At 39.4% G+C, this 144179-nt stretch overlaps 1 pseudogene; it reads left to right on the top strand.

Annotated features, from left to right (window-relative positions):
* LOC100624589 lies at positions 47845 to 90749 on the top strand (annotated as a pseudogene).

Genomic DNA, 144179 nt, shown 5'->3' with positions numbered 1-144179 from the left:
AAGAGAACAGATGTCCTGGGAGGACGAACAGTCGACATTTGGACACACTTGATCAGAAATGAGAGGAGAAATATTCAAGCGGAAGTCTCCCGCTGGCAATTAGAGATGATGACTACAGACTAGGAAAAATGTAGACTTACAGATCCTGATAATGGTGACCTGACTGCAAACTGTGTTTTCCCTATTGGGTTTAGTAAGAACAAATTATTAATACATTGTGAATGATTTTATTCTCTATTTTTAAATCGTATTTATCACTTATAGCAGAATAGAAACTTTTCTTATTTCCTCTAAAACTGTCTATTACAATGTCAGTGTGGGTGTTCCTTTAAGGACCAGGATTGTGCTTTTGGAGGAGGTGTTTGGGCTGACAGTGTGTGGATTTTGTTTTGGTGCAGAAGGTAGTTCAGGTACACTCCCAGTGGCTGACCAAATAAAAACCTCTGCCACGTCAAGGACTTGAAAGTGTTCAGACTTTCCAAGGGCAGGAGCAGACGCTGAGGAAATCGGTAATAGTGAAAAATGGAGAGGCTGAAGTTGGTTGATTTATAAATAGCTAACGCTGTTCACATTGTATTTTGAAACTTTATGGAGAAAAAAAAGCAACCCTAGTTCATTGTAATCAGGAAGTTCTAGCAAAGGAAACAAGCACATATGTTTTAAATAACATACAGACATACAAGCCAAAGTATTTATCTCTGCCATACTTCATAAGACATATTAAATCAAAATTTTTGAATCTCTCAAGAGGTTTTTCAGATGTTCATTATATCTGTAAAGAAGCTACATACTAATTGCTTTTGACTATCCAGGGACCTATAAGCATGATATGGGCTACTTATCATTTAAAGATACTGGAGTTCCTGTTGTGGCTCAGTAGGTTAAGGACCCAACTTTGTCTCCATGAGGATGTGGGTTCAGTCGCTGGCCTGGCTCAGTGTATTAAGGATCCGGTATAGGTTAGGAAAGGACTATGTTGACAGGTAAATTTTCAACCTCAAATAGCAGAAGGCAAATAGAATTTGTCTTGGTTATGGAAAAGCTGTTATCCCTTTCTGCCACAGTGACAAGGTTTCCAAGGTGATACTGGAAAATCCTCTAAAGGCTGTTATACTCCCCACTAAAAACTTTGTAATGTTTTCTGGATGATAGTTGGGTAAACTTTACATAGTCTTGGTAGACCTCACTATAATATTTTGAGTAATTATTTAATTGGGTATTTGTTAGAGAAGGCAGTTCTGGGGCCCAACACTCAGTGAGGTCAAACAAACCAAAATATCAGTTTGGAGTAGAAAATGGTTTATTGCAGGGGTCATGCAAGGAGACGGCACATGATTGTGCCCCCAAAACCCCAAATTCAGAGTTTTCTTGTGGTGCAGCAGGTTAAGGATCGGGTGTTGTCACTGCAAGGGCTTAGGTCCTAAGTTTGATCCCTGACCTGGGAACTTCTGCAATCCTCAGGCGTGGCCAAAAAACAAAACAAAACAAAAACCCCAAACTCACCGAAGGGTTTCAGCAAAGCATTTTTAGAGGCCAGGTGATGAAGGAGGGTTGCAGGGTATGTGATCAGCTGGTGCACAGTTCTCTGATTGGTTGATGGTGACGTAACAGGGCAGGGTCACAGGGGTTAACATTATCAAGCCTTAGGCTCCAGGAGGCCTGGGGCTATGTGCTCAGGTCGTCAAGTAGTTAACATCTTCTATTTGGTTGGAGGTTGAGGAGCAGGATTTTCACATCTGTGGAACAATTTAGGAAATATGGATTAAATACTGTTATCTAGGTAATTCAGATTAGAACTAAAGCCCAGGACACAGGAGAAGGGCCTGCACCCCCTCCCCCAAGGCCTCATAGGGTCCTCCTCGATTACACACTGGTAGAAATTAAATATTCAAATGTAATGAGCTTAATTATTACAAAATATTTCTTTAAAGATGATGCAGTCATAACTAGTGTTGCATTTACTCTTTGGTACTTGGGCAGTGAAGATACTTTACCATTTGAGTTGTGTTGGCTGGAAGAAAGTGCATTTAAAATACATGAGAAGTGGAGTTCCCAAGTCACACAGTGGGTTAAGAATCTGGCATTGTCAGAGTTCCCGTCGTGGCGCAGTGGGTAACGAATCTGACTAGGAACCATGAGGTTGTGGGTTCGATCTCTGCCCTTGCTCAGTGGGTTAAGGATCTGGCATTGCTGTGAGCTGTGGTGTAGGTTGCAGACGTGCTCGGATCCCATTGCTGTGGCTCTGGCGTAGGCCGGTGGCTACGGCTCCAATTCGACCCCTAGCCTGGGAACCTCCATATGCCGCAGGAGCGGCCCTAGAAAAGGCAAAAAGACAAAAAAAAAAAAAAGAATCTGGCATTGTCACTGCATTGGCTCAGGTTTGTTGCAGGGCTTACATACAGAGAAACGAGACACCAAGGCTTTTTACCAGGAAGCAGCGTTTATTTGTGAAGACACTGGCTCAGCAGATTAATATCCAGAGGCTGAATCCTGAACACAGCGGGGCGTTGCCTTATATACCCTGTTAGTTTTCCTGCTAAATCTAAATTTCTTTGTCCCCCTTATAAGATGTTCTATAAGTTTTGAGCCTTTATAGATGTGCTTGGGTTCATGGATACAGGTTATGCTACATTGTTGCAGAACTGAGCATGTGCGCACAGATGCTGGTGTTGCATTTGCCTTCCCTTTGTTCTGGGAGGGCCCTTCCCCCTCCCCACTACAAGTTGCTGCTGTGGCATGGGTTTGATCACTGGCATGGGAACGTCCACATGCCACAGGCACAGCCCCCCCAAAAAAAAGAGTATATAAAAAATAATAAAGTATGTGAGAAGCGATTAGCTTCCTTTGTAGTCCATATGCAAAGCATTCATGGCTTTAAAAGCACCACAAAATGAGGCCACCCGATCTGCCAAGGTAGTGTAGCCCTTCATTCAATCTCCATTATTCTTCCAGGCAACATAGCCAGGCATAACTTGGGGATCTAAGGGGTGTGAAAACAGATATGAGTAGAACTATCTACTGCCTTTGTCTGTGTGGCAACCAGTTCTGTTATCATAAGGGGCTACATATTGAAGAGGACCCAGGGGACAAAGGAAGCATGCAAAGCCCAAAACAGAAAGGTAAGATACATATCAAACCTCTTTCACACATCTTTAAAAACAAACCCAGTATAAATTCTAACACCTCTGTGAACTTGCATAATCTCTTTCCCATCTGATATTTACTGACATAAATCACTGCTTTTTCTACTCTTCTGGATAATCCTAGAATAAGTCTCTGCAACTCCACGTGATAGTTACACCACTGTGTTGTGTTCTGCTGTTTTACCAATAGTAATGGGTCCTTTCGATGTTTTGTAGTGGGGAAAAATACGTGCCTCTAAAAGATAGCTGTTAGAATGTAAATTCCATCGAGCACAGATTTTGTGTTCATTCTGCTCACTTATACATAGCCACAGTATCTGGCACTTATTCCAAATGAATCAATGAGATAATTATTGAGTAAATTAATTAAAAACTGTATGTTTAAAATATGAACAAAATGACAACTATATAAAAAAAGTAAAGCTACTGTAACAACAAATTAGTTTCTGAAGCAAAGCTTAGAATTGTTCACTGAGACTAATCATGCCACTTGGTATATGTTCTCTGTTATCTACAAATTAGTATTAGCGCCTCAGATCCTAAAGATTCTCCTTTCAGGACATTGATCATTATTATCATTTCAGTAGCTCCTAGCAGAGATTCTGCTTTGCACTTTTATTTCCAGTGCTGTGTAGTAGGAGCTTCAGCCTATCTAAAATTTTGCGTCTATCAGTACCCTTATATTGAGCATCAGGAATTCTCTAGTGGGTCACCTCATTGTGGTCGGGGGTAGCTTTCTCTTCTGTAAAGGTAGCCAACCAGATTTCCCATTAGAGCGTGAATCCTGACTTCTCTCATGATATTGAACAGGCACATGTACCTTTTCATGCTTTGTCTCTATTGGTCGTATTTGCTGCTTAGAAGTCAAATTACATATGACTGGTCAACACGGTGCAGCCACACAATGAAATTAAAGCTAGGAAAGGTCTTGATTTATTGCAGTTTTCCCCAATCTCTTGGAACTTTTAACACATGGCTCACTTCTTTCATTAAGTATTTTACTGACAGTTTTAACAAAATGCCTTTCCTCCTTGTACATTTGAATTAAGAGTAAAATGACAAGCAGCATGAAGAATGCAATAGAAACTGCTGTCATTCCATCATCTGATAAAGCCAAATCTACCTCTTGCCTTACAATCTATTACTGACACTAAAATATATATATACTTTGAAAATTCTAACATCTCTATTATCTCTCAAATTTTGTAGCTTATACAACGTAAGTAGAACTTCAGTGCCCTATTCTTTAAGAATTTAATGCTCACAAGAGGAGCCCTCATTATTAAATATTTGACATGCAATTGAATATAAACCTCATATATGACTAATGTACAGAATTTCATAATTTCCTCCATTGGCATGTAGTAGTCATCTTTTAAAATTCACTGTTTCTGGAGTTCCCTGGTGGCCTAATGGTTAAGGATCTAGTGTTGTCACTGCTGTGGCTCAGGTTTGATCCCTGGTCTAGGAATTTCCACATATTGTGGGCATGGCCAAAAATAAAAAAATAAAAATAAATAAAATACACTCTTCCTTTTATTTCTCCACAACTCTTCAATATATATAACCTTTTCTATATAATCAACAATAATCTGCATATAATTTCACTGTTGTACTCATTCAGCATATTCTTTACTCTCATCTTTGTCCTCAGGAAAATGATTTCAGGGAGGGTATGAATGTTGGTATAAAGACACTTTAAAAAAATTGTCCAAAGAAAATAATCTCCCCAATCCTCAAGAAAAACACACACAAAAATGTTGAGTACAGCAGTGTGTGTCCTGGTTAAAAATGGAACCAGGAGTTCCTGCTGTGACACAGTGGGTTAAGGATCTGGCGTTGTCTCCGTCGCAGCTATGGCTCAGATTCAATCCCTGGCCGGGGAACTTCCATATGCAGTGGGTGCTGCCAAAAAAAAAGAAAGAAAAAAGGAGCCAACGTAAATGTCTAATCATATAAAATCAAGAAAATCATGTTGTTACATCCGTGCTGTGGAATATACTGTAGCCATTAAAACAAAAATTATGACTATTATATAGTTACCTAAATAATGGTGTAAAAAGTCAAATGTAAATTTAATCTATATTATGATTACTGGTATGTCAAAACAAGGTATATGTGTATATGTATGTGCGTGGGGGCTGGAAAATAGCAAGGCACAGTGAAAACAGATAAGCTGTTTGAGGAGTAGAATAGGAAATTTTTACTTTAAAAATGCTCTCGCTGTTACTGTTATGAAAGTGTTTTATTTTTTTAATGTGATCTGAAGTTTCCATGTAACCACATTTCCCCTAACCAAGTGCTGATGATAATAGACTGTAATTAATGCAGTGTTTTATCCTGTTTAGCCTTTGGTGTTGAACTCGGGCAGCATTCATGGGCTGTTAAGTTTTATGACTCAATAATGACAGAACAGCTTCTTAAAGCCTAAGTGACCTCCAAATAGCTAAAAGATATGTTTAGATTCTCTGCTATTAAAGAATAAATAATCCAGCCCATTTTTTCAGGAGGGGAGTTTATTTGGGCAACTAAAACGTGTAAAAAAGAATTATCTACATGCTATTCATTGTTCTATATCACATAGATGGAATGGGAGCTAAATATTTTACATGAGTTTGACAAAATAAGTGCGAGATTAATTGGCATACGTATTGCTTCTGTCACAAAATTCTAACTGAATCCAGCTCATTCAGGTTTAGTTCCATGGAACTTAATGTTTTCAGCCTTCTAGCCTCTGTCATTGGCATTATTCCAAACCTAGCTCGTATACAAATATTATCAGTTGTTCTACACGGCAGCTCCATGCACAAGGACACAGAACTTGATGAATTAGTTTATTAGTATACCTTTTTTCCTAACTACAGTAGGGGAGCCAAATTTGCCACCCTAAAATAAGTCTCTTTGGCATGAGGATTATTTTAGACTGATTATTGTTAAGAAACAGAAGACTCAAGAAGTTTTTTCTTTTTGCCTTCCCCTTAACTGCCTAGAAGAATTTAGATAGGGAGCCTGTAGCAGGAAGAGAGCTATTAGCAGAGATAATTTTGTTTTACATAAGAAAGACTTCTCCAATTGGCATGGCAAACATTTCTTTACCAAACTTTTGTTTTTCCCCATCTTGTGAATTTTCCTCCTCCCCTTTGAAGTCTCATACCCCTACTCCTCCTTAGTTCAGGGTAGCATATAAACCTCAATTGCCTGACTGCCTGTGGGTCTCAAATTCTTTGTGGGGCCCCTGTACATTCAATTTTCTCCTGCTAATCTTTCTCACCTCAGTTTAATTGTTAGACCAGCCAGAAGAACCTAGAAGCGAAGAAGAAAAATTTTCCTCCCTAGCACTACATAGAAAATAACAAATGACCTTGGAAAGATGCCCACAGACTAATGCTAGGAACCTGTACCTGTGTTACCTTATGTGGCACAAGGGACTTTGCAGATATGATCAATTTATGGATCCTGAAATGGGGAGACCATCCTGGATTATTTGGGTAGGCTGAATGTACACAGAAGTGCTTATAAAAGCAGGGCGAGAAGGTCTCAGAAGGAGATGCGAGGATACTTGTATAATCAGAGGAAAGAGATTTGAAGATGCCATGTTCCATGAGAAAAGTAATGTAGATGACTTCAAGAGGCTGAGTAAGGTGAGGGGACGCATTTTTCCCTAAACTCTCCAGAAGGAATACAGCCTGGTTGATGAGCTGATATTAGCCCAGGGAGACACATTTCAGACTTCTGACCTTCTAAACTGTAAGAGAATACATTCGCGTGCTTTTTTGTTTGTTTTTTCTATTTTGGTCACCCATGGCATATGGAGTTCCTAGACCAGGAATCAGATCCTAGCTGCAGTCGCAGCCTATGCCACAGAAGTGGCAGTGTTGATACTTAACCCACTGTGCCGGATCGGGGATTGAACCTACATCCCAGCTGTCCAAAGATCCCACTGATCCCATTGCACCCCAGCGGGAGCTCCTACATTTGTGGGTTTTATGTGATGATAATTTATTACAGCAGCAATAGGAATCTAATACAATGTGTTTCATAATGTGTTGCTGAAAAGATCATGCCAATTAAAGGTTTGAAAGTTAACTGTTCCTTTTTAAGCATGCTGGGGAAATTCACTATTTCAAGGAAGGTCAAGAGTGGATCCAATTTAAAGCAGACTCCTTTCCCATTGTGAAAATTTACCCAATACTCGTGTTTTATGTAAGTACATTGTTCTTTGCCACATTTTTCTAACACATAAAATGTTAAAATATCCCACAAATGTTGCCTAGACCGCATAGAAAATGGATTTGTAGGCCTAGCATATGGGTTGAATATTGCATTTTCCGGAGTCGCTGGAATATTAGTGGTGGTGGCTGTTGTGTGTGTGTATGTGTGTTTCTTGTGCTTCTCCTTCATAAGGAAATCGTATCCCTTGTGTGCAGAAAGACCTGCCTAGTTTTGCCTCTAGATCTAAAAGCTTGACTCTGGCATGGAATTCCTAAGGACCAGGCAAATATGAATGAGATGGGGCTCTCATTTGAATTACTGCCGCTTTCTGAATAAAAGGACCAGCTTTCCCCACCCCACACCCCATCATGGGAGCAGAAGTGCTGATTAAGAAGCATAGGTGGCTCTTTCTAGCAGTTAGAGTCCAACTTCTTTTTTCTTTTTTCTTTTTTTTGTCTTTTTGCCTTTTCTAGAGCCGCTCCTGCGGCATATGGAGGTTCCCAGGCTAGGGGTCTAATCAGAGCTATAGACGCTGGCCTACGCCAGAGCTACAGCAACATGGGATCCGAGTCACATCTGTGATCTACACCACAGCTCACGGCAACACCAGATCCTTAACCCATTGAGCAAGACCAGGGGTCAAACCTGCAACCTCATGGTTCCTAGTCGGATTCGTTAACCACTGCGCCAGGACGAGAACTCCCAACTTCTTTTTTCAATGTAGCCTGGGGACATTTTCAACTGTGACCTCCCCCATTACTCTCTAAGGAAACAAAATAAAAATCTTTCCATAGCTCTAGGCTTCTATCCCACACTGTAGCAAAGGCGGGAGTTTACTGTCACTCTAGCTAGTTTCATGAAAATAATTTTGGCTCACTATATAGGAGGCAGCCTCCAATTTGTGCTGCTGTTGCACTGTAAAAGAAATGAGTGAGAAGACTCGCAGAACATTCAACATGTACTTTTTATGGATTCCATTTTACACAAAAAGTGCCCAACACGTGGAGTCAAATCAGAATTAGTAAAAGTGGGGAACAAACTGAACAAAGTTTAAAACCCTGAAATATAGAACTATTTTAGTTGTTCTGTTTTCTCCTACTGCTGTTAATTGAGTTGTTAGAGTTCTCATTGTGGCTCAGCAGGTTAAGAACCAGACTAGTATCCATGAGCTTGCGGATTCCATCCCTGGCCTGTCTCAGTGCGGTAAGGATCTGGCATTGCTGAGTAGGTTGCAGATGCGGCTCAGATCTGGCTGGCAGCTGCAGCTCTGATTTGACCCCTAGCCTGGGAACTTCCATATGCCACAGGCGTGGCCCTAAAAAGACAGATAATTCATTAATTAAAAAATAAAAATTGAGCTGTTAAGCGCATATCTGCAACTCTTCCTGAGCTGAATTTGGTCATTTATCTAACACTCGATTTTCTAGTATCTCAGAGGATACACCATGTAGCTAGCTCATGATTCTTCAGAAGTTCATTTCGAGCAATTGGCAAGTGAGGTTTTGTGGACCATGTCATGAATGTGTGCCAGGCCAGGAATCTGGAGAAGGGCCAAGCATCTCGTACTGATCAGTGTGTACGACTTGTTGGGGCCACTGGGGAGCATGACTTATAGGTACAGACTAAGGCGGCAGCATAAACAGATTTGTCTGCTGCTCTGTCAGATTCAGCCCCATAATATAGTCTGTTTATTCATTTTTGTCTGCAAATGAAGATATGTTGACCCATTGTTTGCTGCTGGTAGAAAATATCTCAGGTTAACTATTGTTATAATCTCACATTCTTTTTTTTTTTTAATGAACATTTTCTTATTGTAATTTTTAAATCGTTTATTGCATTATAATTCATATATAATAAAATGTACCCATTTCAAGGGTTCGGTTTAATGAGTTTTGACAAATATATATAGTCATGTAACTGTCTCAACAAGATGTAAAACATTTCCATGACCCAAAACGTTTTATCCTGCCCCTTTGAAATCAATTCTCCTTCTCCCACAGTGTTTGAGACCCACCTGCTTTTTGTCACCATAGATTAGATTTAACTTTTCCGGTTAAAACAATTTGTTTGGGAGTTCCCGTCGTGGCGCAGTGGTTAACGAATCCGACTAGGAACCATGAGATTGCGGGTTCAACACCTGGCCTTGCTCAGTGGGTTAAGGATCCGGCGTTGCCGTGAGCTGTGGTGTAGGTTGCAGACGTGGCTCGGATCCCATATTGCTGTGGCTCTGGCGTAGGCCGGTGGCTACGGCTCCAATTCGACCCCTAGCCTGGGAACCTCCATATGCCGCAGGAGCGGCTCTAGAAAAGGCAAAAAGACAAAAAAAGACAAAAAAACAAAAAAAGCAATTTGTTCATTGATTCACCAGCTGAAGGACATTTAGATGTTTCCGGATTTGGGCTATTGTGAATAAAGCTGCTGTGAACATTCGTATGCAGGTTTTTGTGTAATGTGTTTTTATTTCTCTTGGGTTACATGCCTAGGAGTGGAATTTGGGGTCATATATTAAATATATGTTTAGCTGTAAGAAACTGCCAAATTGTTTTCCAAAGTGGATGTACCATTTGCAGTTCCACCAGCAGTCATGAGAATTCCAAGCTGTTCCATATTCTCACTAATACTTCCTATCATCATTCTTGTTTTTTTTAACCACTCTAGTGTGAATGTAGTGGTGTCTTTTGTGGTTTTAATGGACATTCCCTGTTGATTAATGATGTTGAGTATCATTTCATGTTCTTATTGGTCATTGATATATATTCTTTGGTAAGAGTGTACACATTTTTGTGTGGTTTTTAATTGAGTTTATTAACTTTTTACATTCAGTTGGAGATATAGTTTATATATTCTGGATAATAATCTTTATTAGATATATGCATTGTAAATATTTTTTCTTTGTCTATAGCTTGTCTTTTCATTTTCCTCATGATGTAGAATGACTCATTCATCTAGGTATTTGCTACAAACATGTCTAGGTGAAGTGATCAATGTTGCTTTTCATCCTGCCTATGTGACAAAAGACTCAAAAACCTAAGACTCTTACATTTTAGAGTAATAAAATCTAGTTGAGTGACATTTACAGGAACTCATGAAAATAGTGACACAAAGGTAATATTAACATTTTTGACTTGACTTAATTAAAACTCTCTTTGCAAGAGTATAGAATCAGAGATCTATACCTAGAGTACTGTCCTCATGCAATTGTTTATTATACTGTTTAGATTTTTCTTTTGAAATTAAAGAGGCATGTTGAGTTCATATTTTAAGTACAAAGACTTTTTTTGTGTGTTCAGAGAGTCGGAATTCTATGCATTAACACAGATTATTGAAGAGACCTATTTCAGTTACTAACATTTGAAATATTATATGATGTTAATGATGCCTTTTTAACATGTGGTTTATGGGTACATATATAGAGAAGAAAGTATTGCAAAGTCAAATGGGTTTCCACTAATAAATCATGTAGATACAAGAAAAAAGATAAACCTCATAATAGCACTATAATATCTATGGAACTAATGGAAAGGATAATTCAATCAGTAAAAATAATAAAAAAGACATGTCATGGTAAAAAATTTAATTATAAAGATAAAAATTAAAAATTAAAAACTTATACACACACCTATTAAAAATAAAGTCACTTTGTCTACAAATGTTAGACTTCCTCTCAGACTTTTCCTTTGCATACTAAATGTAGGAAAACAGCTTATATACTATATATATATTACTTTTTTATATACTATATATATACTTTGCATACTAAATATAGGAAAACAGCTTATATACTACACACACACACACACACACACATATATATGTTATGCAGTATAACAGATGTGAAGTCGGCTACCCTTGAAGGATCTTGATCTAGCTTTCAAGGTTAAGTGAGAAACAGAGGTTGGCCTTTTGGGTAAAAACAAATATCTAGAAGGTTATTCCCATATTAAATAAGAAAGGCCATGGGGCAGTGTAAGTATGATTGAACTCTCTGCTAATCTGGGCAGGTAGAATTTTGAGTGTTAAATTTTCAGATACTTCTGGGTATGAGGGAAGCTTATTCATACCAGAGTATTAAAAAGGAAACCCATTGTATCTAAACAAATTTAAACTACTATCATTCAAATTTATATATTTTTAACTATTAGGGTAGTAAGCATATTTTTTAATGGGAATTATATACATAGAAAACATGAAAACCAATGTTCTAGACAATTTGGTGGAAAAAGGGTTTTATCCAAGTATTTTAAATCTAGTCAAATTGCTGTTCAAATTATGAAGGCAAGGCATGACTGGAAATTATGTCACTCAAGTTCTTATTTTAGAAAAAGTGTTTGAATAATATTCAGGATTACTAAGAGCTAAAACAAAATTAAAATATATGTGTAAGAAAGTTGGTTGTTGAGAACTAGCAGTGTGCAGTCCAGTTAAACATAGAGTGATGTCAGAATAATTGTAAATATGATTACAAAACTCAGTGCAGATGTCAAAAAACCAAATTTGACAATGGAAGCAATAGTAATTTTATAACAATAACCTGGATTTAAATCTCAAATTATTAACAAAACTTGAAAGAGTAAAGAGGAGAAGCAAAAGTGTTAATTTCTTCATTTTTCATAAAAGACAGTCAAAAATATAATTTCATTTTGTACTCTGATAAATATGTACATGCTAAGGATTGGTAATTACTAATAAAAGTTAAAATGGATATAATATTTTCTAAACCACTGAAGAAGATGAAAGCAAACAGAAGACCAAGGACTTATGAAGAAGGAGAGCAGTCATGGAAGAAACAAAATAACAACAAATAAAATAAGATAAATGAAAAAAATGAGACTGAATACATATGACAAAAAAGATAAATGGTTTTTATTTCATTTCAATGTTGTTGACCTACCCGGTTATCATTCTCTTTGTTTCTTGCAAACACAATGCATCTGTCACATGGAGCTTAAAAGTGCATCAAACTCTTTCTGATGAAACATTCTGGACAACAAGCTACAAGGAGAAATGCAGTGATTTTTTTTTAACCAATTATGTGCTCTGTTCAAGAGATGGATCTAAAGCAAAGTGACACTAATGAGCTGAACATAAAATACAAAAAATCAAAAACAAAATCAAAATGTATATAAGTCATATCCCACTAAGGCTATACTATTAGAGAAAAGGTTAGGAGAAATTCAGGATATTGTCATGTGTTATCTTGCTCTTGTGGCCTTCAATAGGATCTTGTGTGTGAGAAAGAGAAATTTACGTTCAAGATGACATTTGTGAAATCCGTCTGGCAAGAAGATAGGGTTCACTAAAAAGTTTTGAGAAAATAGGCTGGACACTTTTTGGAGTTAAGTACTGCAATGCAAGCAAAGTTGGATCTGAAGAACATCTGCTAAGGTTGGAGGGAAAAGAGGACAAAGAAGAGAAATAGGTAAAGCATTGTCTGCCCCTATACCAGGTTCCTAGTTAGACTAACCTACCTATGGTTAGAGCAGTAATCCAAACAAGGTTTGATGGGGGAAAGGAGAGAGAAGATCTGTAAAAACATATGAAGTACAGAATATCACCTATGATTTATTTTTACCAATTTTTTTTACATGAATTTAACTAATAAAAAGACTCAAAAAAAAAAAAAAATGGAGTTCCTGTGGCGGCTCAGCAGAAACAAGAATCTGACTAGTATCCATGAGGACCCAGGTTCCATCCATGGCCTCATTCAGTAGGTTAAGGATCCAGAGTTGCCATGAGCTACAGTGTAGGTCGCACATGTGGCTAGGATCCCATGTTGCTGTGGCTCTGGTGTAGGTCAGTGGCTATAGCTCTGATTTGGCCTGGAAACCTCCATGTGCCGCAGGTGCAGCTCTAAAAAAACAAAAAAACAAAAAAACAAAAAAAAAAAAGACTCACCTTTCAGTTTAGAATAAAACAACAACAATTTATATGAAACCAAGAGGAAGCAGTCAGATAAATTCAGAATGTGGGAGATTATACTAAGTAAACGGCCTAATTTTTTTGAATGTCAATATCATGAAAAAGTCAATATTTTACATTAAATGAGACTAAGGATATGTAATGACCAAATGCAATGAGTAAAACTTCATTGGATTCTGGCTTAGAAAAATATGTTAAAGATATTTTAGGATACAGTGGTGAAATTTTATAAAGGACTATATACTAGAGGGTATTCAGAAATTGTTGATTATCCTAGGATAATAGTGGTTTTGTGTTATATAGGGAAATGTTTTCAATTTTGTAAAAGGCATGCTGGAGTTTTGGGGATGAAGAGTCATGCTTCTTGGGACTTAATTTCAAATGACTCAAGAAAAAAAAAGCACACAATATCCATAAACATGAATTCATACACAGTTGACCCTTGAACAATGCAGTTTTGTAAGGGTCCACTTATACATGAATAGTTTTCAGTAATAATTACTACAGTACTATGCAGACTGTGGTTGGTTGATTCTATGGATGCTGAGGAACTGCTAATATAGAGGACTAACTATAACTAAATAACCCGAATTGTTCAAGGATCAACTATATATGCATATCTAGATAAATCAAATGCTGCAAAATGTTACTAATTGTTGAATACCCATGGTGAGTTATGCCAGGCAGTAGTGACTGCCTGGCTAAAAATGTGGAGTTTGCTGTGAAACCCTATGTTCATTTGTAATACTCCAGTATCATAACATTTTGGACTTATACTTTTCTTAAAATATTCAGTGTAATTTTGAAGGAAAAATAGCAACTAAATTGCACAGCACTTTAATTAAGGGTAAGGCAGAGATTACCAGATAAGGAAACACTAGAGTTAAAATCAGGAGCTACATTGTCACAAATATATCTTACATTGCATACACTCCTTTGGCTTATAAAAGTGAGCCACGTTTGTATTTTTTCTTCATTTTGGTTTTGTTTTTGTAAATATTCATCTGCTTTCTTTATTCATTTTTAATTGAAGGAAATTGACACTTGAATCACAATTCCTGAATATCTCACAGCTATTATACTTATATTCGAAAGAATATGGACCTGTTCCCAAACTGGCAATGGTTAGTACAGCTCTCCCTGATCTGCTAGACAGTACACGAAACTAATCAAGCTTGTTTCTTGTTTATTGCACAGCAGGTCTATCCATCACCCAAAGCATCTCCAAACATGTAATTGGAACTTGAAGAAAGAGATGTTTTGCTAACTGCATCTTATACCTATATCTTATGGAAATGCAAGTGAGATAAACTGTCTCCTGGATGGCCAGGCATTTATTTTACTACAACAAAAGTGATTGATTTATGGATGCCTTTTAAGAAGTAAATTTAGTGGCCATCTATAAAATACATCTTCTGAAAATACAGATTTGTTATCACAGAACCTGATCTCTGTTCTGTTGTAGCTAGAAGTAGAATCTGCCATTCACAAATTTTCATGTTCCTTTGAAAGTATATTCAGTGTCAATCAAGTTTTAGTTTCCAATTTGAAGACTCCTCCAGAAAACTATTAGGATTAATAAACAAATGCAGTAAATTGCAGAATATAAAATGAATATACAGAAATGTGTTGTGTTTCTATACACTAAAAACAATCAAAAAGAAAAATGAAGAAAACATCCCATTTACAATTGCATCAAGAAGAATAAAAAATCTAGGGGTAAACTTACCTAAGGATGTCAAAGATGTGTACTTGGCAAACTGTAAGACATTGATGAATGAAACTGAAGATAGCACAAACAGATTGAAAGATACACTGTATTCTTGGGTTGAAAGAATCAATATTGTTAAAATGACCATACTACCCAAAACAATCTACTGATTCAATGCAATCCCTATTAAAATACCAACGGCATTTTTCACAGAATTAGAAAAATTTATATGAAACCGCAAAAGACCTCAATAGCCAAAGCAATCTTAAAAAAGAAGGATAAAGCTGGAGGTGTCATACTCCCAGAATCAAAACTATATTACAAAGCTATGGTGATCAAAACAGTATGGTACTTGCACAAGAACAGCCCCAGACATCAATGGAACAGATCAAAGAGCCCAGAAATAAACCCACACTTATGTGGTCAATTAATCTACAACAAAGGAAGCAAGAATATTTAATGGGAAAAATATAGTGTCATCAATAAATGGTGTTTGGAAAACTGGATAAGCACATTCAAAGGAATGAAACTGGACCACTTTCTTGAACCATATACAAAAATAAACCCAAAGTGGATTAAAGATTTAAATGTAAGACCTGGGAGTTCCCTGGTGATGCAGCAAGTTAAGGATTCGGTGTTGTCACTGTTGTGGCTCAGGTCATCGCTATGGCACAGGTCACTGTTGTGGTGCAGGTTCGATCCTTGGCCTAGGCACTTCCACATGCCACAGGCATGGCCAAAAAAAAAAAAAGGAAAAACTTGTAAGACCTGAAGCAATCACACTTGTAGAAGAAAACTTAGCCAGCATGCTCTCTAACATTGGTCTTTGCAATATGTTTTGGATATATCTCCTTGAGCAAGGGCAACAGAGGCAAAAATAAACAAATGGGTCTACATAAAATGAAAAATCTTTTGCACAGCAAAGGAAACCACCAGCAAAACATAAAGGCAACTTAATGAATGGGAGATGTTTGTAAATAGTGTGTCCACTGAGTCAATATCTAAAATATACAAATCACCCATACAACTCAATATCAAAAAAGAAACAATTCGATTAAAAAGTGGGCAGAGGACCTGATAAGACATTTGCCAAAGAACACATATAAATGGCAAACAGACAAATGAAAAAGTGCTTAACATCACTAATCATCATGGAAATGCAAATCAAAATCACAATGAGGAGTTCCCTGGTGGCCTAGTAGTTAAGGATCCAGCATCATCACTGCTGTGGCTTGGGTCACTGCTAGGTGTGGATACAAATCCTGGCCCAGGAATTTCTACACACCATGGTTGGAGCCAAAACAAAAACCAAACCAAACCAAAACAAAACCCACAAAACCTCACACCTGACACAGTGGTGATTATCACAAAGACCAGAAATAACAAGTGTTGGCAAGGATGTGGAGAAAAGTGAACCCTCATGTCCTGTGAGTGGGAGTACTCATGTACTGGAGAACAGTATGGAGGTTCCTCAGAAAACTAAGTATAGAACTACCATATGATCCAGCAATCCCATTCCTGGGCATATATCCAGACAAAACATTCATTCAAAAAGATATATGCACTCCTATGTTCATTGCAGCACTATTCACAATAGCCAAGACATGGAAACAACCTAAATGTCCATCGACAGATAAACGGATAAAGAAGATGTAGTACATGTATACAATGGAATAGTACTCAGCCATAAAAAATGAAATATTGACATTTGTGACAACATAGATGGACCCAGAGATTATCATACTGAGTGAAGTAAGTCAGACATAGACAAATACTGTATGATTTCACTCGTGGAATGTGAAAAACAAAACAAATGAAATATAACGAAAAACAGAGGCAGGTACACAGATACAGAGAAGAAACTCATGGTTGCCAGAGGTAAGGGTGGTGACAGGTAAAGAGGATTAAGTGGTATATACTCACAGCTATAAAATAAATAAGTTGCACTGATGAAATATATACATAGGGAACATAGTCAATAATTATTGTAACAAATATTTATGGTGAACAGATAGTACCTAGAGTTATGGTGGTGATTATTTTATAATGTGCAAAAATACTGAATCACCGTGTTACATACCTGAATCTAATATCATATGTCTAGTGTAATTTAATGACAAGAAAAGGAAAAAGAAATTACTAAGCTGTTAAGGAAGTCAAAAAAGTCCAGAGGTCCTGTCATGGCACTGAGGTATAAGAGAGAAAAAGATTCCTAATTCTTTCTTGGGGGCCAAAGAGGTGCATTCTATATCTTTATTTTTGGATCTAAGGCTTTTGGCAGGTCACATTTCTTCTTGGGGTCTCAGTGCCTGCATATCTAAAATGAGTGAAGTGTTTTAATCTTAGGGGACTGTTTTGAAAATTGAGATAGTCAGTGAAAGTACTCTAGAAATTTTAAAAGGCCCAGGCGTGTGGAAAATTACTACTATTATCATGGTTGAGTCTTTGTGAACAGAAAGGTTTGGAGAAATTTTTCAACTATATTAACCACTTCCCTGACTTGACTTGAAAGCAAAGAATTAAGAGTTAAAATAAAATACTTGGATGACATGTGTTAGCAAAATTGTTTCTTACAGGATGCATTTTGTATTCAGTTAGTCCTTCGGGCATTTCAACCCTGAGAAATTCTTCACTTTGTAAATCCCTAATCTAGAAGAATCCCTTTATTTGTCCCTAATGTTCCATCCTCATTTCATTCTGCTGATATTTACAAGGTCAGCTGTCTGCCTAGTTTATTGTGTTATGCCATCTCTTTTGCTTAGTCCTCAATCATTGTGCAGTTTTTACCATCTATAGGCACTCTGGTAAAGAATATATAATAATATAGTTGGCTTTTATTTTTAACATACACATTTCTGTCCCCCAAACTAGATTGTCAATCCTCAAAAATACTCTTAGTCCTCTCCACAATATCTAGTCCTCACATATGCATTCATTTATTCATCCAGTTAGCATTTACTAAGCATTCATTGTAAGCTAAGAAATTAAGCTAAACACTTAATTACCTAATTTGACCTGTATAATAACCATTTAAGTAGGCACTTTCATTATCCCCATTTTACACATGAAAAACTGAGGCTGTGTAGGGAAAGAAGAATAATAATTTTATCTCTACCCATCTTGGTTCTTGGCTAAGATACACACACACCCACACCCATCCCCACGTAATAAAAGACAGACTAACAGAAGAAAAAAAACAGAAGTTTAATACCATGGGCCCTCCTGTGTACATGGGAGAGATGCTGAAATGGGCCAAGCCACCGCCTTAAATACTATCTCCAGCTAAAGACAAAAGAAAGGTGTTGGAGGGGGACTAGTCAGTTATGGGAGGTTTTCAGGAAAAGCAAAGTAAACAAAGGTAAGGTTATTATGCAGATTTACATTCAAGACTTTTCCTTTGACAAAAGAGAGTTCCTAGAGATTTAGTCCTTTTCTTCCTGGGAACAGAGAGGGAGACACCCTTACAAATGGAGATTTCACTTACAAATGTAAACGTCCCTTACAAAAGGTAACTTCTAAAGTTTTTCAGAGCTTCACCTGTGTCTGCTGCTTCTTTAAAGATAACCAGCTCAAAATAAACAATATGGCAGAGGGGCACTTTCTTGTGGTTAAAAATTCTGCTTTCCTTTAACCCCCTTCATCCAGCACAATTCTGCTGGTATTTTGCTAAGGCCAAAACAAAGCTTTAACATTAAAGTAACATTTTTGTCACTCAGTGCATCATTTTATGATTTATCCTTCTCATACATTTTTCTCTTTCCATAGAAATTAATAATCATGTTACATGAAGCTAGTCTTTAAGGGATATGAGAATTAATATTAGGAAGTTTTAAGTTTGGGAGAAATGTTTCAAGGAGAACATTGAGCTTTTCATTTTTGATAAAGATGATCATATGCTGTTAAAATCCAGATGCTCTGGATGGACAGACATGTTTCCATTTTTTCCATTTTTACTTTGTTTCATTTCCTGACCAAAGAGCAAGAGAGGTGAAAAAGGAAAAATGATCAACCACAGGTTTAACTATATTTCCCTCATAATTTATTTTCATGGCTGATGTTGAAGAAAAAGTTAAATGAAAATTAAGACTCTTCCTCCTCTAAAAAATATTAATAAAGTTGTATTCCAATGTCATAAGATAAAAAGAGAAAAATTTAATATCAACTTGTTTTCTACATATATTTGTGAGTGAAGATGAAATATTGCTTGGAGAGTTGAAATTCTCAACATTGCAGCATTCATACTTCTGATCATTAATTTCTGAAGCAGAGCATGCACAATTTGTGATACATTTTGCCTAGAGAAGTATCCCCAAAACCCCACAGAGAAAACCCAAAATATAGCCAGATTCATCAAATAGGACTACTGTTTTCCATTCAGATCTTTCCATGTTTCATTTTTCAGTGATTCCTGAAGCAGTCTCTCAAATTCCAAAGCAGGCTTAATGAATTCTTTGAACATTGGCACAAATTAATATTAATAGGATGAGTTCATTTGTGTTTCAGTAGTGGACAACTTCATTTCAGTTATTAAAGATGCCTGGTACCATTCTGAGCGTAAGAAGAAAACATTAAGGGTCACTGGAATGCTGGACTGGGGAGGGTACCCAACATTTAGGCTCATTTAGTAAACCTTCCCTTAGGTTACCTCTATTTGCATTTAAGGAGGATGTAATGTAGAAGTCCCTACACTCTTAGCCAAACCAATTAAAATCCGAATCCTGGAGTTCCCGTCTCTTTTCTTAACTGGAGACATGGTTATCTTACTCACTTCTGAATCCCTGACATCTCACTCAGGGCCCGGTACTTGATTCTGACGAGTAAGAATGTGTTAACTAGGAGTTCCCGTCGTGGCGCAGTGGTTAGTTAACGAATCCGACTAGGAACCATGAGGTTGCGGGTTCGATCCCTGGCCTTGCTCAGTGGGTTAATGATCCAGCGTTGCCGTGAGCTGTGGTGTAGGTTGCAGACGCAGCTCGGATCCCGAGTTGCTGTGGCTCTGGTGTAGGCCGGCGGCTACAGCTCCAATTCGACCCCTAGCCTGGGAACCTCTGTATGCTGTGGGAGTGGCCCTAGAAAAGGCAAAAAAAAAAAAAAAAAAAAAAAAAAAATTAAAAAATCAGAATCCTGGCTCTGCAAATCACTACCTTGCTGAGCTTTAGTTTCCTGATCTGTAGAATGGAGATGGCAACATGTGCTTCACATAATAGTGAGGACACAATGAGATAATGCATGTGAAGATATCTAGCCAATAGTGGGGGTTATGTTAGATATAAATTGAACATAAATTTGGATTTAACCAAAATAAATTTAACCTAGTGACAGTTTTTTTTTTTTTTTTTTTTTTTGACATCGCAGAGATTTACTTTGCTTCAAGTCAGAGCTAGAAAGGACCTCAGAAGTCACCTTGCCTAACCCTTACTTGAAATATGTGCCTGGGGAACAACTGCTGAGACTGGTAGTAGATTATGATCTGCTTGGATACTCCAGTTATGGGGAAGCCACTGCCCTGGGGGATTCCACTCCTTTGTTTAATACCTTCTCTTAGAAGCAATTCCCACTTCATTCATCTGTTCAACAAATATTTATTATGCATCTACTATACGCCAGGCATTATGGATAAAAAGCTAAGTCAACCTTTGCTCTTCTGGAGCTCACAGCTTTATGAGGATAACGGATGTATAAACAGTTACGCAAACGTGACGAGTATTGTGATGGGCAGGCATAGGGGGCTGCACAAGTACAGAGAAGGGCATTAGTATGGCCTTGCATGGGAGGTGAAGGGCGAGAAGAGGTTCCCTGGAGCAGAGACTTGAAGGATGGTTAAGTTCTCCTTGGAAAGAACAGGGGAGTGGGTGCTGTATTCCAAGCAGTGAAGTAACAGGAACGGAGGTGTGAGAGAGAAGGTGGCTTGTGTGGAAAACCGCAGGTGTGACCAGAACTGAGTATGAGACTGAGTATGAGGGGCGTTGTAAAGGCGAGGAATCACAGGCGCCCGATTCTGAAAGGGAACGCTGGATGCACTGACAAGGGAGGCTTTATCGTGAGGGCACTGGGGACTCATTAGAATGTTCCAAGGAGTGGAGTTGCTCCACAACTTTTTTTGCAAGAAATGTCACAGAATTTAGTATTTATTTATTTTTAGGGCTGCACGCACAGCATATGGAAGTTCCCAGGCTAGGGGTCAAATCAGAGCTACAGCTGCCGGCCTATACCACAGCCACAGCAATGTGGGATCTGGGCCTTCTCTTCGACCTACACCACAGCTCATGGCAATGCCAGATCCTTAACCCACTGAGCGGGGCCAGGGATCAAACCTGGGTCCTCATGGATACTAGTCAGGTTCATTACTGCTGAGCCACAGCGGAACTCCCCAAATGGCACAGAATTTAGTTTCAACTAAAATGAAATTAAATCTGGATTGAGCACCCCTCCCCCATTGTCAGGATGGTAAGAATTTAATATTTCTCATGTTTTAGGAATTTTTGGTCTTCTTTCTAACTTGTATAGATTCTTCATCTGTTTTTTATTTAAGTTATTGTTAAGCTATGGTTTCAGGGTGAACTCAGGGTGATTTTTTTACCCTTGTGTTTTATTATGCTCGTAATATCAAATTGTGCTTCTCTAATTAATACTGAAGAAAATTTCATAGGCAATTGTAGACCTACAGAGTTCAAAATCTATTTGAAAAAGCAACTCCGTAAAGTTTCCAAAAGGAAATCATTTCTCCTGTGGTTGATTTTGATCTCCATGTGTATAAATTGTACCTTACTTAATATCCTATATAGTGTTCTGTGGAGTAGGCTACACAAGAAAGAATGACCTGCTTGTCTCCTCCTTCTTTCTAAAAGGGCTCACACTCTGCCGGGTTAAAGGGCTTTGATCTCCTCACCACCAGTCTCAGTGGACACACATTTGAGAAGGAAAGCCTTTGTGTGTCTTCCAGGTGTTCTGTCACTTTGGATTTTGAATCCAGCGGATACAGGGACAAAATTGTTCTTAGATAAAGAAGCTGTGGGAGAGGTAAACAAATTTTCCCTCTACCTTCTAGGTTCTTCTCCAATATCCCTCTTGTAATAAAAGACAGATTAACAGAAGAAAAACAAACACGTTTAATAACATGAATACCTCCTGTATATGTGGGAGAGACCTACGAAAGTGGAAAAACTAAAAGTGGTCCAAGCCACGACCTTAAGTACCACCTCTAGCTAAAGACCAGAGAAAGATGTTGGGGGGAAGGAAGCCAGTTATGGGAGGTGATCGGGAAAAGCACAGTTAAATAAGGGTAAGGTTTTTAGGATGATTTAGGCAATCTCCTTCTCCACTGATAAGTTTCTAGAGATTAGAGTCCTCCTCTTCTGACCGTCTTACAAACAGAGATTTTCCTCATACATGTAAATGCTCCTTACGAAAGGATAATTTCTACCTGGTTCTCAGAGCTTCTTCTGTGTCTGAAGTTTCTCAAAATAAGCTGCTAAAATAATCCCTACACCAAAGAGGCATGTTTTGGGGTGTCAAATTCTGCTCCCCTTTAAAGCAAACAGCAAAAACTCAGAGAGTTTGATTGCCTTCTTGTGTTGGGGGAGGAAAGTGTATATGTTCCCCTGATATGGAGCAGAAAATTATACCCCAAAATGTGCCACTTTGGTGTGCAGGTTGCTTTGAGTCGAATGCAGTTTCCCGTTGTGGCTCAGAGGAAACGAATCTGACTAACATCCACGAAGACGCAGGTTCGATCCCTGGCCTCACTCAGTAGGTTAAGGATCTGGCATTGCTGTGAACTGTAGTGTAGGTCACAGAGGCCTCTCAGATGTGGTGTTGCTGTGGCTGTGGCTTAGGCCGGCAGCCGTAGCTCCAATTCGACCCCTATCCTGGGAACCTCCATATGCCACAGGTGCCGCTCTAAAAAGACCGAAAAAAAAAAAAAAACAAACAAAAAACCACCCAGCAGACTCAGGGAAGGCTTTACCTCTCTCTTAACTGCCTAAAAGAATTTAGATTAGAGGGCCTGTACTGGGAAGAGAGTTATTACCAGAGATAACTTTCTGTTTCTGCAAGACTTACCTGCATGGCATCACCAACATTTAGTAAATATTACTAAACTTTAACTCTTCTCAACTTCCTATGAATTGTTTTCCTCCCCTTTGAAAGCCCAGAACTCTATCCCCTTCTCCTTAGCTCAGAATGTCATATAAGTCTTAATTGCCTAGCTGCCTTGAGTCTTCATGGTTCTTCGGATCTCCTCTATGTGTGTAATCAAATTTATTTTGCTCCTGTTAATCTGTCAGTTTGGTTGTTAGGACAGCCAAAGAATCTGGGAGAGAAGAAGGGAAAAGTTTCCACCCCTACACCCCACTGTTTGGAAAGTACTTCATCAACAATAAGAAAATACAAAGCAAAATCCTAACAAATTATCTAAGCACTCTTGCTTTAAAGAAAGTTCAGTATCGTATTCAAAAAGAGTATTGGAGGACTGTGACTTGAAACAGGCTGGAAGCTTTATAAACTATTCAGGAAATTCACTCGGTCGTTTATCTAGTACCTCAGTAATATTTGCTGCTCTATGCCAAGCGCTGATCTAGGCACTGATGGTACAGAAGTGAATGAGTGAAATATGGATCCTCGCCCTCATGGAGCGCTCAGTACTTGAGGATGAAAGCAAATAAAACAAATTAGTTCAACACATAGTATGGCAGATAGTGATAAGTGCTATGGACAAAACGAAGCCAAAATGGGAAAGAAGAGACACTGCGTTTTGTGTAGGGCAGTCAGGAAAGGCCTCACCGAGCAAATGACGTGTGAGTGTAGGACCTGAAGATGCTATGAGAAGAAGCTGCCAAGATAAGAACGTGGAGCGGGCCTTCCAGACATAGGGAAGAGTATGTGTGAGAGCTTTGAGGTGAGGTGGAAGCTGGTCTCCTGGGCTTGTACTCTTCGTTCCATAAGTGATTCTCTCTCTGCCAGTATCACACTGCCTTCATAGCTATACCGTAATAGTGAATTGTGTGCACAGCCACCTTACTTTGCTTCTTTAGTAAGGCTTTAAATAATCCTTAGTAGGGCCTTAGGTAATCTTTGTCTTTTTTTTATTCATACAGATTTTAGAATCAGACTGCCAATTTTCTTTCTCTGATTTTTTTTTTTTTGGCCTCACCAGTAGCATGCAGAAGTCCCTGGGCCAGGGATGGAACAGATCAGTTTGGGGAGAAAACCTTTATGATACTGAATCATCTTGTCTATGAACATGGTGCCTGTCTCTAATTATGTAATTCTTATTAATGTATTTCCATACATTTTACAATTCTCTCTATACAAGTCTTAGTTATCTTTTGATAGATTTATTCTGAGGAAGTTTCTATTTTGTTGATATTATAGAACACTTCTTTTAAAAATATTTTTTCCTAATTTTGCTTTCAAGTATGTTGCAGTGGTGATTAAATATAACGTGTGGTCACTGGAAGTAGCTCACCTAGGTGTGACTCCTGGCTCTGCCACTATTATTGTGTAAATTTGTTTGATTTAATGTAATTCTCTGTGCCTCAGTTTCCTAAAGTTTAAAATGGGTATAATATTTTGTTGAGTTGTTATGACATCACCAGACTCAGAATAAATACTATGTAAACGCATATACTTCTTGTTACTATTACCTATTGCTTTTACCTAATGTCTCCATACTAAGTTCTCATTATTTCTCATAATTTGAGGGGATTTTTGCTTTTCTTTGTAGACAGAAAACCATGTCATTTGCAAACAATGACAGTTTTGTTTCTTCCTCTTTATTTTTTTGTCTTTAAACATTTAGCCAGCTCTTTATTTTTTTAATTTAATGATTTTTATTTTTTTCCATTATAGCTGGTTTATGTTTCTTCCTCTTTAATTCTTATACCTGTGATTATTGTTGTCCCTTGTCGAACTGCTGGATCCTGCAGTACAAGTTAGAGTAAGAGTGCTGATGGTTAACCTCTTTGTGTCTTTTTAGACTTTAAGGAGAGTGCTTCCAATGTTACATCATGGAAGATTCGCTCTTCTCTTGGTGGAAAATTAGAATAGAACAATCCAGTTCAACTTTAAGAATCTGTTACTCAGTGTTTTCAGGAACTGTGGTCAACTGCTTAGATAATTTCTGAATTATTAATCTAGCTGCCATAATAGCTAGTTTTACCCTGAAGCTTCATAAGAACAAAACACATGGTAACAAAATTCTTAGACCTGTGCAAGGGGGTTCAGTTAGGGGAGACAGCAGAAGGTTCTTGTTACATGCCAGGTTTTAGCAAGGCTCCTGTGCAGTGTTTAAATATGAGAATGCACTTGGAGGTACTTGGTGAAGCTGCATTATGAATTAATAATGTTCTCTGGTGACCAGGCATTTTGCTACATTTCTGCAAAAACTAACAACTCATAATAGTGGCTTTGCCTAGAACTAAATGCCATACACAGTAAAAATAAGATTGGGGAGCATCATTGTAAAGACAAGTTTATACAAAGGAAATAGCTATTATGCTTTCTTAAAGTTTTATTTATCCAATTAGATTCTGAATTTTAACAACTGTTTACTTTTAAGAAAATAATGCAATTATGTTCAGAGCAGTTTTTTTTTTACCAGACAATAAAACTATAGGAGATTAGAAAATTCTCTCTTGTGATTCACAGAAAACAAGGATGAGAACATATACTAAAGGGAAAATGAAAAAAGATAGAAGTTAATGTGTTAGAGGCTGCCAAGGGAGTCAAAACAGCATTAAATATCAATGGGGAATAGAGTTGACTTGTTTTCTTTCTAAATTACTTTTCAATTCCCATCCCAAATGTTGCATGTCAATATTTTAGCTGGTGCCGTTTTAAAATTCATCAAAGTACATACATATGGCACAGACCCAGTTCATCTGGAATCCACAAAGTTCAAAGGCTTCGTATTATTATCTGAAAAATGCTGGGATGAAGAGAGCAAAAAAAAATATGTTTTGAAAATGTGGTCCTTTACATCAAGCACCCCGGGCTCAGCAGTATTAGGGGAGTTGTTTTGAATAGTTTGCTTATAAATTTGCAAAACTTCTTTTCCTATAAATTACAACAGAGGACTAGGGTATTCAGTAGACCTCATTTGATGATTAAGCATATGGTGAGTACCCATATGTGAGGGTCAGTGATGAATCAGTGAAAATCGATGTCTGGTAGAACTCCCTGTACGTTAGGAATGACGACTAAACAGAAAAGTACATTGTAGTATAAATGCTCGTAAAGGTAAGCATTGAAAATTGTGAAAATGTTGAGGGAGACACAGCTATCTTCCCGCTCAGCATTTGGAATGGGGGTAGGGAAAGCTTCAGAGAAGCATAGGCTTGTGAATAGGAGGTTAGAAAAAGAAGCCCCCCTGCTTACCAGAGAGCAGGGCCAGCTTCCTGGGTGTGTCACGTGCGTAGTTATACGTGGCCCCGTGCATAGAAGGGTCCCATGCTTGATTGAAATTCCTCTGTTGCCATCTTGAATTTCCTATTTTCACATTTTCATTTTACCTTAAACCTTGGAAATTACTTAGCTAGTCCCTCAGAGTAAACAGGGGACTAAAACAAAAACAAAAACAAAAAACTATAGTCTCCCTCTTAAAGGGGCTAACAGATTGGGATGGGAGTAAGTGGCTCAGATTAAGCAAGAAAGAAAGTTGTATAATACAACAGATGAAATATCAAGGCAAGTCAGAGGAAACATAAGTGAATTTTTCCTGAGCTGGGATGGGATGGAGAAGGGGGTACTGCAGTACCTTACAGAAGAAACAATTGAGTTACACCTTGAAAAATGCTTGGCCTATTTCGCCAAAGATGAAGAAAGACATTTTAGTCTGAGAAAAAAACATTCGAAGAAAGGAAAGTATCCACTCACTGAACAAATATTTACTGACTGCCTGTTGTGCTCCAGGCACTATTCCAGGTACTTGGGGATAGAGTCATGAACAAACGAAAGTCCCTTCCCTGATAGAGCTTGCGTTTTAGCATGAGAACTGGACCATAAAAAAATTAAAAAGTGATAAACTTAAAATGTCAGATGATAGTACTGTGAAGAAAAATCAAGCAAAGTAATTGGATAGAGAATGGGGAGGAGGCTGTTAAAATGCAGTTTCTGAGGTGGTGACATTTAAGCAGAGACATAAATGAAGTAAGAGAGCAAACAGTGCAGAGTGAACAGCCAGCAAGTTCAAGGTCCTGAGGCAGGAATCGCATTAAGATCTAAGACAATGTGGATGCCAGTGTGAGTGGAGCTCAGTTAGGAGGGGAGAGGGTGGAAGGCAGTGACATCAGAGTTTAGACAGGGATCAGACCAGGGAGGGCCTTACAGACCATGATAAGGATGTTGGTTTTATTCAAAGTGAGGTAGTTGCTAGTAGAGGGTTAAGAGCACTGCTAAGCTGTGTTGGCGAAGGTTACCTTGACTGCGCTGTGGCTAACAGACTGTAGCAGGGCAAGAGGAGTGGAAGCAGGCAGGTGGTGGCGGTGGTGACATCGTCCAGAGTAGTCTCGGTGGAGGCATTGAGATATGGTGAGATTCGGGTTGAATGCAAAGGCAGCGTGGTTTTTGCTGGTTAGATGTGGGGTGTGCCAAAGGATGCTTCCAAGGTGCATGGATGGCCTGAGAAAATGGAAGAACGGAGTTTCCGTTTACTCTGGGGAAATCTTGTGCACATTATGCTCAGGGGGGCGGGGGGGCAGGGGGGCTTAGGTGATGAGAAATGGAGTTTACAAAGTGGGTAAGTAAAGGGACAGAAATGTGGCTGAAAAGAGAGGTGAAAACTACCTCAAGTTGGGTTTCATAGATTAGGAGAAGGAGTTTGGACATTACCCTCAGAATTAAAGTCACAAAATAGCATAATAAATCCTCTTCAGAAGGATTATTTTGCCTGTCCTGAAGAAACACTCTTTTGAAGAATTAGGAGGGGAATCCATTAGGAAAACATTATAATAGTCCATAGGGAGATGGTGAAGGTGCTGGCAGTTGATTTAGAAAAGGGATGAATTTGAGCAGAAAGTCATGGATTCTTTTATACATTGAATTTTTTTTTTTTTTTTTGGCCAAGCCATGTCAAGGATCCCTAGGCCAAGGATCGAACCCGTGCCACAGTAGAGACAATGCCAGGTCCTTAACCTGCTGAGCCACCAGGGAACTCCTATATTGAAATTTTTTTTGGTCTTTTTGCCTTTTCTAGGGCCGCTTCTGTGGCATATGGAGGTTCCCAGGCCCTAGCTGGGAACCTAATCGGAGCTGTAGCTGCCAGCCTACGCCAGAGCCACAGCAACGCAGGATCCGAGCCGTGTCTGCAACCTACACCACAGCTCATGAAAACGCTGGATCCTTAACCCACTCAGTGAGGCCAGGGGTCAATCTGCAACCTCATGGTTCCTAGTCAGATCCGTTAACCACTGAGCCATGACGGGAACTCCATACATTGAATATTTTTGCGCACCTGCTTGCTAGGCATCCTTCTTGGGGCTTGATGATATACCAGTGAATAACACATAATAATTTATGCCCTCATGAGACTTACATTCTAATGAGAGGAGAAAGAGCACAAAATAAATAAATAATATATGAAGGAGTTAAGATCATGATAAGTTCCATGCAGAAGAAAATGTAGCTGAGGAGGGGGATAGGGTAGGAGAGGGGCTGCAATTCTGCATATGGAAATCACAGCCAGCTTTGTTGAGAAAGTGATGTTTGAAAGACCGTGATTTTGAATTCCTATAAATCCATTCATTTATTCCACAGATATTTATTGAATCTATATTGTGTCCCCAGACACTTTGTTATATATTGTCATTCTGCAGAGCTTTATTTTTATTTTTCCATAACATCTGGAAGTATAAACAATGCAAATTATATTCTTAAAAGGCCTTGGTAGTGTTTGCATTGTGGCTGTTGTGGCCCTTTGGGATGTTAGAAAGCTCTCGGATATCCTTTATGGAATGGCACCATGGAACGAGTGCCACAACTGGAATAGCAGTTGTAGGAGAGTAGGGGACAAATTAAAACATTTGGCTGCTGCAGTGAAGGACTATTACAAACGAAGGGGAAATAAACTGAGGTCTAATCTGATGACAGTGCTCTTTGAAAATGCCTGCATAATTGAAATAATGTAGGAAATGACTTTGTATATTATACAGCCACACCTCATCAGAGAGACGCTCCCTGACAACCGTATCAAAAATAGCAGCATCCCCACAAACACCACTTTCTCCCTCACTTTCCTGCTTCATTTTTCTCTACATCACTTATCACCAGCTGACTTATTATCTCTTTCACTAAATTAATTGTTTTTCTGTTGGTTTTTCTTTCTCTTCAACCAGAATGTAAGCTCCATGAGGTCAGGGATTTTCTATTGTTTGGAATTTTCAACATTTAGTACAATGCCTGGAATATACTATAAATTTTTATTCTTAAAAAAAAAGTTAAATTTTTAAATACATAGGTTTTTGTTTTTGTTTTGTTTTGTTTTGTTTTTTGTTTTTATTTTGCCTTTTTGTCTTCTTGGGCCGCTCCTGCAGCATATGGAGGTTCCCAGGCTAGGGGTCTAATCAGAGCTGTAGCCATTGGCCTACACCACAGCCACAGCAACGCAGGGTCTGAGCTGCATCTGCGACCTACACCACAGCTCACGGCAAAGCAAGATCCTTAACGCACTGAGTGAGGCCAGGGATCAGATCAGCAACCTCATGGTTCCCAGTCGGATTTGTTTCCTCTGCGCCATGACGGGAACTCCAAATAAATAGATTTTAAGCAGGAAGAAGAAAAGGAGGCGGTGAGGAGGACGTCCAGAGAAGCAAGCCTAGGAGGATGATGTTATAAGCTCCTGACCCAGAGGAAGCTGTCCCTGGCCCAAGGCTTTTCCCAAGACATGGGACTTTCAGTGTTAAAACCGAGAAAGTTTTTGGCAGACCTGGAGCACTGGTCACCCTCTGGTCATGGGTATGGGTGCCATTTGAGAATGCAAAATGTGACCAAGGTAGCAGGATGTTAGCCTTCATATTCCAGCTCTTCTACCTATTCATTCTTTTGAATTTGGCAATCCTTTCCCACCATGAGGCCTCTATTTTCAACATCTAGAGAGTAAGGATTGGGGCTAGCTGGTTTCTAACGGCCCTCCCAGCTCTATCGGTCTGCTTCTTATTGTCACGCATAGGAATTGAACCCATTATACTGATCTACCGCAGTCACTGCATCACCCCTCTCCAGCCCTGCCCAGCACTGCACCTAGAGGATTCTATTTGGTTCTACAGTATGCTTGCTAACCCTCACAAGTTTGGCTTTGTGTCAACTGAAATTTCTATAAACTTGAATCACATATTTATTTTCAGAATGTTTCATTTTTCTGCAGACAAAGCAATATTCATAATTTTCCTCAGAGGAAAAATGTGTTTCTGAGTCACAGAAACTGACAGCTTCTGAGGGGGACTGTGTTCTAAGTAAGCTCTGGGGTCTTGATTTATTTGTGTGGAGACACTAGAGTTTGAGGCACATGCTAAAGAAAGGTGTTGAAGGTTCAGAACGAGGCAACCCTTGATCCAGGATGGGCCTCTAGTCCTGAAGTGAACAGCGAGCAGTTAATCTGCTCTTCTTGAGCTTCACCTCAGACGACCTCTGTGTTCACAACCAACCCTGACTTCACTGTGCAATCACGTGGGGAGGTTTAAAAAATAACGCCTGTAAGGATTTGATTCGTTTGGTCTGGAGTCAAGCCTGGATGCGGACTTTGAAAAATTAGTCTCTGACATGAATGTAATGTGTAGGAGGGGTTGATTGAGAAACACTGAAATAGGGACTTTCAGGGACTTCGACATTTAGCTGAGTGGGATGGGACCCACGACAGGGTTGAGCCATGGAGTGGTGTGATCTGACTTCCAGGTTAATAGGCTAACTGGTTTCCCTGTTGAGAAGAGAATAAGATTTGTGACGCGAAAGAGATGCAGACAAAGTGCTGGAAGCATTCGCAGAAATGAGAGCTCACTACTCTGGACTGATTAGGGAGTCTTCACAGAGGAGCAGGCTGCGTGTGAAGTAGATTTTGAAGCCCGGCAAGGAGAAGCATGAGAGAAATTCCAAGCCTATGAAGTGGCATGAACAATGTGGGAACATGTGCAGAATGGCAAGGACTCGCGGCGAGTAACTTTGTCAGTCAGGTACAGGAAGACAGGTAGGCTGGGGCCAACTCTTTATCAGTCGTGAATGCCAGGCTCAGTGTTTTCAACTCACTACTATAAGACAAACAAAAGCACTAGAGAGCTTTCAAGCAGGAAAATTACACTGCTAAAGCTATCTGTGACCCATTCCTCTCAACTGTCTTCCCCACATCCAATTACTTATTAAAATCACGATCACTTGGGATGGAAAATGATGGAAGATAATGTGAAAAAAAGCATACGTATAAATGTATAACTGGGTCACTTTGCTCTACAGCAGAAATTGACAGAACATTGTAAATCAACTATAACAACAACAACAACAAAAAACCAGAACAAAATATCGCAATTGCACAGCAAATCAAAATATACTTCAGTTTTTTAAAAATCACACAAAAAATCATGATTGTATCTCTGACTTTTCTCCCAAATTCATCCTCTCTTCTTCATGACTACTATCCCACCCCCTGGGCTGAAGTCCCCCCCATTCTCTAAATGAGCAGTGCCTGTCATCTCCTTACAGGCATGCCTATGTATGCTATGGTTTCTATCTAACCTACCGCCTACGGTATATTTTTAAAGCGTTAAGTGCGAGCATGTTGGTTGACTTCTTAAGTTTTGTCACTGGCTTCCTACTCTCTTGACTGTTGTTCTTCTTAAATAGTGTAACTGAGATCTTTTTCCCCATGAAAGAGTATGAACACATACTCCCATGAGCTCAGTGGTTGGATAGGCCTGCTTGTCTAAGCATGAATTTTCTTTGAAATTTCAAGATTTATCTTTGTGATGCATGTGGATTCTGCAGTCTTTATGTCAATTTAATATAAGCATTTTCATAATACTTTTCATATAAAATTGGTGTTTCTGCAAAATATATCAGATTTTCACATGGGCTTCAAATATACCACTGCACTATTTTCTTTTTGTATCCCCTTGTATTCAAGACCCTTTTAAGTCGGTTCTAAGACTCTTCACCAGCTTTCATCCTGCCCCCCAACACACATACACATAAACACACACACACCCTAACCTTCTTTTTCTCTTTGTCTTACCAGGCAGACAGAAATTCTAAGTTGTGTTCTATCACAAGTACTCCATGTTGCTATACTTTTCAAAGCCATGTTTTCAATGGTTTTATAATCATCGGATATCCTCTACTGTTGAACATTTAGGTCTTTACAATTTTGAGAAGTTTTAAATTATCTTCATGTGCATATTTTTTTAATGCCCTTAGGATAAATTTCCAGAAATGGAATTACTAGGTCAAAAGCAATAAAGAACTTTGTGATTATTCATACTTATTTCCAAATTGCCTTCCAAAAATAATGTCAAAGAGTGCCAGCTTCTTTGCCCCTTACCCTTCTCAAGTTCTTACTAGTACTGTGGATTCGTGTTTAAATTAATAGATCATAACCTGTATCTCATCTTTGTTTTAATGTATTTCCTGACTCTTTGGGTCATAACATATGTTTGCTTGGTATTTGTTTTCTGCTTTTGAGAGGCTGTTTAATTTCCTTTGCCTATGAGGAGGAGTAGAATATGTGACCCAAAGGGTGCCTCTTTGGCATATGGATTGTTTTGAGCTGAAGACAATTAAGACCCAGCAGACTCAGGGAAAGCTTTTTACCTCTCCCTTAATTGCCTAAAAAAATTTAAATAGAGGGCTTGTACCAGGAAGATAGTGAATACCCATAATAACATTTAATATCAAGACTTATGTGTGCGACATGGCAAACATTTATTTATCAAATATTTGCTCTTTCATTCTCTGTAAATTGTTTTCTTCCCCTTTGAAGCCCCAGCCCTTCTCCTTAGCTCGGCATGGCCTATAAGCCTCAATTTCTTGACCGTCTTGGAGCCTCATGTCTTTGTTTTTCACTTGTTAATCTGTTTTATATCAATTTGATTATTAGAGCAGCCAAAGAACCTAAATGGGAGGAAGGAAGACATTTTCTTCCCCTACAGTTTGGCACCCATTGTGGGGCTCTCCACCAGCTGGATGCTGCTTGCACTGGGGCTGCTGACAGATCCTGGGACCTCCCACAGGAACCAAGAGGAATTAAGATTCTTACCATGACCGTCTCTGCGATCTCTGCCTGCAGAGTCTGGAGGAAGCCAGGGTGGTAAGACCCTTTTTCTCTTTCCAAATTTAGGTTAGCACGATATGTGTGAATTAATATCTGAGGTATAGGGACCCTGGTAAAGATTTATTATGAATACTCTTATTTCCTCTTGTTCCCTGTCCTGACAGAGATGGCCATTGTTTTTCTTTGTCTCTCTCTTCTGTGCCATCTGTCATAAGGAGGCAAACCATAGGACAGAACACAGGCATAGATTCTGCAAGCCTGTTGTTCAAGCTGGCCTCACGGACTGGTAAGTTCATGGTTCTCATGTTTGTTTAGACAAACTTTGCTGTAGGTTCCCTGTGTGAAACCGGATGAGATTTTCATTTTGTTCTATGTCCTGAGAGCTTGGCTCTATGACGAGTGAGTATATTGTGTTCGTCTCCACCAGCCAGAGATGCAAGTACCAACTTGCACTGTGGTGGCCAGTCGAATAGACGGGGATTCTGAGACGTGAAGTCACAGCAGCATTCTTCTTGTTCGACTATGCCAGCTCTCAGGGGAACTTGTCATAAGGGGTCTTGGTCCACAGGGGGCCTTTGTTGTCTCAACCTTCCTTTTCTTGTTAGTGCCTGAAAAGTCCCATTCCTGTAGCACCCAAACGGTGTCATAGATGAGTGGAGTGGGTCTGTGATTGGAGGCATCTCACATTCTCATGGGGAACTGGAGACACTATTTGCACATATCCTGGGCCTTGCTTTCTTTGGCTAACTCTGGGAGTGAACTTTCTGGATCTCATGAGGGCTGCATCATTTGTACTTTCCTTTAAGGTGAGTCTTGGGTGCATGGTTAAGCTATACAAAGGTTTATTGATTGAGTCACTATTGAGATTCATATATGGTCCTACCTGTCAGTGGCCAGGCTAGGATGCCTTGAATTGGCTATATTAGAAAGGAAAATATTGTTTATAGAGAGTTCTCATCCTAAGTAAGTGTCTATTGGTACCTGTGGAAAGGCCAAATTAAAAAGGGGATGTAAAGGAATATAATGGCTACTCTTGGAACTTTTTAAATTTCTTAAAGATGAAAGAACAGAAATTAAAACAAAAAATAAAGTTCACATCCAACTCAAATTCTCCTTCTTAAAATCCAACCCCATTTCCTTAGCAAATTCCCTTAGCTCCCAAACTCCTCCAACTTCCCCAGAATATCTCTTAAACATCCAGCTGCCGGGAGTTCCTGCTGTGCCGTAGTGAGTTAATGATCTGGCTTCTCTCTGTGGATACACCAGTTCCATCCCCAGCCCAGAACAGTAGGTTATGGATCCAGCATTGCTGCAGCTGTGGTGTAGGTCACACCTCCAGCTCGGATTCAATCCCTGGTCCAGGAACTTCCATATGCAGTGGGGGTGACTGAAAAGGAAAAAAAAGACAAAACCCAGCTGCCTGTTTTAGCTTCCCCTTCGCTACAAGATTTACAGAGAAACACTCCAGCCTAATCTCTAAGCCCAGAGTATACAGTTTACTCATGTAAAAGCTGAAAGCCAGCAAGTAAATCTAGCAAAAGCACAGGGATGGACAGTAACAGTCAGGTTCTCTGGCAGCTTCAGGCCTTGCTGTGCAGTGTTCCTGGATTCCCCACCACAAAGAGTTCCCATGCCCTGGACAGCAGCCGGTCTTCTAAATCATAAAGCCCCTTTGCCTTCACTCTTAGAAGATCTTAGCAAGTTTAGAGAGGAATTAGAAATATTAGTGGCCATTCACAACCCCGCTCATTGGGACCTTAACTGGCTGCTGAAGGATGTTTTCCCACTCATAATTACACTGTAGTTAACAGACAAGCAAGACAGCTCCCTGGGGAAAACATTTCTCACAGAGGAAGTGGAAAATCAGAAATTCTCCCAGGCCCTCCTACAAATGATCAGGAAATGGATCAGCTGGAAACCAGTTTTCAGGGGCTGGTAGGAGAAATAATAAAGGCTTCCTCCCCATCTATGGTGAATTGATCAAAGATTAAATTATACACTCTCATCTGAGTGTATAATTGCCATTTGGCGGGGGGGGGGGGGCTGTGGCATGTGGAAGTTCCTGGGCCAGGGATCAAACCCATGCCACAGCAGTGACCAGAGCCACAGCAGTGGCAATGCTGGATCCTTAACATGCTGTGCCATGCAGGAACTCCTAACCATTGCCATTTCAAAATCTTTTGTCATTTACAGTTATTGTTTTACACTGATAATTTTGCAAAAGTGTTCCAGTAAAAGTGCTTCATTTTCAGAGAAATTCATGGAAAGGGCTCTGACAAGTACTGTGAAATACAATTTTCTGATGCCTTTCTGATTATACCACTGAACTGGGTAAGAAATTACAGAACTCTAATGAAAAAAAAAAAAAAAATCACAGGAGATCCCAGCAAGTTAGGGATCTAGTGTTGTCACTGCAGTGGCTTAGGTCACTGCAGTGGCGTGGGTTCAATCCCTGACCTAAGAATTTCTGCATGACATGGGCACAGCCAAAACAACAACAACAAAAATGATGGCTTCATAAAACTGCTAACAAAAGATCAAGATCAACAAGAGTTATTTATATGTAACTGAATGAATTGGTTATAAGTTTTATGATTTTTATTTAAAGCATTCTTTATTCATTAATGTTTTGTTTTGTTTTTTTTTTTGTTTTCCAGATAAAGGAAATACTTCCTCTTAAGCGATCTATAACTTAAAGAAACTTAGTAAAATTTTTTCTCATACGTTTCCTCATACATTTTTCTCCTTACTTGATTCCTCCAGAATTTGAAAACTCTTAATGAGTATTCTTATTTTCATGGCAATATAGTTATTTGCATAAGTTCAGTAAGAATCTGTTCTCCTTATAACAGGATTCAATTGGAAACATTGATGACATTACCAAGGCTTTGACTGGAATAGCTTTTTTTCTTTTTAGGGCCCCACCCATGGGATATGGAAGTTCCCAGGCTGGGGGTCAAATCAGAGTTGTAGCTGCTGGCCTACACCACAGCCACAGCAACCCAGGATCTGAGCCGCCTCTGTGACCTCATGGCAATTCTGGATCCTTAACCCACTGAGCAAGGCTAAGGATCAAACCCGCGTCCTCATGGATACTAGTCGGGTTCACTACCACTGAACTACAATGGGAACTCCCTGGAATATCTTATATGGGAGGGATATGCATGGACTCAGATATGACCAGCCAGAAACTAAAGGTTAACTTTATGGAGTGAATAAAGACTTTTGGAAAAATCAGGCCTGAGACCTTGCTGCAGGGTTCCCAGCAGCCTTGCCAGGTTAGTAAGGTCACCTTCGAGCAAGCTCAGGAACCTCAGGATATTTGAAGGACCTTATGAAGATAGGAATTGACCCAGAGTTACAGGTATTTCAGGCTAAATGTGATGGGAATGCTTGGTTTGACTTTCTAGCCCAAGAGGATTTTAAGAGTTCAATAGGAGATTCCTTATGAAAAGTTCTAGCAAAGCAGATTAAAAAGAACCTATAAAGTTAATCGCTATTATTGCTGCACTTAGGTAAATAATCAGGCCAAGTTTAGTAAAACTAAACTTGCAATCAAATTAGTCTTATTGTGGTTATCTTTAATAGAAATGTGGCGATTGAAGAGAGAAAACATTTAATAATACACCTTTATAGATACCAGATTCCAGTGCTCTTAATTATCGTTGAGGCTTTGTTTTCCACCCATAAACTAACTGGATCCTGGATTCTTCTAGTTTCTCCCACATTTTGCTACAAGTCTTCAAACTAATATTTCTAATTTTCTCTCACCCTTCTGACCTGGAATCACTGAAAACTGTAACTGCCCTTTTTCCCAAAGCCTTGCAAGCTAAAGTGGGAGAACAAGATAGAAACTTCAGAGAAATCACCACAACAGCTCAATCTTTGTGTCTGCTGCTAGATGGCCACTCAGAAAGAACACCAGAGACACTTAAACCACAACCAGGAAAACTGGTCGGATTACCATTGCCTGTTGCTTGCCCTCATTCCATCTGAAGATGCTTCAAGCCTGACATCTAGAAATCTTGACTGGCTGCCTTCAGAACTCAGAAACTGGGATTACAGATTTTTTGTTTTGTTTTGGTTTTTGGTTTTTTTCCTAGTCATTAACCATTTGCTTTTATTTCTATAGAAATGCCTCCTATTAATGACTTGATTGCTTGTACACCATGGGTCTAACTTTGGGAGCCTGCCTGCATTACCACCTCCTGAAAAGAGCTTAACTGAACTGACCTATTGTCAGGACTAAGTCTGGTTCAGTGAGATGGAGCAAATTAGCAACTCAAATTCTGGACTGTTAAACTTCTTGGGGAGGTTTTGGAGACAGGGCTGAGGGGAAGCAGAATATATGACCCCAATATGTGCCACTTTGGCTTGTGGGTTATTTTGAGCTGAAGGCAGTTGAGACCCAGCAGACTCAGCAAGAGCTTTATATCTGTCCCTTAACTACCCAAAAGAGTTTAGAGGGCCTATACCAGGAAGAGAGCTATTACCAGAGATAACATTTGTATCAGAAAGACTTACTTGCCTGACATTGCCAATATTTGTTTACCAAACTTTTGCTCTTTTCATCTTCCTCCCCTTTCGAAGCTCCAGCCCCCTACCCCCTTTTTCCTTAGCTCAGAATGAAAGATAAGCCTCAACTGTTTGACTGTCTTTGGGTCTCTATGTCTATGGGAATCATGAAGTTAAATTTGTTTTTATCGTGTTAATCTGTCCTATGTCAATTTAATTATTGGACCAGCCAAAGAACCTAGAAGGGAAGAAAGGGAAGGTTTTCCTCCCTTGTATCATTTATCTACTTGGGTCTTTAATGGTTTTGATAATAGCTCTGTATACTTAGGATGTTAATCCTTTGCTCTTTGATTTCATAGACTTATGCATGTGGCCAAAAGAAGTAGCAAAGCTCTAGACTATACTTAGAAATGCCAAACATCACAGTTTCCTAGGGAAAGAACTTCTGGGACAATGGTCCTGGGGGAATGTGTGGTGTATTGGTGTAGCTGACACATTTTCAGGAGCCATACTGTAATTTCTCACACACAAACATTTCTCACTGGCGAGGACATTGTGATACCAAAGCCAGAACTTACCTTATGTTTAATTTATTGTTCTTCCCCCACTTTTCTCTGTTATGCAAATTTAGTCATAATACTAGTCTCAAGATTTTGCTTTTAGCTCAGCACCTTTTGCCAAATCAATAACACTAACTCACCCAAACAGCTCAGGTCTTTGTGAACACAGATCATGTGGTGAACAATTACTCATATGTATTTTCTGATCATTCATTCAGATAATGATTATGAAGGATGTTTACGCCCAAAGTGAATTATTATAAAAATTGTCAGAAAGTCATCTTCCATCATTAATTTATGGTTCAGTTAAGCTAAAAAGTACAATAATAATATCTTTGATTACTAAAGTCACAATAATATTCCTTTGGGAACAAGCACCACAGTGTCACTAGATATGTTGCTATACCTTTCTGGAGCCCATACACAAATCTTGTCTCCAGGTCACAAGGGAGCAGAGGAGGAGATATCTAAATTTTGTGCTCTATGTGAACTGAAGTTTGGCACTTGCCATCAGCCTCTGCATGGAGTAAAACACGAGCCGCTGCAGCCACCAACCCGCAGCACCCCCTGAGTGAGGAGTGAGGCACTCTGTACTCTGGGAAAACTGGGAGAATGGGCCTTCAGATAGTTCGATATTTATTTTAGGGAGAAGATTTTACGAGCCCAATTCTTGCATCTCCTCATATCTAGAAAAACACTAAAATCTGTCAATGATGACTAATGTCTGTGACTAGTAGTCACCTTCACGAGACCAGCAGAAAAATCTATAAAACGTGTGCCTGGCTGCATGCACCTCCCCCTCACCTTTATGACTTGATACTCTCCCTTTCCTCTTTGGGGCAGTATTTCAAAGCTATCTGAAATACTGCCTCCTGGACTGCAGTTAGCGGGCAAAACAAAAGATGTCATGGTCGCCTGTGAGGACAGCCACTCCCAAAGGTGGGCCAATGAGCCCTGAGAGAACTCAGGAAGGGATATCAAAGGAGTGAGTTCTGTAAACCCAGACCTTGACATCTTCCCATAGGAATGGTTTTCTGTGAATCTGGTCATCTATAAATCTTTTCTTCCTAATACCTCTCCATTGTTGCAAAAACTCTTATATCCTAGCTTCACTCCTCGCCTCCTCACCTCCTCTGAGCAGTTTTCATGGGGCTACCTGAGATGCTGTCTCCTGGGCTTAAATCCTAATTTTGCCCCAAATAATTCTTAGCTTTCAACTTTCAGGTTGTATTTATTTTTTTTAGTCGACATCTAGTTGGCCAGGTTCCTTTGCTTTGTAGTTCTCTGATGTGCAGTTCTATCTCAAGGCTCCGCCTCCACCTCGCCCATGCTGGTCTAGACAGAACTGGAAACAATGGTGACTGTGGTGGCAGTGGTGGAGGCTGGGGGTAAAGGAGGCTGTTCATCTTCTCGGAGACAATTCTAATGATGGATCCTGGCATTCCCATAAACTCATACTATTTAGAGCAGAATCCGGGGCTTTTCTTCTTGGTAGCCCTCAAATCCACTAAAGCTGTACTTTGTTCATACATGATGGGTGCTCAGTAAATGTCTGGAATGTAAGCATGGAGTTAATACATGTAAAGCATTATGGGATGTAAATAGTTTGGATGTGAAAGTGAAGAGGAGCGGAATGCATTACCCAAAGATATGCTTCTTTGGCACAAGGATAACTTTAGGCTGATTATTCTTAAGAAAGAACAGACTTTGTCTCAAGTTCTGAAAACTTTGTTTTAAGCTCTGAAAACTGAGTAGAAGTTACCCTTCTGTAAGAGACATTTACATTTACATTTAGAGGAGGGTAACTCTAAAACTCTTATCAAAGGAAACTTAAATCTGCAGAACAATATTACTCTTGTTTACTGTGCTTTTTTTTTTTTTTTTAAAACCTCCCATAACTGGCTCCCCCAACCTCCAATATATTTCTTCTGTCTTTAGCTGGAGATGTTATTTAGGGTGGTGGCTTGGGTCATTTTGGAGCGTTATTCAGCTTTCTTGACTCTTTTTTATACAGGAGGTAAACCTATTATTAAACTTGTTTTTTTTTCCTATTAATCCATCTTTTTATTATAGGAAGTGTCTCAGCTAAAAAAGTGAAAGGCTAGTGGGAAACATTTTTATACCTCCTCAAAAGTGAACCTGAAACTCTTAAAAAATTTTTTTAATGATTTTTTTTTTTTTCCATTATAGCTGGCTTACAGTGTTCTATCAATTTTCTCCTGTATAGCAAAGTAACCCAGTCACATACATATATGCATTTTTTTTCTCACATTGTGACTATATACAGTTCCCAGTGCTGTAGCAGGATCTCATTACTTATCCATTCCAAAGGTAATAGTTTGCATCTGTTAGCCCCAAATTCCCTGTCCTTCCCACTCCCTCCCTCTCCCCCTTGGCAACCACAAGTCTATTCTCCAAGTCCATGATTTTCTTTTCTGTGGAAAGGTTCATTTGTGCCCTATATTACATTCCAGAGATAAGGGATATCATATGGTATTTGTCTTTCTCTTTCGACTTACTTCACTCAGTATGAGAGTCTCTCATTCCATCCATGTTGCTGCAAATGGCATTAGTTTATTCTTTTTTTATGGCAAAGTAGTATTCCATTGTGTATATATACCACATGTTCTTAATCCATTCATCTGTCAATGGATATTTAGGTTGTTTCCATGTCTTGGCTATTGTGAATAGTGCTGCAATGATCATATGGGTGCATGTGTGTTTTTCAAGGAAAGTTGTGTGACTTATTAATCAAAAATGAACCTGAAACTCTTCAGTAAAGCATATTTATAGAAACTAGCTAAAGAATAATGGGAAAGACAATGGAAATTTAACATCAACTCTTGATCCAGCAAGGTTGTCGATTATCTGTACCTTATCCATAGGCTTGGGGGAGCTGGTTGAGAATCAACTTCCAGCATGGGGGCATTTGGTAGCGATGTTGGTGGGTAGGGGAAATGTGGCATTTCTTTGGGTAGTGTACTCTTTCTACATTGAGAGGGGAGGAAAGAGAGAGAGAGAATTGTAATAATATTTCAGATGTATCTATACCCAAAATAGGTGAAATAAATGGATGGGTGTTATCTACAAAGCATTTAGGATGTACAGTCTCACTGTAACTTTTGCCACCATAGCTTAAAATTTCTGATTCAGATTGGCTTTTAGAATGAAGTTCATAGTTACCACTGTGAAAACTTCACCACCTTTTCCATAATTGCTAAGAGTTCTAGCTTTGCCCTGTTTGTTTTCTGGAATCAAGATTAAGTGGGTCCTCTCCTAGAACATTTTCAGGAAAATCAGGTTGATGTGTCTGATTGCTTTACCTGGTCTTCTGTTTCAGGTCAGCTATTAAGAAGCAAAGTAATATGGAGGTGGTACTCTTGCTCTCTGTCAGATGGACTTTGCCAGCCACCTAAATTGTAGATATAATCATTTTGCTTCAGTTAAGTGATGGCTGTATCATCTGTCCGCTTTGTGTCTGCTATCCAGAATCTCAGATGATTTTTAATATTAAAAAGCACTGCTTCAGGAGAATATTTTATGACATTTAAAAATCACTTTTTTATATAGTGGAAAGTGCTCTGAATCACTGCAAGTCAAGGTTTTTGTCAAGAGGAGACTGAAGGGTGAATTATGATAAGTGAAACTGAGTGAGGTAAAAATGAAAAAAGAGGATGTTTGGAAAGTACAGAGAAAAGCCCCCACTCATGAGAGTCCCTTCCAAGGACTGTGTTCCTTACTCCCAAGCCATCTTCCTAAAGATCAGGGGCACTCAAAGCTTGTAGAGGGGGAGTCCTTGGGCTAGTTTCCATGAAATTGTTGAAAGGTTCTTGTAAATAAGGTAACATAGAGAAAAAGGCTGCAATGTTACCTGGTATATAACCATTATAAATAGAAGCTATTAAGTACAGCATATCAGAGTAGAAATCAATTTCAGCACTTCTTACCTCTGTTGGTCTTGGGCAAGTAACCTAATCTACCTGAACCTCAGCTTTCTTTTCACTCAATGAGTGGGTTAAATCCTGTTCCAGGGGCTGGATATACTTTGAGCTGATTTAATCCTAACTACAACTCTGAGCTGATGTATTATCATTATCTCCATTTATAACTAAGATGACCATTGTTGGCATCATCGCTTGATTTCTCAGGAGTGTCTCTGCTGCAGTATCTTTTTCTAGCTAACCCCAGATTGTTTTTGCTACTGCATTGGTTTTTCACCATTCACCAAAGAATGGATTTGCCTGTTTGATGACTGTATGGTCAGGCCACCCAAGATGGCTGTCTTCCTGCTGTCCATACATCCTCTGCTCAACCAGTGCCTGCTTCACCCACACCCACTAACAGACTGACCTTCCTACATACTTGCCCCAGGCCAGTGCTGTTTCTCATCAAAGGGGTGGTGAGGGGCATGCCCCTCTCCTGGTTTCCCTGGTAACTAATGAGCCCACCTGAAGTCAATTCCCCTATAACTGGCAGTCTCCCCTCCCCCGAGAGTGAAGCCTGCTGCCAGGTCTTGCCTTCTGATTCCCACAGTGGGGTGTTGCTCCAGGACCTGGCTTCAGATGGGTAAGCTCCCCCGTCCGTTAAATCACTAATGTCTCTGTTCTTGACACTGACTCTCTGGGCTCTTCCTTTTTGTCCTGTAGCTGGACCGGTGCGGGGCTTGTGGGCCTGCGGGATGTAGCCTAACAATGATCGTGATTGTGCTTGATCTCTTCTGAAATCACTATTAAAAAAATCAATTCAAACCCCTCATTTTGTATGAGAGGAAACAGAGTCCAAATTCAGTTCCTTAGTCACCCTAGACATATTTCAAGTGGTCAATAGCTACCCATGGCTAGGGGCTACCGTGTTGGGTAGCGCAGATATGGAACCTTTCTCACATTGCAGAGGCTATTTTGGACAGCAAGGGTCTATAGCCTTCTCCCACTAAGAGTAGTCATCAGAAAACCCGGCTCCTAACAGGACCATGTCCTAGCTTGACTGCCTGCTCACTAGATGCAATGAACATAGAGTTTGCCCTCTTCTCTCTAGCTGTAGCCAAAAGGAAAAGACATTTTATTTCTATGATTATGTCTATATCTATGGATGATAAAGCCTTAATTTCCTTCACCATCTGTTAGAAGACCAGTCTCATAGAAAAAGAGCAAAAGGCTAGCATGCTGTCTGTGGTTATGGTACTTTCTGTTGCTTACACATAATAGTCCTTGGTCACAGGAGGAAAGAACCACCACTGACTTATAGAGCAGCTATGCTGCTTTAATGGGAATGGCTATAAAGGTTTGTAAAAGAGCATATTAAAATAAATTTTCATCAGTGTCTCAAAGAGGTATCTGCACAGTCATGTTCATTCCAGCATCATAAGAAGCTAAGATAGGAAACAACCTAAGTGTCCATCAATGGATGGATGGATAAAGAGGATGTGAGATATATGTATGTTTATATATGATGAAATATTGTTGCCTTTCACTTATTTGTGCATGTATAATTCCTGTGCTTCTAACTGGTGTTTTGGACATTTGATTAGCTACTTTTTTTTCCCCTGAAAATCATGGAAAAAAAGGAGATTGATCAGGAAATTAAAATTATACCTTAAGTTCTTCTATGAAATAATCTTTATTGAGGTCTTACTCTGTGCTAGGAACAACATGCTTAACTCTGGACCAAAAGGATGGGGAGTGAGAGAAAGGGAGATGCCAAGATTTGGACTTGCTGACTTAAGCACTAGGGTGATGCTTATCACTGAAATTTGGGAAACTTTGGGTGGGGACAGAGCAGTTTCCAACTCTGACCTTGATTCTCCTGCTCTGCTTTTCTATTCCTTAGATCGTTTTACTGGAAATCCGATAGATTTAGATTATCATCACAAATTCTCATGGAAGTTTCATTTCAGAAGGATGTTTCATTTCCATAAGATATAGATGGACAGAAACTGCCACGACCCTATATATCCTATTTCTCAGACCTTTTTCTAGTTTAAAGTAGTAGAGAGAGTATTGTTATTTTTTTTAATTATGGAAGTCGTAAATGCTTGTAAAAATTTTAGAACATACTAAAAGGTATAAAGAGATCATATTTGTGCTCCAAAAGAACATTATTAACATCTTGGTAAATTTTATTCATACAGCAGATATTTAATGGCATACCCGCTGTGTGCCAGGAATTGATTGGGTGATGGAGGTAGAGGAAGGAATAAAATAGACAGAACTCCTGCTCTCATGGAGCTTACATTTTAGAAGGGGATAAAAACAGTTATTAAGTAAAATAAATGAATATGTAAAATAATGTCAAGTAAGCACTGTGAAGAAAAATGTAGCAATGTAAGGGTGATAGTGATATTGATGCAATTATATAATTGTATGGATTTAATATTTTATTGTATTTGAGATTGTTAATGATAAATTTTGCTCCTTAAATGATTTCTGTTTCTTCTTTTTTTTATGTTGGTTTATTAATTCTATCTTTCCTTTGGAGAATTTTCTTAGATGTCTATTGTCCTTTGGACTCTATGTATTTAAGAATGAGGCGATAACAATATATTTGGAAATTCTGAGCAAATACATTGTGCTGTTGTCTGGTAGACTTCAGTGTGGTAAATGCCCACATGTCAGTACCTATAAGTCATTTATCTAGAAATGGATATTCTAATCTTTCCCCTTGGGATCTAGCCTAGATTCTGAGAACTGTGCTGGTGGAGGGAGATCAGAAATATATATTAACCTGTATTTTCTTATGTTCCTTAATGTCTTAATGTTTTACATATAACTCTTCGATCTATTTAGAATGCACGGTAATATAATACAACATAACATACATATCTTAACACAATCTAATCTAATACAACATAATATAAATCAGTTTCCATATATTTAGTCCAGTGGCCTCAGACACAGAGCCTGTGTTTGAATCTTGGCTCCACCACACACTAATATCATGACCTTTGCCAAGTTACTTATTCTGTCTGTAAAATGAGAACAATAATAGAATCTACTAGGCAGAGTTGTTGTGAGTACTACTATATGTTAATATATGTGAAAAAACTTAAAACAGTTCCTGGCATACAGTAAGCACTGTCTAATGATTAGTTTTCATTATTATTTACTTTATATTAGCACCAGAGTGTTGTAATATTACAATTATAGTGTTTTAAAATGTGTGGAAGGAGAATTAGACTTTTCTCTGTGGCTTCATCTGATGAAATTATGACTAAATAAAGGAAGCTTTGGGGAGATAAATTTTAGTCAAAATAAGGAAAAGAAGGGCTTTTCTAAACATTATAAGTGCCTAAGGATGGCATATACCACATCAAAAATGGGTTTCCTTTCAATGGAAATGTTCATGAGATTGTTTGTGAACCATTTTGCCACACGGCTGCCATTCCCGGTAGTAAAAGACTAATTGCATTGAATGAACATTGAAGCATTTTAAAAAATCTGATATTTTATAATACCAACACTGTAATCAGAGAACATGAATGGATCAGAAAGGCAGAAAAATCAGTGTCAACTTGACCCTAATTTTTAATGACTACCATTTTGACCAGGCAAAAATAGAAGGTCTTTGTTAAACTATGATGAGCTATCATGTAGAACAGAACTGAAATCACATACATATACAGTAAAGATTATGGGAAAAGAGGTTTAGGTATGGAGAAAATATAAAAATTTAGCAAAGTTTTGGGATGTCTAGCCAAAACTGATTCAGACCAAAGGAAATTAATTCAGATTCCTTCCACTCAGTGACCTACATACTTCAATAAAATGAATAATCAATGTCATTGTAGTTGGTATTAAATATAATGTGAGTGGGTGGCCAGTGGTTGTGAAAAAGTAGTGTTGGGGAGGGGAAATTTCACCTCTCTCCCTCTTGAGTTCTTGTGATTAGACTGATAGAATAATTGACTCAAGACAGATTAATGGGAAAAAAAGAAGCACATTTTAACTCAGGTACATGGAGGTCTCCTAGAAATGGGATCTACATAGTGGCCTAAGCTGGCAGCTTTTGTACTGTTTAGACAAAGAAATGATACATCTGAGAGGAATTGACAGGGTAAAGAAACTTATATTTGGGGTGCTCAATTAGTGAAGAACCTAAACAGAGTTTGGGCTTAGGGCAGTAAATTAAAGAAGTGACAAGGTTTGTGAATACAGGCTCCTTGGCCCTGAATCGCCCACCTCTGGTGATAAGTGTGTCCTTCTACCTCCAGATGCAGGAAGCACACCTTTCACAGGAGACATTTATTTCCTGCTTTCAGGGAGACAGAGAGGAGGGTCAGAGTGTCCCTCCTGCATCGGTCTTTTCTTAAGCAACATTAATGTAAAATAATCAATATGCCATTGTGGCGTATTTTGGGGCAGCCTGCCCTGGGCCCCAACAATAGAAGTCATTTAAACTTTAAAGCAGCATACCTCTTCTGGCTTAATATGAGCACGTGTGTTTGTTAGTGCTCTGAAATTCAGACTTCCTTCCCAATCCTTCAATGTTGAGTTACGCTATTTAAAGATAACATTTATCTCTAATTTTACATCTCTTAAATTTCATTTTCCTTTCAAATAATTACTGAGTTCTGCTAGCAAAAACACTCACACTGACAGTTCTGGGTATTTTAAAGATCCTAAGTAAGTACTGAGGAGATTGAAAGAAAATGACCCCTGAGTGCCTGTGACAAAAATAACTCACTGGGAGGGAGTCATAAGCTTTGAATTATTTTTCCCATCCTAGGTCTTTCTGTGTACCTAGATACATTTGTGAAGTGCTTTCTCTATGTACCGACTAGAATCACAGAACCAGGATATCTTGAAATGAGACTGGTGACCTATGCTGGAAATGAAGGTAGAGGACAAAAGTTTTACACACGGGTTTGGGGATCTGCACATCTTGAGTGGACAGTCTTGAGTGTGTGCTTGACCATGCCGAGCATCAGTTATTTTTATCTGCAACGTGAGGATGATCATGCTCTGGCATAGGGTTGATGTGAGGATGCTAAGAGATGATGGATATGAAAGCATCTTCATGGAGCCTAGCACATAGTAGGCTCTTAAATATTGAATTATGAGACGTTGGGTCAGTCCCTTTAAGACTTGGGAAAGGGCACAGGGTTAGGAAGTCAATGTGGATAGAAGAAAGCACAAACCATGTCTTCCTGCCTGACAGAATGACAGTGGTCCCCTGTTGTTGGTGGGGATGTGTTCTAAGACCCCTCCCACTCCAGTCGATGCCTGAAACCTTGGAAAGTACCAAACCCCATACTCATATATGTTTTCCTACACATACATACGTATGACAATGTTTAATTTCTAAATTAGGCACAGTAAGAGAATATTCAGATTGTATGCCTCACTACTCTTGTGCTTTGGTGCTCTTAGTAACTAAAGTAAGGGTGACTTGAACACAGGTGCTGCCGCTGCTGCCCAGTCAATCTGATACCTGAGCTGGTTACTAAGGGACTAACAGGTGGGATCCGCTAGACAAAGGGATGATTCATGTCCCAGGTGACCAAGGAGCTGGTGGGCATGAGATTTCATCAAGTTCGTCAGAATGGCGTGCAATTTAAAATCTATGAATTGTTTAGTTTTGGAATTTTCTGCGTCACATTTTCAGACCACAGTTGAAACTGAAACCATAGAAAGTGAAACCACGGATAAGGGGGAACCGCTGTACTCTGGCCCTTCAGGTATAAAAATCTGAATCCCAGTCCTTCTTTCTGCTCTCCCTCCAGTTCTCAGCATTCCTGCGTCTTCCCAGGCCTGCTGGAGGTAACTAAGCTGCCAGCAACAACCTCCTAACTTTACCTGCCTCCTGGGTATCCCAGGCCTTGTGTCATTCACGTCAGGGCCTGCATTGGGCTTTATTCCCCAGGAAAGTGCTTCAGGTTGTCCCTCGCTAAATCCTTTTCCACTTGCCACAGGCCTTTCCCTGTCCCGTACTCTCTGGCTCTTGATAAACACGTGCTGCAGGGCACTGAACCACAGGTACTGAGCTATTAGATAGGGTGGCAGAGTCTGGCACACAGTGCAAACCTCCGCACTTCAGTACTCTCTGTTAAAAGTGGCTGTATGGAAGCATACCTTTCCCAGTCCTTGAAAATAGCTTCGTCAACTTCCACCAATACTGAATTGACCTTGATAGGTGCCTTTCATTGTATTACAATTCAGTGCTATAAAAAGGCATTTACAGACAGCCCGGTTGCATTATATGGGGGGGGGGCGTGTTAAGTAAATTATAGTACATCTGAGTGATTGACAATTATGCAGTATTGAAATGATATTTGTAAAGAGTTTTTAGTGACATGGAAAAATGCTAATGTTGTAATGCCTAGTGAATAAAAATAGGTTACAGAAATATTCTACATAAGATGATATAGGAGTTCCCTTCCTGGCTTAGTGGTTAACGAACCTGATTAGTATCCCTAAGGACTCTGGTTCAATCCCTGGCCTTACTCAGTGGGTTCAGGGTCTGGAGTTGCCATGAGCCTATGGTGTAGTCGCAGATGCGGCTCAGATCTGGTGTTGCTCTGGCTGTGGTGTGCATAGGCCGGCCGCTAAAGCTCCAACTGGACCCCTAGCCTGGGAACCTCCATATGCCATAGGTGTGGCCCTAAAAAGACAAAAAGACAAAAAAAAAAGATGATATAAAACTATCTAAGAAAATATGATATAGATGTCTAGTAAATAATTTACAACATTAGGAACATATATACCAAATGCAAAATGTATTTAAGTATGCCTATATATGTATAAATATATATACATACACACCAATCACATATATGTATAGGAAATAAACATGATACTAACATGATTATCTATAGATAAAGAAATTATAGGTGATTTTTTTATTTATATTTTTCCTATTCCTCAATGTTCTGTACTATGCAAAGAGTGGTTTTATAATCAGCATAAAATAAACTTTTTTTATTTCAAATAGTTATCATAACCAAAGTTAATTGTGTTTGAGCTGTGAAATCAGGTCATTACTTAGGTAGCTGAGATCTGAATCTTTGACTTCATTTTATCTTGAGTGCAAATGGTTTCCTTAGATTGGCAAGGCCAAATGGAGAAGCTTGATCCTGTAACCTATGGTTTAAAAATATGCTAAGTATGGAGTTCCCTGGTGATTTCATGGTTAAGAACTTGATGTTGTCACTGGTGTGACTTGGGTTACTGCCATGGCTCAGGTTTGATCCCTGGCCCAGGAACTTCTGTATGCTGTTGGTGTAGGGAAAAAAAAAGCTAAATGGTCAAAGAACTATATGGAACAGACTCTGTGTTTATGAGTCAGATCCTGGTCTTGAAGTAGGGGCTTCAGTAAGCTGAATGATGACTCTTCTCCAAAGGTATTCTCCATGTCCTAACCCTTGGAACGTGTAAGTGATACTTCATCTGCTCCCACCCCCGCCAAAAGGCTTTTTGTAGATGTGATGAAGTCATTTGAGATGGGGTCCTAAATGTAATCATATGTATCCTTGTAAGTGGGAGGTGGGGGGAGATTAGACACAAAGAGAAGGGGAGACAGTGTGATCATAGAAGCAGAGGCTGGAGTGATATGAACACAAGCTAAGTGATGCTGGCAACCACCAGAAGCTGGCAGGGGTGAGGAATAGAAGAGCCTCTGGAAGGAGCAGGGCCTGGCCAACAGCTTGATTTTGGCCTAGTGAACCTGAGCTCAGACTTTTGACCTCCAGAACCGCAAGAGAATAAAATTCTGTCCCTTTAAGCTACTAGGTTTGTGATACTTTATTACAATATCCAAAGGAATTGAATGCATGGTTGTAGTGACATGCATGAGACATGGGCTCTGGCTACAAAGTTTTCATAGACTGGGAGTGTAGTAAGGCATAAACAGAGCAAACTATAATATGTTGCTAAAGGTGACTAACTACTCCTGTGAGGTCTGAGAAAGTCATCCTGGAGGAGAAGCGATATTGGACCTAGGTCTTGGAAAATTAGTACATGAAAGTAACAGGATTTGCAAACCAATTTTATGAGCTGGGGGACTAGCCTTTTGAGGGAAACAATTTGTGATTTCAGTCCCATTTGGGTAGCACAGGACTTAATTGGTGGCAGTAGTGGTTTGGGCACAATGAGTATGCTACATAGCAGGAGATGTGTTTTGCCGTTGCTAAGCAACTAACTGTGTGACTTTGGGCACGTCACATTGATCTGTGCCTCAATTTCCATATATACAAAATGCAAAGTTTGGACTCAAGTTCCATATATACAAAATGCAAAGTTTGGACTAGATTCTAAATTTCCTTAAGTCTGTGTTTTGACAACACCGTAGAAGTGAAAATTGAGAATCAGTATATATGGACTAGTAAATTACAAGTACTTATAAGCCTGAGATAAGCATTCATAAAAATTCAAGTTACAAATTTAAAATAAAGTACAGAATATATTGCTATGAGAATGGATTTATTACGTGACTAACTCCATGTAAATATTTGCACACTTGTGCAACACTCAGACACTCACAACAATACAGCCATTCATTACATAGTATTGTGTTTGCCAAATTTTTGACTATTAAAATGTTGACGATAAATTCAAATAGACTCCTGGCCCACATTTAAATACTAGAACTATAGACACTGAATTGGGATCCAAGGGAGGGAAGATAAATGAGAGCCAAAAAGGTTAGCACTGGATGAAAAATGTTTTTTAGTCTTCTTGTCACAGTGATGGAGTATAAGGTCCAAAAGCTGGAATGGTTTAATCAACCCAGCTTCCTAAAAAAATTTGCTGTGATTCTTTGCTGAAGCCTTAATAAGAAGGCTAAGACTGTCCCCTAGGGTAGCAGGTGAGATGAAGCCAACTTTGCTCATGACAGCACTACAGATCATTAGCAGGACTGACTTGGTTACTTGGAGGATCAGGCAGGCAGAAAGAGATTCAGAGGCTATTATCCAATTTCTCTTTTCTACTAATCTAAGGAGGAATCAAGCTCACAGTCTGTTTTCTTCATGGCATTATGACCGGTCTTCTATTAGACCACTGATGACAGGAGTCTGAAGTCACCCATACGGGAAGAGTTGCCCAAGGAAGTACTCCAAGAGGAGGCTCACTAAGATGGGGGAAAGGAGAGTTGGGTGTTGTTCAATATGAGCTATTGGGCAAGGTCAACAATGAGAATGACAGGCCAGGTGAGAATCAGCTTGTTCAGAGAGAATTACACCTGCTTTCATGTTGCTGGAACATAAACTGTGGGGCAGAGATATAAAAATTGAAGCTAGAGAGTCCACCAAAATCCGTGTCACAGAGCCTTTTGTATTTCTAACCAAGAAGCTTGGATTTCAACCTGTAAGCCAATGGAGAACCTTCAAAAGTAATGACATTTGAGTCAGATGGACCAATAGCTGGAGGGATATACAGGGAGAGAGAAACCATTTCAAATTTCACATGGAAATAGTGCTCTGCATTTTACAAAGCTTACTAAAGAATCAGTAGAATAGGAGTTCCCACTGTGATGCAGCGGGTTCAGAATCTGACTGTAGTGGCTCTGGTAATTGTGGAGGCTTGGGTTTGATCCACTGCCTAGGCAGTGAGGTAAAGGATCTGGCATTGCCATAACTGTGGCATAGATCACAGCTGTGGATCAGATTCAGTCCTTGGCCTGGGAACTTCCATACGCCATGGGTGTGGCCATTAAAAAAAAATCAGCAGAATTGATAAGGGAAATTATAAAATTACACATCAAGCAATTGTATAAACTAAGGGTTAGAGCAATGGCTCTGACTTAAGGCAGCTAGTTAAGGGTAGATATAAGGGCTAGGATTTCTTCTGGTTAACAGAGTTGCCTGAAGACAGATTCTATTTGTCTTAAAGGATTGTGTCCTGAATTAAGGTGAACTTCCCTAAAAGGACTGTTTAAAGTCTCTTTCCTTATCTCCTTGCCTTTGGTCTTTCTTCCCTTAATTGTACTCTGTGATCTGATTTATCTATCAAAGCACAACTGTGATCATGCCCTTGTTATAAAACCACCATTGACTCAAAGCACCATTTAACCCCTGCCTAAAAATACAAATCTAAATTTTCCTGTCCTCAACTCTGTGGTTCCCAGCTAAGGTTTATATATGACATCAAAACTAAACAATTCTTTGCTCCTCTTAACATCTTACATGCTTCTGACCATGGTTGTCCTGGAATGTCCTTGTAATCCGTACACATCCACCTTCCCTCATCTCCTTGGGTTTGGCCCAGGTGTTTGTTCCCTTGTGATGTTCTTCCTGATCCACCTTCTAAAATTCAAGCTGGAATCTCTCCTTCCTCCATCCTCTTCGTGGTATTTTGTCTTTGCCTGTCTTTTATTTCTTTATTTTTATTTTTTGTTTTTTGGGGCCACACTTGCAGCATATGGAGGTTCCTAGGCTAGGGGTCGAACTAGAACTGCAGCTGCCAGCCTACACCATAGCCACAGCAACACCAGATCTGAGCCATGTCTGCAACCTGCACCACAGCTCACAGCAATGCCAGATCCTTAACCCACTGAGTAAGGCCAGGGATCAAACCCACATCCTCATAGATACTAGTCGGGTTCATTATCACTGAGCTACAAATGGAACTCCTGCCTGTCTAATATAGTTCCTTGAATTTTCTACCTCGTGTTATGTGTCATGGTCCCTTTTGTAAGCTCCTTGACAGGAGAGAGGATCGTATCTTTATCATTGTAAACTCTATTTTTTTATGTGGTTGCCTCTGCCTGGAATCCTTCTCTCGTCTGGAGAAGCCCTGTGCACTTTTTAAGGCTTTTTTCATCTATTATGTCTCCAATGTCTTTCCTGATTTCCTTTTTCCCACCATAGAAGAATTTTTCACTCACCCTTGGTGCCCATATAGCATTTTGTTCATTCCATTACTACCCCAAAAATATAAGTGTTAATTAAATTATAGAGTTCAGCGTATACAAGTGTTACTCCTTTTTTTTTTTTTTATCATTTCCTTGGGATTTTTTTTTTTTTTTGTCTTTTCGTCTTTTTGAGGGCTACACCCATGGCATATGGAAGTTCCCAGGCTAGGGGTGCAATCAGATCTGTAGCCACCCGCCTAGGCCAGAGCCACAGTAACGCAGGATCCAAGCCGTGTCTGTGGCTTACACCACAGCTCACGGCAATGCCAGATCCTTAACTCACTGAGCGAGGCCAGGGATCGAACCCGCAACTTCATGGTTCCTAGTCGGATTCCTTAACCACTGAACCACAACAGGAACTCCTCAAGAGGAATTTTTCATGAGTATTTTATACAAGTGCCATATCTACATAGGTTAGTGTCAGATGCGGGGAAGGTTTGAGCCTCAATCTTCAGTTAGCATTAGAGACTCACTTTTTAAGCACAATGTCAGGGCTGGAACCTGGGTGAGGTGAGTGAGGCATTTACCCAAGATGCAGAATTTAAAATGGTGCAGGAGTCATATCTGTGTTTAAAAGTTGTGGGTTTGTTTTTTTTTTTTTTTTTTTTTTTTTTTTTTGGAGTTCTCGTCCTGGCGCAGTGGTTAACGAATCGACTAGGAACTATGAGGTTGCGGGTTCGGTCCCTGCCCTTGCTCAGTGGGTTAACGATCTGGCGTTGCCGTGAGCTGTGGTGTAGGTTGCAGATGCGGCTCGGATCCCGCGTTGCTGTGGCTCTGGCGTAGGCCAGTAGCTACAGCTCCGATTTGACCCCTAGCCTGGGAACCTCCATATGCCGTGGGAGCGGCCCAAAGAAATAGCAAAAAAAAAAAGACAAAAAAAAAATTGTGTTTTTTAAAAAACATATTTTTTATTAATTTTGATTTTATTATTTTTTTAAATTTTTTAATTTTTTTGTCTCTTGTCTTTTTTAGGGCCACACCCATGGCATATGGAGGTTCCCAGGCTAGGGGTCTAATTGGAGCTGTTGCTGCCAGCCTAGGCCAGAGCCACAGCAACACAGGATCCGCGCCGCATCTGCGACATACACCCCAGCTCACGGCAATGCTGGATCCTTAACCCACTGAGCAAGGCCAGGGATCAAACCTGCAACCTCATGGTTCCTAGTCGGATTCATTTCTGCTGCGCTATGACAGGAACTCTTAATTTTGATTTTTTTAAAATGTTACATTAAAATATTGTTTTTCTTGCCTGCTGAGTTTTGAGTTATCTTCCTTCAGTTTTGCATTTAAGGTGAGTCCTGGCCTTTCTTGGTTTATAGGGTAGACATACTAAGGCTTACACTCTTTTATCTGCCTCACCCCTGGACCATCAAAACAAGGTGACTAACTCACACATCAGCCTGCTGACATCTCTGCATGGTTTACTAAAATCGGTGTATTCAATGTATAATTTTACTCATGAGTATCTCTTGATGAGCTATGTCTTATCATGGGTCTCTGACTGTGTATGAACTTTACTGAGTTACCCAAAGAGTTCAGGTTGGTAGACTGCTTCAATTCTGAAGTCTGGAGTGTGTCTTATCAGGTAGTGGGAGCCAAGGGATTGTTATATTTGTGAGAATTTTGTAATTCCTTAAGATGAAGGTGACTGACTCTAAGGAAGTAAAATAATTTTTACTTTTGGTATAGTCATCTGTAAGATATTTGTTTTGCTTAAAAGATTAATTCATTATAAGAAATATATTATCCATCCCTACTTTTTGTTTTCTTGATTCACATGCATGCCGTGGTATTAGGTAAGGTGCCTTTTTAATCTCTAAAGACTATGGCACATGACGGTAGGCCTTGTCAATGGTGTCTGCTCTACAGCACTGTCCCTAGCTCCTTAGGAAGGAAAATTAATATTAAGCACATGAATTCAAGGGCATCTGTCCAAATTCTCAGGTGGATTTCCCCAGTGCCTTAAAAAAAAAATCTAATAATAGTTCACACAGTACAAGCTCCCACAGAGCTTTCCACTCTAGCTTATTAATCATCAGTGTCCTATGATTTTCCTTACACAGCTTATAACCTAACTCTAATAATGCTGGGAAATATCATAGCAGCTTATGTTTAATCTTCAAGTACTTTTTTATTTGAATCAGATATGGATTGTAGTTTGCTTTTTGGGAACTTTAAGCATAATCAGAAATTTATATTTTTCTATATAGCATTGTCAGCAAAAGGATTGCAAAGCAGAAAGGATTCTTGGAAATTATGCTTTACAATGCTTTAATTTCACAAATGAGGACACTGAGATCACAAAGGTGATAAGTTTCTTTTGGCCACACCCATGGCATGCAGAAGTTCCCAGGCCTGGGTTTGAACCTGTACCACGGCAGTGACCCGAACCACAGCAGTGACACTAGATCCTTAACCCATGGAATCACCAGGGAACTCCAAAGGTAATACTCTTATTACAACCCATTTTTCCTCTCCTTAGATATACTGTGTGCAGCATGTGGCTTTATTTGATGAAAAAGCTATGTGGATATAAATAAGAAGTGTCCTCATGTGGTATTAGACCAAGTACTATATACAATTAATGAACTGGACAAGATTTCTCTAAGCTTTGTTCCTGCTGCTCTTATAAATCAATTTCATGTCTTCTTCAGTAATGTTTTTCATTTCTTCTTTCACATATAATTATTTCTCCTAACAAACAATTAGGATTATTTCAATTTTAGACCAAAATATAGATATTATAAAGGGGAGAAAGGTGTAAGATAAAGCAGAACAGAAGTTTTTTTGGTTAGGCTTTGGGGAAACATATATAGACATTTGAGTCAGAAACAGTAGTTTTTGTTTTTGTTTTTGTTTTTTTTTAAGCCACCCTGCAGCATATGGAGTTCCCAGGCCAGGGATCAGATCCAAACTGCACTTGTGAATCTAGCTGAAGCTGCGGCAATGCTGGATCCTTAACCCACTGTACCAGGCTGGGGATTGAACCTGTGTCCCAGTGCTCCCAAGGTGCTGCCAATCCTTTTGTACCACAGTGGGAACTCCAAAAAAAATTAGATTTGTTGAACTATATTCTTAGTACATTTCTATCTGTTTCACTGGGGAGCACTAAGATATGGATGAAGTGGCTGGAGTTGAGTCAGACTATCTATCATTCCAGAATCTTCTAGTCCGAATTTATCCTGCTTAAGGCTTCATTATACAAAACCCCCATGCCTTTGGAAGGCAGCTTGTAGAATATTTCTGTTGTTTACGGAGGATTTTCCATTAGTTATGCTGAATGAAAAATAATTCATTTAATTCTGCTTACTCAGGATTTGAGGCACTGGTTATGTAATGGTGTACATGACTCTTAAGGGGTTTCATTCTTCTGGAATAAGAAACAATCCCTAATAGGGAAATTCAACCCCTGAGTCTTGGCTTATGGAAGGTATATTGGCTACCATGCTAATAAGGAGCTATAACTAAATGCTTCAAATATCAGACACCATGCGATTTTGTGGCCTGAAAGGATAGAAATAGAAGTGAGCCAACATGAATACACGTCTAGGAGTGTTCATATAAACTATGGGGAGTATCCAAAATAGAACACAAAGTGAAACTTGGTTATGCCTTCTCCAGACTGATAGGAAAATCTCTTTGAGTTGAAATTTGATTTTTGCTTAGGACATATCTTTCAAACAGCTGTTATACTGACAGGCGAAGCCACACTAAATGAAGGAAGTGATTAATGGTGGCTCGTAGAGGTGTAGCCTAAAGACACATGAAATCACTAATATCCCATGAAATTCTTCTTTGTGGACACTTTAAAAACGCTTTGCTTTGTCAAAACCATGATAGAGAGATGTAAACAAAGGTGATAAAGTGCTTTTGTATGGTTCCCCTGTGAACATACTTAACATGTGAACTAGAACACCATAGATGCATGCAGCAAATGTGTTTATCTAGGTGCTGAATGTATGGAAGTATCTGATGTGAGGATCTTTCTATTTTTTTTCCTTTTAATGTTCAATCATTTGGTTGGTTTGTAGATGAGGCCTCTTCGGGCAGATTATTAACCACCTAATGCTCAGTTCCCTAGGAACTTAATTGTCAGGAGAGTGAAAATGCACTTATAAAAATCCAAGAAACTTAGAGTTCCTGTCATGGCACAGCAGAAACAAATCCATTTAGGAACCATGAGGTTGCAGGTTCGATCCCGGGCCTCACTCAGTGGGTTAAGGATCTGGCGTTGCTGTGAGCTGAGGTGTAGGCCGCAGACGTGGCTCGGATCTGGCGTTGCTGTGGCTCTGGCGTAGGCTGGCAGCTATAGCTCCAATTAGACCCCTAGCCTGGGAACCTCCATATGCCATGGGCGTGGCCCTAAAAAGACAAAAAAAAGACCCCCCCTCCCAAAAGAAATCAAGAAACTTGACAAGATGAGATACTAGCAAAGGCTTCTGGCTCACTCCTACAAAATGTACCTCGGAGAATCCATGGAAGGGAGGGGAAATATGTAATTCAACCATGATTAACAAACTTTCTTTTTTCTTATACCCACTGATAGAATTTTTCCTTGCAAAACATTTGGTTCTGTCTAAAATGACCATGATAACATTTGGTCCATGAGACAGTTGGTCCAAGCTAGAAGGTCTTTGATATTTGGTCATATTTGGTCCTGCCCAAAACATCCATGGACACATTTGGTCCACACCAAAAGGTCCTTAATAATCAAGTCCTACTAAAACCTCATGGACTGGACCAAATGTCTGCTAGCTGAATTTTTAAATATGATATACCCTCTCATGTACTGTAAGTTGATAGTTTATGAGTTTATAAGAGTTGTGAAAAAGTTTAATTCTTAGTATAATGTAATATTTACAATAAAACTGCTGTCATGGTTCTAAATGGGATTCAATGGAATCTAAATGCCCTTTATAGGGGAGCTCAATATATAATAAAGGGGAGACCATTACTCATGGGTAATGGAGGATTGTTTAGCAAATGATATTAGGAAAATAAGCTTATTATGTGCAGGAAAATAGAGCTGATTTCTTATCTGCCGCCATATATATTGTAGGACTCTGGGTGAAATAATGACCTAATGTGAAAGGTAATACTACAAAGTTAATAGAAGAATTTACAGGTTAAGCTTATTATCTAGGCTTAGAGGAGGACTTTGCTGTGGACTAAATGTCTGCGTCTCCTCAAATTCCGTATGTTGAAGCCTAATCCCCAAAGTGATGATATCTGGAGGTGGGTTCTTTGGAAGATGATTAGCTCATGAGGGTGGATCCCTCATGAATGGAATTAGTGCTCTTATAAAAGAGACCCCAGAGATCTCTAGCTCTCTTTCTGCCATGTGAGGCTACGAAGAGTCGGTAGTCTCTGACCCAGAAGAGGACCCTCAGCAGAATCTGTCCATGCTGGCACCCTGATCTCAGACTTCCACCCTCCAGAACTGGGAGAAGCAAATCTCTTGTTGTTTATAAGCCTCTGGGTCTATGGTATTTTGTTAAAGCAGTCCAAACCGACTAAGAGTTTGTAAATAAAACTCCAAACAAAAGGCAAAAAACTTGATGAATTTAATTACACTAAAATGAAGGATTTCTCTTTAACCAAGGATGCCATGGGCAGTATTAACAGAAACATGACAGAATGAGTCAATAATTACAATGTCAAAACAAAGATGAATATATAAGTTATTCCAGGAACTCTTCCAAACCAACAAGAATACAAAACAGTAACCTTGATTGAAAGATTAGCAAAGGACATGAACCTCCTTTCTACAGAAGTGGAAACCCAAAGGCTAATAAGACTATGAAAAGAGAAATGAAAATTTAAAAACAATGATATATTTTTCTTCTGTTAGACTAATTATAGAGTGTGATTATACCAAGTATTTGTGGGAATGTCAGAGGAACCACTGTGTCCTGCTGGTGGGTGTCTAGACCAGTGCAGTCATTCTGAAAAGCAAACTGCTGGCATTTAATCGAAGTACAATGGAGGTACACGTGGTTGAAGACCCAATAGTCTTGCTGAATATCCCAAAGAGATTTGCACACAGGTCCATGCGTGGACATATACAAACAAATGTGTTTGTTGCCATTTTCATATTATTTTTTGCTGTGGGAGGGATTTGAATATAATCTTATTCATTACAGTGGATGTGCCAGAGAGACAGATGGATTGTCTGTCTACATAGAGCAAAATGCTGAATGAAAATACTAATAAAGAAGATGAGATCTATTAACTCAATACCATTTACATAAATTTAAAAATACGTGATGTTGGAATTCCCATTGTGGCTCAGTGGGTTACGAACCCGACTAGTATCCATGAGGATGGGGGTTCGATTCCTGGCCTTGTTCAGTGGGTTAAGGACCAGCATTGCTGCAAGCTACAGCATAGGTCATGATGTGGCTCGAATCTGGCATTGCTGTGGCTGTGGCATAGGCTGGCGCCTACTGCTGCATTTCAACCCCTAAAAAGACAAAATTTGGCACTAAAAAGACCAAAAAAAAAAAAAAAACCATGATGTACACAAAAGATTCATAGTTTACAGGCATATGAATAAAGGGATGTATGTTAAGCCCCTTACAATGGTTATCTATGGTGGGAGGAGAATGGGAGGGCAAATTGGGGGTAAAGGAATGAATATATGTAAAATCAGGAGAGGCTTTACAGGGACTAATGATTATGATGTACCATGAATTGAAGAATATGATTAATGTCACTCTCTTCTTGTGAGATTTCACTAACAGGAATGCAGGGAAAGGCTTTGAGGAACTCGGGACCTGAGTCTTTCCAGTATGTTATGTTTCACTTGTGTTCCCCTGGTTGCCTGTGCTACCGTGCTGCTGGGGAGGGGGGGGCACTCAAGTCAGAGGCTCACTGAAGACACGTGTGTTGTCTTTTTTTTTTTTTTTCTTTTTTTTATACCGTGCCCACAGCATGTGGAAGTTCCTGGGCCAGGGATCAAACCTGCACCACATCAGTGACAACGCTTAACACTTAACCACTAGGTCACCAGGGAACTCTTGCGTCTTTTAATGTGAGCATATAAAGTTAGGTTTGTCACCTAATTTGAAAGATAATGTAATTCTGAAGCTGCCACCAGTTTTTTTAAGCTTCAACTAATTGGCTTAGGAAACACAGCAGGGTGGGAAGAGAACTATATATACTTAGGTTTGAGCACAGCTCTGCTATTTATATCAGTGTGACCATAGGAAAGGCACTTATCCTTTCTGCATCCCATTTTTTCATCTATAATATAGGGCTAATGATAGCTATCTTGTGAAATTACGAGGCTTGGTGATAATGTTTATACAGGGTTTGGCCATCAAGGAACGGAGGGTGATGTTGATACTATTGCCGTTGCTGCTGTTGTTAACATAGGTTATTCTCTATGACACAGAAATGTGCCAGCAGTAGACTGCCTGCTTTGTTACATTTATTGTGAGTTTCAAACAGTAATCAAAACATCAGCAATAAAATATCTGAACTCAAGAAAAGGGAAGTTCCCCTTAATTCAACGTGACGTGCTCTTACACTACACCTGCTATGACCTCAGTACAGTGCTAGCTCAGGACTGGAGGGAGCGGGGAGGAGGGAGGTACCAGGAAACAGCTCTGGTCTGGCTCTGTCTTTGTCTCAGTCTAGGGGCACTGACAGATATACTGGGTAATGATTGTAATGCAAAATGGACTCTGATTATAGATATTTATGGCTGTTCTTTTTTTTTTTGCCGTTCCTGTGATCTTTCCCCAAACAGTGCTTTGCTGCCAGTGATAAGGCTTAGTAGTTTTGATTTGCATTTCTCTAATAATTAGTGATGTTGAGCATTTTTTTCATGTGCCTACTGGCCATCTGTATGTCTTCTTTGGAGATATTTAGGTCTTCTGCCTATTTTTTTTTTTTGGTCTTTTTTTAGGGCTGCACCTGTGGCATGTGCAAGTGTCCAGGCTAGGGGTGGAATCAGAGCTGCAGCCACCACCTCTGCCACAACCACAGCAACGCCAGATCCGAGCTGCATATGTGACCTACATCACAGGTCACAGCAACGCCCGATCCTTAACCCACTGAACAATGTCAGGGATCCAACCCACGTCCTCATGGATATTAATCAGGTTCATTATCACTGAGCCACAACAGGGAATTCCTCTGCTTATTTTTTGATTAGATTGTTTGTTTTTTTGTCTTTGAGTTGTATGAGTTGTTTGTATATTTTGGAGATTAAGCCCTTGCTGGTTGCATTGTTTCCAACTATTTCCTCCCATTCCATGGTTTTTTTGTTTTTTGTTTTTTTCCTTAAGGTTTCCTTTGCTGGGCAAAAGCTTATAAGTTTGTTTAGGTCCCATTTGTTTATTTTTATTTTTATTTCTATTGCCTTGGGTACAATGTGCATTTGATCCATTCCTTTCTACCTTCTTTGGGCCTTTACTCCATTAAGAATGTTTTCTTTCTCTTTTGTACTTTTCGTTTTTCGCCATTAATTACTTCTTTGTCATCAGGTATGGTCAAACATTTCCTTTCCCAAGTAGGAAAGATTTCTTGCCCTATATGTATCCTCATATCTGTGCTTTATTCTTCAAATAGCCTAAGGTTCTTGAAATACATAGCTCAAGGTTATCAATATAATCTCATCCTGTTTTCTCAGGTTTTTGTCTCTCTTTTCACCTCAAATCTTTACAAACTAGTTTCTTTCCCTACCCATCTCCTAAGACCATTATCTGTAAGATTAGTCTCTTTACCTACATAAGTATGATCTATTGCATCAGATAATGTGATCGTTCCTGCTCTTAAGACTTGTCCATGTAGATGATACAGTGAGTAGATAGGGTCTAAACATTGCTTTCTTTTAGTGTCTCTTGCTTTGGTGCCCTAATTCAACAAGAAGTTTTCCAAATGAAATGAAGTAAGCCCTCTGACTAGGCAGAATCAAGAAAATAATGAGTCTTGTAGAGGAAAGATTCTAGTTGCTTAAAGTTATCAAGCTGTTTAAGTGACCTTGAGCAAGTCACATTTCCTCTCTGATTTTTGATATCCTTCACAGGGAAACCTGATCTACCTCATGATGTTGCTGTAAGGATTAAATGACAGAATATGTGTGAAAACATTCTGTAACCTGTTAAGTATGGTGTACACTTGTGCTTGGAGTCCTGGCCTGTGTAGCCTAATGCAGTGCCCATCAATGGTTTGAGTAGTTATCTAAACTCGTATGATGAACTGTGGTAATGACACCTTGCATGGTTAACTGAGGGGTTTCCTGAGCAAAAACACATGAAAATGGAAGAAAGACACAGGTATAAACAAGCTTAACCCAGTGGCTTAGGCTTCGTTGTTAGAGGAGAGGAGTTGTTTTAAGGAGAGTTTGGAAGCTTTTAGTATTTCCCTGGTCCAGTTCCCTATGAGTTGATGTCAGAGTCCAGAGTAGAGAGAGGACTGTAAATAAACACAGAGGGCTCTTTCACTCTTCAGATGTGTGTCCTCTCTCACAGAATGTAACACAAAGGACACTGAACATTCTCTCCCATTCACCGCAGGCAATTTTGATCATTTAAGGGCTTAGTGCACCAAGTACAGAGCCCAGCAGGAGGGGTGAGAGTGTGTGTGAGAGACTGTTGCTTGGCACAGGAACTCTTCATCTTAATGAGATTTCCAATTTTCTCATGAACAAGGCCAGCAGGGTAGAGTGACAGGGCCTGTTGGCAGCAATGCAGTGAAGATGGCAACAGCTAAGAGCAAATGCTGGTAGGGTACCTAGGTGCCTTGGACTTGTTCATGAGAAAACATGAGAGCCCTTTTGGGAATTCCCAGAAATACTTGAAAGTATGAGGATCAGAACCAGAGGCTGAGGGTCTTCTAGACTATGTGGGGAGGATAAGAAGACAAGAAATTGGGGGGGGGGCATTATTAATCTAACTTGGCTGGTCTTGACAGTCTGTGGAGGTCTGGAAAAAATTGAGTTACAGGTGTATGCTACTATTTTATTATTAGTGTGTCCATTTATATTTCTGTAGATATATTTTCATTTCCTTGCACAAACACCGAGGAGCATCATTGACATCATAAGCTATGATAATGACCCCCTTTCGATATGCAGCCCTTGAGTTAGCCTGTCTTCATTTTGATTGGTGCTTGGATTTTTCTCTACTCCCTTGTGGCCACCGAGACGTTAGCTTCTTTTGGACAGGAACTATAATCATGAATATTTTATGTAAAATTAAAGCATCTCCACCACTTCTTCGGAGAAGTGTATTTAAAATTATGCAATAAACATGCAGCCCGACATGGTCACATTCATATCTTGAATGACTCCAAACCTCCCAAGGTTTAAGAGGTCAGTAAGTGACAACTGGTGTATCTAGCCCCGTATTCTTCAGAGCTGTATCACGAGGGCAATTTGAGAAGACAGTTCAGGGTGATATTTTAGGGTCTATGTGGAGTCCTCGCCCTATGCTCAAGGAAATCAAGTGAACGTGATGTAGTCACTTCTTTTTTAATATCTTGATTTATCCATATTAAAGACATCATTATCAACTTGAGTTGAAATAGCATTGAATGCAGTTCCCTAGCTGTGAATGCTATGTGGTCTTCCTTCTAATTCTTACTATAACCAAATAATTGGTATGACAAAACACTTGGGATTGCAAGTTAATAAAATTCAAATGAATCCAGGATATATTTCAAAAAGCAAGTCAGTCTTACACAGAAATTAAGTAGTGATACAGAAATTGATCTTATAAATGACTATCATAGCAATATTGTGAAGTCATAAGGCAGGCCACTTTCTGACAACTAAAATGAAAAAATAAATAAAAACAACTGTCTATTGCACAGTGATTCTTTTTGAATAAGGTACTGATGATAACATAACTTGGAACTATGTTTCAGCTTAAAAAAAAATCTTCTTTTGTGACAGCATCTGAGAAAATGGCCATCTGCCTAAACTTGCATGTAACCAAACTTGACAAAAATTGTTAAAAATTAATTTACATGTAAATTTAAAACTTTAAATAAGTATTTCAAAAAGCCATCTGGGTTTATTTGTGAGGAAAAATTTTAAAACAAGGATATTTCAATTACATGTTGGAATGGTTCTGAAAAAAAAAAATATAACACTTTTCAATAGCTAATTATCCTAAAATTACTAAAGGAAATGTAAGTGCTATCTTTTCATCTATGGTAAATAGTCACTTACTGAGTATGTACAGCATTCCTTTGTCGAGTCTTCCTACAATAATATTTTTTTGCGATATCTGAGTACCATAGTTAACTAATTTTCAGTAATAAAACATGAGCCAAGTGGACATAATAGAACTTTTTTTCTATTTTGCATATTTTCTTGAAGAATATCATCATTCTTAATTTAATATTTCAGAATCTACTCGGGGTATGTGATGATAATATTAAAACAGCAGATTATTTATTGCTAATTACCTTTACTAGTTGGTAAGTTTACTGAGTTTCCAAGTACTTCAGTCAGTCATTCTAATTCCCTAATATATAGCAGTAAGTTTAGAATTTAACATTAGAGGGATTCTGTGCTTCATGTAACACATATGGCCAGTTTCTGCTACATCCTTTGTCTTCAGAATGATTTATGCAAATAAACAAAAACCTGCTTTCTGATTGAGTACTTTTGAGAATTTTTCCCTTGTCCAATGAGAAGATAGGTGTTTTCAGTACCTCTTCCATAATTTATTAAATGACAACTTTTCTGGGACACAGGTTTTAATTCTGTATGTCGGGACTGATAATAGCGGCTTAACTTAAGAGTGTTTTTAGGGGCCTCGCAATTAATGCAGGTGCAAGTACTTGTTAATCTATTAGATAAAGTGCAGTAAAGCTTTGAATTTACAATATGATTATTATTAATATTAATATATTGGCCAATTAGTGAAGTTCACAGATCATTTTAATATAGAACATCTTATTTTTTTAAGCTTTACTGAATCTAATAGCAGCCACATCAATGGTATTTTATGAGCTGTTTCTTTGCAAGTTCAAAGATGTTTTACTCTTTTGTCTTTTAACCAAATTGGTACAAAAATCTATTTATGGAAAATGTCAGAAACTAAGTATTTCTCACTCTTCTCAGAACAGTGACCTTCGAATACAAACCTACATCAAACTCTTTTTTCCCTTCTTCCTTTGCCAAGTGCCAACTGAAGAGTGATTTACACACTGTCCTTTGTTGACTAAGCCAATGTCACAGATCAGTCCATTTCTTGTGAAGAGGTGACTTTCACAGGCAGAGTAACCTTGCGCTTAAAGCAGAAATAAACACGGTTCTGAAATCAAAACTCATAAGAATAACTATCGTTGAGAAAGAGTGCAAGAGGGGAGTTTTCATTGTTTTAATTTTCAAGACCTTGTGTCTTTGTCAAGAATATAGTAATATAGTATTTTTGTATTTTTAAAATTTTATATACATGGTATTGTGCCATGTGTGACATTGTTTCTGATGTTTTCACTCAGTGCTGTGTTTCCAAGATCTACCCCGATGACCATAAGGAAGTCTAGTTTATTGCTTCTACTGCTGCAGAGTATTCCATGGTACACATCCACATTTTCTTTATCTACTCTTTTTTATGATGAGTACCAACTTCCAGGACCACAGACAACTCTGCGGTGAATATCCTTGTACACACTGTTTTATGGTCCTGCAATTCGAGTTTCTTTAGAGTAATATTCCAGTAATGGGGTTTGCTGGATCATATAGTATGTATATACTTAATTTCACTAAGTCCTGCCAGACTGCTTTCCAAAATTGCTCTACTAGACAGCACTGTATGTGATTATGTACATGAGAGTACATCGTTCCCACCACCATTTGCTATCAGATTTTCACAGTTTTGACAACAGTATGGCAAACAAGTGTTAGTTCACTGTTTAATTTGCATTTCTTTGATTGCTAGTGTTATATAGTCACTTTTCCCGTTCTGTGACTTGACTTTATATTTTTGCCCATTTTTCCTGTCAGTAGCTTTCATTTTCTTTTCTGGTCATTTGAGTAACTTGTGCAGTCTAGGTATTGATCCCTTATCAGATTTTGACAATGAACATTTGATTTCCTGATCTGTCACCTATTTGCTGACTTGGTGTGTTTTTTGCTGAACAGGAATCTTTGTTTTGAGCCATTATTTCAAACAAATACCTTACTAGGAGATATTCAATACACATAAAATAATTTGTTATGCTTATGTAAACCATGTAACATGATGAAAAATGTACCAATATGAATCCATTACGCAGTTTAAGAATAAGAAATTACCAATAGTGTTTAATGTATCTTTGTCCTCCACCCCAATTCTGCCCCGCAGTAACCCCCTACTGTGGCCACAGCGTGCAACGGCTTGATGTCCATCTCAGTTCCCAGACCAGGGATTGAATCCAGGCCGCAGTGGTTAAAGTGCCAAATCCTAACCTATGGCCACCAGTGAACTTTTCATAAACTGTTATTGAAGTTTTTTTGGTATTATCTTCCATGCTCAATTTTAACCAGTTTTTTATACATCCCTAAATTATATATATTTTTTCCTGTTTTAAAACAATGCAGTTATCTCAGTTTTATTTATTCTTCTGACTTTGTTTTTTCATATGACCTTATATTTCTTTTTTTTTTTTTTTTTTTTTGTCTTTTTGATATTTCTTGGGCCGCTCCCGCGGCATATGGAGGTTCCCAGGCTACGGGTCTAATCGGAGCTGTAGCTGCCAGCCTACGCCAGAGCCACACAATGCGGGATCCGAGCCGCGTCTGCACCCTACACCACAGCTCACGGCAACGCCGGATCCTTAATCCACTGAGCAAGGCCAGGGACCGAACCCGCAACCTCATGGTTCCTAGTCGGATTCGTTAACCACTGTGCCACGACGGGAACTCCATGACCTTATATTTCTAAGATTCATCTACGCCAGCGTGTGAATCTGCAGCTCATTCATTTTCACCTCTGTATGGTATTTTATTCTGAAATTTCGCCACAATTTATTTATGTATTCTCTTCTCAATGGATATTTAGTTATTTCTGTTTTTTTAATTGTTATCATTATTGTGGGAGGAACGTAAGAGATCATGAGCAATGCTCCTATGAACATAGAGCTGTTCCTCCATTATCTGTGTGTTCTGCATCTGCAAATTCAACCAATTGCAGGTAGAAAATGTTCAGAAAAAAAAATTTCAGAAAGTCCCCCAAAGCAAAACTTGACTTTGCCACATACCAGCAACTATTTACATAGCATTTACATTGTATTTATAGCTACCTACACAGTGTTTACATTATATTAGGGATTCTAAGTAATCTAGAGATAACTTAAAGTATATGGGAGGATGTGCATAGGTTATATGCAACTGCTATACCATTTTATGTGATGGACTTGTGAATACTGAGGGATGACTCTATCTTCTATTTTACTCGTGCAAGACTTTGTCTGGGTTATATCTTATGAGCAAAATGACTGGATCGTTGAGTATGAGCCAATGTAATTTTAAAGATAATGCAGGGTGATTTTCAGTGTGGTTATACCAGTTTGTGGCACCTGTGGTGTATGGGAGATGATTCACAATCCTCCCTAGAACTTGGAACTGACTTCTTAACTTTTTCTCAGTCTAGTGAATATAATGCTATCTTGTTGTGATTTTATACTTGCATGTCCATAATTCCTAATTATGTTCGGTGTAATTGAATATGTCTCAAGCACTTCTGATGTCCTCTTACATTCACATTTTTGCTCGTTTTTAACATGGTTGCTATTTTTTATGAATTTTTAGGACTTCAAAAAAGTGTTGTGGACTAACCTTTTGGCAGTTATATACATAGCAAATATATTACCCCAAAATGTGATTTGTCCTTTCAGTTATTTGATGGTTTAATTTGGAAAAGGTACATCCTTAATTTTAATATAATTTAACTTAGCAAACTCTTCCTTTATGAATTTTTTGGGGGGATCTGGTTTTTGAAAAATTTCCTTAGCCATGTTATATACTTAATTAATTAAATTCAGAGATATTTAGAAGTTTACATTTGTACTTAGGTATTTCACTTATCTTACATGGAGTTTTATGTGTGGTTTGAGGTAGAGATCCACTTACATTTCTTCCATATGGATAAACAGTTATTCCAGCAAACTTTATTACATTTAGTTTTGTTCTTTTCCCACTGATCTGCAATTTCACCTTCATCATCTATCAAATTTTTATATATCTTTGGGTCTATGTATGGACTTGTCTTTTATGTTTTAGTTAAATATTATCACTGCACCAATGATAAGTATATATCATTAATATATACTTATTAATGATAATAAGTATATTATCATTCACTTATTCATTCCTTCAGCAAAACTTGAGCACTTTTCTAGATTGTTAGAATCTATCAATGAACGAAAGAGAAAAATACCTGCCCTTTGAGAGTTTATAGTCTAGTGGGGGGAAATATTAATAAAGTTATCAATAATTGAAATATGTAAAATATCAAATGTTGAGATGTATGAAAGAAAATAAGACAGAGATGGGGGACAGGGAAGGCCAGGTGGGTTGAGAACTGCTGCTTAAATAAGCTAGATAGGGAAGGCCTCAGTGATCTGAGTAGAGGCCTGATGGAGATGACGGGGTCAGACACACAGATATCTGAAGGTAGAACAGACCGGGCAGATGAAATAGCAAGTAGAAAAGTCCAAAGGGGACAGCCATGCAAGGAGTCCAGTATCACTGGGAGTGAAGGAGCAAAGGGGAGACAAAGTCAGATAGATCACAGTTGGCAACAACAATTCAATTTTTTTTGGCTGTACCCCTGGCACATGGAAGTTCTAGGGTCGTGTCTGAACCTGAACCTGTACCCCAGCAGTGACCCAAGCTGCTATAATGACAATGCTGGATCCTTAATCCACTACACCACAAAGGAACTCCAAGAATAATTATTATACCACACTGTTCTAATTACTGAAGTTTTATGAAAAATCTTGGTATTTTGTAGGTCAAATCTACCTCTTCTCCTATGAGTGTATCTTGGCAACTTAACTATCCTTGTGTCACTGTTTCTCTAATAAAATTGAGTATCAACTTACCAAGTTCCTAGAAAAGCCGGTAGAAATTTGACATTACATTGAAACTGTATATCAATTTGGAGAATTTCTTATTGTGTCATCTTTCTGATAGTTTCCTTAGGTAGAAAACATGGTACCCCTTTCATCTGCTTAGTTCTTCTTTTGTGTATATTTAAATGTTTTACTCTTTTTTTCCATGAAAGCCTTGCACATGCATTGTTCATGTAAAAACCTGTACACAAGGCCTATTACCACTTGCCTCATCCCCTTGTCTACACTGGTGTCACAATACTGCTCTCCTTCATGCTCCTGGAACACATCAAGTACACTTCTACCCTGGGATGTTGATCCTTGCTGTCTCCTCTTCTCCCCAAAGTGAATGTGACAAGTTCTTCTTTCTTCTCTAGTCCATTTTTGGGAAGCAAGCAGTTGCTTAGAGAACAGGGAGTCTGAAAATGCAAATTTCCACTACTGCTGATTGGCTGATCCAAAGTCATAGGTAATCACTAATCTGCCCAGGACTTTCTTCGCTAAGGTTAGAGAGCTGGGTCACCTAGTAAAGGATAAGTTAACATTAGTTGAGGATGTTATTATGTTGGTATTCAAGGGGACAGATGCTTAAGGCAATTAGAGTGCTACTTCTTATTTAAATATCTTTCATTTAGGGGTTGTTTGGAAACTTCGCCCTTCAACAGAGCGTTTTGTTTATATATAAATTCACCGGTATAACACCTATTTGTAATACTGATCACTGAGATGTGAAAAAATTCCTTATTATAAGTGGCAGTCTAAGAATAAAGGATCTGAAGTAGAGAAATCCCCACTAGATGTAGAAAGTGAAATCTGCAGCATCCACTGATAAATATTAATATCAAAACCGATTCTTCTGAGCACGGGCACCGTAGGTTGTAATGAGCAGTATTCATTGTGAAACTATCTCAGGCGAAAATGCCCGAGGCTTGAATCTTACCATTTAGAGCAGGAAGCATAATTGTTAAATGGAGGCAATAAATATGACCATTGATTACATCATTACCTTTCGGTGAGTGCCTACTGTGTGCAAGTATGGTGCTCGGAATTCAGAAGCACTATCTCAGCTGTCATCAAACAAGTCCAGAAAGTGAGTACCACTTGTATTACCATATTAAATAAGTAAGTTTTTATTTTTAAAAAAGTATTTATTTTTTTAATTTTTAAACTTATTTTGCTTTTCGGCATGGGGCAGCATATGGATGTTCCTGGGCCAAGTATCTGATCTGGGCCGCATCTGTGACCTACGCCAGAGCTAGGCAACACCGATCCCTAATCCACTGCTCCAGGCCGGGGATCTAATCAGCAACACTACAGAGACAAGCCGTTTTATAACCCACTGCACCACAGCAGGAACTCCTAAATAAGGAACTTGAAGCTCAGAAAGTGGAAGTGACATGTCTGTGATCACATTCACATGGCAGGAAGAGGTGTAGATGAGATTCCAACCCAGGGGTCTGGATCCAGAAACGAGGCACTTTTATCTACATCATGTTGCAGGCTGCACTGAGGCCCGAGGAAACTGAGAACATTTGTACCTATATAATAAAAAAAGATTATAAAATCACAGTTTCACATCTAGAAGCCCAGGTTCTTCCCTGTAGGGCTTACCATCCATTTAGTCCACTGAGGACTATGTGGAGAAGTTAAATGATTTTTCATTGGTATTGCTTTTTACAGTTTCAGAAGCGTTTTTTTTTCACATATTTGTCTCATTGGATTCTTATTATTATGGCAGGTAATAAGTTCCATTTTCCAGTTGAATGAAGTGAGGCTCAGAGAAATTCATTTCTTCACTGAGAGTCATTTAGAAGCCATGACTCAAACTCAAATCTGGCTCTGAAAGATAGATGTTCCTACTCCGTAGTGCTCACTTTTTCTTTCTCCTCTAATACACACACCATGGTATCTACATATAAAAAAATGTTTTGTTGTTGTTGTTGTCATTGTTTTTGCTTTTTAGGGCCATACCCGCAGCATATGGAGGTTCCCAGGCTAGGGGTCTAATCAGAGTTACAGCTGTTGGCCTACACCACAGCCACAGCAACACAGGATCCAAGCTGCGTCTGCAACCTACACCATAGCTCACAGCAATGCCAGATCCTTAACCCACTGAGGGAGGCTGGGGATGAAACCCACAACCTCATGGTTCCTAGTCGGATTTGTTTCTGCTGTGCCATGATGGGAAGTCCGAAAAAAAAAGGTTTTTAACCTTAATCTGAGGTATTTAAATGGTTAAATCACTTAAAATATTAAATTGATTTCTATATGTAAAATTAATTTGTTTGCCTTTTAAAATTTTTATTTATTTATTTATTTACTTGGCCAAACCCATGATGGCATGCAGAAGTTTCTAGGCCAGGGATCAAACATGTGCCACAGCAGTGACCTGAGCCACAGAAGTAACAATGCTGGGTCCTTAACCCACTGTGCCACCAGGGAAATCCTGTTTGCCTTTTTAAACTAAAACTGTGTGTGTGTGTGTGTGTGTGTGTGTGTGTGTGTGTGTGTGTGTGTGTGTGTATTTGCCAAAAGTCCTTTAAACAAAGGAAAAGTGTATAATTTCTGGTTTAACCTTGTTAAGTTAAAGTAGTGGAGGTAGGAGGAAGGGCCATTAGAGTGAAAATACAGCATGCCACCTCTTTACCAGTCTGAAACACATTCCTTGTTTTTAAAGTGTAGTTATGCTAAAACAGTTGTAAATTCTGAACATATGGCATGCAATAAGGATAATACATGTTTGATGGTTAAAATGGTGCATTTTATTATTCCATTGTGATTTCTATTTTATTATTTATTGTGTGTAGTTAGCAAAATGTTATTATCTGATCTCTAGGCAATTGCTCTTTGCTTAAGGAGATGAGGTTGCTTTTTGCCATATTCATACATCTTTGGAATAGCTATTTCATACTCATTCAATCTTGACATCTAGATCACAGTATGTATAATGTAGTGTAATATCATTAGAAGCTCTAGAAATAAATGATTTCTAAGAATATGGAAACATAAACCAAATAAAGAATAAACAGACAAGAGACCATACTAGTGGCAGATTTCAATGACATATTACTTTTATCATACCTTTCCCCATATTTCATGTTATAAAAAGATGTTACTGTTTCCTGAATTCCTGTTTTTCACTGCAATAGGCACAGCAAACATTATGTCTAATCACAGTTAATGTCTCCTTTTAGATTTGATTGTTTTATACCTAATTCATCATCTTATTTTGCCTGTTACTGCTCTCTGTTCACTTCAGATTGCAGATGTAGAAAGTATGAATTCTGCAGTGTCCTCTGATACATATTAATAGCAAAACAAATTCCTCTAAGCAGATTCACCTTAGGTTATTACTGTGCAATATTCATTACGAAAAACTATCTTGTTAAAAATGATAGTAACAGCAAATTATTCTTTGATTGTCTTATGTTATGACTAATTAAAATCCAAAACACAACTCTGACCTCAGTATGATTTAATGTTCTCCTGCTATTTCCCTGGATTTATGACCACTTTCTCTAGTGTAATTTTCTATATTGGGGAAAAACGACTAATATATTTTTACTTGTGGATATATATGTTCCAAGATAGAAAGACTGACTTTACATTTTTAGAAGTAATTCAAATACAATGTATAAGCAAAGTTAAATTTAATATATAACTATACATCCAAGCCAAAATGCTTTTCTTTTCTTTTTCTTTTTTTTATAAATGGCTGCACCCATGGCATATGGAAGTTCCCAGGCTAGAGATGGAATTCAAGCCACAGGTGCAACAATGCTGGATCCTTTAACCCATTGAACCAGGTTGGGGATTGAACCTGCCCCTCTGCAGTGACCTGAGCCACAACAGTTAGATTCTTAACCTGCTGCACCACAGCAGGAACTCCCCAAAATGCTTTTCTTAATCAAAAGGATATGCATTCTCAGTGACCGTGCCAGTTTTCAGAGGTATAATCAAATGTGTGTGTGTGTGTTTGCTTAAGGATTAAGATTCCCTGGAGTTCAGTTCTAGGCCTCCTTTTTGTCATCTGCAATGTAACCAATTTGGCCTTTTTTTTTTTTTTTTTTTGTCTTTTTGCCATTTCTTGGGCGGCTCCTGCGGCATATGGAGATCGAATCGCAGCTATAGCCGCTGGCCTACGCCAGAGCCACAGCGGCGCAGGATCTGAGCCGCGTCTGCGACCTACACCACAGCTCACGGCAACGCCGGATCCTTTACCCACTGAACAAGGCCAGGGATCGAACCTGCAACCTCACGGTTCCTAGTCAGATTCGTTAACCACTGCGCCACCATGGGAACTCCTGGCCTTTCTAATTATTAAAGCTGTTTCCATTTGTGCATTTTATTTGGTACCTTAATTTCCATAGGTCAACTGGAATAGAAAAATAAGACACAGCTTTGACAGAGAATAGGTTCCAAAAATATTTGCTAATTGAAACAAATGTTGAAAATGGAATGGTTAGCCTGAGTATTCTGCTCAGAACTGGTTTGCCAGTGGGGAATTCCAGGTCGAGGGAGGACTGTTAACTCACTGGTGACCAAATACTCATGATCGTCATTTACCTTCTGACTTGGCAGGACAGAACTCTGGTCAGGCTTCTGTCCTCGCCACAGGCCGCTGACATTGGGCTCACCTGAAATTTAAGCAAGCACCAAGGGGCTTCAGTTTGTTCCAAGAATAGAGAATTGGTTGACCACAGAGAGAGATACTTCCTGTTGGAGAGCTCTGATTTTACCAGCCTGCTCAATCCCACCATTTGCCCCTCTCTCCTACGGAGTTCCCGCGAGCCCCACTTCCTCCTCTAGTAAAACAAAAAGCCTTTCTCTGTTGCACTGTGAGACATTTGCAGATCCTGAGGTTGGGGTAGTTTCCCTGTTGTAATAGTCTTTTTGAAGAAAGAGTCTCCTCTGCTGAGTCCAGGTTTGTTCCAATCTGGCCCGGGACAGGCAGACTGATCTTCCCAGTTACACTTTGCTGATTTCATACAATTAAGCATAAAGATGGAACTATGCCAGGTTGATTCCTCGATCTGAATTTCTATTTTTTTTTTTTTTTTTTTTTGGCTGTTCCATAGCATGTAGAAGTTTCTGGGCTACAGATCGAAACCAAGCCATAGCAGCAACCAGAGCCACAGCTGTGACAACATCAGATCCTTAACCCACTGAGCCACACAGGAACTCCCTGAATTTCTCAAGTGTAATCTCCATCCTCTGACCTCATTCAAACCCTCCTGCTTTGAATATTTTGTCTTTGTCGTTCCACATAGAATCGAGTATAAATCCTATTTTCTCTTCAGTGTCTCTAAAATTGATGTTTCTGAACATTCTTCTCATGTGATCCTTTGACTTATTTTTTCAGGATCTGTTTGCTCATTATTTTCCCCTCATCCAGTTCTCGTAATTGAATTATGTGTATCTAAGGGCTTGCTTTAAACTTTTTTTTGTACATTGTTTTTGTTTCTCCCATGGCTTAAAGGATGTTTGCAATTATTTCCCCTTCCCAAGCAGTATATTTCTTGTTTTCCCATTTGTCTGCATTCCACAACTGGATATTAAACCTCGTTGGGGCCTGTGGGACAATGACAAGCCTCAGCGAGATTGGTATGTCCTGTGAGGAAACAACATGCCTAGAGTAGGATTGTTTGAAAAGTTCGAATTGAGACTTCCTTGGCCTCTCAGTGTTTCCAGAAATTTTTGTAACTGAGTGGTGTGATTGTGGACAACTAATGAGAGGCTCTTGCTAGCCCACACTCTACTATAAAACATAATCATTGTCTCTGGACAGGCTTGTCTTCACCCTCATTTTATCTGGACTTGTATGGACCATTGGCCAGTAAGTTCACTGACCAGCAGGCAGCTGAGCAGTAGAGAAAACCTATTATTATTTAACCGTGTTGGACCTAATAATGATTTTTAAATATGAGAGTGAAAAATAGTACAGTGAAATTATGAAAATATGTGAAGTAAAAGTGGCAGGAAATAATATGGGAGAGAATGTAAATAAATACAGGGAGAGAATGAAAGGAAAGGAAAAACAGGGAATAAAACAATAGAAAATAAAATAAACAAAGTATAACCTGTGCTACCATCAAAGTAACAGTACAAAAACAAGACTGAGAGAATAGAAATATATAAATGTGAGAAAGGGGAAAATATGCGAAAATGAAAGAATAGGAGAGGAAGTTTAATGTGGAAAAGATGAGACGGTAAAATGAAGTTTGAAAATGAAAGATGTGAAAGAATAATAGACATGAAAAGGATATGCTGAAAATACGAGATTAAACAGGAAAATAAAAAAGTACAAGAACATTTATGGGGTAAAAATGAGAAAATGAGTAGAAGATGAAGTAAACTAAGAAGCCTGGTAATGAGAAAATAAGAATGCCACATAAGAAAAGCGTGGGAGCAAGCATGAGAAACTAGACTGGGAAAGAAATGGGACAAGAATGAGGAGAACGAGGAGTTTGCGGAAATGAGACATGAAAAAGGAGAATGAGAACATATACACACGAGAACGTTTTTTTGGAGTTGGCGGAAATGTGAGCTGACAAGCCACACAGGAGAAGGGAGGGCAGGCCGGCCGATTTGGGAAACAGCGCAGACCGCACGTGCAGATACCAGCACTGGCAGAACACGCGTGTCTACCCCCGGCTGGCAGGCACCAGCCTTGTGGCAGCTGGGGTTGGAGTCAAGGATTGAGAGCCAGAGCTGGGAGTTGGACCAGAAATCAAGTGTCCTGGAGTCAGGTCAGAGAGGCAGCGGGGCAGGATGCTGCAAAGACTCCAGAACATTCAGGATGGAGTGGGGCAGGCGAGGGTGACATTGACCTCCCCCCTCGCCCCGGGTTTGGTGATCATAACTTTGCTGGGGAGGGAAATGTATGACCCTATCTTTACCCTGAAGTTTGAATTTGTTTGTTATAATTTGGCTAACCTCGGAGTCTCGCAGTTGGCGCTTTCAGAGTGCCTTATCATTTCTTTACCTTGCCTCCAGGTTGGAGTTTGTGCTCTTTAAGAAAATCTGTAGAAGAGGCTTTTGCTGTGAAAGGGACAATCTAGCCTCACCAGTTGCTGTACTGAAGTGAGAAGCCCTCGTGTGACGCAGACAGGATTGCTTTGGACGCGTGGGTGGGTCTGTTTTCGCTAGGGGAGGGCCCTTTGCTTGAGCGCAGAAAGGCCTTGGACCCTGAGAATTCAATGTCTGTTGTTTTCCCTGTGTTTTGCACTCTTTTACTGTTAGGTTACGTATTTGGCATTGCTCTAAACATTTTTCTTTTTTGTTAGGTTTACAGATTTTCGACAGGCAGTAAGTGGCCTATCAAACAAATGCCTCAGTGGTCATTTATTTAAATTCTATTTTAATGACAAGTGATACTACTTTTTAGGGAAGGGAACAGAGCTGGTTTCTTTGCTGTGTGTATTAAATTAAACCAATAGTTTTGGATCTTGAACGAAAGATAAATGTCTCTTGTAGGAGATGTCAGTAATCTTGTGATTTTTGAAATGTGAGACAGCTAATTAAATTTTTATATAAGCTATTTTCAAAGAATATTACATATTGTTTTTAGAAGCTTTATATGATGAATGAATAAAAGTGAATCACTAGGTTTTAGGAATTAGAAGTGCACTTGAACAAGTGAATAAGAGAATTTTTTTCCCTAGGCAAATGGGTATTCATGGTGCCATCTAAACTAGGAATTTACAGATGGAAAAAAGAATACCTCAGCATCAATCAGTAAATCCTTTTACAATGCAGCTATTTCTCCATGGAAATTTCAGTTTCTTTAGAGGAAAAAGGTGCCTTGATGGAGAATGAATATATGTAATCATTATATATATTCATATATATATAAACTTTTTTTTCCTTGCATAGAATAGAACATTCAATGTGTAGTGATAAGATCTATCAGGAACTGTTACTTCTAGCCAGTGGGTTGGTACTTGGCATTGCTTAGAGACTTGCATCTACGAGTTGACTTAAATTCATTTTTTCCCACCAAGTGCTTGCTTCTCCCATATAACCTATTCTTTTTTTTTTTTAACCCTTTAAGCACTTAAAAATAGTTATTGTCAGTATGTGGTGTGTTTTAAAAATGAATCAATATTCTTACCCCTTGTCTTGGTTTCTAACCTCTACTTCTTCAAAGTGTGCAATTAAATGATTTCAACATATTCACATGGAGTTTTTAGGGAGCAGAATTTACCACCCCAAATATGTCTCTTTGGGATAATTATTATTTTAACCTGGTTATCTTTTAAGAAACAGCAGATAAGGGGAAAACTCTGAAAACCAAGTAGAAGTTATCCTTTTGTAAGAAACATTTAAACTCATAAGGAAAATCTCCATTTGTTAGGGTGTCTTCCTCTCTGTGACTGTGAACTGAAGTTTGGCACTTGCCATCTGCCTCTGCATGGACTAAAACATGAGCCACTGCAGCTACAAACCTGCAGCACCTCCTGAGTGGTGCTCAGGGTGGGGACCAGGAGTGAGGCACTCTGTGCTCTAGGAAAACTGGAAGGACAGGCCTTCAGATAGTCAGATATTTTTAGGAGAAGGTTTTATGTGCCCAATTCTTGGATCTCCTCATAGCCAGAAAAACACTAAAATCCGCCATAGTGATGTCTGCTCCTTGTGACTGGTAGCAACCTTCAGGCGATCAGCAACAAACGTTTGTAAAATGTGTGTGTGCTGCATGCACCTCCCCTTCACCTTTCTCGTATCCTGATATCCCCCCTTTTCCTCCTTGGGTGGTATTTCAACCTCATCTGTGGTTAAGAATAAAAGAATGCCACAGTCCATGTGAATGCGGTCACCTCCAAGGGTGAGAGCCCGTGAGTCCTGTGAAAACTCAGGATACTGGCCCTGATAGCTGATGTGCATATCAAAGGAATGATTTCAGTGAGCCTGGGCCTCTCTGATTCCTGCTCCCTGACCTTTGTTGCAAAAACTCCTATATTTCCTAGCTCCCCCATCACCACCTCCAAGTGGTTTCTCAGAGCTACCTGAGATGCTGTCTACAGGGGTTAAGTCCTAATTTTGCCCCAAATAAAACTTAACTCTCAACTTTCAGATTGTATTTTTTTTTTAACATACCTACAAGAGAATGACTAAATCTGGAAATGTATCCATGGAGAATGCCTAGACTTAAATCTGCATAACAGCCTTGCCCTTGCTGGTCACCTCCCATAACTGCCCCCCAACATCTTTCTTTTGTCTTTAGCTAAAGACGATATTTAAGGTGGTGACTTGGGCCATTTGGGCAAGTTACTCAGTTTTCCTGGGTCTCTCCCATGTATGCATGTTATTAAACTTAGATTTTCTTATTAGTTTGTCTCATGCCAGAAAAGCCTAGGATATAGAGGAAAAGTTTTCTTTTTCCCAATAAGATCTTTCAGGATGTTAGGAAATATATATGAAATTCAAGAAAATGCTTAGTCCCTGAATATCTTATGAATAATTATTTTAAAGTAATAATTTCCATGGAGTTCCCGTCGTGGCACAGTGGTTAACGAATCTAACTAGGAACCCTGAGGTTTCAGGTTCGATCCCTGGCCTTGCTCACTGGGTTAAGGATCTGGCGTTGCTGTGAGCTGTGGTGTAGGTCACAGATGCAGCTCAGATCTGGCATTGCTGTGGCTGTGGCATAGGCCGGTGGCTACAGCTCCTATTGAACCCCTAGCCTGGGAACCTCCATATGCCGTGAGAGCGGCCCTAGAAAAGGCAAAAAAAAAAAAAAAAAAAAAAAAAAAAATTTCCAAATGGATTACATGTTTCTAAATTATATTTACTAAGTTGTTTTTATTTGTACATTTTATCTCATTATAATTAACTTCTAGATCTATGTTTACTTATCTGTTGGTTCCTGTTAGTTTCATTTTTAGCATTCAGTCTTCTGCCTTATCAGAGAATGTTTGAATCAATATTCCCATAAATTAATGGTAGGGGTTTTACAAACTACAGAATGCAAAGAGACAAATTATCCTTCAAATTGGACAATCCAAGGATTATTTCAAAGATGTTTCCCTTGTAACTGGCAATGCAATAATGTGGCAATTAGAATTGAACCATATAAATGTGTACTCCAGTTTTGAACCCTAGAAAGGTGACAGTGTAATGAGATTTGACAGCATGTAGAAAGGTGAAAACTCATTAACAAGCTAGGATCTGCATTAAAAAAATTGATTAGCATTTTTGTATTATGTAAGAAGATTTGCTTAGCATTTCAGGAGGAGAGCAGCAGTTGTGTGGCATTTAAATCTATTCTGAATTAAAAATGATCAGTTTTAAAAAATTACAGAAAATTCTTATGCAAATGAAATATAATCAAGCCGTGCTTCAGACTCATTATGCGTGATTGATATGCACCATAACTTGCTTACTAATTCAAGGAGCAGAGGAATTCCAGTTATCGTTGTTGATGCAGTGCTGTGCCACACTGCTGGAAGTGATATTAAATTGATTACGATAAACGGTGTAAACCAACAAGGTGGGTCCTTATCCAACTTGACATTTATTTTATATGAAAGGATGAGAATTTCTTACTATCCTAAAAACCTTAGCTTCCTCATAAGCATCGAGATCTTTCTGAGGCTCTTAGAGTTATGAAAATCAAGAGCATGGGGGAGAATATAGGTAATAGAGAACACTGCTTTGTAATGATGTTGCCGGAATTCAGCCCTCTGTCTGCCAGTGCCTAATTGAAACGCAGCAGAGACATAGTTTTGGGTAAAGGAGAAAAAAATAGCTTTATTGCTTTGCCAGGCAAAGGAGGGTCACAGCAGGCGAATGCCTTAAACACTGTGCCCCCCTCCTTAGAAATGCGACGAGTTTTATAGTAAAGAGGAGAAAAAGAAGTTTTCAGCTAGGAATCAGGATTGGGACAAACATGCATTCTTCTTTCTCAGGGGGAATCTTAGTCATCAAAGCTGGAGTCAGGAGATCTCGGCATGATCAGGATGGTGGTCTTCTGGGTTATTGCCTAGAATAAGAGGACTTGCGAAAAGGGCATATTGGTCAGAGATTAGAACAAACTAGGAAGATTCCTGAAAAACATCACGTGGTAATCATCTTTACCCCACAGGCAATTATGCTCAGGCTGCCTAATCTTTAGCTTACAGGTGATTGTGTTAGGGTGCAATTAAGTCAGGGAGAAGGACAAGAAAAGACTCTAAGCTGCTCAATTTCAAAGTATTCATTTATAAAAGAAGCATAAGGAATATAACTTTTCTCTTAGGTATATAAGATGCCTGTGATGTGTATCCCTTGAAATGGAACCAGGATCCTGCCCCAAGGCTGTACTATTGTTGCTTGGCTGTTCCTCCCTTCCCTGATCAACCGCTGTCTGAACCTGTCCCTAGGAACTCAGGGAAGGTCATGGTGGCTGACCGAGGCCCATTTCCTAAGAATGAGAAATGGGGGGACACAGAAAGTCTCTTGCACCCAGGAGCCCCACAGGGCCGTTTCAATGCCTTTAGTAGATGACATTTGCTTGTTGGCCTAAAGCTTTGTTTATTCCTGATCGGTAATTAGAGATTTCCCTAATGTGATTTCTTCAGTGAGTTCACATCTAGTTGTGAAAATACTTGGTAATGAAACTGCAAATTGGGCTAACTTTGGAAAACTGTGAAGGTAACATACCCAAATTTCTCACAGCTTCCAAAGATTTAACAATTTTTATGTCACAACCTACAAAATCCGTACTGGTCCATTTTAGCATTCTTTGTCTAACTTTAGAATTTTGACAGCACTGATTGGTTCAGGATAAAAGCTACAGTTGATATATCAAAAATGTGTTTATTTTTTAAGTTTTAAGAAGACAGATTTTAAGGTGGCTTTTTGATACTGCTTGCAAGTTGAATGTACCTTAGAAATCTATGATGTCAACATGCTCAATTTTCTCAGATTTCAGTTTTTAAAATTATTTTTTTAGTTAATATTTTTAAGGTTTTTTTAAACACAAAAACACGTTGATTCATGATCAAAGCCAATGTTGGCCTATTTAAAGTGTTTCTTTCCTCTTTTGTAAGTTTTACGTGACAAATTTTAAAATATATTTTTCATGCTAATGTTATGTGATTTCTGATTTTAAATACTTTTGCTATTGGTAGCATTTTTAATTGGAATTTTAAGTGATACTTAATTTTAATGATTTTAATAGTAACCTATTTTCCTGGTAGAAATTTTGCAAAACGGAAATGTATGAAGGAAACGAGATCATAAAAATCATATTGAAGGGGAGCAGAATATGTCACCCCCACTCCAAAATATGCCTCTTTGGCATAAGGAGTATTTTGAGCAGAATTAAGAAAAGCTCTGAAAATCAGCAGTAGAGGTTACCCTTTTTGTAAGAGAAATTTACGTTTATAAGGGAATCCTCCATTTGTAAGGGTGTCTCCCTCTCTGTACCTGGACGAGAAGGACTAAATCTCTCAAAACTCTTGCTAATAGAGAAGTCAGTGACTTAAATCTGTGTAACAGCCTTACCCTTGTCTACCATGCTTTTATTTTCCTGGACACTCCCTTTAACTGACTCCCCATCCCCTCAACATAATTTGCCTTTAGATGGAGATGATATTTAAGGTGGTGTCTTGGGCCATTTCAGGGAGTTTTCCATTTTCCTGGGTTTCTCCCATGTGTATAGGAGGGATCCATGGTATTAAATTTCTGTTTGTTTTCCTCCTGTTAATCTGTCTTTTATTACAGACGTCTCAGCTAAGAATCTGGAAGGGTAGAGAGAAAATTAGTTTTTTTCCCCCTACAATATGTAATATTATAATTCAGAGTTAACCATGGTTAACATTTTTTTTATTGCCTTCCAGTATCTCCAGTATAATGTTCTCCAATGTTTATTAAAATCCGGTAGAAACATTTAAAATGTCTGAATATTAGGAAACATAACAGATTTGTGACTTCACTTTTGAAACTGAGGCTATCTTATTTTTTATTTGAAATGTGTAATACTCATATTAAAATTTCTTTGCTTCTATGTTCTGTTGCCATTCCTCTGGAGATTGTTAGAAATGTATGGATTCAGAAACATATAGTATGGCATGGTCCTCTCTAGAGTAGGGTTTCTCAAATTTAGCTTGATGACACTTCGCTCCAGCTTATTCTTTGTTGTGGGATCTGAAGAGAGTGAGGGGATAAGCTATGTGAGATAGCAGTGATTCAAGGCACAAGTGACAGTAAGTGCAAAGGCCCTATGGCAGGAACAGCTTAGGAAGAGCAGAGTCTACAATGGCTGAGAGCAGTAGGCAGGGAAAAGCATGGTGTGACAGAAGATCAGATCCTCTGGGTCATGGAGAGTTTTGTGGGAAGATGCCTTCTTTGGCTGCTAAAGAGTAAGAGAGGGAGCTGATTGGAAGCTTTTGAACAGAGGAATGACACTGTGATATACCTGCTACTTCACTGGTTTTCAGATGTCAGAAGTATGGGAGTCGCTAGTATTACCAGCAATTCAGATTCCCCAGTCCCAGTCCAGACCAGTGAAAGCAGATGCTCTGTGAGTCTGCCTTACCCAGTACGGTTTGTCTGGTGATGCTGACGTGGATGAGGGAGGAGCACACTTTGAAAAACGCTGCTTTAGAGGGTCCTGTCTGGTCACCATAGACAACACAATCGGGGCAAAGGCAAAAGCAGCGAGGTCAGCCGGAAGGCTGTCACGGTATCCTGAGCCAGAAATGCTCAGATCAAGGGAATGTGGCTGTTCATCACCTTCAAGTTATATGTGCTTCTTTTCCTGAACCTGCCTTTGCAGCTCTAAAATGTGCAATATATGATGTCTGCAGACCTTAAAGACTAGAAATATGTGTAGCATATTTGAAAATATATATTCAGAATATGATTAAGTCCAATAAAATGCATGATTTCTACATGGACTCCTCACTCCCCCCCGCCCGACGTTGGCCTGTGGTTTCGGGAAACTGTGGCCTCATGCCCCTTCCCAGGCACGGCTTACAAATGATGCCTCCACTTTCCACTCACCTGCTAGAAAGGTACTGTCTTGAAAGCTCAGGCCACATCAAATACATCTCTGTATGTCCCTAGGCAGCTTCTCCGCTGACTTCAGCTCCAGGTGAGTGTTGAGTGCAGTGACCAGATGAAGGGCTTTCGTCCTCGCCTCAGCACATAAGCTGCCCTTATGGCTCTGATGTAATGCTGCTTTGCATGGTGCAGTCCTCTTGTCTGTACCATATTAATAATTTTTGCAGAGGCCCTATCTAGGTATTAAAAATCCCAACTTCAGGCAAGTCAGCTGGGCCTCAGCAAAGTTAAGTGACTCGTATAGGGTCAGTCTTCTCAAATGAGATGGAGCCAAAAACAGAATTCCTATTTTTCTGATTCCATTATACCACATGGCAGTGTGTGGCTGTGTGTGTGTGTTTGTGCATGCACGCATGCATGCACATGAATGCAAATGTGCTTGTGAGAAAGTGTGTGTATTCTGTTCTGTAGCTGAACAACAGTTATAAATATTTTAATTTTTTTCTCTTGCAAATATCCACACGTGTTTAGAATAGAGTGTTCTTTATTTTTGAAATATTATTTATTACTGAAGAATATCAAACTAGGGAAATGAATAATACAGTGATTACCTGTGTACATATCAGCCACCTGAAGAAATAAAACATTACTACATGTTAAATCCTTTGATGTGCCCTCCATGATCTCATATGCTTCTCTGCCCTTTTAGGCTGTACTACATTTTTAGTATAATTTTCAAATGAGTGCTCTTTCATATATTAACAGTTTGGTTTGTTTTCTTTTTTTTGTTTGTTTTTCTTTTTAGGCTGCACTTGCAGCATATGGAAGTTCCCAGGCCAGGGGTTGAATCAGAGCTGCAGTTGCCAGCCTATGCCACGGCCACGGCAATGCCAGATCCAACCTGTATCCGTGACCTACACCACAGCTCACGGCAACACTAGATCCTTAACCCACTGAGCTGGGCCAGAGAGCGAACCCATGTCCTCATGGATAATAGGTTTGTTACCACTGAGCCGCAATGGGAACTCCCATATTCACAGTGTAGTTTGTGCCAAAGACTAATCACATGTATATGTATATATTCATGTAAATATATATGTGTGCATGTATATATGTATATAAATATATGCTTGATGGTTCTGAAACTATAATTAAGATCAGTAATAACATACTGCATGTCTATAGCAATTTATATTTACAAAGTACTTTGAAATATTTCATCACATTTTACTTTTATTAATTGACATGTCTGTCTTCATCCTTGGAACCTGCAAAGTCTTTCTGAAAGCCAAATGAATATGATGTGTGAGGCTGGTTAGTGCAAGATAATCGTTTTAGATATTCCTATATCCTAACCCCTGTACATGGCTAGAGAATAATCCTTCAGAATTCTTTTTTTTTTTTTTTTCTTTTTAAGGCCACACCTGTGGCATTAGGAAGTTCCTGGGCTAGGGGTCAAATTGGAGCTGCAGCTATAGGCCTACACCACAACCACGGCAATGCCAGATCTGAGCCACATCTGCAACCTATGCTGCAGCATGCAGCAATGCCAGATCCTTAACTCACTGATCCAGGCCAGGGATGGAACCCGCATGCTCATAGAGACGTCAGGTCCTTAACCTACTGAGGCACAACAAGAACTCCCAGAATTCTTAGTTCTGAATAGTCATTAATGTGAAGCAATGGGTACTATTCCACTTTTGAGTTGTAATCAAATGCACCATCTAGGCCAACAAACACATGAAAAAATGCTCAACATCGCTGATTATAAGAGAAATGCAAAGCAAAACTACCATGAGATACCACCTCACACCAGTCAGAATGGCCATCATTAATAAATCCACAAATAACAAGTGCTGGAGGGGCTGTGGAGAAAAGGGAACCCTCCTGCACTACTGGTGGGAATGTAAACTGGTACAGCCACTATGGAGAACAGTCTGGAGATACCTTAGAAATCTATACATAGAACTTCCATATGACCCTGCAATCCCACTCTTGGGCATCTATCCGGACAAAACTCTACTTAAAAGAGACACATGCACCCGCATGTTCATTGCAGCCCTATTCACAATAGCCAGGACATGGAAACAAGCCAAATGTCCATTGACAGATGATTGGATTCGGAAGAAGTGGTATATATACACAATGGAATACTACTCAGCCATAAAAAAGGATGACATAATGCCATTTGCAGCAACATGGATGGAACTAGAGAAGCTCATCCTGAGTGACATGAGTCAGAAAGACAAAGACAAATACCATATGATATCACTTATAACTGGAATCTAATATCCAGCACAAATGAACATCTCCTCAGAAAAGAAAATCATGGACTTGGAGAAGAGACTTGTGGTTGCCTGATGGGAGGGGGAGGGAGTGGGAGGGATCGGGAGCTTGGGCTTATCAGACACAACCTAGAATAGATTTATAAGGAGATCCTGCTGAATAGCATTGAGAACTATGTCTAGATACTCATGTTGCAACAGAAGAAAGGGTGGGGGAAAAAACTGTAACTGCAATGTATACATCTAAGGATGACCTGACCCCCTTGCTGTACAGTGGGAAAATAAAAAAAAAAAAAGAAAAAAAATGCACCATCTATATGCATAAATACATTTTAGTTCATGACATTATTACATATAAAAATTGACATATATTTGACTTAAGAGCAACACTTGCAGGTTTCTTGGAACCTCTTGATATTCTTTATTGACAGTTCTCATAAATCAGATTTTCTCCTGTGCTTCCTTTCCTATTTCTGGTTAGATAGATCTGGATGAATTATCTCCCTCTGTTTCATTCCTTGGCTTTTCCAGAGCCACATTTTTCTCTGGAAAGGGGAAAGAAAAGTCAACTGATTTTCTTTCTCAGACTCAGAATGGGTACAATAATTTTCTATTTTTTTAGGCCATTATTCTCATCTTCCAAGGCATTTTATTATCTTTAACCTGATTTTTTTCCCCTAAGGCTAAACCACCATTTTTATATTAGGGATGACAGCTGCTAGGGCATTGTATAAAGGACTGAGGAATAGTTGAATTAGAAGAAAAGCAAAGTTTACCCTTGGCCAGCTGGTATACACTAAGTAATGTCAGGAAATGAATGCAGTAGGGCTGTAGCACAGGGAGGGAGGTGATCCAGCCTTACTTATTAGCGAAGTCCTATGGCTCTCATGAGAAAATTTGTTCTTGGCAATACGGAAAGTAATGACAGATCTTGGATGAAGGCATACAAATCATTTGTTTTTGTTGCCTGAATCTCTTATGTTACCAAATGCAATACTTATGGTAATTATTATTTTGTAGAGAACTGGTTATATCCATGAACCTCAAAGAGATGGATTTGTTAGTTAAGAAATACCCAACTGGTGAAAGGAATAATACAGTGGTTACCTGTGTGCACATCATCCAGCTGAAGAAATAAAACATTCCTTATGGTTCAAGGCTTTAGCTCACCATTTTTACCCTTTGGAAGTCTGAAAATCTTTCATTTGAACTATATTGAGTCTCTCAGGCTACTGGAGCTATGAAAGAGATGATTTGTTCCACAGTTAGGGAAGATGGTGTGGAATACTCTATGGATCGCTCAAGTTCACAGAAGTAGAAGGCTCTCTAGGAAGAGGGGTGGGAAGCAGCATTTCCAACCCAGGCTGCTGTAGCTTAGAGACTTCCACACTTGTCTAGGACATTACTTGTCAGATTTCAAATTGTTCTTTCTACTTTATGTTGAGTATTGGGCTTAAAGCTAGCTGGCATATTAACTTAGAAGATATTTCACAAATAGCTGCCTAGAGAGTCTAAAGGGTAACTTTACCACACGCTATAAGGGGAGGAAAGCATGTTAAAAAGAAAGATTATAAATGAACTAGATGTTGTGTCCTAATGAAGAAAATGTAATCCCTCCCCCTCCCCAGTGATAGAGCCTCCTAACAAGGGATTACTTTGGCATTATAACCCAACAAAAATACTTGATGACATTGCTGTGCAATCATTCTGCATGAAATTGGGCTTGGCTGTGTCAAGACGGACAACATGGGGGCTGGTATAAATTGTAGTTCAGCTAACTACTTAGTACTGAAAGCAAATGATAAACATGTAATTCCTGAAAACAAGGGATGGTTTATGAAAGAAACATTTTCTACTTTAGGAAAAAAAGCTTCATGAAATTCAAGAGGGTTTTGTTTTTAAAACACTACTTACTAATTGCATTTAAGCATAAAAATAACTCTCAAGGTTTTCTTTCGGTCTGTGCCATACTGTTGCGTATACAGTATTTAATTAGATGATTCATTAAATTTATGAATGTTTTCAACCCATGTTGAATATAACTTATTAAATTTTAATTTTAAATGACACTGTAATAACCTCCTTTGGAGTCACTCTGCTTAGGCTGGCTGTGACTACAGATATTTGTATATTCTGCCTATGTGGCTGGACGTGCCTGCACACATAGAGCAACTCAACAGCTTTTCTTCCCTCTAATCTCTACCTGCGTTCAGCCCAGGTATCACTTAGCAACTTTTCTTTGGCTCTTTGCCCAGTGATCTGCACATAGAGATATTCAGCAGATGCTAAGTAATGTCTGTTTGAGCAGCCAGTGTAGTCAAATGAAATAATTGCAAGATTTTAAAAAGTCTATAAGTATCTGTGCAATCTAGGGCCATCCTTTGACCTCTGTGGGCCTTAATTTTCTTACCTGTCATCCGATTGCCTTAGACTCAATGGTTTCTGAAGACCAGCCCAGCATAAACCTTCTCTAGTTCCATGATCCCCTCCCCTGTCATCCCTGCCTACTATCATCAGTGCCATCTTTACCTCCACTGAAGATGCTGCACTATATTGTTACCTTAATGTCGTACACTGAAGTATTTGTTGTGCTGCAGTTTTGCAGATCTATCAATAACTTCTACATTGTGTTTAGAGAGAAAAACAGCCTTTTCCTGTAAACTGAGAACATTACTACCTGTTTGAAATCTGGATCATCAAGCTAAACCTTCTTCTGGTTGGGAATGGCCCTTGCCTTCCTGCCCTCTAATTTTCCCCACAGATATTTCCTGGCTGCTTCCATTTAGTGCTTGGATGGGGAGTCAGAAGGACTAGCTACCATATCTCCATCTGCTACGAAATTCCTGTCACCAAGGGCCACTTACTTCCCAGATTGTATCTTAATTTCCCCAGCTGTCTAATTAGGGACCTTTATTTGATTTTATCTAAAATCCATTATGTTCTGATTCTGTATGAATCTGTGTTTGGGGATGTAAATTATTTAAAGACAAGGACAATCAAAAGAACTTTTAATGAGCACTTACTCTGCACCCAAATGGTAGGCATACTTTAAAGGTAAGGAAACTGAGTAGTAGAGAGGGTAAAAAGGATGCCTAATCATTAGTAAACTAACAAAGCTATAAATTTCAGTCAGGACTTGAATGTGTGTACCTGATTCCATAATCCATACTGGCTGGAAAGGTTAATTGGACCTATTTTATTTTATTTAGTTTATTTGGTAGGTGGTGGGGAACAAGTTTTTAATCAAGGGTTAGTATGATTAAAGGCATAATTTAAAAAGGTCAACACGATGGTGTTCCTAGAGGATAGCAGCCATATTGAATTTATCCCTTTACTTTCAATATCTAACAGTGTTTAGTGATACACAATTTGATGTTTATTGAATGGATGGATGGATGGGCAAATGAATGATGGTAATGAATAAGTCATGAAATCAGAGAAAGGAGAAATATTAGTGATAATGCTACTATGATAATCTGGACGTGAAATAATAATAAAATCAGAGTGGAACAGGACACATGCAAAGAGAAAAAGTGGACTGGACCTAGAAAAAATTAGATGTGGGCATGAGAGAAGCCAAGATGACCCCAAGGTTTTCGAAACCTTGCTGGTTGCCATGGTGGTTTGATACCGTTCTCAGTATTCTGGTGGTCACCTTGTAATCAGGCATCTATTGACAAATGCAGGGGAGGCCTGAAAACAATAGAAAACAAGTAGGACACATTGCCATTTGAATGAATTGTAAAACTGAATCCATTTATATTTGAGTTTGACCCACATAAGGACTAAAATACAGGGAAAGGAAGATGGAGAAAATAGAGAATATAGCTCTCATACAGAGATTATTGCAAGAGGCTACTGTTTTATTTTTTTACATTTTATTGGGATATAGTTTATTTAAAAGGTTGTATTCGTTTCAGGTGTAGAGCAAATTGAGTCAGTTATACATATACATATATCACAGAACATTGAGTAGACCTCCCTATGCTACACAGTGTTCCTTGTTAGTTATCTATTTTATATATATTAGCGTTTATGTGTTAATCCCATGCTCCCAATTTATCCCTTCCCCCATGGTTTCCCCTTTGTAATCCTAAGTTTGATTTTGAGATCTGTGAGTTTGTTTCTGTTTTATAAATAAGTTCTTTCGTATCATTTTTTGTTAGATTCCACATATAAGTTATTGTTGACACTGATTTTTTAAAAAACTATTTCCACCTCACTTTCCCCCCTTTTCTTTCTTTAATCAAGATGTCTGCCTATTGGTACTGAACTGGGTACCATTTACTCATGGGTGGGAGTCTGCCAGCATAGAAAAGTAGAGGTCATTGCCAATCACCAAGGCAAGTGTAGCAGACTACATCAGGTAGCCTTCACAAAGTGAACATCTCATCAGTTGGGTTGCTAAGAGCCAAGAGGCAGTGAACCTCACCAGCACCATTTTTGACTCCAAGAGGCTGATTGGCTACAAGTTTGATGATGCCATAGTTCAGTCAGGATGAGCTGGCCTTTCTGAGTGAATTGTGAAAAGGGAAAGCCCAAAGTAATTGTAGAATATAAAAGAAATGATATTTTGTCCCCAGAGGAGATCTCTTCTATGGTTCTAAGCAAGATGAAAGAGTTTACTGAATCCTATTTGGGGGGGGGGGGAGGAACTAGAGACGCAATAATTACTGCTTCAACATACTTAAATGATTCACAGTGTCAGGCCACCAAGGATGCAGGGATCATCCCTGGTCTTAATATCCTGAGAGTCATTAATGAGCTTCCTACAGTGGGCATACTCCATGGCTTGGATTAAAAAAAAAAAAAGAACCCCACCCCCCACCCCAAACAACTGAATCCTTGCAAAAGAAAAACATGCTGATCTTTAATTGAGGGAGTGGCACATTTGATGTATCTATCCTCAGCATCCAGGATGGCATCTTGGAAGTAAAATCCACTGCTCATGACACCCATCTGAACGAGGAAGATTTTGGCAACTGTGTAGTGAATCACCTGATTGAAGAGTTCAAACTTGAACACAAGAAAGAACTCAACAAGCCCACCAGCCCCGATGAGGCAGTGGCATATGGTGCAGCTGCACAAATGGCCATTCTCACAGGCAACACGTCAGAGGGTGTGCAGACAAGCTCGCTGATGTTTCTGTCCAGGCATGGAAACAGCAGAGAGGATATTACATCCTTTATCAAGAGAGATGCGACAGTGCCTGCACAGCAAACCCGGTTGTTCCCGACTTTGACAACCAGACCACTCACTGAAAGTGTATGAGGGAGAATGGGCATTAGCTAAAATAAACTGCTTGGCAAGTTCATACTTTATGGGCTCCTCTAGCTTACTGTGGCATTCCTAACAGCTAGGTGACCTTTGACAAGGTTGCCACTATCATTGTTGGTGTACCTGATGCAGATGGAAATACTTGCAGAAAGAACAAAATCCACATTACTGATGACGAAGGCTGTCTCCATAAAGCTGATATTGGCCAGACGGTAGATGCAACAGACAAATAGGGAGGAGCAGGTGAAGTCTCTGGAGATAGAGCCGAAGCCAGCAGTACTAGAGAACTCTGCACCTTCAGTAGTGTGCAAACACTTGAAAATCCTACTCTGAGAATCAGTTTCAGTCAAGAAGATAAAAGGAAGATTCTTGAAAAGTGCCAGGAAGTACTAAGTGCCTGCGTATGTAATCAGATTGCTGAAAGGGAGGCTGAGTACGACCAGGCTTCACCCCATGTGGGATCTGGCCCTGCATCAGATGAGCCTGAGCTTAGTGCTGGTGAAGTGGATGAACAGTCATTCTTTGGAAAAACTTTCCTGTTCTCCATAATCATTACACGGTATCTGTTTCAATATTTCATGCTGAGTTGGCAGCATCAGTGTGTATGCATGATTCAAAACAGTTAATGATAAATATTTGTAAGTGTATTTAGCATTTTGATATTAATGCTTCTGTGTCTTGTGGGTTATGAAATTCATCACATATTTAACACCTGAAGTTCATGTGTGGTGACTCGTTTGGCAGTTAGCAGCTATGAAATATTTAAACACCTAACTTTGCTAATAAGAAAGAGGCTATTACTTACCTTCCAACAGTATCACCACTTTAATAACAATGACCACTCGTGAGCAAATGTTACAGCTGTAAACTTGTGTAAACATTGGGTCCTGCTCATCCATGTGCTATGTTAGACTCTACTACCTTTACTCACAATTCTGGGTATTTCTTCAAAAAAGTTTCATAACCCACTGATATCTGTGTCTCTCAATTTATAGAAAAATTACAGACCTTCCCAGGTTTGAGTTGCCATTTGAGATTTTAAGTCTTCTCAGTGTACATTGCTTAACAAGGGCCAGAATGTTCTTTGTTGCCACTGATGGTTTATACCTTGACTTCTCAGCTACATATGCAAAACTTCTGTTGACTTGATGAGGAAGAGATCTGTTTCTTGCTCATCATAAACTCAGTCCCATTTCCGTGAAGATGTGAGGTGGAATTATCAATGAATTCTATGATATTTTTGAGTTAGAGAGAGAAATAATTTTTTTGTTTTGACAGTTTCTGCTGTACAGTAAAATGACCCAGCCATACACACGTGGGCATGTGCGCAGACACACACACGTATACACATTCTTTTTCTTTCTTTCTCTCTTTTTGTCTTTTTGAGGGCTGTACCTGCTGCATATGGAGATTCCCAGGCTAGGGGTCTAATCAGAGCTGTAGCCACTGGCCTATGCCACAGCCACAGCAACACCAGATCTGAGCCGCATCTGCGACCTACACCACAGCTCATGGCAACGCCAGATCCTTGACCGGCTGAGCGAGGCCAGGGATCGAACCTGCAACCTCATGGTTTCTAGTTGGATTCGTTTCTACTGCGCCATGGTAGGAACTTCTCTTTTTCTCATATTATTACCCATCATGCTCTATCCCAAGAGACTGGATATAGTTCTCTGTGCTATACAGTAGGACCCCATTGCTTATCCATTCTAAATGTAGTAGTTTGCATCTACTAACCCTAAACTCTCCATCCATCCCACTCCCTCCCCTTCCCCCTTGGCAACAGTAAGTCTGTTCTCCATGTCTCTGAGTCTGTTTCTGTTCTGTATATAGGGTCATTTGTGCCATATTTTATATGGATATATTTTTATATATCCACAAATAAGTGATATCATATGGTATTTGTCTTTCTCTGTCTGACTTACTTAGTATGAACATCTCTAGTTGCATCCATGTTGCTGTAAATGCCATTATTTCATTCTTTTTTATGATTGAGGAGTATTCCATTATGTAGATGTACCACATCTTAACCCATTCATCTGTTGATGGACATTTAGGTTGTTTCCATGTCTTGCCTATTGTGAGTAGTGCTGCTATGAACATACAGGTACATGTGTCTTTTTTGTTTATTTGTTTGTTTGTTTGTTTGTTGGCTTTTTAGGGCTGCACCCACTGCATATGGAAGTTCCCAGGCTAGGGGTCGAATTGGAGCTATAGCTGCTGGCCTACACCACAGCCACAGCAATGTAGGATCCCAGTAGTGTCTGTGACCCATACCACAGCTCACAGCAATGCCGGATCCTCTACCCACTGAGCAAGGCCAGGGATCAAACCTGCATCCTCATGGATACTAGTCAGATTCGTTTCCACCCTGCCACAACGGGAACTCCCATGCGTCTTTTTGAATTGCAGTTTTGTCTGGATATATGCCCAGGAATGGGACTGTTGGATCATATGATAATTCTATATTTAGTTTTCTGAGGAACCTCCATACTGTTTTCCTTATGGTTGTACCAGTTCACACTCCTATCAACAGTGCTGGAAGGTTCCCTTTTTCCACACTTTCTTCAGCGTTGCTTATTTGTAGACTTATTAATGATAACCATTCTGACCAGTGTGACGTGGTACCTCATTGTAGTTTTTATTTGCAGAGGAATAATTCTTTATGTATCACAGTTTGGCTACTATATTTTTACTGTTGTTCTTAAGGGTAGGTCGAGACCTAAAGGAGAAGAATTATTATTTTCAGCATTCAGGTAAACTCTTTAGAATTGCACTGGATTGACTTTGAGGTAGATTATTTTCACTGTGACTCACAATGGCCTGTTCATATTGTGGGACCACTTGACCTCCCTGCTTGGTCTCTTCCTCACACACTCCAGGGACCGACCTCTGAGATACAATTTTTTTTTTTCTTTTTTGGCCACACTTGCAGCATATGGAAGTTCCTGGGCCAAGGGGAACACTGTGAGATGTCCATTTACCTTAATGTTGTCTTCCGGAAAACCAGAGAGGCAGGACAACTGTGTCATATCATTGTTAGTTTTGTATTATAAATACAAAACTCAGTCATTGAAGAGTATTGAGCCCTTGCCAGTTCTCTAAGTTGAAAGCAAGTTCCATTAGGAGGTTCCCAAGAGGCCTTCTCAAGAGTGCAGTGCCCCATATCATGAAAGAAGACATCAGAAAGTAATATGCAGACAAAGCAGGTCACTTGTAGGCCTTCACCATGTAAACCTTGGTTAGGCAGCTGGGAGGAAGGAGGACTGGTTTGTAGAGGACGGACCTTTGGGTCCAGCTGACCCCTAGCTACCGACGCTGTCTTTGCCTGTCTGCTCAGGTATGGAGGAAGTCACATATAGCAGTAAATCCCTATAAAGCACTGTATGTGAGTGCTGTATATTTTTACACACATACTCATATTATATATCCTAATTTGACCCTCATTTAATATGGGAAATAAATACTTTTTTTTCTCCATTTCACAGATGAAGAAACTTAGTCACTGAGAGGTTGTGTGACTTAACCAAAGTTATACAACCTGTAAGTGTTAGAGCTAGGATTTGAACCCAGGCCCTGTCTCTTAGGAATATTTTGGTCAGAGTTCTCTTGTGGCTCAGCGTTTTAAGGATCCAGTGTTGTCACTTTGCAGCCCGGGTCATTGTTGTGGTGTAGGTTTGATCCCTGACCTAGGAACTTCCACATGCCATGGGCAAGGCCAAAAAAAAAAAAAAAAAAAAAAAAGAGAGAGAGAGAAAGAGAGAATATTTTGGTCACTCAGTCCTTGAGTGATCCTCAAACACATAGTTAGAAACATACATGTTGGGAGTTCCCATTGTGGCTCAGCACTAATGAATCCGACTAGTATCCATGGGGACGTGGGTTCAATCCCTGGCCTTGCCCAGTGGGTTAAAGATCCAGCATTGCCATGAGCTATGGTGTAGGTCACAGATGTGGCTTGGATCTGGTGTTGCTGTGGCTGTGGCACAGGTCGGCAGCTACTACTCCGATTTGACCCCTAGCCCAGGAACTTCCATATGCTGAGGGTGCAGTCCCAAAAAGACAAAAAAGAAAGAAAGAAAGAAAGAAACAAACAAACAAACAAACACACATGTAGGGTAGGAGACCTCTCTCTGAATTCCAGCCCCAGCCCTGACCTTCATGCCTAGTTCCTGTGGCTAGACGGGGTCTCTCTGTTAGAATGTGTAATTCTAGTTGATTTTTGGTTTTGTTTTTTCAAAATTATGCTCTACACATGTCACAGAAAATCCTTCCCTCTGGATGTTGTACTTTCGCTAAGTGGTTGCTTCTCACCATTATCTTCTGGGTCAAATTAATGGTGCCCTTCTAGCCTAGGACATTTCCTCTACTTTCTCAACCCTCTCAGTTGGCCCCACTCTGCAGTAGTTATATCTGTTGTTCCTGGACTTAGATGACATAAGAGAGGTATGTGGTAACTTGTTTTATGCAGGGCATAGCATGCCAGGTATGGAGGGGACAGTGTACATACAACAACATCCACGAAGACCAGTAGAGGGAAGGGCTGAATATTGTAAAAGTGACTCACTTGGAATATTATTCCCATATCAAGAGCTGGCCTTCTTTCTCATATCTTAAGTGCTACTTCATTTCAATCCATTGAGTAAAATAATAATAATAAAATATAACATTTCCATTTCACTATCTTTAGCAATAGCTTTAAAATTTTATGGTTGGTTATATTCCAGTACCTTCCCACTAAAAGGAAGAAAACCCCAAATGCTCAGTAGTAGAGTAATACTTGAGTAAATTAGTGTTAACATAATAGAATATTACACAGCTATTTAAAATAGTAAATACGGAGCCCATTTTTACCACAGGAGTTAGCAAACTATGGCAAGTTGGATCAGATCCATCCCAGCACCTAGTTTTGTAAATAAATTTTGATTGGAAAGCAGCAATGCCATTCCCTTTGGGATCTTCTTTTGCTGCTTTTGTGCTTCGATGGCAGAGGTAAGTAGCTGTGAGAGACTATTTGGTTACAGAGCCTAAAATACTGTGTAAACCTTTGCAGGAAGGGTTTGCAAAGCCGTGACTTAGAGGATATGTATAATGAAAGGAAAGCAAAACCTTCAATTGCATATACAGTGGCTATAACTGCACAGTTTATTCTGTTTGCACAGTCAGTACACAGGTACAGACAACATGTGGATAAAGAGAAGACATTGATATGAGTGCATTGCAGAGATGAAATAAGGTGATTTATTTTTCAAAATCCTTTTGATTTTCCTGTTTGGCATTAATCAACTGGCATCTTCAACCTTGAATGTGTTCTTTCAGGCCAGGGTGCTGTGGTAACACTGTGGCCAGTGATGCTGTGGCATCACTCTGCTGTCCTGTGTAAAGCTCACAGGGAAGGGCTGGTGGGTCCTGGTAGCCTAGTGCTACTGGCTGGTGACTGTGACACTGTTGATAAAGATTCGGCATGTAAGTCACCGTCCCCTTGGCGATGTTGCCTGTTCTTACAGTAGAGCGTTCTCTCCCCCGCTGTGGCTGTAGATGGAGGCAGGGAAAGGGTTTCTGTCAGCCCAGCAGTATTGAAAAGAGTGAGATAAATCATCTGACTCTAGGCTCCATTGATGCTTAAAAAAGTGGTGCTTGCCTTTGGAGCCCCTCGAGGCTTGAGCCAGTGTACAAATTGGAGAAACCAAACTCCTCTGGGGGTCTGTCAGTCTTTAAAGGGGATGGATCACAAGCAAGGTCAGCATAGCTGTCACCCCCAGTGGCATGAACACAGCCCCTCATTTTAGCCCAAGAATAATATGCCTTCTGTTGCCAAGAGGAGGATGCTCTGAGGTGCCAAAGCAAGGAGAGCCCTCATCAGTTCGGTTCCTAGACCTTACGTTCCCATCAGATAAGGATTGAGGAACCGTGCCCACCATAGAATCACTTGGTAGTCTGACCTTGGTGTGAAGGGGGAGAGGGAAAAGGAGGAACTGGGGCACCTTATACTCACACATTCCTTAGAGCCATCCTGACGACTCTGGTGTGTGCATCCAGGGTGGAGAAGGACTGGCCAATAAGTGACTTCTCAATTTCCTTGTAATTTTGTTTTAGAATGGAGCACATATTGTGGACCTGTTTTTTTTTGTTGTTGTTGTTTGTCATCAAATGGTATAATTGTAAGCTATGAAAATAAATTGTTATTTTAATAGTATAGCCACCATTTATTGTGTATACGTGTGTGTATATATATATGCCAGGTACTTGCTAAACCTTATTTTTTATAATAAAAATTCTGCACATCAAAACCACAATGAGATTATTATTAGGATGTCTATTATTAAAAAGACAGGAGATAACAAATGCTACAAAGGATGTGAACAAAAAAGAACCCTTGTGCACTGCTGGTGGGAATGTAAATTGGTACAGCCACTATGGAGAACAGTATGGAGGTTCCTCAGAAAACTGAAAAGAGAATTACCATATGATCCAGTAAGCCCACTCCTGGGTATGTATCCAATGGAAACGAAATAACTATTGCTAAGAGATATTTGTATTTCCATGTACGTTAGAGCATTATTCACAAAAGCCAAAATAATTGAAACGACCTAAGGTCCTTCAACAGATGGATGGAAAAAGAAAATGTGAGATATACGTATATACATGTCTCTATATATGTATAAACATAGATATAGTGAAATAGTATTCCACCTTTGAAAAAGAAGGAAGTCCTGACATTTGTGACAACTAATTTCCCCCCTACTCTCTAAGTTCTTACCTGAGACTCCTCTGTAATATATGACAGTTAATTGGAAAAACAAACAGAGATTTAATAATAGGGATCCCTCCTGCGTACCTGGGAGAGGCCCAGGAAAACTGAGTAGCTCCCCAGTATGGCTCAAGCTACCACCTTGAAATACCATCTGCAGCTAAGGACAAAAGATTTGGGGGGATGGGGGTCAGTTATGGGAGGTTTCCAGGGAAAGCACAGTAAACAAGTGTAAGGTTGTAAAGTAGATTTAGTCATTGCCTTCTGCATTGATGAAAGTTTCTAGACTTTTAGAGTCATCCCTCTCTTCCTGGTACAGGGAAGGAAACACCCTTACAAATGGAAATTTCCCTTTTAAATGTAAATATCCCTTATAAAAGGGTAACTTCTGCTATTTTCAGAGCTTCTCCTGCGTCTGCTATTTCTTTTTTTTTTTTTTGCTATTTCTTGGGCCGCTCCCACAGCATATGGAGGTTCCCAGGCTAGGGGTCTAATCTAATCGGAGCTGTAGCCACCGGCCTACGCCAGAGCCACAGCAACGCGGGATCCGAGCCGCGTCTGCAACCTACACCACAGCTCACGGCAACGCCGGATCATCGTTAACCCACTGAGCAAGGGCAGGGACCGAACCCGCAACCTCATGGTTCCTAGTCGGATTCCTTAACCACTGTGCCACGACGGGAACTCCCGTCTGCTATTTTTTAAAAATAATCAGCCTAAAATAATCCTTATGCCAAAGAAGTATATTTTGAGGGGGACCGGTTCTCCTCTCCTTCAGCCTAGAGCTTATTTAGACAAAATATTGACACCTGTCTACTGTTTTTCATTTGTATCAGCCAGGATTTTGCAGAGAAACAATCAGTAAGATAGATACATATGTGTATACCTGTACATTTATTTATTTACTTTAAGGAATTGGTTTATTTATACAGTCGTCGGGGCTGGCAAACCTGAAATCTGAAACTGGAAACTTGAGGCAGAATTTTTTTTTTTGTCTTAAAGGAAATCTCAGTTTTACTCTTAAGATCTTTCAACTTATTAGATGAGGCCTAACTATATTATTGAGCACAGACTCCTTTAGTTAAAGCTTGTTGATTTTAGATGTTAACCACAGCTACGAAATACCTGCACATCAACACCTGGCTTTGTTAGACTAGTAACTGGGTACTTCACACTGACTGTCACAATATTCTCTGAGGCACCATACGAACATTCTTGAACACTCAAGGATATAGTCCCCACTCCGAACTCTCATAGCATTTTTTTTCACTTCTTTTACACACTTACATGGTTAATACATTTTTTTTTTTTTTTTTTTGTCTTTTTGCCATTTCTTGGGCCGCTCCCGTGGCATATGGAGGTTCCCAGGCTAGGGGTCTAATGGAAGCTGTAGCTGCCGGCCTACGCCAGAGCCACAGCAACGCAGGATCCAAGCCGTGTCTGCCACCTACACCACAGCTCACGGCAGCGCCGGATCATTAACCCTCTGAGCAAGGGCAGGGATCGAACCCGCAACCTCATGGTTCCTAGTCGGATTCGTTGACCACTGCGCCACGACGGGAACGCCTAGTTAATACATCCTTACTTGTCAGAATGAAGTACCGGACCCTGAGTGAGATGTCAGGGATTCAGAAGTGAGTAAGATAACCATGTCTCCAGTTAAGAAAAGAGACTGCCTCATGGTTCTTAACATCATGTCTTGTATGTAACAGGTACTCCGGTGTTTAATACAGAACACTTTGGTACTCAGACGTGTCACTAATATTCATGCCCAAGTCATCAACATTTATATTATAATCCTCTTTTATTTTTTGGGTAAATTCCATGATAGGTATATTATGAATATAAGCCTACAGTTAATATAGTACAAGCATACTTTGATCCTGATGGAATTAACATGATTTCAGAACATCTATTCACTTTAGCCAAAAAAGCAATACACTTGTGGCAATTCCGTGAAATATTGCCAAATTTGGATATTCCACATAGTAACTATAGACTGTGGTTATAACTTCCCTAAAACTAATTGGTTCAGTGAATTCAATGAAGATTAAAAAGAGAAAGCATACCTAGCTCCCTAGCATCCTAAAGGTTAACCTTTAGGTGAATCGTACAATAAAAAGAAACTTCAATTTAAATAGAGTCAGGAGACTAGAAGGGAGAGTTCTCATGCCCTGTAACCACAACAGAGCCCAAGAAGAAGAAAGACTCCTCTTTTTTCCTGGGAAGTACTCAGGCAATGACAAGCCATGGACTCTGTTTACTGTAGCATCCTTTTCCTCTATAAAAGTGTTCTTCCCGTGCCAAGCAGGGACTTCCATGTGGCTCACCAGGGTTGCAGACCCAAATTATAGTTCTCTGTTGATCCCTAATAAACCATCTTTGCTGGAAAAATATCTGGCAGTCTATATATTTCAGCTCAACATTTGGCTAGCCTATACAACAGAACAGAGAAGACTTGTAGTGGCTCCAGGGCTGGTGAGTAAACAGGTGCAGTACGCACAAATGGAGCCCATCGTGCTCACTGCTTTTCTCACCAGTCCTGGAGTTTGAAGTTATTTCTTTCTCTTGGATCCAAGCTCATGCTCTCTTTTGCATTTAAAGCTCTCCAGGCTTTATTGGCACTTATTTTCAGGTTTTGTTCTCTCTGGTTAAGGTCTGGTTCTGTAGGCGAGTACTCATTTAGCTCTTTTATCTGATTTTGGGATCAGACTGTTCCAGCTGAAGCTGGCTCAGAAATCATAGGTCCATTCCTTCAGGAATGGAGGCTCTTTGAATCTGCTGGTTCAGACATTGGCCCATTCCCTTGGAATAGATGCTGTTCTCTGGAAACTGGCTAAGAAGGTCTTTAGCTTCTGGGACCATGCTGTTTCCTTAGAATTGTCAGGTATCAGTTTGCAAGCTGTTTGGTTTGAGCTATTTAAGCTGTACGTTGTTAGAGCTGTTTGAAAGGTGTTCCTTTACTTGAGAGAAAAACATCTGAGAGTTAGGATTCCAGTTATCGAAATATTTTGAGGGTGCTCCCCCCAACATATGGACTCTAGCTGATTTTATGTTTAAAAACCATGGACCTTTCTTATGTATCTTGCTACCTGAATGGATGGCTTGACCAAAGGAAATTTATAAAGTATCAATGGTCATTAACTTAATTTCCTTAAAACCTAATTTGGTTATAATAGCTCAAAAGTTTTCACAACTGAGTAGAATAAAATGCCTCTTTTGATTGGTAGATTGGTATTTTGAAGCTTCCAAACATTGCCAGGACCTAATAATTGCCTCTTTTCAAAAAAAACTTTTAAGATTAGCTGAGGCAGACAAACAATAGATGTAAAATGACTCCTGAAGTCTCAGGTTCTGCCTCCAGGTCCCTTTTGTCTCTCTTCCTCAGCTCTGTATGGTTAGACTCTGCCCCTGGCACCATCTTCCTTTTTTCCGTTCTCTGCTGCCTATACCTCCTCTACACTCTCACTCTCCCATACTGATTCTCTCAGCAAAGTTCCCCTTTTCTCTTAATAGTCTCACCCTTTCTTTTCCTCTGAACTTGTCAGAACCTGTCCCTTTAAAATGGAGCCTTCTAAAGATCCAGAGGCTCAACCCTTAATTTCTTACATTCCCTGGACTAAAGTTGAACTGTGAGCCATAGCTGACAATTTTCCTGAGGTAACTGAAGATATGCACAGATTTGCTGAGGAATTGAGTATAGTCTATTCAAAGGTATCATCCTGGTTTCTCTGACTTATATCAGCTAGTTCACATGCTTATTGGTGAAGTCCAGGTCCAGCATTGTATGAAAACCACTAAGTGGTAAAATCCTAAAGTTTCTAGAATTACAACTCAGAGACCAGCCCACTAACTTACTATATGATCTGGCCCAGGCAGTTGTTGAGTGACTTCATGGAGCAATTCTTAGGGCTTTTCTAAAGCCTGATGATTGGAACAAAATTCAGGCTTGCACACAAAAATCAAATAAACCAGAGTTTGGGTCTCTTGAGCATGAGTCACTTGTTCTCCTTGTTTGGCCCTTGCAATAAACATTTCTCTATTCAAAAAAAAAAAAAATCTTGTGAACCTGTTCATGACTATTGCAATTGACTACAGATTGTTTTTAAAGAAAACTCTGGTCTTCCTTCAGATGTTGATTCCACCCAGGTAGCTTTTAACTCTGTTTATCAATGGGCTGAGCTGAGACCTTTTTCTTCTAGTAATAAGGATGAGGATGGAATGGGAAACTATGTCCACTCCAGATTTAATTAATCTGGCAAACAGCTCTCTTACTCTTTAGATGAATCCTCTCTAAGAAAGACCATCAAAATTCTTAATCTTTGCCTTTAGCAATGAAGGCTGCTAAATGAAACCAAACCCCTTCCAGTTTCTGCTGTTATTGCACAGAGCCAGGGCACTAAGAAAGAGATTGTTACAAATTTAAGTGCTTTTAGGTAACTTCAGCCCTCTAATTGCCTTGTTGATATCCTCCCAATTCTCAATGACAAGGCTCTAAGGAAATATAAGGGCTCTTCCCAATCCTCTCTCTTAATTGGCTTGGTGAAACATTTCCCAGGATTGGGGCTCTCTTCTAGTCCTAATTGACTCCAGAACCATACCCTTAGTGCTCAATCCTACTACTATAAAACAGCTGCTGCCTCAGAATACTAAAACAGTTTAAATACTAGAGATGTCTAATGTGCCTCAATAGGTTCATGTCTCTGAACCTATTTCCTTCTTTTTAGCCCATTTGAGAGATACATACTTTTTTCTCCTTATTCCTCTACCCTTATCCATTTTATAGACTGAAACTTATTAGATAAATATCATGTTAGAATTTCATTCTTCCAAAGGGGGAAATAATTCTAGAATTTGACAGTACTCATCAAAATAACCAACCAGGTAAATTAAATGACCCTTTGACCTCTTTTATTTGTTCTATCTCTGAAGGTACTAGAGCTGATTTTGGAAACACTGATCACGTGTTCCTATGGAATCAGCTGCCAATTTCCTTATGGGGAAAAATAGCCATCTGATACTGGCAAAATTCACTGTGCACCCCCCATCAAGATTCAAATAGATCCCTTGAAACCTCTTCCCAGAATTTATCAACACCACTAAAGAAGCCCTTAAAGGCATAAAGCCCATAATAGAAGACTACAAGTTTCAAAGCCTCATTTTTCCTTTGTATTAGCCCCTGTAACACTCCCCTTTACTGGTGAAAAACCTAAGGGCCAAAGGTAGAGGTTTGTCTTGAACCTCCAAGCAATAAACAGTATTATTATCCCTCAACATCCTATTGTTCTTAACCCTTATATTTTACTAACATCCATTCCTACTGGAAGCAAATTCTTTACTTGATTTATGGAGTGCATGCATTAGTATTCCAGCTGATGAAGTTAGCTAGTATGTTTTTTGCCATCACATGGAAAGAAAAGCAGTTCACCTGGACAGCAGTACTTCAGGATTTTACTGAGTCTTTTCTTATTTCTCTCAAATCCTGAAGGCTGATATGGATGATACAAAGTTCCCTAGAGGTATGACTTTGTTGCAGTATATGAATGAGTTGATTTTTTGTTCTCCTCAAGCCTCCTCACCAGAAAATAGCATCCATTTGCTAAAGCTTTTAGCCTTAAAGGGACATAATCACCAAAGAAAAATTGCAGTTTGCCTAAATCCAGGTTTGATATTCAGGGAATCTGAGATCAAAACCTAGATCCACATATACTTCATGGTGCCCTAAATTTCCCCAAATCCCAAATTAGGTGCTAACCATGAGGTTTTCTCAGACTAATTGTTTGTTGCTGAAACTGGATTCTAAATTTCTCTCTTATGGCCAAACCTCTGTATCTTTTACTAAACAATAACAACTTGGACCCAATCTTATGGGATGAACTGGACACCTAGTTCTCAAGGCCTTAGGGAGAGTCTGGCAAACCTACCTTCCCTTGGACATCCCAGTTATCAGATTCACTTTTTCCTTTTTGTATATGAAAAGGAAGGGAGTGACCTTGGGGTACTCATCCCAAAACACATGGACAAATATCAACTCATCAGGGATTATAGCCAGCAACTGGATCTTATGGCACAGGGATTTGCCCCTTGCCTTAGAGCCATCATGGCCACTGCCCTTCCATTAGGAACACTGAAAAATTTGTTGTGGGATCCCCTTTAGCCACCTTGGCACTTCATGCAGTAGAAGCTGTCCTGAATTCTCATCACACTCAATATTTCTCAGCACAGCCTCACCTCCTACAAAGTCCTTTTGTCAGCTGCCTCTCACATAACTTTTTTATGTTGTAATAACCTTAACCTGGCTACTTTCTCTGCTCCATCACCAACAAAGTCCTTCATGACTGCTTAACCAATGATGGGCCACCTCCTGACTCATCAAATGATCCACAGGAAATTGCATTGGATAATGTTGACCTCTCATGATTCACACTTAAAAGGTTACAATGGCAAATATTGTCCTGGGTATGCTATTACAATGCCTTTTAATGTTGTTGAGGCCACATCTCTATCTGTGGCTACTTTGGCCTAACATGCTGAATTATATGCACAGGCTTGTACTTTAGCCAAAGACAAAACTGCCTGTATTTATATTGATAGTAGATATGCTTTTAAAGTAGCTCAAGATTTTGGAATATTGTGGAAGCCATGTGATTTACTTATTTCCAGTGGAAATGAAAAAGCTCCTATATGCAGGAATTTTTGAACACAACATTTTACTTGCCACATTAGCTATTATTAAGGTTGCGGGGCATTCTAAACTTAACTCTGTGACATATGTGTATTCAATATAGGGGTACCTAAATACATAAAGCAAGTATTAACAGATATAAAGGGAGAAATTGACCCAAATTCAATAAAGCAGGAGACTTTAACACCACACTCACATCAATGGAGAGATTTTCCAGAGAGAAAATCAATGAGCAACAGAGATTCTAAATGACACAATAGAATGGTTATACTTAATTGATATTTTCAGGACATTGTATCCAAAAATCCCCACAGTACATATGCTTTTCAAGTGCACATGGAACATTCTCTAGGATTCACCACATACTAGGACACAAGACAAGATTTAACAAATTTAAGAGGGTAGAAATTATTTCAAGCATTTTTTCTAACCACAATGGCATGAAACTAGAAATCAACCACAGAAAAAGAAATGGCAAATGATTATATGGAGACTAAACAACATGCTACTAGAAAACCAATGGGTCAATGATGAAATGAAGACATTAAAAAATACCTCGAGACAAACAACAGTTAAAACACAGCATACAAAATCTATGGGATACAGCGAAACCTTTTCTTAGAGGGAAGTTCATAGCGATACAGGCCTTCCTTAAAAAGGTAAGAAAAATCTCAACAATCTAACCTACCACATAAAAGAATTAAAAATGAAGAACAAACAAAACCTAAAGTCAGCAGAAGGAAGGAAATAATAACAGAGAGGAAATAAAACAAATTAAAAAGCAACAGAAAAAAAATCAATAAAATGAAGAGCTGGTTATTTGAAAGGGTAACCAAAATCAGCAAATCTTTGGCCAGGTTCACCAAGAAGAGAGGGGGCCCAAGTAAAATAAATGAAAGAAGAGAAATAACTGATTCCACAGAAATGCAGAAAACCATAAGAGAGTACTCTGAACAACAAATTGGACAACCTAGAAGAAATGGACAAGTTTCTAGAAACATCCCACCAAAACTGAATCAAGAAGAAATAGATACTTTGAATAGATTGATTACCAGAAGTGAAATAGAGTCTGTGATTAAACAAACAAACAAACTGCCGGGGTCCAGCCCCAGCAGCCAGGAGACGACGAACAGGAGGAGGGGCTACAAACAGGCACAGAAAGAATTGGAGCCAACTCGCTCAGCAAGTGCTGCAGATGACCCGTTTATTGAAAGGAGAGCATCAGCTTTTATACATTTTACTCTTGTGCATGATTATACAAAATAGCAATATGTTCTAATTTATTATTCCAAACTATTCTTTTAGTTTTAGATTTTAAATAAAGATTACATAGAAAATACGTACAAACTGTACTTATTCTTAGAAAATAAATGTTTAGCAAGCAGAATAATAGGCATCTAATTTTTGCTTTAACAATGATTTGGCATAAGGTGATAGATATTCTTGCCTCAAACTGCCTATTGTGCTCCTATAGCAGGCATGAACAGCCATTAATGGGGAGTGGGGTATTCACACATGGCTTGCTTTTGAGGTCAGACTGACCTAAGACCATTAGCAGGTTGTGGGAACATAAACTGTCTTAAATAAACCTTATCTATATAGAAATCTTTATTAATTATCATGTCTATATATCAAAGAATCTTGCCAATTATAATAATAATTTTCACCTGCTGGGTCCCAACAGGTAGTGTTTAATGTAGAAAAATATCTCACCTTATAGTAGCCACAATTGTTGGGCCATGGGCAATACCCAAACCACACCCTAATCTGTCTCCATGGGGATGGACCAAAGTCCAACAAAAATCCTCAGGCTTACGTGGCAGTTATGTGTAATATTTACTATTACTCCACTGAAGGGAAACTTCCCATTCTTAGGAAAGTTCTTTATGCATAGTTCAATTGTTTTTAACCTATTTGACAAGGGCTTAGGTTTATAAGTAAGTAATGGCCCATACTTGGGTGGAAGCTCAGGAATTTGAGAAGGTTCCCATTTTATGAGCCAAGAATGACTCACAACACATATAAACGTCAGACAGGAAAGAAGCGCAAGAATAGAAGAGGAAATCATATTTCAGGAATTTTTACTAAATAGGATCAGCTGGGGGATTCTTCGAAACTGCTTTGCAGCTTCAGTTTCTTCAGCCTCTGCTGTAGCTTTGCTTACAGTTAGGCCTCATGCAGGATTATTCTTCTTAGCCACTTTGTGGCTCCCAGCAACAAACAACAACTCCCTCCAAACAAAAGTCCAGGACTAGATGACTTCACTGGAGAAATCTACTAAACTTACAAAGAACATATACTTATCCTTCTCAAACTCTTCCAAAAGATTGGAGAGGAGAGAACACTCCCAAAGTCATTCTGTGAAGCCATCACAACTCTGATAACAAAACAAGAGAAAGACCCTACCAAAAAAAGAAAATCACATGGCAATATATTTGATTAACATAGATGCAAAAATTATCAGCAAAACATTAGCAAACCAAATCCAACAAAACATAAAAAGAATCATACTGCCTGATCAAGTTGGATTCATTCCAGACTCACAAGGATGGTTCAACATATGCAAATCAATCAATGTGGCACACCATATCAACAAAAGGAAGTACATAAACCATGCAATCATCTCAATATATGCAGAAAAAGCACATGATAGAATTCAACATCCATTCATGATAAAAACTCTTACTAAAATGAGTATAGAAGGAAAATATCTCAAGATAGTAAAAGCTATTTATGCTAAACCCACAGCCATCATAGCACTTAGTTGTGAAAAGCTGAAAGCCTTCCTGCCAAAATATGGGACAAGACAAGGATGCCCACTCTCTTCACATCTATTCAACATACTATTGGAAGTCCCACGTACAGCTGTCAGACAAGAAAAGGAAATAAAAATATTAAAATTGGAAGGGAAGAGATAAAATGTCATTATATGCAGCTAACAGGATGCTATATATAGAAAACCTTATCCATGCAAAAATGACTAGAACTGATAAATTCAGCAAGGTATCAGGAGAGAAGATTAACATGCAGAAATCAGTTGCATTTCTTTACACTAACTATGAAATATCAGAAATGGAAAGTAAGAAAAATAGTCCTTTTTAAAATTGCATAAAAAAATAAGATATTTAGGAATAAACCCGACCAAGGAGGTGAAAGACTTGTATTCTGAGAACTATTAAACATTGATAAAGGAAATTGAAGATGATTCAAAGTATACCCAATACCCATGCTGTTGGATTGGAAGAATTAATATTGTTAAAATGGCCATATTACCCAAAGCAATCTACAGATTTAATGCCATCTCTATCAAGTTACCCATGACATTATTTTTTTGGCTATGCCTGCAGCATATGGAAGTTCCCAGGCCAGGGATCAATCCCATGCCACAGCAGTGACCCAAGCTGTTGCAGAGACAATGCCAGATCCTTAATGCATCATGACACAGAACTCCCCCATGACATTTTTCACAGAATTAGAACTAGAACAAGTAATCCTAAAGTTTATTTGGAAATATAGGAGACCCAGAATTGCCAAAGCAATCATGAGAAAAAAGAACGAAGCTAGAGGCATAACCCTCCATGACTTCAGATAATACTGCGAAGCTATAGTAATCAAAAGAGTGTGGTATTGGCACAAAAACACATATGGATCAATGGAACAGAATAGAGAGAACAGAAATAAACATACACACTTAATCTTCAACAAAGTCAATTAATCTTCAACAAAGGAGGCCAAGTATACACTGGATATGAGACAGTCTCTTTAGCAAGTGATGTTGGGAAAGCTGGACAGCCACATATAAATCAATGAAGTTAGAACACATCCTCACACTATACACAAAAAATAAACTCAAAATGGCTTGAAGACTTACATATAAGACATGGCACCATAAAACTCCTTGAAGAGAACATAGGCAAAATATTCTGTGGTGTAAATTATAGCAATGTTTCATTAGGTCAGTCTCCCAAGGCAATAGAAGTAAAAGTAAAAACAAGTGGGACCTAATCAAACTTAGAAGCTTTTGCACAGAAAAGGAAACCATAAGCAAAACAAAAAGATAATCTGTGGACTAGGATAAAATGATGTGATCAACAAGGTCTTCATTTCAAAAATGTAAAAATAGCTCATACAACTCAGTAACAACAACAAAAAATACAAACAGCATAAGCAAAAAAAAAAAGGCAGAAAACCTAAATAGATATTTCTTTGAAGAAGACATACAGGTGGCCAATATGTACATGAAAAGATGCTCACCATTGCTAATTTTTAGAAAAATGCAAATCAAAACTACATTATGACCTCACACTGGTCATAATGGCCATCAAAAAAAGTCTACAAATAACAAATGTTGGAGAGGGTGTGGAGAAAAGGGAACCCCTCTTACTCTGTTTGTAGGAATGTAAATTGGTGCAGCCACTATGTAAAAACATATCGAGGTTCCTTATAAAACTAAAAGTAGAGTTTCCATATGATCCAGCAATCCCACTACTGGGCGTACATCCAGAGAATACTCTCATTCAAAAATATAATGGCACCCCAATGTTCATTGCAGCACTATTTACAATAGTGAAGACATTGAAGCAATCTAAATGTCTATCAACAAAGTAATGGTTAAAGGAGATGTATGTATACACAATGGAATACTACTCAGCCACAAAAAAGAATGAAATAATGCAGTTTGCAGCAACATAGATGAATGGACCTAGAGATTATTATAGTAAATGAAGTAAATCAGACAGAGGGGGACAAATACTGTATGATATCATTTATATTTGCAATTTTAAGTGTGACACAAATAAACTTATTTACAAAACAGACTCAAAAATATAGAAACAAACTTATGGTTACTAAAGGAGAAAGGAGTGAGTGAGGGAGGGATAAATTAAGAGTTTGGGATTAACATGTATAAACCACTGTGTATAAAATAGATTAAACAACAAGGTCATAGCACAGGGAACTATATCGCATATCCTGTAATAAACCATAATGGAAAAGGAAAAAAAAGGAGCACCCTCACCAATGTAGGTGGGCATCATCCAATCCACTGGGGGCCAGAATGGAACAAAAGGCAAAGGAAGTGCATAATGTCTCTTTCTTGAGCAGGGGCATCTTCCTTTTCCAGCCCTCTGCCATTGGAACTTCTGGTTCTCTGGCCTCGAGACTTGAACTGAATAATATTATAGGCTTTACTGATTCTCCAGCTTGCAGATGACAGATTTGGATACTTCCTGGCCTCCATAACTGCTTCAACTAATTCCTATAATTAATGTCCCATTGGTTCTATTTCTTTGGAGAATCCTGATTAATACATAGAAATAAAATTTTCTGACACTGAAAAAAAATTTTTACTTGACTTTCTGGCAGTTGGGGGAAATCACTTTGCAGATATTACTGCAAGGAATGCTGCCATTAAATAAACCAACAGTAGCTAAACCTCTTTCATGGTCCAAATGAATATTTCCCCAAATGATTATTTAGAAAAACTGGCTGGAGGGACCCAAAAATTGGCCTCAGAAAAGGAAAAGCAAGATTATAAATTCAACAATTGTTGCTTTTGTAAAAGAGAAAGCTCTGGTTTGGACAAAATAACAAACCCGTCCTACTGGAGACTCCAAAATTCCCACTCCTCATCACCATATATGAATTAAAACATTAGTCTCCTGACAAAAGGATAACCTTCGCGAATCAGTATTGTTGGGGAAACATTCATAAAGGCTGTAAAAAGTGCCAGTCTCACTCGTCCCACTTGTCCAAAGTACAATCCAGGGAAGCATGTTTGTACCACTCATGGACATTTTAGATGGACCATTAGAGGTCTGGCAAATGGATCTCATACAACTTTCTCTCTCTTTTGGATATGAATATATGTTAGTCACGGTCTTTATGTTTTCACACTAGACTGAAACCCTCCCATGCAGATAGACTACTGCCTCTTCTGTGGCTAAAGTTCTTTTAGAAAGTATTATTCCTACCTGGGGAACTCGTCTTGTACTTCGTAGTGATTGGGGAACCCGTTTTATTCACTTGGTTCTTTGACAGGTCTGTGCAGTTTGGCTGATTTTACATCACTTTCACTTTGTTTAACATCCCAATCCTCTGTTTAGTGGAATGCACTAACAGCATTATTAAGACTCAACAGAATTTGTAGAGGCCTCCAAATACCTTGGTCAGAAGCATTACCATTGGTCCTTCTAAATCTCAGGTCCATCCTCTGTGGAACTTACAGACTCTCGCCCTTTGAGATAGGATGCCAAATGTACTTGGCTTCTGCTTCTTTGGCCCACAACTGAGAAAAGGGGAGATACTCCAATATTTCAAAGGCCTAATTGCTCCTATTAAAAGTTGTGTCTTGGCAGAGCAGTCTTCACAGTGTGCCCTTGGGAGATGAAGATCTTAAGCATCATACCTTATAACCTGAAGATTCCATCTAATGAAAAAGTCACCTCCAGAAGAACTGTCTTCAACCTCACTGGAAGGCCCCTAACAAGTACTTCAATAAGTATATCAACCCTTGTGCTGTCAAACTCCAAGGACTAGATCTTGAATTCATGTGACACACCTAAAGAAAGTTCCAAACCCTTCCTGGATTTGCACATCATCTGGTGACTTCAAAGTAAAGATTTCTGGAATTGAACCTGACATCTGATGAGACAGATTTCCCAAGATATTTGGTCTAGGCCTATTGTAAGTTTGTTGCTAAACCTTTGGTGATGACATAAAGCTTCAGATAATCTGCAATGTCTATGATCTTGATAACAATTGGACTTTAGATAAACAGTGCCTGAGAATTCTTCTTCCTACCCCTTCTTGTTCTTGAATGGGACCTTAATAGGTTTCCCATCTGTGCACTTTCCCTTTGATGTGAGACACTGCACCTAGGAAAGGTCTTTACTGGTATTGAGGGACAAAAAGTCACTGAAGTTAGAAAACCTAATGAACTTGAACTTGGAGAAGAGACTTGTGGCTGCCTGATGGGAGGGGGAGGGAGTGGGAGGGATCGGGAGCTTGGGCTTATCAGACACAACTTAGAATAGGAGATCCTGCTGAATAGCATTGAGAACTATGTCTAGATACTCATGTTGCAACAGAACAAAGGGTGGGGGAAAAATGTGATTGTAATGTATACATGTAAGGATAACCTGACCCCCTTGCTGTACAGTGGGAAAATAAAAAAAAAAAAAAGAAAAAAGAAAACCTAATGAGATCATCAATGGTTTCAGAGAAATACCTTGATCAAAAGGGGGAAATGTAAAAATATAACAAACAGAAACCTCATTTAGATAGAGTTGGGAGACTAGAAGAGAGAGCTCTCATGCCCTGCCATGATAGCAGAGCCCAAAAAAGAACACCTCTTCTTTCCTGGCAGTAACTAACCAAGAAAAAGCCATAGATTTCCTTGTTTGCTATAGCCATCTTAACTTTCTTTTCCTCTCTATAAAAGTGTTCTTCTTGTGTTGTATGGAGATTTGCATGTGGCTTGCTATGATTGCAGACACCACATTGTAATTCTCTGCTGATCTCGAATAAACTCATCTTTGCTGTAGAAATGTATGGCAGTCTGTTTAAGGTCAACACAATACAGGTGTTTCAAGTCACCATTTTACTGAGTAGTTGTGCTATTGTGAGATGAAACTAAATATTATAAGCTTAATTATTCCATTATCATTGTCTCCTCTTCTACCAAAAACACCTGGGGGATGATTGACCATAGCTTTAGTTACTATATTTTAAAAATTTGTATGAATTTTAAACCTTTGTTTTAACTCTCTCTATATATATCTGTACAATATGTTGTGGTTTGGAAATCAATAAAATAATAGGTATTCTTTGAATACTTTCTATGTACTAGATTCTTCATAAATATAATCACATTTATTCTTCTTAACAACCTTTTTTGGTGCGTACTGTTATTCTCTATTTATAGATGGGGAAAACAAGGCTTAGAGGCCACATAGCTAGTAATTGGCAGAACTGAAATTTAAACCTAGATCTGCTGGACTCTAAGGATGGTATTTTCATCATGCTGCATTGTATCTCAGTAACTTCATTTGTTATTTTATTGTGCAAAAAACTTCTCAATTAGTAGCCAAGTTAATATGTTTATTATTTAAAATTATATAACTATAGATTATTTCAAAGTTGTCAGACACCATCACTTGCCACATATTAAGGGTTTTTCCAAAGGTGATCTTTTTAGCTGATAAAAAATAGTAATATTCATGTCTGCTTTTAGAAATCTGTATTAAAAATGAATTTTTGGCTGCAATCTCCTTCTGGTTGTCAGGTATCATTTTCTTCCCTCTCATGAATAGCACACTTTTTATTTTGCACGTTTTCTAAGTTGTCCAAGGATGTATGGCACATAGTTGCTTGGATTGATGTGAAACCTCTTTCTCATATGATTCATCTTTTCATATTAAGAAGGCAAATGAGAAATGGTTTTAAAATGGGAAAATGGACTTTGTAATTTGTTCATTTGAATTAGATGTACATCAAAAGACATCTGGCTGGCTACACTGATGGAACCAGTGGGGTAAAATGAAAATCAGAAACATAATTTTGCCAGATCCTGCTGTAAGTGAACCTTAAGGAATATACCTGGGGTAATGATAAAGTAACTATAATTTACCCTCCTATATCCTTTTGAGAGTGAAAGTAGGACTCTTAATAATTGTGCTGGTATAGCAGGCATTAACCTAAACATAGGATCACACCGTCTCATGGACATCGTCAGAAAAATAATGTTTGCTATATCAGAGTTTTAATGCTAAATTAACATGTACCAGAAGTTGTCATTCCTCTTAGTTCTAATTCAACCAACATTTATTAACCATCTACCATGTGCTAGGTTCTGTGATGTATATTGTGTGCAGTACTAGAGGAAGGGGTACTGGAGGATAAGCACAAAGCTGGATGGACAGGGACATAAATGGCCACTCTTGATGTAATTTGCAGAGTAGTAAAGATATGAGTTCTTCAGGAGTAGAGTGAAAGTGCAAACTGTGACCAAATTTTGGGATGGAGGGGTGAGGATTATGAAAGATTTGAAATATTTGAGCTAAGCCTTGAAGGATGAAGTTTTGATTAAAAGTAAGATATTCAAGACAGAGGGTAAAAAACATACCTAATGGCACTTGGGTGTGGAAGTGCATGTGAGTTAGGAGGAGAAAGTAGAGTAGGTTGGTGTGGCTGCAGTATGAACATAGGAGAACAAAGTGATGAATGAGGCTTTAAAAGTTAGTTATGAGTAAGATTGTGAGGGCTTTATCACCCAAGGGCCTCTCCATAAGAAGAAAAAACAATACTCCTTATATAAATTAGTCAAAAAGAGAATCAGATAACAACATGAGTAAATTTCAATGTTCCCCCAAGCAGCATATCTTCATATACATTTTTTCATTCATTAACCAGTTATTACTCATAATGTGGCCCTCAGACCAGCAGTATAGGCTTTACTTGTGAGCATATTAGAAATGCAAATTTATGGTCCTCAGCCTGAACTACTGAATCCAAATTTCTTGTGATGAGATCCAAGAAACTGTTTTAAATGGCTTTCCAAGGGGATCCTTAATGCTCATTAAAGTTTAAGAATCAATACATTAAACATTTTTCAAGTGCCTCTTTGCTGTCAGCTGGAGTGTTGGACCCTGGAGATGGAGTTGAGTTGAATTAAATACAATCTCAATTAAATACAAACCATTGATGGTTAAACAATGACACCTAAATGAAAACCTCTTGTATGGGAGACAAGCCACAAAGTGATGAAATTGTCATCTAAGATAAAATACTTTACTGTTAGGTGTTTCATGACTCCAGAACTAAAAATCAAGATATACTCCAGAATTTTCCAGGGAAACATAAGAGTCTTTCCTTAGTATCTAAAAAATAAACTTGTTTCCTTATGTATAGGTTTTTAATATAGCTGAATTTGTCTCCAGAGGTAGTTCTAATGCTTATAAATCTATACTACTTAGGCTTTATACTTTTAATAACTTTGTTTACATTTTCTGCTTTTGTGATATGTTCAGCAGTTCAGAAATGTTTAAGCACTTGATAATACTTAACAGTGGGCAGTTATTATTTTTTTTATTATCAAATCACTCAAATATACTGAAATATTGAGCTACCTATCATGCACATTTAACTTGTTGTCATTTTGTTATATGAAGGAAATATTTTAATGTTATGAAATCAAAGACCAAGAAGTAGAGGATAAAGAGAAGAGAGGAGTAGTTTTTGAGGATATGAGGCCTGGATATTTTTCAGAGCTGATGGAAGTCTTAGATCCTTGAATATAGGAGATATCAGTTATACATAGCAGAAGATAGAAGTATTCACATTATTGTGAACCTACAGAACCAAAGACGGGGATCTCAAAATCAACTACCAAGAGAATGATATGGAATTATATTTCTCAGAGAGTGGAAAGAAAATAATCATCAACATAAAATTATGTATACCTAGCCAAACTATCTTATAAGAGTATGGGGAAAATAAAGACATGTAAGATAAAACTGAGAGAATATTCTTACAAACAGCCTTCACTGAAGAGACTTCTAAATAATTTATCCAGGAAGAAGAAAGACTGATTCCAGAAGGAAGATCTGAGATGCAGAAAAGAATGGTGAAGAAATAATTAGACAATAAAATGAAATAAAATGTATCAGTATAAAATACCATCAAATATTACTATAAAATATGTGATATATAATAATTTTATTGCCATTCAGTTATAAATTACATTATGATTTCTCCTTTATCTCAGTAGGTATTTAGGAGTATGTTTTTTTAATGTATATATACTTTTATTATTGCTTTCTAATATAATTCTTTTTTTTTTTTTTTTTGGTCTTTTTAGGGCCATACCTGTGGCATATGGAAGTTCCCAAGGTAGGGGTTGAATTGGAGTTGCAGCTGCCAGCCTACACCATAGCCACAGCAATCTGAGCTGCATCTGTAATCTACACCACATCTCATGGCAACATTGGATCCTAAACCCACTTAGCAAGGCCAAGGATCAAACCTACATCCTCATGGATACTAGTCAGATTCATAACCTGTTGAGCCACAGTGGGAACTCAAATCTAATTCTGTGAGATATTTTCATACATCTGATATTAATTATTTGAAAATGTTAAAGCTTCCCTTTTCAGTTTCAGTTTATGTATCAGCTTCAGCAGCACTCAAAGTCTAGGAAACACAAGGCATGCTCAATTGGAATTTTGATGGAAATATATTTACAAATATGTTGAGGGATGTTGCAACAGCTGGGGACTATCAACCATGAGAAGGGGCTATTATGTCCTCCAAACTTTCTTTTTCTTTCTTTTTTTTGGCTGTATCTGCAGCATATGGCAGTTCTTGGGTCAGGGATCAAACCTGTGCCCCAGTAGTGAGAACACTGGATCCTGGATCCTTAACCTGCTGATCCACCAAGGAACACCATCACCTCCAAACTTTAAGGGACAAAGGGAGGAAACAGTATTACGGGAACCCAGTGTGATGTAGAGCAGTGGACATGGGGATGCTCTATATGAACATGCAGTGCAGATGCTCTTTATGAAGCTGAAGTTACAGAAAGGCTCTGCTACTTCTGGAACCATGGTACACATTTAGGCAGGGAGGAGACTGGAAGAAATTACCGTGACTTCTCTTTCTTCATGTTCCCCAGTCTCCTATAAAACCTCCCGTTAGCCATACCCAACTGGAGGGTAGAGTGTAAGGAGTTCAGGAAATGCAGTTCATAAGGATTAACCACTTAGGGCATGGAACAAAGGAGAGAAAAGCAGAGAATGAATGGTGGTGAGCAAATGGAACAGAACCAGAACATTCTGTGAGATGTGACGTAACAATTTGTATATGTTCTATTTTTTCTCAAACAATTATACACACACACACACACACACACACACACACACACATATATAGTATCAATCATGGTACAACAATTAAAGAATCACTCAAAGTCTTTTACAAAAAGCAAATTTAATATGGTTAGTTAATATGTGGTATTAATGCAAAGAAAACAAATGGGAAGGTTTTGGAATAGTTGAGAGATTGGCAATGGCAGAAGCCTCATGACCTCTAGATCTGGAGAGTAGATGACATTATTAGTAAACAGAGACTAGACCAGCTAAAGGAAATGAGGGACAAAAAATGTATGATTTTAATAATTCCTTTTACCATTATTTTGTGTCTCTATTTCTGTAAATTAATTTGCATCGTGTATGTACTTTTTTGCAGCTTTTTGGGTTAGTATTTGGCAAATTTTCAGTCATTTTTATGGCTGAGTAGTATTCCACTGTATATATGTACTACATCTTCTTTATCCATTCATTTATTGATGGATACTTAGGTTGTGTCCATATCTTGGAAATTGTTGATAATGCTGCTATGAACATTGGTGTTTACATATCTTTTCAAATTAGTGTTTTTGGGATTTTTTTTAGATGTATACCCAGGAGTAGAATTCCTAGGTCAAATGGTAATTCTATATTTAGTTTTTGGTGACACTTCCATACTATTTTCCTGAATGTAATCTCTTGCCATAGTCTCTGTCTTTCAATGGGTAAATCTATTCTAATTACATTTCTTTGATGGCTATTCTTTTCAAATTTTTTTCTTACTACAAACTTACCTAGTCAAATGCAATGATCAAATGCTTTGCATTTTTGTGTCCGTCTCAGAGGGTATTTAGCAATGACCTTATTGTTCACAGGAGAGGGCTCTAATTTGCCTTTGAGTAGAGCTGACTTGAGTTAGTATTAAAATAAAAGAAGGATCTTTAGAAATTTAGTTCCTAAATCCCTGTTATGGTTTGATCTGTTGGGTAGAACAGTTCATGGTGAGCTTGGATTTTATTCTAAATGTAGTGGGCATCCATTTAAAATAGTTGAGAATATGGAAATGACATGTTTTGATCTGAGAGATGAAAGGATCGATCTGAATGAAATGTCAATGGACTCTGGAGCGAGAGTGAAAACAAGGAAACCAGTCACCCAGATAAGAGATGATGGTGGATTAGGCTCAGGTAGTAGCAGTGGAGGCAGTGAGAACTGGCCCTTCTGGATGTGTTTTGAAGATAAACCCCTTGTATTTGCTCATGGAGGGAAAAAGTACATCAAGGCATGTTCTTAAGTTTTAAGTTTGAGCACTAAGATTAACAGTGGTACCATTTACTGAGATATGGATCTGGGAAAGGAACTTCATAAGTTTTGTTTTGGATATGCTGAGTTTGAGCACTTGATATATTTAGTCAGTGAATATTTATTTAGTGGCTACTAGGTGTCAAGCACTATTAAATGCTTGGCAAACAGGATGAATGAAATTGACTCCCCCCCCCCCCCGCCAAATCCTTGCCCTCATAGATCTTTCACTATAATTACAGGATATAGCGAATAAGCAGTGAACATAATGAATAAGGGCCCTTGGAAACAATCTAGACGGGGGAGTGCCAGCAAAGGGTTGCTAGTGGTAGAGGAGTGTATGTATGTGGTAGGCTTCATTGAAAAGATGACTTTGAGAAAAGACCTGATGGAGGTGATAGAATTAGCCAGGCAGTCACTTGGGAGAAGAGATTTTCAGGAGGAAGCAACTGTAAGTGCAAAGGCCTAAGGCAGGAATGTGAATAGCAATTTTGAGGGGAAAAAAATGCTATTGTGCTTCCAAAAGAGTAATCAGGGGTAAGACTATCAGGAAGTGAGGTCATAGAGTTAACTGGACTGCATCTGGAAGGCTGTGTAGGAGTTTTTTTTCCCTTTTATCTTTTTAGGGCTGCACCCACAGCATATGGAGTTTCCCAGGCTAGGGGTCCAATAGAAGCTACAGTTGCCAGCCTACACCACAGCCACAGCAATGTGGGATCTGAGCCACGTCTATGACCTACACCACAGCTCACGGCAACACAGGATCCTTAACCCACTGAGCAAGGCCAGGGATTGAACCCGCAACCTCATGGTTCCCAGTCAGATTCGTTAACCACTGAGCCACGACAGGAACTCTGTGTAGGAGTTTGACTTTTACTCTGAGCCAAAAGTTGGGAAGCAATGATTTTTTTTCAACCAGAGGGAAAACATGATCTGATTTATGTAACAACAGGGTCATAGTGGCTGCTCTTTTGAGGACAGGCTATGGGGGGCAAGGTGGGAAACAGGGAGAACAGTTAGGATGCTTTTGCAGGGAACCAGACAAGAGAATGCGGAGGCTTGGCAAACAGTGTGAGATGTCAAGGATTAGATATGAACTGAGAGGGAGGGAGAGAGAGAGACTGAGAAATCAAGGATGACGGCAGTTTTTGGCCTGAGCCGTAAGAAGGATGACGCTTCTGCCTACTGTGCGGGGAAGACTGAAGATGGAGTGAGTTTTGGTAGAACATCAAAAATTAAGTTGTGAATGTTCATTTTGGGATGCTAATTAGACAACCAGTGGAGACATTGAATAGGAAGTAAAATACAGTGGAATGGAGTTAAGGAAAGAAGTATGGACTGGTGATAGAAATTTGGGAGTCATTAACACGTAGATGGTATTTAAATCCTGGAGAAGAGTGTCCATAGTAGAGAGACTGACTCTAAGGATTGAGCTCTGGAGGACAACAGCGTTAAAAGTGCCATGAGGCGTTCCTGTCATGGCTCAGCAGAAAGGAATCTGACTAGCATCTGTGAAGATACAGTTTTGATCCCTGGCTTTGCTCAGTGGGTTAAGGATCCAGCATTGCTGTGAGCTGTGGTGTAGTTTGCAGACGTGGCTTGGATCTGGTGTTGGCGTGGCTGTGGTATAGGCTACGGCCACAGCTCTGATTTGACCCCTGCTCTGGGAACCTTCATATGCCATGGGTGCGGCCCTAAAAAGCCAAAAAAAAAAAAAAAAAAAAAGCCATGAGAGGAAAGCAACCCGCAATGGAAGCTTTGAAGACACAGCTGGTCAGGAGAAAAACCCAGAGTGCCATCCATGGAAGTTAAGTGAAGAAGTGGAATAAGAAAAGGGAGGGAATGCCTGTCATACTCAATGTTGCCTGTAGGTCGACTTAGATGAGGATTGGAAGTTGACCCTGGGGTTTATAATGTGAGGGTCGTTTTTGAGCAGGACAAGATCACCTTTGGTGGAGGCGGAGGTGCCAGCCTGCTTGTGGTGGGTTTAAGAAGGGAAATTAGGAGTTAGAGGCAGGAGGTATAGAGAACTGTTTCCGAGGGTCGTACTGCAAAAGGAAGCATGAATATGAGGAGAGAGCTGACAGGAGAATTAAGGTCAAAGGAAGTTTGTTCTGTGAAATCAGAGAAATGATAGTTTATGTATGTGTCCCCACTGATGTGGACAGTGGAGTAGAAAGGGAAAAATTCAAGAAGAAGCAGGGGAGTTGCTGGAGTGATGTGCTATAGCAGGAGGAGGCGGCTTTGGCCTTGTATGGGGACGGCGACATTGTCCCCAGAGCAGCAGGGCTGGATATGCCAGTGGAGGTGTGACTGAGCCCGGCCATTCGTTATAACATTACAGAGTTCTCAGGTAGTTTGTCACATCTGGTCTGAAACTCCTTCTCCCTACAACTGACTAGGGAGAGTCTAGATTTTTTTCAATATTTTTAGCTTTTTGTCTTTTTAGGTCTGCAGCTGTGGCATATGTAGGTTCCCACACTAGGGGTTGAATCAGAACTGTAGCCTCCGGCCTACACCACAGCTACAGCAATGCACGACCCGAGCCACATCTGTGACCTACACCCCAGCTCACAGCAATGCCAGATCCTTAACCCACTGAGCAAGGCCAGGGATTGAACCCGAAACCTCATGGTTACTAATAGGGTTCATTAACCATTGAGCCACAACAGGAACTCCAAGGGAGAGTCTAGACTTTAAAGAATGGAGCTGGAAGCCCAAATAGCTCCTGAGGACATTAGGTCCTGGGCCATTGTGAGGCTGTGGCTGATTGCGGTGGGCGGGGTGCAGGAATGAGCTTGAAGCATGCTGCTTTCAGCCCCAGAATTTCAGCCTCCCCTGATTATTCCCTCTGCCCTAATGGAGACTGACAGTGCACTTATTTTAGAGCATGAATCACTTCAATTAAATGTATTTAATGTTATCTTTAAGAAAGTACTTTTTAAAACTAGTGCTTGCATTTCAAACTCGAGCCAGCAAAAGTATTTTTCTGAGTTTTGTAGCAAAACTGTGTTCCTTATTCCTAGTGAATGAATGAAATAGCAAGCACATTTTATGTTCATCTGTTTTTATATTTTCTGTCACAGTATTAGCTCACTTAATTATTCACAAATATAACAATACAGCTATTTTAAACCTTGTAAATTAAACATATAAATGGTCTTGGAGTTATGATCTGACATAGCAATCCTTCTCAGTGTAATTTATAATTTGACAGTAATGAAATTCATAAATAAGAAAAGCAGAGCTAAAAGAAGCGGAGAGAACCTAACTTATAATGACCAGTTACAATAAGAAAATAGCTTTTTGAATTGTTAAAGTTGATAATAGCTTAATTGCAAGCTATTAAATCTGAGAAATAATCTTTCAATCTCCTTAACCTTTAAATTAAATATTTCCAATGCTGATTCTTGCCTACAGTAGTTTTATAAGAAGAAATCCAATTATTTCATCATAATAACCCATCTCTACATTAATTGGTTCAAATTACCATTGTTTAAACTTTTGGGGAAAACCAGCAGTTCCATTCCTAGGCACATAGCTCAGAGAAGTGGAATCAGATTTCTGCACAGAAACTTGTACATGAAGGTTCATAAAAGTGTGATTCATAAAAGCCAAAAAGTAGAATCAGCTGATAAAGCAGCTGATAAGCAGCTATGATATGTCCACTGGAACATTATGACAATAAAAAAGGATGAAATATGGATTCATGCTACAGCATGGATAAATCTTGGAGACATCATGGTAAGAAGCCAGACACATCATGTTAAAAAGCCCCATGTTCTGTGATTCTATTTATATGAAATGTCCAAATTAAATCTATACAGACAGAAAGCAGATGAGTGGTTGATTGTGAGAGAGAAGAGAGGGGATTGGGAATGGGCAGCGACTGCTAGTAGGTATGAAGTTTCTTTTTGAGGTGATTAAAATATTCTAACTTTGAATACTGGTGATAGTTGCATAACCCTGTGAGTATATTAAAAACCACCACATATGTATACTTTAAAGGAGTTCGTTTTATGGTATGTGAATTGTATCTTAATAAAGTTGCTAGAATACTAGCTTTCACAAGACAGCATGGAAGCTACTTTAGATAGTCATTTAAAACCACCTTCCAACTAAGTTCAGAAATTTCATTCCCATTCTCCTCTAAAAAAAATTACAGCCAATCTATGACTCACTGTGAAAAAAAATAATGAGGGAAAAGAATAGTCATTTTCCATCATTTTTCTGATCTAGTGAATGACTATTGAAAGGTTGATTAAAGGTCAGAGGGGCACTGTATTTCTAGAAATATTTTTTTAAACTACTTGAAATCCCAGACAATAAGTGTTGATTGTACAAGCAGACAAGCACAGATGGATATGAAAAAGTGCCATTGCAATGCCAACTCAATATTTGGAAATTTCTCTCTAGAATGGAGCAATTTCTTTTTTCTTTTATTTAGTCTTTTCCCCATCTAGAAACAACCTGTAGGGCCACACAGTAAATTCTGTTGTGGGCGAGGATGTATAGGCCTCAGTGGAATGGGAAACACTGATGTAAGGACATGGAGGTTCACCAAGTTGCTGGTGATCCAGACTAGTGTCCCTGACCAGACAGTCCAACAAAGACATTAAAAAATGTCATCTCTGTATTTCTTTCCAGGAGAACTTGCATTCTTTAGCTCATTAGAAGAATTCAGTGCATTGAAAGGATAAAGAAGTTGACTGAATACTACAGCAGAAATGCTAATGGCCCATTGTTTTATGAGGAACCTCCATATTGTTTTCCACAGTGGCTGCACCAATTTACACTCCCACAAGGGTTCCCTTTTCGCCACATCCTCTCCAAAACTTGTTCTTTGTGTTCTTTTTTGATGATAGCCATTCTGACAGGTGTGAGGTGTTATCTCATTGTGGTTTTGATTTGCATTTCCCTGATGAGTAGTGATGCTGAGCATCTTTTCTATTGCATGTTGGCCATGTGTATTTCCTCTTTGGAAAAATGTCTATTCAGATCTTCTGACCGTTTTTTAATTGGGTTGTTTGTTTTTTTGATGTTGGGTTTATGAGCTGTTTTATGTATTTTTGGATATTAACCTCCCGTTGGTCATATCATTTGCAAACATTTTCTCCCAAAGTAGGTTGCCTTTTCATTTTATTGTGCAAAATCAGGTTCCATTTGTTTATTTTTACTTATTTTCTTTGCTTTAGGAGACTGATCAAAAAAAAAATATTGCTACAATTTATGTCAAAGAGTGTTCTGCCTATGTTTTCTTCCCAGAGCTTTACAGTTTCTAGTCTTACATTTAGGTGTTTAATCCCATTTTGAGTTTATTTTTGTATATAATATTAGAGAATATGCTAATTTCATTCTTTTAAATGTAACTGTCCAGTTTCCTCAGCACCACTTATTGAAGAGACTGTCTTTTCTCCATTGTGTATTCTTGTCTCTTTGTCATAATTAATTGACCATAAATGGGCATGTTTATTTCTGTGCTCTCTCATTTCTTCTATTGGTTTCTGTGTCTGTTTTTTGTGCCAATTCCTCACTGTTTTGATTATCGTAGCTTTGTAGTATAGTCTGAAGTCTGGAAAGGTTATACCTCCAGCTTTGTTCTTTTCCATCAGGGTTGCTTTTGGCAATTCTGGGTCCCCTGTGGTCATTCTTTTTTGATGATAGTAACTAACATCTATTCTCTTAATAGCTTTCAAGTATACAATAAGGTATTTTAATTATAATCACTATACATTAGATCCTCAGAACTTAGTCATATTATAGCTGGAGGTTTTCCCCCTTTGTGTGATTTCCCCTGTTCCTAGCACAAAAATGCTAAGAAAGAGAAACAACCTTATTGCTGATCTGGAGAAAGTGTTAGTGGTCTGGATAGATCAAACTACCTACAACATTCCCTTAAGCTAACTCTCTTCAATTCTGTGAAGTTTAAGAGGTGAGAAAGCTGTAGAAGAAAAGTTTAAAGTTAGCAGAATTTGGTTCATGATGTTTAAGGCAATAAACCTTAAGTCTCTAAAATATCTAAGTCTAATAAGTCTCTAAAATATCAAAGTCCAAGGTGAAGCAGCAAGTGCTGATATAGAAGCTGCATCAGGTTATCCATAAGATCTAGTTCAGATAATGAATAAAGGTGGCTACACTAAACAACAGATTTTCAATGTAGATGAAACTGTATTATATTGGAAGAAAATGCCATTTAGGACTTTCATAGCTAGAGAGGAGAAGTCAGAGCCTGGCTTCAAAGGAGGGACTCTCCTGTTAGGGGCTAATGCAGCTTGATAATCACTTGAGGCCAGTGCTCACTTACTGTTCTGAAATTCCTAGGGCCCTTAAGAATTATGTTAAATCTACTCTGCCTGTGCTCTATAAATGGAACAATAAAGTCTTGATGTCAACACACCTGTTTACAACATGTTTTACTGAATATTTTAAGCCCACTATGGCGGTTTACTGCTCTGAAAAAAAAGATTCCTTTCAAAATATGATTGCTCATTGGCAAAGCACCACGTCACTCAAGACCTGTGATGGAGATGGACAGTGGGGTTAATGTTATTTTCATGGTAACACATCTATTCTGTAGCCCAAGGAGTCATTTTGACATTCAAATCTTACTATTTAAGTAATACATTCGAAGGATTCACCATTCTTGAAGATGCCATTAAGAACATATGTGATTCATGGGAAAAGATCAAAATAACATTCACAGGAGTTTGGAAGAAGTTGATTTCAACCCTCCTGGATGACTTTTATGGGCTCATGACTTCAGTGGAGGATGTCACTACAGATGTAGTGGCAATAGACAGAGAACTAGAATTAGAAGTGGAGCCTGAAGATGTGACTGTGTTGATGCAGTCTCATGATTAAACTTCAGCAGATGAGGAGTTATTTCTTACGGATGAGTAAAGAAAAAGAAAGTGGTTTCTTGAGTTTGAACCTACTCCTAGTGAAGATGCTGTGAAGATTGTTGAAATGACAACAAAGGATTTAGAATATTACATCAACTTAGTTGATAAAGCAGTGTCAGGGTTTGAGAGGATTGACTCCAATTTGGAAAGAAGTTCTACTCCGGGTTAAATGTTATCAAACAGCATTGCATGCTGCAGACAAATCATTTGTGAAAGGAAGAGTCAATCAATGTTGCAAAATTTATTGTTGTCCTATATTAAGAAATTGTCAGAGCCACCCCAGCTTTTAGCCACCACCATCCTGATCATTCAGCAGCCATCCACATCTAGACAAAAAGATTACAACTCTCTGAAGGCTTAGATTATGGTTTTATGGTTAGCATATTCTAGCAGTAAGTTTTTTTTTTAATTAAGGTATGTACATCGTTTTTTAAAGACATAATAATACTGCATACTTAGTAGACTACATACAGTACAATGTAAACATAACTTTTCTGTGCACTGAGAAACCAAAGAATTCACGTGACATCTTTTACTGCCAAATTTACTTTATGGCAATGGTTTGGAATTAAACTTGCAATATCTCTGAGCCACGCCTGTGTGTAACACAGAGAGAAGAACCAAATCCCCTTCAAATTTTGTAACATTTAAGAGTAAGGAAGGCAATCTAATTCATCATTCAAATAATCACAGGGTGCCACAGGGGCCGGTAGGGTTGCCATGGGCAGCCAGGACATAGGGTGCCCTCCTAACATGATGCGTACCTGGGATGGAACGACTGCCTGGATCTTAGCAAGGGCTTCCCATATGTCCTTCTCTCCGACTCAGACACTCCTCTACCCACTGTTCCCTTGCTGGCTTCTCCTCTTTCTTCAGGTCACAGTTTAAATGCCACCTCTACATAGATGCCACCCCTGACAATACTCTCACCGAAATTCTTTTCTTGTCTTTCATAAAGTTTATTGCAGTTGAACCAAAGTTTGCCTTTGTGTGCTTGTTGATTGCTTCTTTCCTCCTTTCTGCTGGAAGCTCCATTCGGGCAAAGACCATATCTTTTTCATTCACCAATGTATTCCCAGAGGCTTGTTTAATTCTTGGTGGGCATTCAAATGATTTATAGAATGAATGAATGTATGACCATTAATTCCTTTTTCCTATACTAGTGCTTCTCATTGAGGATGCTTTTACCCCCTAGGGAACATTTAGCAATGTCTGGAAACTTCTGTGGATATCACAGTTGGGGGGAGGGCGCTACCAGCCTGTGGGGGCTGAGCATGCTGCTACAGTCCGTGGAACAGCCCCAACCCCAACCTTTGCAACAAAGAATTACCCAGGGTGGAAAGTCAGTAGTGATGAGACGGAGGAAAGTTATTTGTATTTTAATCTTAAGGATGCGTATCATTAAAATGGTGAAAGAGAGCAATTGGGCTCATTTTGTATCTCAAGAATTAAGCAGTAGATGGCACTAGAAGACATAATTTACTCTTCAATTTCTTTGTAGGTACGTTGTCTTTATTGTTTACAATTTATCCTAGTTAATTTCATCTCCTTTCTGCACATACTTATTTTTGCACTAAATTAGATATATGAAGATTATGTGGCAGTATTTCTGCCATTCAATTCTACAGACATACAGGCTATGCCTAATATGTGCAAGACACTGTAATGTATATGGAGTTAAGTCTCTCACAGGCTTTGTCCTCAGTAAGCTTATACTCCTTGACTAATCCCCCTGCTGAGTATCTCATGCTGGTAGCCTCAGACCATCATGTGGAGTAATTTACCATCTTTCAGGACTTCCTAGGTCCTGAGTAGGTATGTTGCTATAGTACCATGATGTGGGGCACTGATATGCATGCATGAAGAAAGAATACTTTTTGGCCTTCAGCCATCTAAAGTTTTTATTCCCACAGAATGTAAAACCCACATCCTCTCCATGTTGTAGTAACAACAGTAGATCTCTGCTTCAGTTCAGCTAAAGCCCAGAGAATCACAGAAAACATTTCAAATGTTATGGATGATTTTTGCTCTAGGAAATCCAGCAGACCATTTTCTCATCTTACATTTGTCAGGTGCTGCTTGTATATCAGGTGCTGTACTAAGCACATGAGGAAGAGGTACACACAAGACGTTCCCTGTCTCAGCAGGTGGCATCATCATTCATCCGGTTGCCCAGGCTACAGACCTAGAAGTCATTCCTGACTCCTTTCTCTCTACACTGTATACAGTCCATCAGCAAACTGTGCAACTCTATCTCACATATGTCTGCTTCTTATCAAACAGTCCAAACCATCGTCATCTCGCTCCTGGACTGTTGCTCATAACTGGTCATGCTTCTTCCACCCCCTGAATATTGATTTATCTCCTTGAGGAGAGTGTGGCCCTTGTAAAATAGAAGTTAGGTTTGCCATTCCTCTCCTGTCTCCCCATTGCCAGGAGAGTAAAATCCAAACATATATGGTCAAGCTTATGCCAGTTTCTCCGACCTCTCTTCCTACTTTCACTGCCTCCTCTGTGAAAGCCCTACTATACGACTTTCATACCACCTGGCCTCATCTACTGGTATGAACTTAACATACTTGACAACTGTCCACTTAGATGCTGGCTCCACTGTACAAAAGTTGAGCATCTGCGAGGGAGATAGATCAGCTTAATGTAGCAATGAGATATACTGAATTACGTGGCTTCTCGTAATGCAGGGAAGACTTTCTGGAGGAAAAAAATAAGCTCTATCTTGGAAAATAAAAGGGGTGACAACCAAGTGGATTTGAAAATAGAAGGGTAAATTAACTTGAAGAAACAGTGAAAAAGACAGATTTCATGGCATTCCCTGTGGCCGTGACCTAGAAGATGTACAAATGCAAGGGTTGTATTTCTTCAACGTGTGCGTGGCTGTGTCTTTCCAGCAAAATGAAGGAAAAATTCCCTAAACTCTGACTACTGTGTACCTTATGTTAGGCATCATTCTAGTTACTTTATGCATATTATCTCATTTGATTCTTGTGACACTGTTATGGCATCAGTGGCATAATCCCTTTAGAAAACACAAAAAGCAAAGGCAAAAAGGCAAAAACTGTGAGTGACAGAACTGACATTTGGGTCTAGGTCTGTCTGCTTACAAAATCCATTTTTTTTCCCCTACTAAGACACACTATCTCCCTGTTATGTTGTTAAACTCTCAACAGAATTGGCCCCCAGCAATATCATTAGTCACAGGGTGAAATCTCACAGTAGCTAGGGAAATGAAACTCCTTTTTGAAGAGTTTGGATATGTGTTTCAAGCAAGTCAGGTTTACTCAAAGAAGGTCTTGTTTTGCCTCAATAACTCTTTGGAACATCATTTTCTACCAATACAAATTCATTTGATCTGTTAAGACTGTTCCAAATGAACTGCTCATTTGCCTAAACATAAATCTTGTTTGGAAAAAACTTGCAAGTGTAGAGACAGCTTCAATGTGAATTATGGCTCCTGGAGTGTTCAAGTCAGATTGAGAGTGGCTGGACTTGGGATTCATGTCATATTTTCCTGCAGAAGAGCTTTAGTAAGTTTAGTTATGGCACCACTTGAAGTCAGCCTAGTCATTTGGGAATTTTAATTAAGTTCTGGGCAGCCACTAAGTATACCATATTCTGAGGCCAATTTTTTCCAAGTAGCCATAGAGAATTGGGCATGTTTACGTGAGCACCATTCCTGGACATAAATCACAGCGAGCAGGAAGGTTCAGAGGGTAGAAATTTGGCTCAGAGTTATCTTTGCAGAAACTTGAAGCCAGCTTAACCATCAGAGATGCATGTTTGCTTATACTTCTTTTAAAATAATACTTGGATTTTTAAAAATTGGGGTCTGGAAGTCTACCTTCTCACGATCAAATCTATCCCAGGAATTAAATTTCCAGTACATCAGTGAGTGTTCCCGATGCCCAAAGCTCACAAAAATTGCCCAAGTTTCTTTTTTTTTGTGTGCAGTTATATACTCTAATTTGGGTTTTTGTTACATATATTTCTCCTTACATTAAATCTTTCCTCTTTAAAAATCTTTTCCATTCTCTCAATATGGTGGACTAAGAATGTTGGTGACAAAGAATGTGTGGGCTGAGGCTGCTGCCTCTAGTTCAGTGTTATTTGTAGTCCTCTCTTTCTCTATGACACAATTGATGAAACTGCTTATTTGCAAAATTACTGATCTCAGGTCGAATCTTCAAAATTTTCTCTTTTGAGCCAGGCTTAAAACTGTACTTTCCATGGTGTACAGCATAAAAAAGAAGCTTCATGTTTTAGGAGAAGGTTGTAAAAACTGAGAATGATTTTCCTTTTTTTCTTTATTCTTTTTAGGGCTGTACCTGTGGCATATGGAAGTTCTCAGGCTAGGGGTTGCATTAGAGCTGCATCTGCGAACTATGCCACAGCTTGTGGCAACTCCGGGTCCTTAATCCACTAAGCAAGGCCAGGGATCAAACCCGCATCTTCACGGATACTTTGTTGAGTTCTTAACCCGCTGAGCCACAATGGGAACTCCAAGAATGATTTTCTATCTTTGAAATTCTTTTCCTCTGTCCTTCTCCCAGAATCTTTGCTTTGGGTAAGGATAGTACCATCCTTGCCATCTCTGTGACTTCAAAGCTCAGTCATCGTTTGATCTCTGTCACTCCCTCAAAACCTTACCAGTTGCCAAAACTTGTCATTCTGCATCTAAAATATTCCTCAATAGCCCTATTTCCTTTGCCACTGTTATCATTCACTCCCTTTCATCCAAGAATCAAGGTGATGGCCTGCAATCATCCTTTCTCCCATCCCTGAAAGTGCTAGAGCCTTTCCCACTTAAACATCTCTCTGGCCCTCATCATTTCTTGCCTTAACAATGAGAAAAGTCCCCTAGTTGGTCTGCTTGACTCCACTTTTGTCTCCATTACAATGCTGTCTGCCTCCCTTTTTTAGATTGTTAGCTATTTGACAAACGACACTAGCTTATTTAATGCTGTCTCTTTACTTCCTGTTACAGTGCCTGCCATGCAGTGTAGATCATTAATATTTATTCAACAGCAAATGGTAGTGAACACTTACTCTGTGCTAAGCACTATGACTGCAGAAGTGAATAAAACAGACATGGCTCTGCCTTCCTGCCACCTTAGATCTAATGAGGAGAGAAAGACCAAGAGCAAGTAAGAAACAAAGAACAATAAAGTTTTATTAAATGGTATGAATTTAAAAGGTTTAGGATGAATGGAGAATAACAGAGGAACTCCTACTTTAGGCAGGATTCACAGAAGCCTGATGGCAGAAAGGTAGCGAGCCATATCATGAAAGGCAAAGAGAATGACTGACAAAGAAGCAATGTGTGCAAAGGTCCTGAGGTAGGAAGAGCTTGGTCTATTTGAGGAACAGAAAAGAGACCAATGGAACTGAAGCCTAGTGTCATGAAGTAAAGCAGAATCCCTAGCTTAGGGCCAGGCAGATCAGGGCCACACCCTGAATTTTCATGCAAGGGTAAAGGGCCACATGGGGGCATGTAGACCAGTAGGTGCTATTGTAGGGATCCAGGTAAGAGTTATTCTTGCATGGATAAATTGTATCTTGTCTGGATTCTATAATTGCCTTCTATCTCTATGTCATCCTAATTCACTTTCCACTCCAGATTTATGTTTTTTAGTGAAGCTTTAATTACACTTCTCTATTCTACATTTTCCAATATGTAAAAAGTTCCAGTACAAACTCCTGAGTAGGGAATTAAGATGTCCTCTGACATTCCTCTGTGCAGAGTTATCTTCCATTTTCTTTCCTAGATAGATCCTATGCATAAGCCAAACTATTACTCATCACTCCCCCTTGCTTTCCCACCTCTATGTATTTAATTAAGTGATTCTGCTTGAAATGTATTCTTCCTCATTTCTTTCTTAGGTATTTGTGCTTCCAGTTGAGACTGGCTCAGGAACAGTTGTCACATAGTTTCTATTTGGAGGTGGTTTCCAGGAGCCCTGTGGGTATCAAACTCCATGGATGCTCAAGTCCCTCATCTAAAATGGCATAGTATTTGCGTATAAGCTATGCATATCCTCCTGTATACTGTATTTATTTATTTAGGGGCCAATGTTCTTTTTATTTTAAAATTATTTTTTATTTTTTTTCGTTTTTAAAAGTTTTATTGAAGTATTATTGATTTACAAGGTTGTGATAATTCCTGCTGTGCAACAAAGTGATTCAGTTATACACGGAGACACATCCATTCTCTTTCAGAGCCTCCTATACACTTTAAATCATCACTAGATTACTTGTAATATCTAATACAATGTACATGCTATATATATAGTTGTAAACACAGTGTAAGTGCTATGTAAATAGTTGCTGAGGTAGCAAATCAAGTTTTGCATTTTGGAAACTTCTGGGTTTTTTTGTTTAATATTTTTGATACACAGTAGGTTGAATCTACAGATGTGGAACACACAGATACAGGGGGCTAACTGTACTGACACTGATATGAAACTTTTTCTTATATCAATAACCTGAAGTAGTGCTTCCCCCATTTGAATCTCTACTTCAGCATGTTTTTCTCTTTTTCTTACCTTGCTCTGTGTTATCTTAGTCTTCTGTTTTGAATTTACCAGCACCTTGAACATTGCATGAGCTCAGTTTTTATTGAAATCAATGCACTTCTGTGCATTGTAGTATCTAACAAATTGTGTCTGTGCGTGTGTGTGTATGTGTGCGCGCACCCATACGTGCATTTAGCCCCATAGCTTAGTAGTCGTTGCATAATTTTAATGTTATTTTTAAAAGGCAGGTTTTCTTTAGAGCCTTAGATACATATTTAGTTTGTATCTTTGAACATCTGGTTCTCAGATATAACAATCTCACGTGCATGTGTTTGCTCCAGAAAATCCCCCTACTTCATAGGAACAATAAGAGCTTGGCACTTACCTCTAAATCATAATCTTTAATTAAATATTGAGATTTCAGAAGTTAATGTGTATGAGGGAATAGCAAGAAGATAGTGGTGATAATAAAGAGACTGTGTGAGGGAGGAAATTATGTTGGGATTGGCATTAGCTTAACCAGATATGCCAGAAAGAAGCTGAGACCTGATTAGAATTCCAAATGTCAAAAAGAAATGAAGGCTGTCAGTAGTAAGAGGTAGGTCATCCTGGAAGAGAGGCAGCTGTTTATTTGTCAGGTAGTTGAATGATTCAGGAGGAATGTTGTAACGTGGCATTTCAAGATCTACAATGACACTGGTATTGTGGATGAAGCAATAGCCTTGGCCTTAGACAGACTTAAATTCTACTGTGTGCCTCTTGGACATGAAATAATTTTCTAGAACTGCAGAATTGTTTTCAGTGGGATCGCAGTTTGGTTGGGTGTATAGTCTACAGAGCCAGGCAAAACTGGGTTCGAATCATGGTATTTCTTTTTATTTTGGTGGCTCTGAATACATTCATTTATCACCGTGAGCATCAGTTTTCTTATTTAGAAAGTGGCAGGAGCAAAACTCCTTACCCCCCAGAGTTTTTGTAAAGATTAAATGAAGACTTTCATGTGAAACACTTAGTATAGAGTGTGGTACATAGTAAAGTGCAATTAATTTCTCTCTCCCTCCCTTTGCCTTTGTAAAGACACAAGTGGAGATTGTGTCTGTATATATAGCCAATTGTATGACATCCAGCAGTTACAGCCCTTTGTAACACACCCATATCTGAAGGTCAATGATGATTAAAAATCACTGTGTTGAGATCTACCCTGGATTATAGGAGAAGTAAATGTGATCCCTGGTGCAAGATTTTCACATTTATCCTGTAGATAAGCACAAGAGGAAGGGGACTTACTTGCAACATCAAAAGGATCATTCAGAGGCTTTGGGATCAAGAATGGATGGAGCGTGGGCACTTCTGAAGTTAAGAGACTGTTTCCTATTCACACAGTTTACTTCAGAGGATGAAATTAGAAGAGACAAACAGCAGGCTTTGAACTTGCTTATAAATCTATGTATTGCTTAACTTGTTGAAAGGAAAATGCATGTCTTTTATAATGAAAGATAATAAGATGATGGTGGAAAAGTTGCTTTAATTTAGGCAAGAGATGATGGTGTCCTAGTCAAAGCTAGTGACACTGGGGAAGGCAATCATTTTAAAATTACTTAGGCAGTAGAATTGCCAGGGTGTGATTATTGGGAATTGGGGAGGATAGGCAGGAGAGAACAGAGCTCAGGATGGCGCATAGGCTTCTCACTGAGATAAGGACACATTGGAAAGCAATAGTTTAAGGTACATGTGGTAATCCCAGTGTAATGTCTAGCAGGAGGATGGCCATACAGCTCTGGAAATCAGGAGAGAGAAGTGGACTAGAGATACACAACGGCTATTTATCAGCACACAGATTGTGATAAGGCATGGAAGTCGATCACTGAGTGCCACAGCCTGCATTTTGTGTTCTCACCAAAGTCATATACTGAAGCCTGTTCAGGATCCGTAACAAAATACCAGAAACTGGGTGGCTTATTGACAAAGGTTTATTTCTCACAGTTCTGGAGGCTGGGAAATCCAAGATCAGAGCACCAGAATGATCACGTTCTAGTGAGGGTCCACTTCCTGGCTCATAGCCGACTTTTTCACTGCGTCCTCACACAGTGGAAGGGGATATAGAGCTCTCTGGAGCACTAATTCCCTTCCTAAGGACTCCACCCTCATGTCCTAAGCGTCTCCCAAAGGCCTCACCTACTAATACCATCACCTGTAAGGGTTAGGAGTTCCACATATGAATTTTGGGGGTTAGGGGGCCCAATCATTCAGATCATAGCAAAATCCTAACCCCCAAGGAGATGGTATTAGTAGGTGGGGCCTTTGGGGAGTGATTAGGTCATGAGGATAGAGCCCTCATGAATGCTATTAATGCCCTTATAAAAGAGACCCCACAGAGCTCTCTTGCCTTTTCTGCTATGGGAGGACTCAGCAAGAAGGTGGCTGTCTACAAACTAGAAAGCAGACCCTGAATCTGCTGGTGCCTTAATTTTAAACTTCCCAGCCTCCAGAAATGTGAGAAATAAGTATTTGTTTTTTAAGCCACTCAGTCTAAGGTAATTTATTACAGCAGCCCAAGCCAACTTATAAACAGGGAAATTATATAGGCTGAGAAAACCTAAGATAGAGTCCCATGGTTTGAGATGGATGGTGATGCATAAAGGACACGATGAAGTATGAGCAGGAATTCTTGTCTTGTCCTCTTTATTTCTGGAGCCTAGTATAATGCAAGCACATTATTGTACACACAATAAATGGGTTAGTCAGTGATTAAAAGAATGGATGCATGGAAATGTTCTCATATGAGAATTGGCAGAAATAAGGCCAGGGAGGCAAGTATAAGTCCCATTATGAAAGGTCTGATTGGCTAAGCAAATTTGCTCAGATTTTATCCAGTAGCCCCCTGCATCTCAAAAACTATTGTGCATTAGAATTACCTTGGGAGCTTGAAAAGTGTTGATTCCCATTCCTCATCTTTTTCAGCAAATCTTAAGCGAGACCCAAATTTGGATATATTTGATCAGCACATTAGGCAATTCTGTCACAGGCAGGACCAAGTCACATTTTAGGAAACACTGGCTTAATCTAGAGTATGAGCAGGTTAAAAGTGAGAACTTTTTCAAACTGAAAATTCAGCTATATTGATTTTTCCTGTTTAGCAATACTATTCTGAGCTCTGAGAGGCAGAGTGCCTTTTATGGTGGAGTAACTATAGGCATAAAACAAAGGCATCTTCCTCAGCATATAGAAGTGGAGGGAGGAGCAGGAAGTGGAAATAATACCATATCATTTCCTAATATTAAGATTAGTATTTCTAATGGGCAGCTATCAATTTATGATTATACTTTTTATAATTATAGTTTTTAGCAATTACCATTGACCTTTGAACAGCCCACAGGTTAATCCTTGTATAACATATAGTCAGTCCACCATAACTGTGGTTCAACCACATCCATGATTCAATCAGAAGCAATTGTGTTTGGCACTATAGTATTTACTATTGGAAAATATCTGACTATAACTAGACTCATGTATTTCAAACCTGAGTTGTTCAAGGGCCAACTGTACTATCATGTGATTTACATAAAATTTTGGTCTTCTACATTAAATTTGGTTCACATAAACCTATATTTTCCTAGAACATATGAAATTTGGAAGAGAAAGGGGATATTTAAAGCCAGATCTAAGATCCAAGGAAACAAATTATTTTGGCTTCAAAACAAACATACACACAAACAGCAGGTAATGGAAGGGTTTTTAATAAAACTGTTCTAGGAGCAAAAGAAGCAAATAGAAAGGGAAATGCCGTAAAGTTAAGCTGGTATTTTAAAAAGTAAAGAAGTGTGAATATATTCAAAGCTGTATTTCCCAGCTCAAGAAGTAAGAATGGAAATGCCTCCATGCGGGGCTAAGGGGTTCTACTGGGCAGCAGTTTCACTACTGATTGGGTACAAGCTTTTAGAGATGAACTGAATGAAACTTCTTCTCCTGCATTTTCAATGGGCAAGGCCAGAAATGACCTTTGCCGAGAAAGTGGAGGAGTTACCAAGACAAAGTATATGTCATAAGGGCAGGTCAACAAAGGTGACGCAGAACAATGTAGGAGGAAGCAAAGGCCACGGGGAACACTTGGCCTGCCCTTTGGGGAAGAGGAGGACAGATAGCTGGGAAAAGATGACTAGAGCATTAGAAAATAGAGCAGAGCAATGTCACCTGGCAGAGGTTAACACTTACCTAAAAGATTCCGGAACCAGAGTACCAGTGTTTAGCCATTTTAGGACTTATCGAATCTTTATGACATAGAAACAGCCTTGCTGCCAAGGATAGAGTGTGGAGTAGGATCAGGTTTCACTTGACAGTGAATCTTATCTCAAATATTCCTCCATCACTCCCTACCCTCCTCTCCCTGCTTTATTTTCATGTACAGCAATTAACACTGTCTGGTGTATTGTGTTTATTTACTTATATATCCCCTCACTAGAATAAGCTCCATTAGAGCAAGGCTGTTTCCTGATTTCTCAGTGCTGTATTCCTGGCATCAGGACAATTACCTAGCATATGGTCACCACTCAGTAGATGTGATTTGAGGAAAGAATCAATAAGTGCTTTTTGGCACTGAAGATGTCAGAGGTCAATAGCTGATGGTAGGAGGTGGCTAGGGGATGGCGGTTTCTAACTTCATCAGCCCATGGGGAAGCTTACTGTGAAGGAAGATAGCTCTTCAACAAGAAATGGAAAAGGGCAATTCAGGATAACATGTCCAAAGAAGGTGGCCATATAGGGGAAGAAGATCAAGAGCCTGAAAAAGGAAAAATTGGAAAAGAGTTCAACTCCATTATTCCAGGCTTCAGCAGGCCATGACTACAAAATAAGGTCTTTTAGAGATAGTGGTGAGAGTTAAGGGTAACTGAGTGGCATTATGTCAAGAATCCAGGAATGCTCTCACCTAGTTTAGCCCAGAACACCTCCTCCTTGGGAGATTCCTGACAGAGACAGGCACACAGAGGGAAATGGCAAATAGAAAAGTAAAGTGCAGCTAACAAGGCAAGGGTCTAATCTCCATGATATGCAAATAACTCACACAACTCAAGAGAAAAAAAAAAATAACCCAATTGAAAAATGGGCAAAAGACCTAAATAGACATTTCTCCAAAGAAGACATACAGATGGCCAATAGGCACATGCAAAAATGCTCAGTGTCACTAATTATTAGAGAAATGCAAATCAAAATTACTATGAGGTACCACCTTACACTGGTCAGAATGGACATCATTAACAAGTCTACAAATAACAAATGCTGGAGAGGATGTGGAGAAAAGGGAACCCTCCTATACTATTGGTGGGAATGTAAATTGGTACAACCACTATGGAAAACAGTATGGCAGTTCCTCAGAAAACTAAATGTAGAACTACCATAGAGCCCATCAATCCCACTCCTGGGCATATATCCAGACAAAACTTGCATGCAAAAAGATACATGCCCCCATATGTTTACAGCAGCACTATTCACAGTAGCCAAAATATGGAAACAGTCTAAATGTCCATCGACAGATGAATGGATCAAGAAGATGTGGTATATATACATAATGGAATACTACTCAGCCATAAAAAAGAACAAAATAATGCCATTTACAGCTACATGGATGGAACTAGAGACTCTCATACTAAGTGAAGTAAGTCAGAAAGAGAAAGACAAATACCATATGATATCCCTTATCTCTGGAATCTAATATATGGCACGAATGACCGTATCTATAGACTAGAAACAAACTCACATATGTGACTTTATCACACCGGGACCCTGGCCACTATGAATCATGGCCTTGCTAGGGTCCCCGGCCTTGACCCAATCCGATTAGCAGCTCATTTGTGTGTGGGGCCACATTTTCTCTCTCTGGTCTAAGTTTAGACTTACCATCACCCTTCCTGGTAACACAGTCCAAGAGTATTTGAAAGTCATACTTTTAAATTTTTTAAATTATTTTATTCTTTTTTATTTTATTTTATTTTATTTGGCCATGAGTGCAGCATGGGGAAATTCCTGGGCTAGGGATGGAACCCATGTCACAGCAGTGACAATACCAGATCCTTAACCCACTGAGCCACCAGGGAGCTCCTGAAAATCATAATTTTTAAAATCCAAATGTGGATAGCATGAATCTTCCCAAAATAGATTGTCATGAATTAATTCTTTTGGAAGAAATCCTCCCATTTTTCTGAGGAGTGCCCGAAGTTATGTTTGGCATGGATCTGTAAGCCCACTCGGGGGTTGCAGTCCCCTCACCATGGCTCAGCCTGCTTTGTTCCTCCCCTGCTTTGGTTCCCATTTGTCCCTGTCAAAACCCCTCTGAGCGTCACTCCATTGCCACTATCACAACAACCCCAGTGGTCATACCAACTGCACTATTTCTGGGTGCTCCAAAGCCCCAGTTTTTAGGGCGCCGTGGCATTGCTAGTGGAAAGGCTTCTAAGGGCCCTAGTTCTGGGCCTTCTTTGGGCACCAGGAAGGCGAAATGGCTCAGCTCCTGCACTGTAAGACTGAGACTCCCTGAAGACTTCTGTCAGCCTCTATCCAGAATCTGACAAATGAACTCATGAAAATCCTATAACCATGACCTTGGTACAGTGAACCACAGAGGCAGGAAGAAGGACAGAACTGACGAGGCAAGCTTGTTGGGACTTTGCTCTGTAGGCAAGAGGGAGACAAGGGCCCTTTAGTAAGGGTGTGGCCCCCGGGGTGCCCTTCAAATGCATGGCTCTTCCTCGATGTGCAGGCCTGTGAAGATGGCAGTAAATCCCAGCAGGTGGGTTTTAGGCCCTGCGTGGGGGGCAGGTGAGATGGGGAAGGGTTGGATTCAAGAAAAAATGTAGATGAGAACTCAGGGGACCTTAACGCTGGTTATGTGTGGTGAGCCAGGTGTGAAGGGAGCCAAGGCTGATGGGAATGCTGGTCCCAAGACAAAGCTCCTCCTGCCAGCTCCTCTTCCATCACAGCTTGTCACACGTGTACCCCATATTCCAGCCAAACTAAAATTTTCTCTGACTTTTAATGTGACCCCAGATGTTCCCTTTCATGTACCTTTGCTGCTATTAACACCTCCACTTGGAATCGCTTCTTGCCTACTTTATATTCCAGATCCTCCCATCCAGACCAAACTCATGCACTTACTATGTTTACAGAAGCAAGGTATAGTAGGATTATGAAGAGCTCTGATTTGAAACGCATTCATCTTGGCTTTGATGCTTAAGCAGCACGTGACTTGGGGACATTACTCAACCCATCTGGGGTTCAGTTTCCTAATCTCTAAAATGGAAATGATAAGGGTGCTGACCTCACTGTGTTGCGAAGGAGATTGAATGAGAATGTCTCTGGAAAGCATCTGGAACAGCCCAATTATTATTCAGATCAGTATTTACTGAGCAATTGTTGTGCGGTAGGCATCCGGGGAGGTGGGGTGTGTGTGTGTGTGTGTGTGTGTGTGTGTGTGACTCCATTAGACCGAGGCGTGGTCTTGGCTCTTAGGAATTAGATGAAGGCACTCATGTCATTAAAGCCTTTGAGTACCCATCACAGTATGAGAGGTGTGTATAGAAAGTAAAATGGTACAAGTCTTGGGCGAGGTCCTGAAGGGAGGGGCATGCTCTCTGGTGCTTCCAGCTCCAGAAGATTTTCCTAATTCCTTTTAACTCAAAGAATTTTTTTCCTTCTCTGGAACGAGTAAGATGTGCCATTTTACGGTGTATGTATTCGAATCATTTATCGAAATGTCTTACCGCCCCAACTAGGCTGTCAACTCCTTTAGCAGAGGTGCTGTGTTGTATTATATTTTAGGTTTTCCCAACAATGTCGAGAGAACCCCACCTGGGATACATGTGCTCATCATAGAGAAAGGGACGGGAGGAAGTGAATGGGTGGTGGGAAGGGTGTGTGATCCTGGGACATGGCCGTGTTGACCACCATCCCCATGGGGACATGGGGTGGGGTCAAGCAGGAGACCAGCTGGGGGGGCCCTTGGGGAGTGTGCCGCAGAGGAGGGCACCACCTGGCCCTGCTCCACCAGTGACCCCTGCTGCAAGGGAAGGACCAAATTCCAAGTTTCCAGACAGAGATGATGATAGTGATGTTGTAGACACAAATTTCTTCCCCCAAATCCAGAAAACTTCTTGGGATTGGGAAGGGGCTGAGCTCAACTTTGCGCACGGGTTCCAGCTCTAAAGGCTTGGAGAGCGGAGCGCTGGGCTTGCTGTGCGCAAGTGTCTGGTCACACATGTTTCAAACCCACCAAATAGGAGTTCCCGTTGTGGTGCAGCGGAAACGAATCCAACTAGGAACCATGAGATTGTGGGTTCGATCCCTGGCCTCACTCAGTGGGTCGAGGATCCAGCATTGCCGTGAGCTGGGGTGTAGGTCGCAGATGCTACTTGGATCTCGTTGTTGCTGTGGCTCTGGCCTAGGCCAGCAGCAACAGCTCTGATTGGACCCCTAGTCTGGGAACCTCCATATGCCATGGGTGCAGCCCTAAAAAGACAAAAGACCAAAAAAACAAAAAACAAAAAACAAAAAACCCCAAAAAACCCACCAAATAAATGACAGCTGAACTCTTTAAAGATTGCTCTCCCAGGGGCCCCAGGGTGCCTACTTAAAATCAACAAGCAGCTTACCTGTGGTGGACACGGGTAGTAGACAGGGCTTCTAGAATATTTGGGTATAGGAAACAGCAGTTAGAGAATATTTTTGTTGGTGCCCATCTGCTGCAGACTGACAGTAGAGGCACATGCCTATCAGTGACACACTTGGGGTTGTTTGGCTGCACCCCACAGTCCTACAGGCCCTGTGCTTGCCCCGCTTCAGGGCTGAAGAAAGAGCCTGGAGTCTGTGACAGAGGCATCAGTGATTTAATGGATGGGGGAGCTCACCGGTCTGAAGCCAGGTCCTGGAGAAACACCCCAACATGTGCAGCGGGCTTCGCTCTGGGGTGAGGGGAGACTGCCAGTTTTAGGGGAATGGACTTTAGGTGGTCTCATTAGTTACCAGGGAAACCAGGAGAGCGGCAGGCCCCTCATGGACCCCTTTTGATGAGAACCAGCACTAGCTGTGGCCTGGGGCAAGTATGTTGGAAGGTCAGTCCTGTGAGTGGGGTGTGGCTGAAGCAGGCACTGGTTGAGCAGAAGATGTACAGACAGCAGGAGGACGGCCATCTTGGGTGGCCTGACCATACAGCAGTTTTGGTCCACATAGTGATTTGATTTTGGGGTTTTTCATGCTAGCAATTTTTTTTTTTTAAAGAGAAACCCACTCTTGGTATGAAGAATCCAGTGGGAGTATGCATTAAATAGGCATAGGTTATGCATTCTTTGACATATAAAATTTTTTTATCCTCAAAATACTTTTTCTTTTTTTCTTAGTAAAGAATATGGTGCTGGTTTTTCCTCATTCTTTGTTTTTCTTATTCTGTGTAATAAGGGATTCTAGGGGAAAAAAATTAAGCTTCCAGTAAAACCTGATTTAAAATGTCATTTAAAAATGGGAAAGCCCTGCTTACTGCCTTATTAAATCTTTTCCTGCCTAATACTGGGAACCGACAGAAACAATATTCTGTTTGTTCAGATTTAGAGAGGAAAGAGTTGGAAATTCAAATACTTGCAGTTTCATATATTCTGAAGCTTCAAATTTTCGTATGTTATGTTTCCATTGTGAGGTACATATGCTTAAAAATGAGGGGAAATGCAGAAATAGAACTAACCTGCATGTAGATGTTATCACTTATCTTTCATTCACTGCTGATTTATGATTTTAAAACCTTCGACTTGCCACAAAAACAATTATTTTTTCCTGCATTAATTTTCTCCCACATATGATTATGATTATGAAGGGGAGCAGAATTTCCCATCTTAAAATATGCCTCTTTGGCATAAGGATTATTTTGAGCAGATTATGTTTTTAAGAGACAGTAGACGTGGGAAAAGCTCTGGAAATCAGTAGTAGAGGCAATGCTTTTGTAAGGGACCTTCACCATTTATAGGGAAAACTCCATGTGTAAGACTGTCTCCCAGTCTGTGCTGTGAAGAGGAGGGTCTAGAAGTCTAGGAACTCTTATCAGTGGAGAAGACAATGATTTAAATCTGCATAACAACTTTATCCTTGTTTACTGTGCTTTTGCCCGAAAGCCTCCCACAACTCCCTTGCCCTCAACATCTTTCTTTGGTCTTTAGCTGGAGATGGTACTTAAGGTGGTGGCTTGGGCTGTTTGAGGGAGTATTTTTCCTGGGTCCTTCCCAGGTATACAAGGAGGGATCCATGCTATTAAACTTCTCCTGTTTTCCTCCTGTTACAGTGGGTGTCAGCCAAAAAGCTAGCAGGGTAGAAGGAAAATTGTTTTTCTTCTCCCACAATTATTCCAAACATTTCCAAAAGAGGTCTTAGAAAATTGATGTCTGGCTGTTTTCTTGGTCTGACTTTTCCTCAATTTAAACTAATTTTTAATAGGAATCTCTGTGTTTAATATATAAAAGTGGCATTATCTATAGCTTTCCCCTTAAATCCGTAACTGTGGCCACAAGGAAACTCCATAACCTGTTTCTGTTTTCCCTCTATTTGATTGCATCCTGTACTGTGCAGCATTGCATTCTCTACGCCAAGATTATGGAAACGAACATAAAAACTGCGCGAATGTGTTAGGACAGGGTATTGTGTCCTGTTGGCCCCATTTGTTTCTGTCTTTCCCCGTCTTCAGCGGGAAGAATGTTTTAAGCATACTTTCGACACCTGAAAATTAGGGTAGGAGAGGCAATGTGGGTTTGCATGAAGTAAATTGATCTTATAATGATCCAGTCTGTGTCTTCAAAGGCAATACAGAAGCAATGAGCCTGCAGTCTGGTAGCAGAATGCAGAGGATTGAGACTTGGTGCCACAATGTATCCCCTGTGTCAGTTTGGGTGAGTCATTTAATCTCTCTGTTGCCTCAGTTGCTTTTAAATCTATAAAACGAAGGTGCTAATAAGTGCAGTTCACTCAGAGACTTGCTATGAGAAACAAATGTATGTGTAAAGTGACTGGACAGTGTCCAGCATGTAGTGAATGTTAGTGGTAATTCATTCTTTTTCTGAAAGCCCTCGCCTGACCCTGGAGTGGGCGATAAGGGTGAACATGCCAAGGAGCCACATCTCCAAGGAGGGCACTGGGAATGAAGGTCCCCTGGCTTTGTCCTTCCTGGGGTGGAGTCTAAAGAAGAGGAAAAAGGGGGAACTCAGGGAGGAAAGAGGATTTCCTGTGCCCACTGAAGATGTCTCCATTTCAAGGGCAAGGCCACCAGATGGGAAAAGGAGAGAAAACTTTGTCTTCCTTTGGACAGTGAATGTGGTTACGATCTACTCACAGTGTTCTCCGAACACACCTCCAGATGTGGGAGCACCTAGCAGAGTGGGGACTCAAAAGATCTATCTTTTGCTTTTCAGCACAAGGCACATGTTGGTAGAAGTAGTTTGAATACTGGAATACGGGAATAATCAGGATATTTTGATAATTTACGGAAAGTATGGGAAAAGCGATTTGACATTGACACCATGCCACATCACCTGGGCTGTGGTTTTGTCATATCCCTGTAAGGAGAGTTCAGCAGACGTGTGGCTACACACCTTGTCCCACTGTTGTAGGAGGCTCCCTGGGGAGATGTGTAAAATTGCCTCTGGCACCAAAAGTCACTCGTCACTCACTTGGCTTCATCATGAGTGTAGGTCAAGGCTTTGTCACTCAGTATACACCTATGTGCAAGGTTTATTTAAGAAATGTGAATCATTCTTTTTTAGTCAAGGTGGAAGGCTTTGGTGATTTATTAGTGGAGTGTGAAAAAGTTGTCTTGTCGGAAGGAAGATGGCAGGTTTTTAATAGGATGAAACCTGAGAGAACAATCTGGAAAACAGAATAATTGAAGAGTCTCCAGACTCCTTGATATGTTGCTCATTAATGCATGCTTGTATCTCTCATTTCCCACATGACCGTGAGCTTTGGAATGCTTTATAGAATAGTCAAACACCAGATAAACGAGTTTAAAATTATGTCCATCTTTGTAAATGTCAAAAGAGTACATTGAACATTTTGATTAATTAAAAAATCTACATCTTCTAAATGAATATTAAAAGCTGTTTATGAATCGGAAGAGATAGTTCCTGAGAGCCACAGAAGTACGTATGACGCTTGGCAAAGAACAGGAAGAAAATTGCCTGAGAATCAGAGCGTGTCAGCCAGAAGGAACACTAAAGCCTCTCCAGGCTGGTCTTCTCAGTTATAGATGAAGAAACTGAGGCTCAGGCTCTTTCGTTGTCTTGTTCACATTCAACACAGCTAATGGCTCTTGCCATTCAGGACTAGAACCCAGATCTCCCAGGTTTCAGGAGAAACTTTCTTTCTAGTTCTCCACAGCAGCAAGACCACTAGTGGGGTATATGTCTGTGAAAAGCAGTAAAAAGACAACTCTTCCTGCTATTCTTGTAGACTCACCCTCAGCTGAAATGGCCTCAAGCACTCTCATGCAGGGTTTTAGGATGAAGGTTGGACCAGCTGGTTTTCTGCAAGTATTTTAGCTGTAGGTTGTTGCACCTGGAGGCTGGCTTTGCTTGGGACATTGTTAATCTGCTAGCACTCCCGATCGTGACAATGTGGGTTGGTGATGACACTGTTTTGGGCCATGCTCAAGGAAGTTAGGTGGACGGCAAAGTTTGGCAACCATGGAAGCAAAAGCCACTGCTTTAAAACAGACTTCAGGACACTGGCCACTGGAGAAATCTCAACATTTTCCATTCTGTGATTATCACCTGAGGAATTATGGAGATATTTTGCACCACATTCCACCTTATAGGTAGGATGCCCTGAGATTCACCTGGGATTGTTAAAACAGCCAGCAAAGTCTGACAGAAAGTGAATGCTCAGAAAAGCTTAGCTGTCAGCTGTCCGGGGATGCTGCACTGGCTTCTGACCCCTCTCTGCTGTGCTCTCTTCCCAGATGTGAAACACCTTGTTCCCAAAGTAATAGGGGGCCCTAAGCGTATAAAGTGAAGGTGAGAATGTCAGCATCTAGTGGCCCTTCTCAGATTCGGCAGCCCCCGCAGATGTGAAAGCGGGGGTGAGGGAGGATGTGCTGCTGTGAGATACCTGTAACAGCGGGCGTATTTCTCTACCACCAGAAAATGGCCAAAATTAGAACCCAGACTTATTTTGAAACAGGAAAATACATTTTGCCATAGGTAAATAAACACTAAACTACCGCCCCTGGATTCTGGGGTAAGAAGCAGCCTCAACAGGTCTGAGATTAGTTCCACGAATGCCACCTTATGCCAGTTCTTTATGCCAGCTGTTGAGTCAGGGCTGGGGGAGAACAACAAAAGTGGAATTAGCCTAGCATAGACCTTCCCCATCATCTGTGATGTGGTTGAACGACCTT

Source organism: Sus scrofa, chromosome X, assembly GCF_000003025.6.
Source record: "Sus scrofa isolate TJ Tabasco breed Duroc chromosome X, Sscrofa11.1, whole genome shotgun sequence".
NCBI classification, from domain to species: Eukaryota; Metazoa; Chordata; class Mammalia; order Artiodactyla; family Suidae; genus Sus; species Sus scrofa.
This window is presented reverse-complemented; position numbering and strand designations above follow the sequence as displayed.